This window comes from Nycticebus coucang, chromosome 17 (assembly GCF_027406575.1).
Source record: "Nycticebus coucang isolate mNycCou1 chromosome 17, mNycCou1.pri, whole genome shotgun sequence".
Lineage (NCBI taxonomy): Eukaryota > Metazoa > Chordata > Mammalia > Primates > Lorisidae > Nycticebus > Nycticebus coucang.
Genome location: NC_069796.1, coordinates 77,865,093 through 78,009,271, shown reverse-complemented (window position 1 = coordinate 78,009,271; position 144,179 = coordinate 77,865,093). Strand labels below are relative to the sequence as shown.

At 43.5% G+C, this 144,179-nt stretch overlaps 1 protein-coding gene and 2 pseudogenes across 2 annotated transcripts; 2 read left to right on the top strand and 1 right to left on the bottom strand.

Moving 5' to 3' along the window:
- Positions 1–65,042: 65,042 nt before the first annotated feature.
- NSG2 (neuronal vesicle trafficking associated 2) lies at positions 65,043–120,902 on the bottom strand. The gene is made up of 5 exons (XM_053566530.1): positions 120,688–120,902; positions 119,648–119,798; positions 103,606–103,689; positions 69,084–69,194; positions 65,043–66,814 (listed from the first exon to the last, which is right to left on the bottom strand). The coding sequence occupies exons 2-5, from the start codon at positions 119,774–119,776 to the stop codon at positions 66,623–66,625; spliced, it is 516 nt and encodes a 171-aa protein (XP_053422505.1). The 5' UTR covers positions 119,777–119,798; positions 120,688–120,902; the 3' UTR covers positions 65,043–66,622.
- A 16,831-nt stretch (positions 120,903–137,733) lies between these two features.
- On the top strand, positions 137,734–138,306 carry LOC128568923 (40S ribosomal protein S18-like; annotated as a pseudogene).
- Positions 138,307–141,223: 2,917 nt separating this feature from the next.
- Positions 141,224–142,694, top strand: LOC128568792 (heterogeneous nuclear ribonucleoprotein A3-like; annotated as a pseudogene). Its single transcript, XR_008375230.1, has one exon. The product of XR_008375230.1 is annotated as a heterogeneous nuclear ribonucleoprotein A3-like (transcript).
- The last annotated feature ends 1,485 nt before the right edge of the window (positions 142,695–144,179 follow it).

Below are 144,179 nucleotides of genomic sequence, written 5' to 3'. Positions count from 1 at the left end.
GCCATGACCCCAAGTCTTTAGACAAAACTTTATTTCTTTCAAAGAATCTCTGAACCCTCCTGCAACCTATAAGCCCCCCTTTGAGAGGTCTCACTTGCCTGGGCCAAACCATTGTATTGGGTTATGATTTTGCCTGCAATTCCTATTTGCCTCAAATATATAAAACCAAACTCTAAGCCCAACCACATCAGGACCATTTACTCAACATTTCTTCCATTTGTGGCCATGGTTACTCTTATTGGCTCAGAATAAACTTCTTTAAATTATTTTGCAGAGTTGGGGGTGGGGTTCCATTAACACCCCGAAAAGGAAAAAGAGAAATGAGGTCTCAGAGCATTGCAGAAACCCCTCAGTCCCAGGCAAGCTGAGACAGTCGGTCACTATAATGACATGATTGAAGTAGCAGCCATGGCATGACGAAAAGCTGGGCAGAGCCAAGAGGAGGTGCCTGAGAAACCAGGGAGCATCAGAGGGATCTCAGCAAGGACAGGAAAGCCCCAGGAAAACCATTTCACAGAGCTAAGTCAATCATTCAGAATAGGATCACGACACAGGGTGATTTGCTAGTAAGGGCAGCTGGTCAACCAGCTCCCTAACCCTACACAACCCCTAGCATCATGCCTTCTTGGCTGTGCTGCGAAGATATTTTCCAAGTCAGTGAGATAGCTGTGGTATGTTCACTGACAGAAGAAATGCTACAAGAGGTATTAGCCCTTCAGCCCAATCAGTGAGAGCCCAAGAGAAAAATCGAGTTCAGAAGAAGGCAAGGCATTAAGACTAGAGAACGGGGCAAGAAAACTGAGACGTGTGCTGTTAACGGGAAAACGGCGAGTGCTGTAAAATGATTTGAAGAGTCAAAATATGCACAGCTGTGGCCTAGGGAACATGGTCTCAAGGGACCATGAGAACATCAGCCTGAGGCGGCCAGGTTACCAGTTGGTTTCATACATGCCTGGAGATAGGAATTATAGGCGAAACGATAAACCACAGTGTTTGTTGGTTGGCCTGAAAAGGTGGGACATTTCAAAGCAGAGCCTTACAGACATCGGTGGGTTTTCGGGAGTTTTTTAGATGGCACTTGGTTAAAAGAGTGAAGCTTTTCTAAAGACCTAGAGTCAGCGGCCAGGGGTGGTGGTTCACACCTGTAATCCTAGTACTCTGGGAGGCCAAGGCAGGTGGATTGCCTGAGTTCAGGAGTTTGAGACCAGCCTGAGTAAGAGCAAGACCCCATCTCTAAAAAAATAGCCTGGCGTTGTACTAGGCGCCTGTAGTCCCAGCTACTTGGAAATCTGAGGCAAGAGGATCACTTGAGCCCAAGAGTTTGAGGTTGCTGTGAGCTGTGATGTGAAAGCACTCTAATGAGGGCAACAAAGTGAGACTCTATCTTGAAAATGAATAAATAAATAAACCCAGAGTTCGTATAAAGAAATGCTTGAATTAAGACAGGAGGTCTTGTATCTGTCATGTGATGCTATGCCAGATTCAGGTTGGAAAGTAAGCTACATTGCACCTACCCAAAGTGAGTTTTAAAACCCATTTAATGAGATGTTATTATTTGTAGGCATAATCCACCAGGCCTCTCGGAAAGGAATTTGAGCAAGAAAGAAAAAAAAAAGAAAAAGGTCAGAGGTCACTCCCCTGTTCTCCTTTTGGCCAAAGATCACTCCATGATGCAGTGATCTTTGTAGGCCAATGATGAGCAGGAGGATTTTTATTTTTATTTTTTATTAAATCATAATTCTGTGTTGCTAAGCAGGCTCATTCTTAGAGTTATCTTTCTGGCCAACTGGCATTGGTGATGATAGTTTCAGTATTAGTGACAATGATCTTAGGGGAAACACATAGTTTGAGCTGATTTAATAGCCCATTGCTTAAAGGGCCAGAGAGAGGTAGGCCTAGTGCTCAAGCTGAAAAGAAGGCCTGGATCCAATCTATTCTACGGTCATCATGATCAGGTCTTTGATTGTGTCTTCTTTCTTTTCGTGTATCTGGCACAGCATTCACGGGAGATATATGATAATAAAATAGCCAGGAGTGTCATACATATAGCAAAGAAAGTTATAGGTAGAATCAGAAGGCAGTAAACAATCTAATTAGTGGAAAAAATGCCCTACGTGTATCATGATGTTCTTTAATTAGAAATAAAATTATAACATGTTTACCCTCCTTACTAACAATCATTAGATTGTTAGTAAATCATATTTGAGGATTGTAGGACTGGCACCAGATCAGAATCTAATAAATTTAATTTTTCTCCTGGCCAATTGATCTCCACAGGAACAACATCTTGGGGAAGGTATAAATCGAATTCAAGAAATATATCATCTCCAATGTCTGACTTGTCATAGGACTTGCTAATAGTTGATAAATCTATTTTCCCTACTACTTTTGTGTTGCACCATTTATTTTGAAAAAAAAGGAGATTTTGTAATGGAAGAAATCATATGGTGTCATTCTGTCAACCCTCTCAGCAAACCAGTCCTTTCCATGTATGAAGTATTATAACCCATGAGGGTGGCTATTAGGGGGAAAACTTGGGAGAAATCAGGGTTCCAAGTGGTTTGAGGGTCATTTTCTATTTCCAGACTGACAGGGAAACAGGTGCCATGTGTTTTTATTAGCTAAAAGTAGCCCATCAGCTTTCCAGGGGAATATCCACATGTTATATACAGCGGTTCCAATGCCTGCTAGTTGAACTACAGAATACATTTATTTAAGCTTCATTCAACTTTGACTCTTGAGGTTTAAGAATACAGTTTCTGAGGCTCAGCGCCTGTAGCTCAGTGGCTAAGGCTCCGGCCATATACACCAGAGCTGGCAGGTTCAAACCTAGCCTGGGCCTGCCAAACAACAATAACAACTACCACCAAAAAATAGCCAGGCGTTGTGGCAGACACCTGTAGTCCCAGCTACTCAGGAGGCTGAGGCAAGAGAATCACTTGAGCCCAAGAGTTGGAGGTTGCTGTGAGCTGTGATGCCACAGCACTCTACCGAGGGTGACAAAGTGAAACTCTGTCTCAAACAAACAAAAAAAAAAAGAAGACAGTGTCTGAAGTCATATTTACCATCTAAAAATGTCCATGAATTTTGGGGACCATATATTTTCCATAGGTGTTTAGACTGAGCCTCAGTGACGGGTCACTGTTTCATAACTACCTAGGACTCCATCTGTAATAACACGGACAGGAACCCTTACTGCGTTAGAGCACCTGCCTGTTCGCACTTTCAGATTGGGGATTGTTTTTGTGGTGTATCTGGTCTCTTCTATCTATTTGATAAGTGCAGTTTCCCTTCCCTTTCCCTCTTCTTGGAATAGCATTCTTTCTATGTGGCCTATTTGGGGGAAGGAACTTTTCTCTAAGAAATGTCTCTTTTTATTACCTGAATCTGGCTTACCCCAATAGAACCAGCCAAGTTACACTTTCTTCAATAAAGTCACATTTTAGTCTTTTAGATGGTTGATTTTGGTGTGTTCACCAGGAAAGGTATTGCCATGGTATGCTAAGGATGAATGGAGTCAACCCAGAACGACTGGCAATCCAGATGATTGTGCAGTGAGTAGAGGTTACGTGTAAGTATGCCCTTATCTCCCAGAGGCACCCTGGCCTGAGGGTGGAATTTATGTTGTCAGGGACTTCTGTCCACCAAGTGACCCCCATGTATAGTTTTTTAAGGGCAGTACCAGTGTGGTTGGTGCCAAATAAGGGTATCCAACCACAAGCCCAGGGCAGTTTACATGGGGGCAGCTAGGTTTCCTCCATCATACCCAGGTAATTGTCTACGTTTGTCCTCGCAAACATCTATTGCTATGCAATATTTTATCTAAGTAGATCTCCTCAATAATTGTCCTGAGGTAGTGATAGGTAAATATTGCTGCAAGGCATCATATTTGGTAAGAGCCTTATAATAGAGAAGGGGGCACTTCAGGGAATGTTTGGAGGTAAACTGTTCCATTCAGCGGCTTTCATTTTGATCTGTTTTATGTCATACTAAACCACGTGGGCTCTGTCAGCAGAAAATCGGTGAGGTTTACAGGGGATCAGAAGTTTTCAGGTTTTAGGAGAGAAGGATGGAGTGTCAGGCGGGCAAATAAAGGAGATTATGGGAATAGGATGAGCATGTAAAACATTTTTCTGATGTTAACAAGGAAATTTACAACCGTGCTCATTGAGAGAATTATACCAAGGGAGATTCCACAGATCCAAAACAACCTCTTAGGGTCTCAGTTGAAGCATTCAGGGTTGTCAGCAAAATATTGTATAGAGAGGAGAATAAGAATGAGAGTCATTTCAGGGTTCCTGAGGACTGGCCTGGCCCGATGTCTCTGGAAGAATGTTGACTTTTGTTGCTGCTCTGTGGACTGGCTGGACCTCTGGTGTTTTCCAGAATTGTAGGCAAGAAACAGAGACTGATTCAGAGGTCCAGATATGGTCAGGAACATGGTCAGCTGCTCGTTTTATATGCAAGGAATGAATCCCAAAAGTGACTGCCTTTAATTCTGCAGCACAAGAGTAAAAGTAAGGTCCTTTCCAGTAGGATTCAAAGGAGTCTTTTCGTTGGTGCCTTTTTTTTTTAATTTTTTAAAATTTTTTATTAAATCATAAACACATAGATCATTAATGCATTTATGGGGTACAACTTTTAAACAATGTAGGAGCAAAAACCAAATGCCAAAAGCAAGGTTACAAAATTAGCTTGTCTACAAGCATTGTGCTATTGTTGTCTTGGTTTTAGCTGCAGACTTGTAGCACTTTGCCATATAAAACATAAGCATTTTGTAAAACTTGTTTAAGCCAGGAATTTATAGATTTTTCTGGTGCTGCAATATTTTTATAGTCTCTTTAGTAATCTTCCTAAGGTGGTCAATAAACTTCATATTATGTGAATCTCTATTTTCATAAATTTTGGAGCAACAATATCCAGAAGCTTTTGCCACTAGGTATCTTGGAAGTCCTCCTCTGAGTCTGTGGGAAGCAGGGCATTGTTTGTGATTGGGTGAGTGGAAAGGGGGCCACTTAATGGCCAAAGAGGCAAAGTTCCCCAATTTGCCAGCTGTTTAAGCGTCTGTGTCTATCCTCGATTTGGAGGATTTGAACAAACTTCATCCTTTGAAATTGGCCCTTACAATCTCACACCCCCACATCTTCGGCTATAGTCTCAGGGTACAGAGGGAAGATGTTTGCACAGTTTTAGCAGAAGGCTGTGAGCAATGGAGAACAGATGGGGTCCAGCAGAATTGAATAGTTTTTAAATTCTGAAGATATCAAGAGAATCCTTCTATTGACTTAATTTTTATCTGGATTCTGGAGAACAAAACATAAAGAATCAGTAATGTTTTAAACAAAAAATTATAAAAACATTTCAGTCTTCTGTTAGGTTAGCCCTATGCAATGAATTCTTGTTCTGTTTGAAGTTGCATTAGCAACCCTCATGAATGCACCAGCTTTTAAGTTAAACTCCTGCAAGTTTTTACCAAAGTGCAATGGTAACTAAGTTGTGAACTTAGCAGAAGCCTCTGAGACTACTCATCGCTATCATTTCCATGACTTTCCTAAAAGCAGCAGCAAATTTTGGACTGTAGCTAATTACAAACTGCTTTTTGAGAAGAATCGAAGTAAAGCAAAAATGGTCTGTGGATGACAAAAGTCTTAGAATAGCCATGCTTAAAGACACAAAAGAAATTCAGTTATTTCTATGATGTACAACAAGCTAATACAAAAATCATAATCACTACTAATAACACGTACCAAGACATACCAGAATTTTAGGAATCTCATACAATTTTGAAACATATTAATAATACACTTATGTAAATATACTAAAAGAAAGTTAAATATCATTTCGTACTTGATAATGTTTCTTATATAATTTCAACCCACCAAATAATTTATGAGTGCTCCCTCATTTACAAGCCAATTTAGTACTGTGTAGACATGATATATAACACATTACATGTACATGCACAAAATAATCTAAACATACACATAAAAATGCAAAAAAAAAATCAAAGGTTCTATAGCTTTTACCTCAGAATTCTAGCCATGAGATTGTAATACACACTTGCTGGTTTACAATAACAATTAGATGCAAATAATTTCTAACAAAATTAGAACTTATTCACATGGCTAAGCTTTAGTTGCCCCAACAAGAAGATGGTGGACCTCAGCTTGGTGCCCCTAGCTTAGTGGTTAGGGCACCAGCCACATGCACTGAGGCTGGTGGGTTCAAACCTGGCCAGGGCCTGCTAAACAACAGTGACAACAATAACAAAAAAAAAATCTGGGTGTTGGGGCAGGTGCCTGTAGTTCTGGCTCCTGGGAGGCTGAAGCAAGAGAATATCTTAAGCCCAAGAGTTTGAGGTTGCTGTGAGCTGCGACGCCAGAGCACTCTTCCAAGGGTGACATAGTGAGACTTTCTCAAAAAAAAAAGAAAGAAAGAAAAGAAAAGAAGAGTTTGGGTAAAGCAGTTTCTATGGCATTTTGATTTTTAAAACCCTCTTTAGCCCCACTCCCTTCCCCCTCCCCAGTTTCAAGTAGGTTTTCAGCCCCTCCCCATTTTTCCACTTTCAAGTGAGTTTTCAATGTTTACATTTGAGCTAGAACTGGCTGAACTACACAGAAAGCCAAGTTCTCCAAGTAGCCTTGGATTAGAAATACCACAGCAGTGAGTTTTATCTCAACACCAGTAGAATGTAATAGCAGATTCAGAGTGGGCAGAAGAGAAAACAAAGAGATAGGCAGAGAATTTAAGGGATTTTAATTTTCTAAGGGCAGGTTAACCAATTGAGCACTGAATTTTTCTTAATTTGCCCATCAGGTGTGTAATAATTGGCCATAATATGTAATCAACTGCTGGCTTAGAAAACCTAGCAGGCCTTTGAACCTTTTTATTTACACAAATACTTGCAAGTAAAGACACTCTAAACCAATTGGGATTTCTGAAGGCGGCTCTTCTTGTCTTTGTCTGTAGAGGGTTGTTTCACATTTTTCTTCAAAAGAAGGTGCCAACCTGTGGCCGAGTGCTTCTTGCAGTGGATCAGAGGGTGCTGATTGTGGGCAGGACCCCACACTGTGTCACCACTGAGTCATTCCCGTCACCTTACAAGTCTCAGTTTCTCTCTTCAAGGGGTCTATCACCACTGAGGGAGCTCAAAATGCCGAGTGATCAGCTCTTACATGCCTTTCTTGGATGAGCCTTTATTAATTTTATTGGGGTTTCCCTTTATAGGGGCACTGTGCATCTCAGGGAGTCACCCCAGACACTGCCACTTGGGTCCCTGGTCACCCAGGGTCCCACTCGTCTGGGAGGAGTAAAGTGCCCTTTCTCTTTGGAGCTGAGGAACTTAGTCTCTCATTTATCTGTGAAAAGTTTGGTTTCTTGTGCAAATGGACACACAAGCCCATTGATATTGATTCCGGGAGGGAAAGGCAAGGGAATGACACTTTATGATGCCCCTTTAGGTCAAAATTAGGATCTCTAACAACTTCCTAGGAAAGAACAGGCAGCTCAGAATAAACCAGGGAGTCACCCAAGAGCTAGAGGCCGGGGCTCAGGAAGACTTACCCCATCTGCCCACATGGAAACCTCAGAGCCCCAGACGCCCAGGAGCGGCCCACGCCAGCGCCAGGCTGAGGTGATCTTGAATCTCCCGTGAGCGCCTGCCTTACAGCACCAGAAGTATTAAAGTGAAAACCTACAGAATCTGTAAAATAACGTAAAGAGGTTTGTCGGGAGTTGGGGGTCCTGGTTCCCCAACTTCATTGACCTGGTTCAATTACTCGACTGAGCAAGAAAGTTCAACTGAGACACAGCGGTAAGCAAAAGCAAAAGTGAGTGGAAATTGAAAATAAAACTGGAGCGGCACAGGCAGTGTGGACAGACAGCCAAAGTAGCCTACCAAGTCTCAGGGTAACAAAAATTTTATTTAGAAGAACAAAGGAAGAGTTTAGATCACTTCCAAAGAGAGTTGCAAGTGGGTCTCTCTCAGGGAGAGACAGAGAAGCCAAGGTCTGCAGGGGTTTATCTAAATACTTCATTTGAAATTGGCTGCAGTCTTTCATTGGCCTCTCTGTAGTACCTATTGGTCATGGGTTGCCTCTTTCTATTGGTCACTGGTTACCTAGGTTACTTCACATCCACCTTCTTATGGGCCTTTCAGACTTCCTGTTTCAGTTGCTAAATTCTTCTCCTACCTTCCTTGAAACTCCTTTCTTTGAGTCCCTTCGCAAAGTTTATTTTGAACTGAAAATGTGTGAGCCCAGAGAATACAGTCTCAAGAGGCCTTGAGAAAACACACCCAGGGCGGCCTGGCTACTTTGGTCTTATAAATTTATGGAGACAGGAATTATAGGTAAAACCATGAATCAACACATGGAAGGAAGGTATACATTCTTTTGGCCTAAAAAGGCAGGAAACCTTGAAGCGGGGTCTTAACAAGTCAAAGGAGAGTTTTAGGGATTTTGTTGTTGTTGTTGACAGTTGGTTGAAAGAGTTTTGTCTGAAGACATGGAATCCATAGAACAGAACACTTGAGTTAAGGAAAGGAGGTCGCAGCTCTAGGTTGGGGCTGGTCACCAGAAAGACCAAGCCAGGATTAGAGGGTTGGGAACTTCAGCCCTGCTCCTCAACCTCTGGGGAAGGGAGGGAGGTTGAAAGCTAAATTGATCACCAGTGGCCAGTGGTTTAATCACCCATGTCTATGTGTTTTTGTCTTTTTTCTTGACAGAAACCCAAAGGACTGGGTTTGGGGAGCTTCCAGATAGCTCCACACGTGGAGGCTTACAGGAAGGTGAACAAAAACTCATCCAAGTGCAACTCCATGGGACAGAAGCTCCTGCGATGGGGAGACCTTGTCCTATGTACAGCTTATCTTTTTAACTGGCTTGTTTATTTGTACTCTTTACAATATTTGTTGTAATAAACCAGTAAAGGTTAAGTATTTCCTTAAGTTCTTAGAGCCACTCTAGCAAATTAATTGAACTCAAGAGGGGTGTAGAGACAGGAAGAAGTGTTTATGTTTTCACTCCCGTGGCCTTGGGTAGAGGACCGGACGAAGTTGTCTGGGCTTTCTTCCCATGGGAAAGTGCCTTGTGTTCCCAGCTAGCCACACGGTGGACAGTGACGTCATGCTCATGTAACTGCTGCACGTTGCCACTTTTGTCCCCCTGGGTATAAAGGTGCACAGGACCTTTCCCCTGTGCAGACTGTGGATCTCGGACGGCACCATGTGGTCCCGGCCACCAGGAGTTAAGGTGGACTTGCCGTGCTTGCTCTCCTGCGACCGTGTGAGCTGAATAGAGCGTGTTCCACCTGCGCTCCACGCCTGAGCTTCTCTCCAATCTGGCTGGGAACCCCAACTTGAAGCAGGTTGATCAGAAGTTCCAGTGGCCTCGACTAGCAACTGGGGTCTCTGGGAGGGGGGTGCAGATTTGGGGACTGAGCCCTCACCCTGTGGGATCTGATGCCGCCTCCAGGTAGATGGTGCCAAAACTGAATCAGAGGGTACCCAGCTGGTGTTGGCTGCAGCTGACTGCTTGCTAGGTAGTAGGAGAAACCCCCAGATTTGGTGACAGACTTTCCCATGTTCATGATTGCTGTGGTGTGAGAGAAAAGGAAAAAACTGTTTGAGTTTTTCCATTTTCTGAGACTATAATTTCATAAACCATGACGAGCAACAATAATCATGATGATAGCTAACATTTCCTAGCACTTTACTTCCATAAAATGCTGGTGAGTTTTATCTTTTTTTAAGGCTCATAACAATTCTTATTGTACAGGTACCATCTCGCCCATTATACAGATTAGGAGACTAAGGCTTAGAGAGGTCAGTTGACTTGCCCAGATTACCAGGAGCAACAGAAGAGCTCAAAGGTCTGATTGGCTGTGTTTCAGCTTCCCCTCACACGTCTAAGAGGGGTGTGTCGCAGGTGAAAATTTATCTATTGACTGAAGAAAGGGGAGTAGATGTTGGGGAAGTAAACACCCCAGTTCACAGGCCAGGGCACGTCAAGGCACACTGCCATCAAACATTCACCTTTAGCACCACCTGTATTCATGAAATTCAATCTAAAATCTAGCTTTTCCTAAGTTACTTCTGCATGTTGGCAATAGACCAGTGATTTTCAACTGGTGTGCCTTGCAAGAATCTTAGGTGTGCCGCAAAAATTTTAAAGATCATTAATTAAATTATTTTTGAAAGATGTTCAAAGCACAGTAAGTGTTCTTTTACTCTTTGGGGTGGGGGGAGGGATTAACATAATTTAAGTGTGCCACGGAAATTCAACGATAGGCTCAAGTATGCTACGAGATTAAAAAAAAAAAAAAAGGCTGGAAAACACTGTTATAGACTCATTAAAAGTAAAAACCCTAGATGCAAAGTCATTGGCCAAATGCTCTGTGCACTCCGGCTCCTGAAGGCATGTTTTCACATTTTGAATTTTCCCCAGTTCAGTTAAAATAGTTATTTCTGACAACTGGCGAAGAACTTTCCCTCAACCTCCAAAAATCTATTTTTTTCTTTCTATCTCAGAGAAAACAAGGTGCGTAATTCTAAGAACCCAATTATCAGCTTTTTCAGAAAAGTCAGGTTGCTTGGGCTGTGTTTGTGGTGTTGGGCTCAACAGCACTGAAAACAACTTGCACAACGTTATAATTAGCAGAATCAATCACGCTACCCTCACGGCACTAAATGATGAGCTTTCTTTCTGGGAAAAAAAAATGAAGTGAACCTTTTTTTCAATGAAAAATAAGTGGCAGGATAAGAGGCAGTCATTTTGGTGGTTTGAGTCACACAGATTAGAGTTCCAATCCCAGTCTTAGCCTCTCTAGCTGTATGACCTTGGACAAATCACTTACTGTTCCAGAGTCTCAGTTTCTTCCTCTGTAAAATGGACTTAAAATGATTTCCCTCGCATGGCTGTGTGATGTTAGCAGAGTAATGCACGCCAGAGCAAGCCCCAGAATGTCTGACCCAAAATGGTAACATTATTTTTACTTGAGATCTTTAGATTATTTCACGGAACTAGGATGATGGACTGAGAATGCTGTTAAGAGTGTAAATTCCTCTCCTTATGTGGTAACTCATTGCCCAGATAAGAAGTTCACTCTTGAGAGTGGGAAAAGTCCCCTGCCCTTCTCCCCTCTTTCCCAGGAGAGGCCTAGCTCCTAATGTTCAGACATGAAAAGATCATTAGCTTAACTTCCTGAGCCTCAGTTTCCCATCTGTAAAATGGGCTGATCTCTGGCTCCCTGCTTTGTTGTGAATATTGATTAAAGTATGTAAAACATCCCCCTCGGTGCCCAGCACATAGTTGCAGCCCCATAGTGACAGATTTCTTCCTTCGGTGCCCACTGCACCATTCGTCACTCTCCTCGGTGCTATGAGGAAGGCAGGGCATGGATCCTGTCCCCGTGGAGCAGAGGTCACTCTGGTGGATAACACTGAAACACGAACTCAGCCTCCTGCCACACTCCTGTGCACTCTCTAACGCTCCTCAGCTGTCTCGTTCACTCAACGAAGACCTGCCCTGTGCTTCCCGCGTGCCAGGCAGTGGGCTGTGCCACTGCAGCCATCCGGACCTGACTTCAGGAGGGCCTGACCAAGGGCGGAGGCAGCACAGCAGGGTAACACGGGGCAGCCGCTGTGCCTCCACTCTCCCGGCCTCCTTCTCTCTCTTCCCCGCTCATTATCCCTCTTGTTTTCTTTTCCTCAGGGCTTCACCACCCACCTACGCAGCCAGCCGCAGCCAGCCACATTCTGATGAAGTTAATACCCAGTGTGTCAGCTTTAAATACTAGTTAGCTCAAGGGAGAGAGCCTACCTCTCTCATTGCCCACCACCAAAGCAAAAAAATACTGACAAGAGGAATATTCCAGCTGGGCTAACCCTTTACCTCATCCCCGGCACAGCTATACAACAGTCGGGCCTCTGTTCATGCTCAGGACAGGTATTCCTGAACATCTAGTCAGTGTTTGATTGTTCTAGGCCAGAGGACGGCACATATTTTTCTGTAAATGGTGAGATAGTGACTATGGAAGGCTTGGCCAGCCATGCGATTTCTATCACAACCGCTCCATGCTGCTCTTGTGACATAAACAATTCATAATCAAATGGGGCAGCTCCGTTCCACTGAAACTTTATTTACAAAAACAGGATGTGGGCTGGAGCATGCTCACCCCTCCCTAGACACCAGGACACAACAGAGACTAGGACAGGATGCAGGCCCCTTCCTCATGGAGGCCAGCACCTGGGAATGGAGACAGACACCCAGAGTGGACGTGAAGAGGGAGGAGAAAGGGCTCAGTGACCGTGACAGTCAGTAGTTTGTTATGTAATGAGCACCGACTCTACGCCAGACACTGTATCTAAGTTATTTCCTTTTCCAACAACCCTGTGAAGGCAATATTCTTTATTATCATTTAAAGATGAGAAAAATGAAGCAGGGGAGGGTGGTGACATGACCTTTCTGCACAGCAGTGCAGTGACCAGTGATGGAACCAAGACATGAACAGGCATGTCTGACTCCAAAGCACCCGCTCCTAAATGCTGCCTCTCTGTGGAGGTCAAGAGAGAGGAACCTGCATGGTTTGAAGGAGCGAGCCTTAAGCTGCAGCTTCAAATACTTGTTGGACTTCCCCAGACAGGGAGGGGAGGGGAGAGAGCACTCAGAGGCTTCATGGGTGGACATGGTGTCCAGGGGAGCGCCTGCCCTCCACCCCCCAAGGCAAAACTAACAGTTTAAGGGGGAAGCATTGTTGGGTTGGAAGAGCCCTGAGAACATGGGCTGGGTTTATCCCTCTCCCCTGATGCCCTGTAGAAGGTTCTGGAAAGCTGCTGAATTGAGACCAGCCTCACCAAAGGACCCACAAGTACTTAACTACACAGGACAGAACTCCAGCTCTCATCCCTGCCGTGTATTTCCCACCCCCTAAGAGCTTCCCCGCCTGTCCACAATCATGATCACACGATTCTCAATTTCTGGTATTAGCTGGCTCATGCTCCATCCCCAGCTTCCCCTCAGCCTCTTACTCTCCAGGGTCCCCAGGACAGGAACCTTCAACAACCCAGAAAGCCTTAGTCTGTAAACTTTCTGGAACAGAGGACATGAGCATCCCTGGGGACGTGTGACTGAAGACAATCCCTCTGCAGTGGACGCCCTCCCGAGGGCCAGCAACCTCACAGCCTCAGAGGAAATGGCTGCCGTCTTTGCTGACCCAACCCCAGGACTGGCCCTGAGCAATGTTGCAGGGTGGTCCCAGTCCCTGACTTGAGGCTTCTCGAACCATCCACTGGCTGCTGCCCTGAGGTCCACCCTCCTGCTCTGCTCTGCTCTGCTCTGCTCTAGCCCCCAAGACAGAGCACCTGTAACAACCCGACAACACCTGACGTATTTTTACTTAGGTTAATAGGTTATTTACTGTTAACTGGATGTCTCTCCATAAATACGTCAGCTCCATGGGGGCAAGCACTTTATTTTGTTGCTCTTTAAACAGTGCCTGTATAAGGTAGATATGCAAAAAACATTTCTTGAATGCAGAATGGATGGCTGAATGAATGGTTGGATGGATAGAGGGCTGCTTTAAACTCTGACTCCACACCAGATTTACTGCATGACGGGGGGTGTTGCTCACTTCCGAGTTTCCTCAATTATCAAACTCAGAGGATAATGGTATTTAGCTCCCTCACAGCACAAGAGATAAACACTTCACAGCTGGTTTTCACTATGACCTTCAACTAATCAGGACAGTTGACAGGCCCATCAAAATCGGCCCTGCACAGGCCAGCCAGATGCCAGCCCTGCTCTCAGGTATGACAGTCCACACGAGATGCTAGCAGACATGTGCTATGGCACTTTTGGCCTATGGTAAGTGCAAAGCAAATGTCATCTGGAAGATGCATTCACCCAAAAAGTGGGTGCTGCTTTTACTATTATTATTTTTTTAATGGAACTTCCCCCATTCTATATAACAACATAACTGGCCGGGCACAGTGGCACATGCCTGTAAACCCAACACTTTGGGAGGCTGAGGATCACTTAAAGTCAGAAGTACAAGACCGGCCTGGGCAACATAGCAAGATCCCCATCTCTACACAAAAAATTTTTTTAAACAGCTGGGCATGATGGCGTGCACCTATACTCCTAGCTACTCAGGAGGCTGAGATGGGAGGATCCTGTGAGCCAAGGACTTTGAGGTTACAATGAACTATGATCAAGCCTCTGCACCCTAGCCTGGGAGACAAAGCACATACACAAATAAATAACCTGTGACTGATATCTTCATACCTTGTGAGGCAAGTATCACTATTCCCATTTTAAAGATGAGCAAACTAAGAATGAGAGTCATCAAGAATCTTGGCAGGTCACACTTGTCGCATTCATTCATTCTTTCAACAAGGGGCCAGGGATATAGCAGTGAACACAACAAAGCCCCTGCTCTCCTGGAGCTGACATTCTGGTGGGAGGGGCACCCCAGCAACAAACAAAAATATGACAAGTGTTCAGAAGGCAAAGAAAACTGGGAAGGAGGGAGACTGGGGTGGAGAAGCCCTCTCTGAGGAACTGACGCTGGACGGTGGAAATGAGGCATGAGACATGTGGTTCCGGTTCAGGGTCCTGAGTGGAGGAGAGCTGGGGTGCTCTCGGAGCAGCAGTAGTGACTGGAGGAGACCTATGGGTAGCTGGAAGCCAGATTGTGGGGGCCTGCTAGGCCATTTGCAGACTCTGGATGTTACTCTGAGTGAGAGAAGCCATGCTCAGAGGACTTCTGGAGAGATTGTGAACAGTCAGAAAGGTCAGAGATGAGTCTGACCTGAGTCTGACCTCCTCCTGCCCACAGGGTGAGCTGCGCAGAGAAAGGAGCAACCCGGAGCAGAGAGGTGGGTCTGTGTGCCCTGCCCCCAGGACTAGGGCTACATCCTCACTCCCTCTGAAGAAGGGGCAGGGACAGGACTTGTAACCTGCACTGGCCCCTGCAGCCTTGGCACCAGCTATCACAGAAAGACAGTAAAGAGAGAAAAGATTTTCCTAAAAAAAGAAAAAATAATAACAAGCCCACATAGGAACATTCATTTCCTAGTAAATCCTAACTGGTAAAAGCAATATCAGCCACCACTTCCATAAATAAAGCATCGCGCTCCGCTGTGTGAACCCATTCTGATTTTACTCTTCTCCACACTGCAGGCAGATGTGGGTAGAGCAGAATAACTGTCTAGGTTCACTTACTCTTTTATATTTTTTAAGTGAGCAAAAGCAGTAATCAAATTTCTTTGTCCATTAAAAATTGAGTTCTCAAACATAATTTTAACTAAGGTCAAGAAAAAAATGCATGGATCAGTTGGAGTAAATTTCTTTTTATTTCTGCTTTTAACCCTACAATGAAAATTTGTGAACTTCCTAGGAATGAAATGCCATAGCCTTTGCTCACATCGTGAAGAGTCCCAGCCCACAGCATTGGTTACTGTGCAGATTGCTTTTCTGAAGCATGTGCCATGCGGGATGGGGAAGAGATGAGAGAGAGGGGGGTCCAAAGAGGGACACATTTTAAATCATTAACATTGAGCTTGTTGCTGATCTGGTGTGTGATGTATATGTCACACAAATCTGCAAGGAATCGTAAAGAGACAGCAAATGATATATTCCTTTTGACAATATCTGGATGCCAGAAATAAGTTTCTGGACCTCATCTCAAGCAATGGGCTTAAAGTGTGTCATTACCCTGCAGGGCTGCGAGCGGAGGGGAAGAGCATGTGTGTGGCAGGATTTAGTCTACATTCAAAAAGATGAATTTAAAACACTCATTATCCCAATTCTTCTCTCAGAGGAAAAAAGCAGGCTGTAGAGATGCCAAAAGCTGTAGCTGTGTCTGTGTGTGAGCCTTTTCTCTGGGAAATTTATTTAAAGGGAAATGATCAGAAGGGAAATCTGAGCTGATCAGGTTTTCTGCCTTCCTAGCTGTGTGCATGCTGATGCTTTTGCCTTGGGTGCCCTTGCCCACTATTTCTGCATAAAGAACTTCTATCATCCCTTTAAAATCCAGCTTGAAATCCTGCTTGGGGTATGGTAAGTTAACTCCCAGCAGACATCAATCCTCCCAGAAATAACAATTATAAACTATGGACAGAATATAAAAAGCAACTATACTGAAGATTTCAGAGAGTGATTAAAAGCAGGCAAATTTTGGAAGGGAGTCAACGTTGAAAGAAATAGCACTGGGTGAGTTCCCCAGTTTTGCAGCTTTGGTCTGAGGGTGGACTGAGATCTTAGTGTGGTGGGAGGCAACTGAAGCTCTGATAGAAAACCCACTGTCTTTCTGAGAGACAAGAATACTGAGCCGAGGGTGGCCACGGCCACTAGAACGTGAGGGAAGCAGGATCCAGGAAAGGGGAGACCTAGAGAATGGGAGCCTCAGGTCAAAGTTGCGTCCAGTTTGTCCAAGTATCTGGGCAACCTCCTGAACCATGCATGCAAGGTCAAGACTCACGGTAGCCCAAATAAATATTAAACGCTGACCTGATCATTGCACCACCACTAATCACAAGCAAAGCAGAGATAACAGAATCTAATTAATTGTCTGCTAAAACAGAAAAGGCAACATTTTGGGAAAAAATATTACAGAAATCCAGAGTTTCCACAATATGATAATCAAAATGCTCAAAATAAAACCATATCATAAAACGTTACTCATTTTCAAGGAGAAATAAAAATCATAAACGTTACTCATTGTCAAGGAGAAACAAAAATCAACAGTGGTAAACCACAAGATGATCCTGGGATGAGAATTACTAGAAAAAAAATTTCATTGAACTCAGTGAGGTAAAAAGAAAACATGATTATAAATAAAAAGATAGGAAATACCAGAGAAATAGAATGTTTGTGTGCACTTATGTCCACCCATGCAGGTGCGCCAAATGGAAAATCCAGGCCTGAAAAATACAAACCTGAAATGTAAAATAAACTAGTTGAAAAATGGTGAACTTCCAGCTTTAGCTTAGGATACCTAAAGCTGAGAAAAAACATTATTCTCACCTTCACACACACACACACACACACACGCACACACACACACACACACACATAAAAAAAAAACACAGGCAATCTGAAAAAATACAAACTTTTCCTGAGTTTTTCACTTATAGACACTGGGCATATCATTTAAACTGCTAAAGGTTTAAGGATTTAAGGTAAAGACAATATCTTAAAGATGGGGGGAAATATTGTACACAAGTGAAAAAAAATAAGAATATTGCAGACCTCTTATCAAAAAGTATGCAATCCAAAAGAAATGGAGTGGCTTGTTTAAAAGCTGGAAAGACGCTTTCAACACAGAATTTCATACCCAGCAAAAATATTTTTCAAAAATGAGAGAAATAAAGGTTTTTAGACTAACGAAAATAGAGATAGCTCACTGCAAACAGATCTGCACTACAAAAAATTGTTAAAATAAGTTTATCAGACAGAAGAAATATGATCCCGGACAGAAATTTAAAGCTACATCAAAACAAAGCAAAATAAACACTGAAAGTGGAAAAAGATAAATATAAAAATGATTTGTTCTTATTTTAACTGAATCAAAGGATACCACAGCAACAAGAGTAATGACATATTGTGTTTATAGCCTGTATAAAAGTCAAATGTCTGGACACATCAGCGCAAAGGGTAAGGCAGAAGGATTGGCAGTACACCCTTGTGAATTCCTCTCCCTACGAGAGACATAATACCGGGCAATAGAATATTTAAAATTCTGCTCTTTGCAATAAACATTCTGGTACAAATATCTTTGTTATGTTGTGATTTTTGGTCTTCTGGGTATATGCCCAGCAGAGGAATTACAGGATTGAATGGCAGATCTATTTTTAGTTCTCTAAGTGTTCTCCATATCTCTTTCCAAAAGGAATGTATTAATTTGCATTCCCACCAGCAGTGCAGAAGTGTTCCCTTTTCTCCAAATCCACGCCAACATCTCTGGTCTTGAGATTTTGTGATACATGTTAGTCTCACTGGAGTTAGATGAGTTAGATGAGATATCTCAAAGTAGTTTTGATTTGCATTTCTTTGATGATTAAAGATGATGAGCATTTTTTCATATGTCTGAAGGCCGTGCGCCTGTCTTCTTCAGAGAAGTTTCTCTTCAAATCCCTTGCCCAGCCTGCGATGGGATCCCTTGTTTTTTTCTTGCTGATGCGTTTGAGTTCTCTGTGGATTCTGGTTATTAAACCTTTGTCAGAGATATACCCTGCAAATATCTTCTCCCATTTTGAGGGCTGTTTTCTTGCTTTACTTACTGTGTTCTTGGCTGTGCAGAAGCTTTTTAGTTTGATCAAGTCCCAGTAGTGTATTTTTGAAGCTGCTTCAATTGCCCGGGGGGTTCTCCTCATAAAATACTCACCCAGACCAATTTCTTGAAGGGTTTTCCCTGCACTCTCCTCTAGTATTTTTATAGTTTCATGTCTTAAGTTTAAATCTTTAATCCAATGAGAGTCTATCTTAGTTAATGGTGAAAGGTGTGGGTCCAATTTCAGTCTTCTGCAGGTTGCCAGCCAGTTCATGGAAAAAGCCCAAGTGCCCATAGATCCACGAATGGATTAATAAATTGTGGTATATGTACACCATGGAATATTATGCAGCCTTAAAGAAAGATGGAGACTTTACCTCTTTCATGTTTACATGGATGGAGCTGGAACATATTCTTCTTAGTAAAGTATCTCAAGAATGGAAGAAAAAGTACCCAATGTACTCCGCCCTACTGTGAAACTAATTTGGGGCTCTCACATGAAAGCTATAACCCAGTTACAACCTAACAATAGGGGGAAGTGGGAAAGGGAGGGGAGGGAGGGGGGTGGTGGGTAGAGGGAGGGGAATCGGTGGGATCATACCTGTGGTGCATCTTACAGGGGTATTTGCGAAACTTGGTAAATGTAGAATGTAAATGTTTTGGCACAGTAACTGAGATAATGCCAGAAAGGCTATGTTAACCATTGTGATGAAAATGTGTCAAATGGTCTATGAAGCAAGTGTATGATGCCCCATGATCATATCAATGTGTACAGTTATGATTTAATAAAAAAAAAATTCTGCTCTTTGAAAGATGCTGTTAAAATAATTAAAAAGACAAGCCACAGACTGGAAGAAATTATGTGTGAATTGCATATCTGACAAAGGACTTGTATCCAAATACATAAGGAACTTTAAAAACTCAGTAACAAGAAAATAAAAAATTTAAGAAAAAACCGGCGAAAGATTTGAACAGATGTTTTACCAAAGAAGATATACCACTGGCAAATAAGTGCACGAAAGCAAGTGAACTAGAGCCATAGCAAGATACCACTTCAAACCTATTACTATGGGTGACATAAAAACATTGAAAATTACAATACTTAGTGTCGGTGAGCCTGAAGAGCAACTGGAACTCTCGTACATCACTAGCAGGAACGTGAAACCATATGGTCACTGTGGGAAGAGGTTTGGCAGTTTTTTATACGGTTACATCTACACTCATCATGGGACTCGGCCAATCTGGATCTTCCTAGGTATTTTCCTAAGGGAAATGAAATATGTACGCAAATATTTAGAGTGGTTTTATTTGCCGTCAACAAAGTCTAAATACAACTCTGCATATTCTTGCACTGCTCAATGAACAAACTCTGGGGCACGTGTACAATGGAATACGACTCTGCAATAGAAAGGAACTGTCAAGTATAGGGCTGGGATTCCACAGCATAGATAAATCCAAAATCCATCACGATGCATGGAAGATGGCAGACTCATAATGCTCTGTATACTGCACAATCCCATGTGTATTTAATACAATGTCCTCGCAAACACAAAACTATGGGAACTGAAAACAGAGCAATTGTTTCCAGGAGCTGAGGGCAGGAGGATTAACTACAAGAGGCCTGGGGGGATGTGAGGGACAGTTAATGGAACTGTTCTATATCTCAATTGTGATGATAATTATGCAAATCTATACATTTGTCAAAACTTGAAGAAATGTATACTGAAAGAGATGAATCTTACTGCATGTATATCATAACTAATTAACAAAAATATCAGTATGCTGCCTGAAAGCCACTTGTATAAAAGTCAAGGAAAGGCAAATTAATGTAGAATAATGGAAATAAGATCAGCAGTAGCCTGGGACTGTTGGGTAGGTGCAGGAGACAGTATCAAAAGGTATGAGAAACCTTTTTGGAGATTTGAAAATAATTCTTGTTATCTCTTGGGACGTTGGTCTCATGGGCATATACTTCTGCCAAAATTCATTGGCTTTTATATTTTAAATGGATGCGATTTCTAAGACATAAATTATACTTCAATGAACTTCTTTTTTTAAAAACCAAGCTCAAATTTTGTACTCTGTTTGAAGCCTCCCAAGATCTCTCCAGGTGTCACGAATCCTTCCTCCTCTGAACTCCATCAATACACGTGTGCCTTTTTCAGTGTTCACCATGAGGTCCTAAAGTCATAGTCTCTCTTCCGAAGCATGTCACATCTCATTCTTTCTCAATACTGTGCACAGAGCCTTGAATTCTTTCTTTCAACAAAGATGCCATGTATATCTGTCACGGGCTAGTCAATGGCTGCGCCTTTATGAAGATCACAGTATAGCTAGAAAGATAATAATCTGGTAAAGAAATTAGCATGAACTCTCCGAGACTCAGTTTCCTTCTCTGTAAAATGGAGGTAATGACCACCCAGATGTTATGAGGATTACGTGGGTCACATAACCATGTCCAAAACACACTACAAACTCAGTATGTGTTGGCTCTTACGGTTATTACCAAACATTAAATTATTAAATTTAATTACTTCTGTGACAATGGCTGGGAAGGAAATTGACCTGATTTAGTGATAGAAATAAGGAGAAAGGACCCAATTCAGAAAAGGTATTCAGATGTGGCCCTTCGGAGAGCACATTGAAGGTGGGATCTGATATACAAGGAAGCACCAGCCAGGTGAAGGGCTTTTGTGAGGTCCCAGAGGAAGGAATTGAAGGGCCTCTTGGAGAAGTGAAAAGAAGCCAGCAGGTCTAGCCCACAGAGGGAAGGGAGCATGGAGGAGGGGAGAGGGAGGCAGGGTCCCTTCACCAGATATTCTAGGTGCTGACACCCCTTTAATCAATGTGGGATGGGAGTTGGATGCATGAACTGGATGGACCAACAACCACTCACCTCGGAAGCCACACAGATGTGGGCAGGAATTCTCTTTGCCTCTAAGCGGCTGTGCAAATTTAGGCAAATACATTCCCTCAGTGTAGTTTCAGCTTCTACATCTGTGAGAAAGTGTTAATTATAGCAGCAACCCCCCAGGATTCTTGTGAGAATAAAGTAAGAGCATGTGCAAAGCTACAATTTAGTAAATAAGCTCATTCTTCTCTCTCCTTCACTGGCTCCCACGTGGTGTGGGTGTGGGTGTGTGGCCTGTCCTGGGTGTGACCAGTGTGTTAGGAACAATGCCCCAGCTTGGCCAGACCAGAAATATGACTTGGTGAAAACCCTGAAGTTGACCGGGCTCAGAAGCCAGCAGACTCACCACAGATGGACGCGTAAACCAGAGGTCATGTTCTATCATTCTCTGGCACAAGAAGGGGCTGGGCCTTTCAGTGAGGACACCCTTGGAGGTTATCAGAAGCTGAATGAAGGTAGAACAGGGCAAAGGATGGGTTGACCTCAGGAAGAGAGCAGGGGGAAGGAATAGACAAGAAGGTGATTATGCGCTGAGTTCTTCTGATGGCAGAAGCACTTGGCGTAGATTTTCTCAAATTTTATCCTCACTACCATCCCAGCAGGATACTGCTATTTTTTTCATCAACTCCATTTCAAAGATAGGGAAAACAGAGCCCAGAAAGGTTATGTTATGCTTCCCCTCCAGATGTTTCTATTGAGTTAGGAGGGTGCTGAGATAGTACTGATACCCTTGACACTAGAGATGATCTGTGAGCAAACTCATCTGTTTTCTCCAGGGTTGTGCCCAGATAGGGAAGTGTGAGACACACTAGGGTAATTCATTCATGTTCCCCCAGTAGTCGGTGGTGGAGGTGGGATTCAAATGCTGGCGGTCGGGCTCCCAAGCCCACCTTCCATGGTGAGGAAAGCCCTGGAGTGCACATAGCAGGCCCTCAGTCCTCACCCCTCCCTGCGGTCCTCCCCTGTGGCAGGATGCAGTCAGCCATGGCCCTATCTCACCCTCCCCCAGACCTAACGGGCAATCTCTGACTCCATCCTCTATAATGATGCAGAAATGAGGGCAGCCCTCACCTTCTCCTGCCTCTTGTCAAGCCTTGCCCAGGCTGGGCCGTCTCTGCCTGCCCAGGCAGGGGCATTGAAGTTGGAACAGATGATTCTTGGAATGAGCTCTGGCAGCTGGAAGAACCGAACACTGAAAGATCTATCTGGAAACTGCCTTTCCACAGCCTGGGATGGGTTCCTTCCTGGACTCTTTGCAGCTCCTTCATGGCCTGGTGACACTTCCTCGGCTGGCCTTCTAGACTCAGTCTCTCAGCCCAGAATGAACTAGTGGTCCTCCCCTCATCATGCTCGCAGTTTCTACTCTACAGCACATGCTGGAAAGAATTGGGGGCATACAGACCCTGGAAACTGAGGATCGCGCACAGGGCTGGAGTTGACTGGAGACAGGATGACCAGGCCTTGGTGATTATGTGAGTGTGGGAAATACACAGGGTGAAGATGTCTCCTGTCCACTCGCCAAGAGCAGCTGCTGCAGCCCAGGGTGGCCACTGCTGCTTGTTGGTGTGAGGGTGCAGGGTCAGGGTAGCTAGGCAACTGGCGTGCAGAGGTGAAGGCAGTGGTGTCAGCCCCTTGATCTGTGAGGAGGAACACGTTTGGGTGGAGGCCTGGTTTGGAGTCAGTAGTGCTACTGAGCGTGGTGGGGAGAGGAGGATGCAGCTGGTATCGCAGGGAGGGGCCAGGCCGATGCTGGGCAGGGCTGCAGCCCATTCTGGTTCCATCAGCCTGCTGTTCCCACACACCCCGCTCCCACCCTCGCACTTGGCCTTTTCATTCTCTGGCAGGTGTTGTGTCCAAACTGAAGCTGTCTGCGAGTACTGTGGAAATATGAAAATGTCATGGGTCTCATTTCCCTGCAATTTCATTTTAAATGCCCTTCAAAGAGACCTGGAGCTTCACAGGAAAGTCATGGAACCAGATAGACTCTTGAGCCTGGATGCTGGCACCGTGAATCACAAGCTGTGCCACCCTGGCATGTCACTGAACCTCACTTGCAAAATTGGAGGTTTGTGGGACCCTAGTGCTTGCTGGGGGACATTCACTAGTCTGCAGCTCCATGTCTGGCTACAAAACAGAGGCAGATTAAATATTAATAGACTGCTTTCTCCCAAATGTGGGACCAAAGTCCCTAGGAGGCTCACCTCACAAATTCAAACATCCAGTTTTCAGATGCTTTCATTCGACAAGCATTTAAGGGGCTTCTCCCGTGCCCCAGGTCTCGGGCCAGGTGCTGCAGTAGATAAAATTGTGACCAGGACGTGGAATCTCCATGCCTGAGAAATCACGGCCATGAGAATAGGGTGGGGGGGGGACAGGGTGACCTGGGAGAAGAAGGTCCCGACACTCAACCTCAGGGAAGGCTGCCAGGAGTGGGGGTGTCTGAGCCCAAACATGACAGAGACGGAGGAACCATCAAGGTCAGAGTGATCAGGTGAGCTGCTCTGAGGCAAGCAAGAGCATGATCATCAGAACTAGAGAAAGAGAGAAGGAAGGGTGAGGAACAGGGAGACACGGGGCCCCCAGGAAGGAAGGGTGAGGAACAGGGAGACACGGGGCCCCCAGGAAGGAAGGGTGAGGAACAGGGAGACACGGGGCCCCCAGGAAGGAAGGGTGAGGAACAGGGAGACACGGGGCCCCCAGGAAGGAAGGGTGAGGAACAGGGAGACACGGGACCCCCAGGAAGGAAGGGTGAGGAACAGGGAGACACGGGGCCCCCAGGAAGGAAGGGTGAGGAACAGGGAGACACGGGGCTCCCAGGAAGGAAGGGTGAGGAACAGGGAGACACGGGGCCCCCAGGAAGGAAGGGTGAGGAACAGGGAGACACGGGGCCCCCAGGAAGGAAGGGTGAGGAACAGGGAGACAGTGGGACCCCTGGGATGGCTTCACTGCAGAAGGCTGCCCTGCACCCTGAGGGTGCTGGGCAGCCATGGTGGGCTGTGGTGGGAGCACAGCACCATCTCACTCATGTGTTTCAAACTCCCACAGTCACTTCACAGAGAATGAAGTTGACAGTGGATGAAGCCGGGAGGAAATCAAAGCTGAGCTTCTCTTCTTCTCTTGAGTCTTGGAATCAGACAGACCGTGGTGTCTCCTCAGCACCGCCACTTCAGATTTAGGTGAACCTGAATAAGCCCCTTGTTCCTCTCTTAGTCCTGAAATTCTCATCCGTTAAACAGTCCTGAAATTCTCATCCGTTAAATATACCCCTTGGGGCTGCTACAGAAAATGGAATGAGATAATCCATGTACAACAACTAGCACAGAACAAGCACTCAATAACGGGAGCTGTTAACTACTGTGCCTTTTTCTCCTTGTCGCACGCTTATGCTCCCCTTGCCCTATATATCTTGGCCTTGCATAAGGACCCTCCCCGTTTTTACAGCTAGTTCCAAGCCAACCACCGACAGCAGCTCCGGGGTGAGAGGCGAGTGGAGGGAAGGCCTCACAGGGTTTGCGCCGGAGCACGGTTGCCTAGCAACAGCTTCAGCATCGACATCATTGCAGGGCCAGGCTGCATCAGGCACCAGTCACAACAAAGGCAGCAGAAATGAGTCACAGCCAGCCTCCAGGAACCAGCAGGAGCAGGGCCTTGTATTTGGCAGGGATCAGATACGCCCGTAATCTAGATTATGGGGGACAGCCACCCAATTCTTGCTTCCTTGGCTTCTCCAGTAGAGCCCACATCCCTCACGATTACCCTGGCCTTTGGGTATAAGAAGGGGACTTAGAGTTGATATGGATGCCAACTGTATGCCCACAGAACGCGTATATTAGACATTCATAGTTTTCTGAATGTTTATCCTCAAATCACAGCTGAGGACAATGAGGCGTTGAGGGGAGTAACATTCAAAGTTTAAGTCCCTCTGCTCTCAAAAACCTGGCTCATTTCATTGTGACTTTCAGACTCTGCTCCCAGCCCTGGCACAAATAGCCAAGCCCCTCCAGCCTGACCCATGGGGGGAGCCCAGACACTCACACACGATGACCAAAGCTGGGCTCTTCATCCTCCCCAGCCTGCTCCTTTGGGCTCTCTTCCCAGCGAGGGCACCAGCACCTACCCATCGCCCACACCTAATGAAGTAGGGATCATCCTGGACACCTCTTTCCTTGTCTACCTCAAGGCCAACTGGTCACCAACACCCAGCTGTGGTCCTCTTCACCTGCTTCCTTCCCATCATCAGCAGCAAGCTTGGCCATCAGGGCCAAGCTGGTGCCAACCTGGCACACTCACTGCCTACGGCCCCTCACCCCTTCTCCTCCCCAGTTCTTGTAAGTGTCACCTCTGACCTCGGGCTTCTTTTGCTTAAATGCCTATCATGGCTCCACCCCATCCACCGTGGGAAGCCCTTGCTCTTTACCAGGGGCTCCCAGACAAAATCCCACACCCGCTATCCCTACACAACACACACTCTCACTTGGACCCACACCCTTCACTCCTGACACTCTGCGTGACTGCACTCCCCACACTTCCCTGAAGATAGCTGGTAACCTTAGCAACTGACCTGCCAGTTTTCCAATAAAAACATATCCCAAGTTCCAGTCAGGAACAGTCTGTGCCTGATTCTGGACACTCCAGTCACCTTCAAAAGACACCCCTCTACACTGGGAGACTGACCAGCAATGTCGTATCAATCGTCAGGGTATGGGGTGGCCAATAAAGGCAGCAGCAGGACCCCAGGCTTTCAGCGGACCTAGGTTTGGAGTCTAGTGGGGCAACTTCTGAGTCCACTATTTGTAGTGGTTTTAAAATATGGACACACACTCTTCGATACTCCCTTCAAACCTTGGGATTTAATTTTTCTCTCCTTGAGTACAGCCAGGCTTAGTAATTTGCTTCTAACCAACGGAAAAAAGAAGACAAGACAGCATGTTTCTGAGACCAGATCACAAGAGACGTTCCAGCTGCATCTTTGGTCTCTGCCTTGGGTCACTCGCTCTGCAGAAAGAGAGCTGCCGTGTGGGCAGGACCCCAGAAGTCCCCACAGCGAGGTCTGAGGCTTCGTGCCAACAGCCAGGGGAGTGAGCCATCCTCGAAGGCAGTCATACCAGCTCCACCAAACCCTCAGTGCCAGCAGCACCAGCCAGCACCTCCACCGTGGGCTCCTGAGAGCCCCTGGCCCACGACCACCCCATGAGTTCACTCTCAGATTCCTGACCCATGGAAACTGTGAGATGACGAATGTCTGTCGTGAGCTGCTGAGTCATGGGGTGATGTGCCACAGCAGTCGACAACTAAGCAGTATCCAGAGTCGGCCACTCAACCTCACGGCCTCCACTTCCTCATCCAGAAAGCAGGGTTCAGAACGTGTGTACAGTGGTGCTGAAAAGATTAAAGGAATTAATAATTAGGAAGTGCTTAGCATCATACCTGGCCTGTATTAAACATCCAGTAAATATTAAGTTGATTTTTTGCTATTATTTATGATAAACAGTTTCTTTCTCATTTCCATAGTCTCCAAGTAAGACCAACATCAAGGCTCCAGTCCCCTTTCCAAATAGGTGTTCCCAGCTTATTCCATTTGCCACCAGCAGCCTAGCTACTGCGACAGCTTTAGACAGTACCATTACTTCTTTGAGTGCCAAAGGAGTGATGCCTTCCTTAATAACAGGAACCACAATAATAAAATTAGATGAACACTATCATAGGCCAAGCTCTTACTCTAAGTGCTCCACACATGTGACTCCTCACGTGTGGGAGCGTTGAGTCCAGTGACAGATGACAGAATTGGAAAGCAAAGGGCAGAGGGCTATGTCCAAGGTCCTTCAGTGAGTGAGCAATGGAGCAGGACACTCTGTCTGACCCCCAGGCCTCTGCTAAGAGGAACTTTGAGAACAAACACCTGCCCTTACCTCCAGCCAGGGGAGTTTCCAGAAAGGCAAGTGTTGACTATGGTAGGAACTGAATGCCGCCCTGAAGTCAGAGCCACTGGCTTTTGGAGAGGCCACATGTTCTGAAAACCCACCTGCCTGCACTTCAGGGACGTGGAGCTTCTGGAAGTCTCGGGAAGCCCATGGCCCAGTTTTGTTGTGGGTGCTCGCGTGCAGAGGGCTGGCACTGTCCTTGACCTGCACTCCATCCACCACCCCCCTTCCCTGATGAGACCTGCAGAGCTGAGCAAGACCAAAGGCTCTGGGACAAAGCAGCTTAGAGTCATCTCCAGGTGTCACAAAGGCTCATGGCATAGAAGGAGGCAGCTGGTGGTGTGGCCCCGGATTTCCAATACAGAGCACTGCCCTGAACACCTTCCTTGAACACATCTGTTTGGCCAATTGCAGCTTTACCAGGAGGAGGCTATCTGTGCCTGGGAACCAAATAGTGACCCTCTCAAATAGTTAGCAAAAAAAAAAAAAAATCCATCTTTCCTAGCCCTTTGCCCTCTGCCCTAGGTCTTACTGGTGCGGGGATGACAGAATGTGAGGAAAGGCTCAGGCATCTGAGGCCAAGCACATCAGATCCGAGAGTTCACGTGCCACAGTGGGCCAGCTTACACAGACCTTCCTTCCAGCCCAGCAAGAAGGCCTTGAGCAGCCTCTCACGGAGAATAAGAAGGGGCGGGCTCATCTTCTCACTGGTGTCAGGGAAGGTAGGAGACAGCTGGCCTCCTCTGCCCCAAGGAGTGCCCTGGCCCCACAGTCTTAAAGAAGGAGCCCAGAACTTGAGAGGGATGACGGAGGCCACACGGCCTATCTCCCATCCCAGTTTCCCATCTCCCTGCGGAGGGGTTGCCCCTGAGAGAGAGTTTACCGCCCCCTGAGGTGGCCCTCTTTGGAACCCAGGTTTTGGAGTTAGAACCCTGGGTTGGGTATTTGGCTCAGCTGTGTGACCCTGCACAAGCCACTTCACTCCAGTGAGTACCAGCTGCCCTTTCCCCAGACAGCGCTCACAAGCTCTCAGGACTGCAGGGAGAGTCAAATTTGGTATTGGCTACGGGTACGCTTTGGAAATGGCAAGAGGTGAGATCACAAAAGGGAAGGGAGTGTTATTTTTGTCTTAATTACCATTATTATGAGCATGCCACCCAGCACCAAGCATTCTAGAGCCTTCCCTATGTTCAACCCATATTTGCTCCCCTGTAGCTCCCACTCACCAGGCCTTTCCACCGTAGGGGAATCTCGTGGCTGTGGAGAGAAAGATAAGTACCTACCAGCTTCGTTAAGACTTGAATCCAAACTGAGAATTGTCGTTCTGCAAAAAGATGAACCCAGGGGGCATCACACATGACCTTGCCACCAGTCACCAGAGAGGGACCTGTACCCATCATTCCTCCCCTCCTCTTTTCTGTCAGCAAGCATTCTAGCGCCTTCTGTGGTAGAAATAGACCTTCCCAGACCCACCCCCCACTCACCCGACCCCACCACTCAGCCCCCTGCTGATTTCTGCCTTCCTGCTGTGCTCATCGCCAACAGATAATTTCTCATTCTTGTTTGTCTACCTGTCTGAACTTTCCTGCTAGAATGTGAACACCTTCCCCATGGGGACCTTGTCTGCCTCATTCTCCACTAAGCTCACAGGGCCAGCCTGGCATGTGAGACACTGAATACATGTCTGTTGAATTAATTTATTAACAAATTCTATCAAGTTCATCTGCAGCCAGAGAACTTCTGTCGAGTGCGGAACAACATGCAGGCACACAGATGGTGTCAATTCAGTGAGCTGAGCACCATGAGAGCAGATGAATAAGGAATAATACAGGCAAACAAGAAAGAGAAGGAGCTCTTATTCACTGATGGCCAAGAAGGTTTCCCTTGGGAAAGACTTGAGTTGGGCTTTGAGGGATGAGCAGGAGTTATCCAGATGGATGAGGAAGCTGTGCATGCAAAGAACCAGGGCATCTAATGTGTTAGATGTGACATGTCCTTCATTATGGCTAGGTCCACCAGGAATCTGCTGAGAGAGGGCTGATCCTGAAAGGCAAGGTCAGGAAGAGTGAGCCTCATAGGGGGAAGCTCTAAGATCTTCTGGGACGGAGCATGATGGGGTCAAATCACTTCGGTGCAATGAGGAGGAAAGTGGGGAAAACAAAGGAGGCCGGAGACCAGGGAGGGTGGGGCCTGGAGAAGGCGGGGCCTTCTGAACGGGGAGGGGCCTCCTGAGTCTGCGGGGTCCGGCAGCTAGGGAGACCCAGAAATGGAGAGGTAGGAATGAAAGCGTCTGAAATCAAGGTGAGAATGAAGTCAGAAACAACGTGGACCAAAGAACCTGAAAGATTTTTAAATGAAAACCTTGACTTTAATGTATTGCTTTACAATATGAGCACAGATCCAGATTTGCAAGGAAGAAAGGAGAGGATGGAACAGCTGCATGTTAATACCTAACCTATGAAACCACCCTGAGATATCACCTCACCCCAGCGAGAATGGCCCCCATCACAGTCTCAAAGCTGCAGAAGCTGGCGTGGTTGTGGAAAGAAAGGAACACTTTTACACTGCTGGTGGGACTGCAAACCAATGCAACCTTTTTGGAAGGAAGTATGGAGAAACCTCAAAGTACTCAAATTAGACCTCCCATTTGATCCTGCAATCCCATTACTAGGCATCTACCCAGAAGAAAAAAAAAATCATTTTATCATAAGGACATTTGCACTAGACTGTTCATCACAGTTCAATTTACAATTGTCAAAATGTAGAAACAACCGAAAAGCCCACCAACCCAGGAATGAATTAACAAGCTGTGGAATACGTATACCATGGAATACTATTCAGCCATTACAAAGAGATGGAGACTTTACATCTTTCGTATTAATCAGGATAGAATTGGAAAAAGTAAAGTATCACAAGCACGGAGAAGCAAGAATCCAATGTACTCAATCCTACTATGAACCCATACATACCTTCGACAGAGAAAAACTGAAATCAATTCAAGGTGAGGGGCAGGGGAATGAGGAGCTGAGGGAAGGGGAGAAGGGAGGGGAGGCTTATGGTGTATGGCACACCTCTTGAGGATGAGACACAATTACAAGAGGGACTTTAGCTAACAAATGTAATCAGTGTAACCTAATTCTTCGTACCCTCGCTGAACACCAAACAATAAAAAAAAATACCTACTCTATATCAGCTGTCTTATATTCATTGCCTCACTCAGTCCATGGGGTGGACATTCTTATCTCCATTTTACAGATAAAGAAACTGAGGCTCAGAGAAGTTGAAAAATCTATCCAGGTTTTCCCATGTTGAGAGGGAGAAAGCGAGGAACCAAATCCCATTCTTTCTGATGTCAAAACCCAAGTTTCTTACATTCTATCACGCACTTCCCAGAAACCTCAAGAAAGGGCAAGTGTCAGAAGGAGGGAAAGAAAAGAGAGTCCGACCCATGCTGCCTTGGAGCTCAGCCTCCCTGGGGTTCTTTCTCATTGCCAAATTGAGTCTTGTCTAAATGTCATAGTAAAGAAAACAAGTTACCTGTTTTCTTCCATACTGATTATGTTAAAAAGGCTGCTAAGCTACTGAGCCCCCATTTCTGCACCTGCAAAAGGGGGCAACAAAATTGAATGATCGCCATAAGGATTAAACGGGATGAGGTCTGTAACGTCCTCTGCATAATGGTTGGTACATAGGTTGGTACAATTGCTAAATAACAGATGGATGAATGGATGGATGGATGGATAGGTAAATGACAAATTAATAGATATTTTTGATGAGACTTTGGGATTTAGCAAATGTGAGACAGCTGGTCACAGGAGAGGCTGAGCACCCCTTCCCCAAGCAGCCTGAGAGGTGGTGCTTCTCTCTAAAAGCACAGCTGTGAGCTGAGCCGGAGCTTTCCCTACATGCCCACCCTCTTGACAGAACGGCAGCAATGGTTTAGAGCAGGCGTCCTCAAACTTTTTAAACAGGAGGCCAATTCACTGTCCCTCAGACCATTGGAGGACCGGACTATAACTTAAAAAAAAAAAAAAACTATGAACAAATTCCTATGCACATTGCACATATCTTATTTTGAAGTAAAAAAACAAAACGGGAACAAATACAATCACACCGCCGCATGTGGCCCGCGGGCCGCAGTTTGAGGACCCCTGGTTTAGAGGGTACGGGTCAGGGATGCTGATTTAATAATCTCCAGCATCCTGTCCTGTCCTCACCCCCAAGCTGGGACAGGCAGCACAGCCAGAAGACTCCCCCAAACCCCGGCACCCAGAGAACAAGCCCAGTTAGGAGGGACTGGGATGGCCTGAGGCCGTCTTCAGAGCGCTCATAGAATTTTTCAGATATAGTTTGGTAGATGAGAGTGCGGGCTACACCGTTTTCTTACCATTTGCCTCTTCTTTTTATTCATTTATTTTTTTTAAAGACAGTGTCTTGCTCCATCATCCAGGCTGGAGTGCAGTGGTGTGATCATAGTTCACTGCAGCCTCGAACTCCTGGCCTCAATTAATCCTCCTGCCTCAGCTTCCGAGTAACTAGGACTACAATTGCTTGCTCGGCTAATTTTTAAAATTTTTTTGTACAGGCCAGGCACAGTGGCTCACGCCTGTAATCCCAGCACTCTGGGAGGCTGAGGCAGGTGGATTGCCTGAGCTCACAGATTTGAGACCAGCCTGAGCCAGAGCGAGACCCCATCACTAAAAATAGCCAGGCGTTGTGGCGGGCGCCTGTAGTCCTAGCTACCTGGGAGGCTGAGGCAAGAGAATCGCTTGAGCCTAAGAGTTTGAGGTCACTGTGAGCTATGATTCCACAGCACTCTACTGAGGGCAACAAAGTGAAACTCTGTCTTGAAAAAAATTTTCTTTTTTTTTGTACAGACAGGGTTTCACTATTTTGTCCAGGCTGGTCTCCTAACCTCAAGTAACAGTCCTGACTTATCCTCTCGGAGTGCTGGGATTACAGGCATGAGTCACCTTGCCTGGTCTTTTTCTTGAAATTGACCAGATGTGTTTGCTTAAGGGATTTGATTGAAAGAGGAAATAATGAAAGATCCCTAGAGACCAGGAGTGGGAATGTCTTTGTGAAGAATAGCACATAATCTCCCTGCCATTTTTAGAGCCAAGTTATAGCAAACACAGGGTTGGGATGGAGCAGAGTACTGAAGTCAAGTAGGGGAAGAGCTCAGAGACCTTGCCACTGAACTGGCTTGTCTTACAAATGAACAAACACCTGAGATTTAGGGGGAGTAGATGGAAGTGACTCATCCAGGTCCCCTAATAAGCTTGTGGCAGAACTTAAACCCAGGCCTTCTGGCAGTGAATTTGCTGTCCTTCCCCTGGCTCTCACTTAATTTTCACTTTCTTCTACTCCTAACATCTTGTGGCGTTCAGTACAACATTTAACGACAAGTCTTATTCATCTTCGAGTCTGGGTGCATGGGTAAATCGGTATGTCCCAGCCCTCAGTCCTTGAAGTTGCCAACTGCTACGTGCATTGAGAGTTTGGGAAACAACATTCTTGTCATTGTCATGAATATTTATTTTCTTTAATAAACTCTGGCATTGTATTATAAAATCCCTAAAGAACATCTGATATTCATCATGATTTGTAGAATAAAACGGAGAATAAAATGCTTTGTGCAAATTCCAGTTTATAACATAGAGATTTTAAAAATGGACTCCAGTACTTCTGTTCAAACTTCAAATGAAACCTTATATTCAATCTGGATCTGCCAAAATTCTAATCTTCACCAGATATAGGTATTATTTGCCTTCTTCCTGTGTCCAGAAATTTCATCCTAACCATTTTTGAAGGCTAATTTAACATGGCAGGGAATGTGCTCGAGTGTGTTTGCCAAATGTTTATTTGTAATGAAGCACTCACATATTTTTTCATAGACAACCAATAATTTTATCTAATGTTGATAACCAAACAGAAAGTCATTGTTTCCGCCCTGGATTTGGTGCTCCTCCTCATAATACCGGCACAGACCACTTAGGTGTCCAGAAACACAAGAAGTCTTCCAGAAGCTTCCTTCTCTGTCTTTCCCCACACTCAACCCAGCTCTCGCCCCATCATTTCTGCCTCTGTCTGCATGCCCCTTAAATCTGCTGGCATCACCCCATCTCCACTGCTCCTGACAGTTTGAGTCTTGCCTTCTTTCACCAGATAATTCTAATAGCCTCTAACCAGGCTCTCTGTCCCAGCCCTCTCCGTCCCTGATGTTTACACCACCTAGGCTAGCGACTAGAAATCCTCTGAGAGTCTGCCTAGATGCCTTTTGCTTTATTTTAAATTTCTCTCCTTCCTCCCTGATTCTTTATTAGCGTCACTGCCCTTGGTACCCAGTCTACTAAGTGTCTTATGAATGGCCTTAACTATGCATTGACTCTAATCACATCAGTAAAGTTGCTCTGTGTATAATGCATTTTAATTTAAATAAATTGTATCACACGATTAATTTCATTTGGTTTCCTACTTCTTTCCCTTGGAGTCTCTCCACGCAACTCTGTTCCCACCTAATTCATGGTCTCTGAGTCCTGCATGGTACCCCGCTCAGTGTGTAGCCACCCCCCCCACCCATTTTGCTTGTTCTTGCCCCTAAACATCCACACACACCCTCAAGGCTATCTTCAATATTCCCTTCCCTTCCACACAAAGTCCCTAGCACATGTTCCTTTGCAGACCCTGGAAAGAATTTATCGGGGCTGTGTACCTGGGGACGTGCTAACTGGGACATAGGGCACAGGCATGCTGAATTTTGCTAAGTGCTGGGAGGAGGACTTTCCGGGAGGAGGATTCTGCCAATTTATGTTCCCGCTTCAGAGCAGGAGAGCTTGGTCTCCCCACATTCCCACCAGCACTTGGAAGTATTCACTAGCTAATATTCATCAGTCTAATAGATGTAAACGGATCATCTCCGTGCTGTTGTCATTTTCATTTCTGTCATTACCAGTGAGCACGAGCCTCTCTGCATATATTGCTTAGTTATTTGGAGTCCCCCTTCTGTGAAAGAACCGTTCATCTTCTTTGCCCAATTTCCTATTGAGTTCTTTACTTTTTTAATTGAATTGTAGGAGTTTTGTATATATCACAGGCATAAATACTCTACTGATACAAACTTTTGCAAATATCTTTACTCTGCCTGTCATGTGTCTGTTAACTTTTCTGATGGGTCTGTTCATCGATAGAGAATCTTCCACATTAATGTCAAACTCACCCATTGTTTATGCTTCCAGGCTTGTCAAGATCACTTTTTTTCTCCCAACTTACTCCTGATGACTGCAGCACAAACAGCTATGTGCCCCCAATGTTGCACGTGATAAGTGCACAAATGCGCAATGATCCCATTTCTGGGGCAATGATCCCATTTCTAAGGAATGTGCAACTGGGACTGAGAACCAGTCAATCAATCTCTCTCCTAGTGGCTATAAAATTGGGGAGCTATTCATGGCCATTTTCTACTGTGATAAAGCTGGTCTGCAGGAAGGCATCAAAATATTACAGGGGTGCAAAGAGAAACAAACACCAAGAGTTCCATTTCCATTCTCTGTTCCAAAGACCCTGCTCCTTGGGCCAGCCCAGCATCTTCCTGACCAGTGTCTACCAACTCCCTCTTCAAAAGATAACATTTGGGCATTCATTCAAATACTACCTTTAACTTAGCCACATCCTTACCCCACATCTACTACCATTTACTTACTATTTTTCTTTATTTTTTTTATTAAATCATAACTGTATACATTGATATGATCATGGGGCATCATACACTCGCTTCATAGACCATTTGACACATTTTCATCACAATGGTTAACATAGCCTTCCTGGCATTATCTCAGTTACTGTGCCAAAACATTTACATTCTACATTTACCAAGTTTCGCAAATACCCCTGTAAGATGCACCACAGGTATAATCCCCCTCCCTCTACCTACCACCCCCCTCCCTCCTCTCCCTTTCCCACTTCCCCCTTATTGTTAGGTTGTAACTGGGTTATAGCTTTCATGTGAGAGCCCCAAATTAGTTTCATAGTAGGGCTGAGTACATTGGGTACTTTTCTTCCATTCTTGAGATACTTTACTAAGAAGAATATGTTCCAGCTCCATCCATGTAAACATGAAAGAGGTAAAGTCTCCATCTTTCTTTAAGGCTGCATAATATTCCATGGTGTACATGTACCACAATTTATTAATCCATTCATGGATCGATGGGCACTTGGGCTTTTTCCATGACTTAGCAATTATGAATTGGGCTGCAATAAACATTCTGGTACAAATATCTTTGTTATGTTGTGATTTTTGGTCTTCTGGGTATATGCCCAGCAGAGGGATTACAGGATTGAATGTCAGATCTATTTTTAGATCTCTGAGTGTTCTCCATATATCTTTCCAAAAGGAATGTATTAATTTCCATTCCCACAAGCAGTGTAGAAGTGTTCCCTTTTCTCTACATCCACGCCAACATCTCTGGTCTTGAGATTTTGTGATATAGGCTAGTCTCACTGGAGTTAGATGATGTCTCAAAGTAGTTTTGATTTGCATTTCTCTGATGATTAAAGATGATGAGCATTTTTTCATATGTCTGAAGGCCGTGCGCCTGTCTTCTTCAGAGAAGTTTCTCTTCAAATCCCTTGCCCAGCCTGTGATGGGATCCCTTGTTTTTTTCTTGCTAATGCGTTTGAGTTCTCTGTGGATTCTGGTTATTAAACTTTTGTCAGAGATATACCCTGCAAATATCTTCTCCCATTCTGAGGGCGGTTTGTTTGCTTTATTTACTGTGTTCTTGGCTGTGCAGAAGCTTTTAAGTTTGATCAAGTCCCAGTTGTGTATTTTTGAAACTGCTTCAATTGCCAGGGGGGTTCTCCTCATAAAATACTTGCCCAGACCAATTTCTTCAAGGGTTTTCCCTGCACTCTCCTCTAGTATTTTTATAGTTTCATGTCTTAAGTTTAAATCTTTAATCCAATGAGAGTCTATCTTAGTTAATGGTGAAAGGTGTGGGTCCAATTTCAGTCTTCTGCAGGTTGCCAGCCAGTTCACCCAGCACCATTTGTCAAATAGGGAATCTTTTCCCCACTGAATGTTTTTAATTGGCTTGTCAAAGATCAAATAGCAGTAAGTAGCTGGATTCATCTCTTGGTTCTCTATTCTGTTCCAGACATCTACTTCTCTGTTTTTGTGCCAGTACCATGCTGTTTTGATCACTATCAATTTGTAGTAAAGTCTGAGGTCTGGTAGTGTGATTCCTCCTGTATTGTTTTTATTTCTGAGTAATGTCTTGGCTATTCGAGGTTTTTTCTGATTCCATATAAAACGAAGTATTGTTTTTTCAAGATCTTTAAAATATGACTGTGGAGCTTTAATAGGGAGTGCGTTGAAGTTATATATTGCTTTGGGTAGTATGGACATTTTGATAATGTTGATTCTTCCCAGCCATGAGCATGGTATGTTTTTCCATTTGTTAACATTTTCAGCTATTTCTTTTCTTAGAGTTTCATAGTTCTCTATATAAAGATCTTTCATGTCTTTTGTTAGGTAAATTCCCAAATATTTCATCTTCTTTGGCACTACTGTGAATGGGATAGAGTCCTTAACTGCTTTTTCAACTTGACTGTTGTTGGTGTATGTAAAGGCTACCAATTTATGGATGTTGATTTTGTAACCTGAGACACTGCTGTATTCCTTGATCACTTCTAGGAGTTTTGCAGTAGAGTCCCTAGTGTTTTCCAGATACACAATCATATCATCTGCGAAGAGCGAAAGTTTGATCTCTTCTGACCCTATATGGATACCCTTGATCGCCATTTCCTCCCTAATTGCGGTGGCTAAAACTTCCATTACAATGTTGAAAAGCAATGGAGACAATGGGCAGCCTTGTCTGGTTCCTGATCTGAGTGGAAATGATTCCAATTTAACTCCATTCAATATGATATTGGCTGTGGGTTTGCTGTAGATAGCCTCTATCAGTTTAAGAAAAGTCCCTTCTAGACCAATTTTCTTGAGTGTTCTGATCATGAAGGGATGCTGGATATTATCAAAAGCTTTTTCTGCATCAATTGAGAGAATCATATGGTCTTTGTTTTTTAATTTGTTTATGTGCTGAATTACATTTATAGATTTACGTATATTGAACCAGCCTTGACACCCTGGGATAAAACCAACTTGGTCATGATGTATAATTTGTTTGATGTGTTGCTGGATTCTGTTTGTTAGAATCTTGTTGAGTATTTTTGCATCTATATTCATTAGTGATATTGGTCTATAATTTTCTTTTTTTGTTGGGTCTTTTCCTGGTTTGGGGATCAGGGTGATGTTTGCTTCATAGAACGTGTTGGGTAGTCTTCCTTCTTTTTCTACCTTTTGGAACAGGTTGAGTAATATAGGTATTAATTCCTCTTTAAAGGTTTGGTAGAATTCTGACGTGAAACCATCTGGTCCCGGGCTTTTCTTTTTAGGGAGGTTTTGTATAGTTGATGCTATTTCTGAACTTGATATGGGTCTGTTCAACATTTGCACTTGATTCTGGCTAAGTCTTGGAAGGTGACATGCTTCCAAGTATTGGCCAATTTCCTTCAGATTTTCATATTTCTGAGAATAAAGTTTCTTGTAATATTCATTAAGGATTTTTTGGATTTCTGACGAGTCTGTTGTTATTTCGTCTTTGTTGTTTCTGATTGATGATATTAGAGATTTTACTCTTTTTTTTTCTGATTAGGTTGGCCAGAGGTTTATCTATTTTGTTGACCTTTTCAAAAAACCAGCTTTTTGATTTATTGATCTGTTGTATTATTCTTTTGTTTTCAATTTCTTTTAATTCTGCTCTAATTTTGGTTATTTCTTTTCTTCTACTGGGTTTGGGGTTGGAATGTTCTTCCTTTTCCAGTTGCTTGAGATGTCCCATTAAGTTGTTAACTTCCTCTCTTTCCATTCTCTTGAGGAAGGCTTGCAGTGCTATAAATTTCCCTCTTAGAACTGCCTTTGCGGTGTCCCAGAGGTTCTGATAGTTCGTGTCTTCATTGTTGTTTTGTTCCAAAAAATTGGCGATTTCTTTCTTAATCTCATCTCTAACCCAGCTATCATTCAGCATAAGGTTATTTAACTTCCATGTTTTTGTATGAGTATGCAGATTCCTGTTGTTACTCAATTCAAGTTTTATTCCATGATGGTCCGAGAAGATGCAAGGAATAATTTCTATTCCTTTAAATTTATTGAGGTTAGACTTGTGACCTAAAATGTGGTCAATTTGGGGGTAAGTTCCATGGGCTGATGAGAAGTATGTGTATTCAGTTTTGTTGGGATGAAATGTTCTGTAGATGTCTGCTAAATCTAAATATTGGATGGTTAGGTTTAAATCTAAGATTTCTTTGCTCAGCTTCTTGCTGGAGGATCGATCCAACACTGCCAAAGGAGTGTTGAATCTCCAACAATTATGGAGCTGGAGGAAATCAAGTAACTCATGTCTGTTAGAGTTTCTCTTATAAATTGAGGTGCATTCTGGTTGGGTGCATAGATATTAATAATTGAGATCTCATCATATTGATTATTACCCTTAACAAATATGAAGTGACCATTCTTGTCCTTCCTTACTTTTGATGGTTTAAAGCCTACTGTATCTGCAAATAAAATTGCAACACCTGCTTTTTTCTGATTACCATTTGCCTGAAATATGGATGACCATCCTTTCACCCTGAGTCTGTATTTGTCTTTTAAGTTAAGATGTTACTCTTGTATGCAACAAATATCTGGCTTGAGTTTTTGTATCCAGTCAGCTAACCTATGCCTCTTTAGAGGACAGTTTAAGCCATTCACATTAATGGACAGTATTGATAAGTCTGGTGGAATTTTGGATATCGAGTTTTTCAAAGGTCCAGTGGACATTTTTAATCCTTTCACCAGTATGGAAGTTGGAGTTTGATTCGAAGTTTCTGAGTGAGTTTACTTTTGTGGTATAGGATTGGGTTGGTCATTATGGAGGATAGGTCTGAGAATATCCTGAAGAGCTGGTTTGGTTATGGCAAATTTTTTCAACATATGAATGTCATTAAAGTATTTAATTTCTCCATCATAAATGAAACTCAGTTTAGCTGGATACAAGATCCTGGGTTGAAAGTTATTTTGCTTTAGGAGATTAAAAGTTGATGACCACCCTCTTCTGGCTTGAAAAGTTTCAGCAGAGAGATCTGCAGTTATTCTAATATTCTTTCCTTTGTATGTAATAGTTTTCTTTCGCCGGGCTGCTTTGAGAATCTTCTCTTTCATGTTAACTTTAGTGAAGCTAATTATGATATGCCTGGGGGATGACTTATTGAGGTTGAATCGTGCTGGGGTTCTGAAGCTGTCTGCTATCTGAATTTCAGATTCTCTAGGCATGTCTGGAAAATTTTCTTTCATAATTTCATGCAGAAGGGCCTCTGTGCCCTTCGAGGCCACTTCATTATTCTCTGAAATCCCAATTATTGATATGTTCCTTTTCTTCGAATTATCTGAGAGTTCTCTGAGTGAGTGATCCGTTTTTGCTCTCCATTTCTCTTCCTCTTTGAGAGATTGGGAGCGTTCGAAGACTTTATCTTCAATGTCAGAAATCCTTTCTTCTGCTTGCTCCATTCTGTTGCTGAGGGATTCTATTGTATTTTTCATATCTTTGAGGACTGTAAATTCTTGCTTCAGTGTGTCTGAGTCTTTGGTGGTTTTGTCTTTAAATTCATTAAATTCTTGAGACAACTTTTGAATTTCTCCTCGAATTCCTAATTCCATTTTATTAATCCAAATTCTGAATTCGATTTCTGACATCTCAGCCAGTTGTTTATGAATAGGATCTTCAATCACATCTGCCATATCTTTTCTTGGGGGGGGGGGTTGATCTATTCTGGTTATTCATGTTACCAGAGTTTTTCCGCTGATTCCACCCCATGGTTATTTTACTCCCTTTGATTTTTCCCCTGGGGCTTTATCGAGGGCCCATACAGTGTTGTGGCCTGAGAAACTGGGGCCCTGTCTTGTATGGTGGGGCTAAGTGGTTCTGTCTTGTTTTCAGCTGGTTTCTGTTTGATCCTATTGTAACGTTTACTCTGGCTTGAAGTCTCAGCTGTGTGGAAAAACCAGCAATTAAGTTACCCTGCCCGCCCACCTCTGGCACCAGTTGGAAAAGGAAAATCAAACCTTCCTACAACCGCATACCCAGGGCATCACCTGAAAAGTCCTCAGTCTATTAGTTCAGTTCAAAAGGTCCAAATCGATTGTCTCAATCAGCACCTGTCTTGAGTGGGAGAGTTCAAGAGGTCTCTGGGAACTGGATCACAGGTGTCTGGTGACTCCTCTGATATGGCTTACTCCAGTGCTGTGTGGAGTCAGGAAGAGCCACCTAGCAAATAGATCAGTCTGGGAGGTTGATGTCTCCTTCCCCACTTTGCCCCTCCGTCGGACCCAGTCACTGGTATCTCTGCAGATGGCTAACCCAGTTGCCTGTAGTGAACACATACTCCAGGGGTTTGCACCTGCCTGAATTGCAAGGAAGTCTGCCAGGCCCCTGCAGTCTGCCGCTATCTAGCAGGAGGAGATGGGGCCTGACATCTTTGAGTGCTTGATGCAGGTGGTGGGAGGGAGGGGTTCACTCAGGCTTAGCCCCGTCCCTGATTGATGTTGCTTACAGAACAGAACAGAACAGACTACTTTGCGGGGTTCTGTCTCTGTTTCTGCTAAAATCGCCTACAGAAGACAGGCTGTTCTGAGTTCAAACGTCTTTGCTGCTGGAGGTTTGTGTCTGATTACCTCTCTGTGTCGGCCCTACCCTGGAAGCTTCCCGGGTTTGTGAGCAGTGTCAGGCAAATCCTTGGCTCACTGGTGGCCTCCTCTGGTTGCCCAGGGAGACAGGGGGGTGTGGCTTCAGAATATCCAGAAGTGAGCTGTTTTGCTTTTGTTTACGTCCTTGTGATCACAGCTTGCCTCAGCAGTGTTGATGTGCGTTCTTCAACCTTCTGTCTTGGTGTGGCTCAAATCCACCAGGATACTTACTAAATTCCTGTCCCTTAACTCTCCTTCTGGTCGGGAGCCTCTGTTGAAAGCTGACTTCAGTCCACCATCTTGTCTCTCCCCCACTATTTTTCTTTAAATTGATTGGATGTGTTTGCTTAAAGCTTTGTATTTAAAGAAGAAACTTCATATCGAGACTATAAATAGAAAATTAGTACCATCTGCTATACCTAGAAGTAGGGCTGAAAGTACATATAATTAAAACACTGTAAATACTAGCTAAGTACCATCACACGCTGAAGGTGGAAGCACATGGAAATACACTAAGACAAAATAGATCGACATTGATACTTTAATGCATTAAGATTTATAAAGATTTAGGAAGAGATAACCTTTTGGGTGCAATTCAATGTCACTTAATGCTTTTCCTCCAACCTCCTCAAAAACACCTCCCTATCTTTGGGTACCTTTACAAGCCAGTGTTCTAATACGTTCCTCCTTTTGAAATAGGGTAAGGGCAGGCCCTGCTCAATAAAGAGTCAGAACACCTAAACCAAGTCTCCAATAAAAGATGAGGTGGTAGAGAAGCTGGCCAAATCCAGCTAGAACAAAGAGGGCCATGAGAAATGATCTCAGATGATCCTTACTGCTCATTACTGCTAGTTATGATGCATTATAACTCCCACCAGCACCATGACAGTTTATAAATGGCATGACAACTCTCAGAAGTCATCTCGTATGGTCTGGAAAGGGAAGGGACCCCCCCGTTCTGGGAACTCCTCACTCCTTTCCCAGAAATCTTATGGCTAGTCCTCCCTCCACTTAACATAAAATTAAATAGAAGGTATAAAATAAGAGCTAGAAACTCACAACGTGCTACTCTGTGTTGTTCTAGAGTTCTTTCCCATGTGAAGCCAAAAAACCACGTGCCTTACAGGCTGGACAGGGGTTCTGGTGTCCACTTTCTCCCTGACCCTCTTTATCTTTTCCTTCTCATTAGCTTACTAGAAGGTTTCTTCTGGTCATTGCCACCACACAACAAATGGAGTTATCTTCAGTCAAGTGAACCAGGTTTTCTAAGTTTATAGATCCTGCAATCCCATTGCTGGGCATCTACCCAGAAGGAAAAAAATCCTTTTATCATAAGGACACTTGTACTAGACTGTTTATTGCAGCTCAATTTACAATCACCAAAATGTGGAAACAGCCTAAATGCCCACCAACCCAGGAATGGATTAACAAGCTATGGTATATGTATACCATGGAATACTATTCAGCCATTAGAAAAAAATGGAGACTTTACATCCTTCCTATTAACCTGGATGGAAGTGGAAGACATTATTCTTAGTAAAGCATCACAAGAATGGAGAAGCATGAATCCTATGTACTCAATCTTGATATGAGGACAATTAATGACAATTAAGGTTATGGGGGGGGAAGCAGAAAGAGGGACGGAGGGAGGGGGGTGGGGCCCTGGTGTGTGTCATACTTTATGGGGGCAAGACATGATTACAAGAGGGACTTTACCTAACAATTGCAATCAGTGTAACTGGCTTATTGTACCCTCAATGAATCCCCAACAATAAAAAAAAAAAAGAGAGAGAAAAAAAAAACAAAAAGAAACAGGCTGATGGGGAAATAGCCAACAATTCTTCCCAAACTCCATTGTCCAGAAGGCAGTCATAAGAGCCCTTCCTAGATGCAAAGGGGGCTGAAGAATGTGGTCCAAACGCAGTTGCTGCTTCCTGCAATCACTCTACTCCACAGAAGAGATGCACAAAGCCCCTCTGTACCATGTCTGCCACACACTGTCACCAGCAGCCAACACCAGGTTGGACGTGTTATACTATGTAGGAGCTCAGGTGAGAGAGAAGGAAGGAAGGAAGGAAGAGACAGAGGAAGAGATGTTACCTTATTCTTTTTCTTTATGTAAGAAAAAATTCTATTCACCTGCGTCTCTTATTCTTTTAAATGAACATGAGCTACTCTTTCATAAACATAGTGATAGTTAGTATGAATAACTCAGTGAAAATGTAATAGTTTTGTTAAGTAGTCTCATTTTTACTCCTGGAATCTCTACAGGAGTAAATTGCATGTAGATAATTCCTGAAAGGTCACCTAGAAAAATAGGCTTATATAAATTAAATCTTGCCTCCTCCTGGCCTTCATTATGCTATCAAAGGAAAGTTTGTCTGGGAACACATTTCTAAGTCGTATTGTATTTAAGAATCCAGCTAAATATATATTACAAACTAAAGTGTGTGTAGGGAAGATGGGTCTCATGTCACAAATATTTAATAAAATGCCCCAAGAATAAGGATACTTAGATGTTGTGTTAATCTCCTAAGGCTGCTGTAACAAAGTACCACAAACTGGATGGCTTAAACAACAGAAATGTATTAACTTACAGTTCTGGAGGCTAGAAGTTCATGATCAAGGTGTTAATGGGCCTGAGTCTCCTCAGTTGGCTATAAGAAAGAATCCATTCATAATTGCTAAGTCATGGAAAAAGCTCAAGTGCCTATCGATCCACTAATGGATTAATAAACTGTGGTATATGTACACCATGGAATATTATGCAGCCTTAAAGAAAGATGGAGACTTTACCTCTTTCATGTTTACATGGATGGAGCTGGAACATATTCTTCTTAGTAAAGTATACCAAGAATGGAAGAAAAAGTATCCAATGTATTCAGCCCTACTATGAAACTAATTTAGGGTTTTCACATGAAAGCTATAACCCAGTTACAACCTAAGAATAGGGGGAAGGAGGAAAGGGAGGGGAGGGGTGGGAGGTGGGCAGAGGGAGGGAGATTGGTGGGATTACATCTGCGGTGCATCTTACAAGGGTATATGTGAAACTTAGTAAATGTAGAATGTAAATGTCTTAGCACTATAACTAAGAAAATGCCAGGAAGGCTATGTTAACCAGTGTAATGAAAATCTGTCAAACGGTCTATGAAACTAGTGTATGGTGCCCCATGACCACATTAATGTACACAGCTATGATTTAATTAAAGAAAAAAAAAAAGAAAAAAGAATCCATTCCATGTCTCTGATCTGGTTGCTGTGGGCTGGCACACAAATTCTTTCAAATTCTTTGGCTTGTAGATGCATCACCCCATGTCTGCACTCATGTTTACGTGGCGCTCTCCCTATGTGTGTGTCTATCTCAGACTCCAAGTCTCTCCTTTTTATAAACACACCAATCATATTGGGGTAGGGCCTCCACCAATAACTTGATCTTAACTCGATCATCTGTAAAGACCCTATGTCCAAAGAAGATCCCATTCACAGTCCTGGGGGTTAGGATTTTAACCTCAGCGATTTGGGAGGACACAATTCAACCCATAACAGGCTTTGCCTCAAAATGAACACGTTCAAAGGAGAAGCAGTGGGGCCACGTAAGAGAACAAAATACACTATGCCAAAGCCAACCAGCCTCTGTCATCTATTCCTAGAGAGCAGGAAACACTTTTCGTTTTCTCCAATCCTACTTCCCAGCATTTCAAACAGCTCTGGAGATCCAACAGAGTGGGCTTTTGAGTATGATGAGATGATTAAAGTGTAGGTGTTAGTGATGGACTGCCTAGGTTCCAATTGAATTTAAATGTAAACAACTACAGCAGAACTTCCACAGGTGGCCACCTTCCTGCATTGACCACCTCCTCATGTTGACCTGATTTTCATAGACTGGACATGCACCACATGTACGTATCAGTAGGCCTAGTTCCTTATGTTGACCACCTCCATATATTGACTAGTTAATTACAGTCTCTTGGGTGGTCAACTTATAAAGGTTCTACCGCCTGTGAATTTGCACATGTTATTTTATCCTCTCTGGACCTCTGTTTTCTCATCTGTCACCTAAGATGATGCATAGCTCATACGATTGTTATGACAACTCAACAAGCAGAGTGCCTGATGAGTAGGTGTCAGGGGACATAGTACCAAACTCATAGTACCCTAGAGTGGTGTTTAAGACAAGCCTGCCTTAAAAAAGTTGTTTAGTGACCAGCCACACCCCCACTACCTACATGAAATTAACACTTGGCTGCATTTCTTTTATCACAAATCTATCAGTCCATCCACTGTACCCATTCATTACTCCATCCTAAGTTTTAGGCATTTCGAAGTAAGTTGCTAGCATTGGTATACTTGTCCTGAACATTTCAGCATTAATAACAACATAACAACATTAATCAGTGTTTGATACTTATTTATAGTTCTTTTGTATTTTGAGATCAAATTTAATATAGTGAAATGTATAAATTGGGGGGCCAATAAAGTATTTTTTTTTAGCTTTTTAAAATTATTGTTTCAGGTTAATTTAAGGGTACAAAGAATTAGGTTACAATGTTTGCATTTGTTAGGTAGAGTCCCTTTATTAATTGTGTCCCACCCCCAAGAGGAGTGCCATGTGCTCTAACATTGTGCCCATTAAGTGAGCTGTCTAGGTCCTATCATCCTCCCTCTTCCCTTCTTCCCCTTCCCTCATTGCCCCGCCGGACACCTTGAATTGATTTGAATTTTTCTCTTATGTGGGCATGTAGTAGCTCATCGACTGGCTTCATATTAGTATTGACTACTTTGGATACTTGCTTCTCCATTCATGTGATACTTCAGTAAGAAAAACATGTTTCAGCTCCATCCAGATTAATACAAAAGATGTAAAGTCTCCATATTTTTGATGGCTGAATAGTATTCCGTGGTATACATGAAATGTACAAATCTTAAACGTACTCGTTGATAGGTTTTAACAAATGACACCCCTATGAAGTGCTAACATCTCTCAAGGTACAGAACATTTCCCTTACCCTAAAACCTTCTCCGTGCTTCCTTCCCAGTTAATTTCCCACACCCACCCACCCTCAGAGGCAACTGTTGATCTGATTGCTGTCATTAGAGACTAGTTTAACTGATACGAAACCTTATACAGATGGAATCAAACAGCATGTACTCTTTGGGTAAGGCTTCTTTCACTCAGCCTAATGTTTTGGAGAATCATTCATGTTATGACCTGCATCAGTGGCCCGTTTTTTCTGTTGCTGAATAGTGTCCCATTAAATGAATATGTTACAGGTCCCTTACCCATTCTCCGACTCATCAGCTCCTGGGCTATTCTCAGTGTCTCAGCCAACATGAAATGAGGCTACGAGTATTCTCATACGAGTTTCTTGTGGGGACTTGTGCTTTCATATTTTGGGGGAGTGCAATTGCTTGATCGGAGAGTAGGTATATGTTTAGTCTTATTTTTAAAACGTTTTCAGATTTTTTTTCTAAAGTAGCAGTATCATTTTGCCCTTCTACCAATAGTTTCCTAAGATTTTATAAAAGGAAGATCATTCTGGAGGTCTCTGAGGAGGACAGGCTTAAGAAAGAAGAGCCCAACCAGGCAGGGAACTGGCTGGGAAGCTTCTGCATTATTCTGGGAAAGAATGACAGAAGCTTGACAGGTACCTCCCAAGTCACAAAGACCGCTCTCATCCTGAAAAAAAGTTTCTAACACAGCATGATTTTGTTCTTCTCTGTGCGCTCTGAATAATCCCAAACTACTACCGAGCCACCAGGAAGAGAAGACCATTCTTACTTTAGACAGTAATTTCTTGGGACAAAAAAGACCTATAAAGGTGGAATATTTTAATATCCACACTAGAGTATTATTTTATTAACTTTAAAAAGGCGCGACCTATTTAATACAAGAGGGGAATAATCTGGGCTGAGAGACATGAAGCTATTTTACCCATTTCTCCATTCTTTCACCCTGCAACTGCTGCAGGGAACATTGGGTCCCCCTGTAGCAGGTCTGAGTGTTGTCTCAGAAAGCCACTCCTGGCTCTCCAGGAGCCAGCTTCTCCAGCCCTCTCCAGGAACCTGTGAACATTCTAGCAAGCTTTTATTATTCCCTTTTTTCTGCTTATATTTCTGAGAGTCTTCAAATGGGCACAGCTAACCCCTGAATAGTGCACAAAGATTCGGGAACATTTTGGGGAATTAATCAAGCCCTCTGGCAACTTCCAGGATCTGCCTGCACTTCTTACCATGGGGTGGTTTTCCTATCATCTTTCTCCTACTGAATAAGAGTAAGAATTGCCTCTCATTAGCCCTATTGTGCTTTGCCACAAAGGGCAAATTTCTCCAGGACCAAATAAAGGGAAAGATTCAAGAATGAACAGCTCCAGGGTGGCGCCTGTGGCTCAAGGGGTACCCGGCCCCATGTACCAAGAGTAGCAGGATCAAGCCCAGTCCTGGCCGTAGAATGTAAAGGTTTTGGCACAGTAACTGAGATAACGCCGGAAAGGCTATGTTAACCACTGTGATAAAAATGTGTCGAATGGTCTATGAAGCGAGTGTATGATGCCCCATGATCATATCAATGTATACAGTTATGATTTAATAAAAAAATATATATATAAAAAATATATATATATATATAAAGAATGGACAGCTCCAGAGAGGGAATTGCTAGAACAAAGTAAAAATACTCAGTGAGGAATCAAATACGGAAGCAAACTTCTTGCAGGGGTCCTGACTGACTTTATTCACCTATCTATCCATCCGTTCATCCCATCCATCCATCCATCTATCTCTGTCTCTCTATCTAACTTAGAATTTGGAATTGGGATTCTTGACTTAACATCAAGTATTTGTATTTGAACTCAGCAGTGACGTCAGATATTTTCTGGCAGACAGTTTGACTTGGCTGATGGTATAAATAGATGGCTTTGCCATTTAGGCTACGTGGTAGACATTTTTCAAAATTAAAAAAGCCAAATGCACAGCTTCAAGGTTTCAAAGAAAATACGTATATTTAAAGCACTTGCTTAAATGCAATAAACAGTCACATCTTTTACGACTATTTAAACTTGTGATTTAAAAAATTTACTCATCATCCTGAAAGTGGTAAGGCAAAACAGTTTTTTAAATCATTGTTGTTGGCCCAACATGGTTGGTCACACCTGTGATCCTAGCACTCTAGGAGGCCAAGGCAGGTGGATGGCTTGAAACTCAGGAGTTCAAGACCAGCATGAGCAAGAGCGAGACCCCATCTCTATTAAAAATGGAAAAACCAGCTGGACATTGTGGTGGGCACTTGTAGTCCCAGCTACTCGGGAGGCTGAGGCAAGAAGATCCCTTGAGGCCAGGAGTCAGAGGTTGCTGTGAGCCATGATGGGATGCCACGGCACTCTAGCCAGGGTGACAGAGTAAGATTTGTCTCAGAAAAATGAAAAGAAATTGTGGTTGTTTGGGGGGACTTTGAGTAAAAATTTTTGAAGACCACTGTCTGAGATTGTCACCATTCATCTAACTGGTTTCTCCAGGCTTTTCTACCAAGTAGTTACAGTGTTCTTCTCAGGGGGAAATCTGGCACGTCGAAATCTCCCCATCTCACTGAAGGGGGAGGCAGGCAGTAAAACGATCCCTTCACTTTCAGGAAAGGAAATTCCTTTGTAAAGAATTTGATCAGCCACAGTAAAGCTGTCCAATGGGCCCAGGTGAAAGACAGATACGTCACAGTGTCACCTGGTACACTGTTCATCTGTCCGTATTTTCCAGGCCTCAGTTGAATGAACCTTTCTTACCACAGCAGCAAGTGGGGACTATAGGCCCAAGCCCAAGCAAAAGGTACAGCATGTTGCTTTTCACCAATGCAAAGTCTGAAGCCCCTTTGGCAGCTTCCCTGAAAGGGCAACTCTCTCTGCAAAGAGGCAACATCACACCAGCAACCGCCCCCTCCCTCCACTTGCTTAGGAAGCGTGACAGAGAGGATGGAAGTGGATTTCAGGTTGGCTTGAGCCCAGCTCAACCAGCTTTCATCTGGGCTGCTGAGAAAAGGGTCAAAGAACAACCAATTAAAAGCACCACTTTTCACGCTGGAGAAAATACAATAATAACTTCAAAAACTGTTCCTCGGTGTTCATTGCCAGATGCAATTAAATGTCAACTACCTTTGCTGATTTCAAGCCCAAATTGCTGATGCTATTTTATCTCTCATGATTATGAAAGAGGAGTTTGAGGGCTAACTCAATGTGTGAAAGAGAGTTCATGTCCCAGCACCCTTAGTCCAAAAGTTCTCCTATCTTTGTTTTTCTCTTGCATAGAACGAGACTGTGGTTGAGCTGTTGTGACTGTCGGCCTGATGATACTGTTGTCTGCAGATTGTCCTTCCACACCCACCAACACTGTAACACTCTGCACCAGGGGCTATGGGACACTTCCTTCATGTGATCCTCTCTGAGCTTTTCGTAACCCTATGGGCTGTCTCATAGGCCTTAGTCTGAGAGCTTCATAGGGGCAGGGGCAGGGGCAGGCCCTCCCTTCTTTAAGTCTCCATGAGCTGATCAGGCACCATTGTCACTGCCTGAATGACCGTGGGACACATATGAATAAAAGAGCCTCTCTGTGGAGTTGCAAGTGCTTGGCATGTGGCGCCATTGCTTTGAAGGTGGGGGCTGCATTTTAGTCATCAGTGGCTTTCCAGCTCCTAGTAGAACCCCTGCATGTGGCTGGAGGTCAGAGAACACTGAACTGGGTAGATTCCCTCAACTCTGTATTTATTTGTTATAATGACAACACAATAAACCATTCTCACATGCAGTTCAGAGAAAAGGCACAGTGTTTGGAGTCTGTATTCACTGGCTAGGGTGGCTATAACAAGTACCACGATGGTGGCCTAAAATGCATGTAAGCCAGAAATGAATTGTCCCAGGTCTGGAGGCTAGAACTGCAAACCAAGGTGTCAGCAGTGTTGGCTCTTTTTGAGGGTTGCAAAGGAGAATCTGTTCCATGCCTCTGCCCTGGCTGTGAGTGGTTCCCTGGCAATCAGTAGTGTGCCCAAGCTAGTAGCTGCATCGCCCTGATCCTCTGCCTTCACAGGGTATGCTCCTGTCTTTGTCCCTGTGTCCAATTTCCCCTTTCCATAAGGACACCAGTCAGACTGGATTAGAGGCCAGCCCAATGGCCTCATTTTAACTTGATTAACTATATAAAGACCCTATCTCCAAATAGTCACATTTGAAATACTGGGTGGGTCAGGACTTGAGTTTATCATGGGAGGGCACAATTCAACCCACAACTAGATTCAATGGGCCTGAGTCAAGTCATGACTCTGGCAGCTTCTGCCAGTCTGAATACATACTCTAGTGTCCTTGAGAGGGTATCTGAGCCACTAGTTTGTTTTCTGTAATTTAATATAAAGGAATATTACTCCCCTACTCCCAGAGCATCTTAGAGTTCCCAAAAGATGTGGACACTTTCTGAAATGATCTTCACAGCCACCCTGTGCACAGAGATGAATATCCACACTTTGTAGATGAGCAGAGCAAGGCTCAGGGAAGTGACATGTCCTGTCCCAGGTCCCCCAGCCAAAGAGAAAGGGGAACCAGATTAAGACCCAGGTCTGTCTGACCACAGGCCCAGGATTCTGTGGATGCTACAGATTCACTGATAGCATCTTCATTTTCTCTTTCAAGAGTTTACTGGTCATAATGTGTTGTTTTTTTCTTTTTTTAATTAGTTGGACAATTTGCATAGAAGAGAATAAATTACCAACATGGAAAGGCGCATCCTCCTCATCAAACGTTTTTATTTAAAGCTACGGGGGGAGAAGGCAGCCAGTGGAGATGGTGGTGGGTGCTGTCAGTCCTGCAGGAGCAGGGGGTAGAGGGGAGGGCCACAAGCAGCCTAGAGAAGCAAGAACAGCGCAGGGACCCCCCAGCAGGAGCACAGGCATATGCCAGGCACCAGCAGCAGAGAAGGGTGACCCCAGCAAGCAACCTCTCTGAGCCACCATTTCTTCATCTGTGCAATGAAGTGACAATGACACTGAAATTTCCAGCCTGGGTGAAGCAGTTGATGAAGTCATCTCCCAGTTTAAGAACCATAGAAAATAAAGCATACTCGGGAGAAATATGACAAAGGTTTCAAGGGACATGGTGAGTATAAAGTGCCTGAAAGGATATTCAATTAGAAATAACCATCAGGAAGAAGTCATGGCTATGACTCTCAGGAGAGAAATCTAGGCTAGAGAACCACATTTCAGAGTTATTAGCGTGGAGACTATATATATATATACACACATTTTTTTGGTCAGTTTTTTTGGCCAGGGCCAGGTTTGAACCCTCCACCTCCGGTATATGGGGCCAATGTCCTACTCCTTTGAGCCACAGGGAGACTATATTTTAATCCATTGATTCAAACATCCATCCAGGAGTTTGCAGACAAGTAACCTGATGATAAAGTTGACTGTGATAATTCTATGACAAAAGGACACACAGGAGTTGAGGAGACTGAAGTGGAGGACCCAGCCTAGTTTGGAGAGATCAGGGAAGACTTTGTGGGAAAATGTGACACCTGGACTGAGCTCTGAAGTATTAACTGGAATGTGCCTGATGGATGAGAAAGCCTGAAGGCTGAGCTTCCTGGAGAGGGCTCACCTGAGGGAGAAGAGAGTCACCATTGTTAACTCACCCTTGTTGTGGATACAACCAACCTTAACCAGGTATGATGTCCAGTTGGAAAATAGATTTCACATGTGTGCTGGTCAAAGTGATTCTTTCTACTATAACAAATGAAATAAAAATTCACTAATAACACCGTGAAAATTATTTTTTACCCAAGTAGCAGCCCAAAACATGCAGGTGGCTGTCCTCCACATGGAAATTCAGGGATCTGGGCTTCTTCCATCTTGTGGCTCCATCTTCTGTCCCTTAAGGCCTGAGAGTCCTCAGCTTTCAGACATGGCGAGGTAGGGTGGGTTGGTGAGGAAGAGAGAATAGAGAAGCACATACCACTTGCTGAAATCCCAGCCTAGAGATACACATATCACTTCCACTGCATTCGAATGGTGATTACTTGTATGTAAACAAACTTAAAGAAGAGAGACTGGAAAGGATAATCCACCACCAGTCAAGGCCCTCCTGGTGACAACTTTATGCTGTGACCAGGAGACATGAAACTTTCTAGGGAGCCACCAATCTCTGTCACTATCAGCATCGAATTGAGTAACAGAGGGAGCACAGAGAACTGTGTAGTGGAAATTATTTGGCTGCAACAGGACTCAGCAGGAAAGAGTGATATGTGATTTGCAGAGTCTGCTACGGATGCAGGTAGGAACAGTAAATACAAACCATTTACCTATAAATCAAGCATGACAACAATTAACTCAAATTTCTCTTTCAATACAGCCTCCATGGATTCATGCATGGATCCAAGGTAGAGCAGGGCAGAGGTGGGTAAAACAAAAAAAGCAAAGACAACTGTTTTGGTTAAAACTGTAGGACACTGGAGACTCAAGCAGTTGGCAGAAGGCCCCAGACAATAGAATGAAGATCAAAGGAAAAAGAATGCCTTCTCCACGGACCTCTACCACAGCCTGAGGCAATGGAAATGGCGAGTACTCCAGGGTATCTGTGGAGCTGCCCATCGGAGTCTGAGAACATCTGGGGCATCCATGGAGCTCAGCAGAGCAGCAGAGCCTAACAGGTGCACAACTGCTCTTGAGCACCTGTGAGACTTACCTGGGAGCTCTCAGAAATACCTGGGCAGGAAAGTCTTTACGAGGGGGCCAGAATCTGCATGAGCAAATGGGGGTAGGTATTCATGACATTCAAGGTACTACTATTGATAGACTCCATCTCTACTCTTAGTTAGGGTACTACTATCGATAGACCCCATCTCTACTCTTAGTGAGGGTACTACTATTGATATACCCCATCTCTACTCTTAGTGAGGCCTTGGGAAACTCAGTTTAACTATAGCATAATGTATTGACCATTCTAAAAATATTAACCATCAGAAAATAAGTGGGTAAGTGGATATATATTCACACACACATACACGTACAGGGTGGCTATAAAGTTCATGTGAAATTTAAAATAGTTGTCTCCATTTTGAACTCAGTCTACCCTTCCCTCCCCCACCTTGCCTGGCAATCCAAAAGCCTAACCCCTGAAGAGACTGGAATGTCTGCGGTTTATTGCTAGGACCTGATATTGCAAGGGCCATGGTAGTGAAGCTGCACTGCAACAGTGATTCCAATAGTAGTAGTGCAGACAGACAAAGGAGGGAGGCTGTCAGGCTTGGCTCTGCAAAAGTGTAAATCACCAGAGGGCCCGTGCCACCATCCTGGCCCACAGGAGCCACCCCAGCCTGCACCACTGCCCCCAGCCCACAGGAGCCAACTTGGAGCCATTCAGAGACACCACCCATGAAGCTTCAGCAATAGTAGAGCATCCCACCAGTGTCTAATTTTGGAGAGACACCTCCCCAACTCTGAGGACTACCAGAGGGAGCCAGACCTCGCCCTGCAGGGATACCAGAGCTGCAGAGTGGCTGGGGCAAAGGCATGGTGGCTGAGGGAGAAAAACATTCACTGCCTTGTTATCCTCAGGTTTGGATGGAGTTCAAGTAGAACAATCCCCAGTTACTATTGAGTACCTGAGGCAGGCAGGCTTCAGCTCCCCCTGCTGGCTGGTGGCAGAGGGTGGTGGCCAAGCCAAGGGGACCTTGAATTTCCTTTGACTCTGCCAGGTGCAAAGCCTTGGCACATTTGCTTATTGGAGGGAACTGGGCCACAGCCCCATGGGGTTACCAGTGACTAGGGGTGAAGGAGGTGCAAGGTGGAGAAAGAGATACCAGCCCCCTTCATTCATCTCTTCTACTGGCCAGGACTTTTTGACTCCATGGAGCACTGGACTGAGCCACACTTGAGCTGCCAGTAGACCCCCTGCTATCTAGTTGCTAGAGAACTTTAGAACTCTACCACTTGAGAGTTGGTGCTGACTGGTTTGGCAGCGGGCCCCAGATAATAGGAACAATTGTGGTTGGACAATTGGTTTGTAACTCTTGACCTGGGCCAATCACCTGAGGACGTTCCAAGGTGATACCCTGGTTGGGTTGTAGTGCGAAGGTTTGATTTTCCTCTTCCAGTTGTTGCCCATGGGGGCCAGGGTGTCTTAGTTACTCCACAGCTGAAACTTCAACCCAGAGTCACTGATTCACTAGGATTGGACAGAGACCAGCTGAATACAAGACAGAGCCCCCTAGGCCCACCACACCATGCAGGTCCCCAGAGTCTCTGGCTATAGTACTGTACAGGTCCTTTGCAAAGCTACAGGGGAAAAGCTACAGTCACCAGTCCCAGCTCTTTGGTAAAGGGCTGGTTAATCATAAATCCAGAAGCCCCCAGTCCAATTTCACCTTACCTGCTCATCTAGCCGAATGGTAAAAAACATCATGGGGTGGAATCAGGCAACATTAATAATCAAAGTAGATCAACTCCCCCAAGGAACGACAAAACAGACACACCAGAAGATCCCATTCACAAACAAATGGCTGAGATGTCAGAAATTGAGTTTAGAATTTGGATTGCAAATAAGATTAACAGAATGGAAGTAAAGTTAGAATTAGAAATTCTAGGAATAATTCAAAAGTTGTCTCAAGAATAAAATGAATTCAAAGACAAAATCACCAAAAATTTTGACATATTGACAAAAGAATTTGTAGCCCTCCAAGATATGAGAAATACAGTAGAATCCCTCAGTAACAGAATGGAACAGGCAGAAGAAAGGATTCCTGACACTGAAGACAAAGATTTTGAATGCTCCCAAAAGCTCAAAGAGGAAAAGAAGTATAGAGCAAAAAACAGATTATTCTCTCAGAGAGCTATGCACAACTCCAAAAAAGCAAACATTCACCTTATAGGAATCCCTGAAGGTGATGAGGTTGTTCCAAAAGGCACAAACGCTCTACTCCAAGAGATAATAGAGGAGAACTTCCCAAACATGGCAAATTCAGATAGCACTGAAATACACTGAAATTCAGATAGCAGACAGTTTCAGAACCCCAGTTATGACTCAATCCAAATAAAGCATCTCCTAGACACATTATAATTAACTATTAACTTCACCAAAGTTAATATGAAGGAGAAAATTCTGCAAGCAGCCAGAAGTAAGAAAACCATAGACAACAAGAGGAAGAATATTAGAATGACGGCAGTTCTCTCTGCTGAAACCTTTCAAGCCAGAAGAGGATGGCCATCGACCTTCAACCTCCTAAAACAAAACAACTTTCAGCCTAGGATCCTGTATCCAGCTAAAGTGAGTTTCATTTATGATGGAGAAATTAAATACTTTAATGACATTTGCATGTTGAAGAAATTTGCCATCACTAAACCAGCTCTCCAGAATATTCTCAGACCCATCCTCCACAATGACCAGCACAATGCTCTACCACCAAAGTAAACTCACTCAAAAACTTTTGATCAAATCCCAACCTCTACAGTGGTGAAAGGATTAAAAATGTCCACTGGACTTTTGAAAAACTTAACACTCAAAATGCTACCAGGCTTATCAATACTCTAAATTAATATGAATGGCTTAAATTTTCCTCTAAAGAGGCACAGATTAGCTGAATGGATACAAAAACTCAGGCCAGATATCTGCTGAATACAAGTATCTCACTTAAGAAATAAATATAGACTCAGGGTAAAGAGATGGACATCTATAATTCAGGCAAATGGAAACCAGAAAAAAAGCAGGTTTACAATTTTATTCACAAATAAGCTTTAAACTAACAAAAGGAAGGAAAGATAAAAATGCTCACTTCATATTTGTTAAGGGAAGCACTCAACATGATGAGATTTCAATTATTAACATTTATGCACCCAACCAGAATGCTCCTCAATTTATAAGAGAGACTTTAACAGACATGAGCAACTTGATATCCTCCAGCACAATAATAGTCAGGAATTTTTTTTTTTTGATAGTCAGGAATTTTAACACCCCTTTGGCAATGTTCTTATACTCCAATAAGAAACTAAGCAAATAAATTTTAGACTTAAACTTAACCATTCAACAATTGGATTTAACAGACATCTACAGAACATTCCATCCTAACAAAACTGAATGCACATTCTTCTCAGCAGCCCATGGAATATCCTCCAAAATTGATAACATCTTAGGTCACAAGTCTAACCTCAGCAAATTTAAAAGAATAGAAATTATTCCTTCTATCTTCTTGGACCGTCATAGAATAAAAGTTGAATTCAGCAACAACAGGAATCTGCATACTCATACAAAAACATGGAAACTAAATAACCTTATGCTGAATGATAGCTGGGTCATAGATAAAATTAAGAAGGAAATTACCAACTTTTTGTAACAAAATTATAATGAAAACATGAATTACTAGAACCTCTGGGATACCACAAAGGCAGTCCTAAGAGGGAAATTTATAGCATTGAAAGCCATTCTCCCAAAATAACGGAAATAGAGGAAGTTAACAACTTAGTGGGACATCTCAAACAACTGGAAAAGGAAGAACATCCAACCCCAAACCCAGTAGAAGAAAATAAATAACTAAAATTAGAGCAGAATTAAATGAAATTGAAAACAAAAGAATTATACAACAGATCAATGAATCAAAAAGTTGGTTTTCTGAAAAGGTCAATAAAATAGATAAACCAGAAACAAATAAATAAAATAGATAACCAGAAACAAAAGAGTGAAATCCCTAATGTCTTCAATCAGAAATGAGAGCAATGAAATAACAACAGACTCCTCAGAAATTCAAAAAATCCTTAATGAATATTACAAAAAACTCTATTCTCAGAAATATGAAAATCTGAATGAAATAGACCAATATTTAGAAGCATGCCACCTTCTTAGACTTAGTCAGAAAGAAGTGGAAATGTTGAAAAGGCCTATATCAAGTTCTGAAATAGCATCAACTATACAAAATCTCCCCAAAAAGCAAAGTTCAGGACCACATGGCTTCACATCAGAATTCTACCAAACCTTTAAAGAGGAACTAGTACTTATATTACTTAACCTTTTCCAAAACATAGAAAAAGAAGGAATACGTACCAACACATTCTATGAAGCAAATATCATCCTGATCCCCCAAACAGGAAAAGACCAAACAAGAAAAGAAAATTATAGACCAATATCTCTAATGAATATTGATGCAAAACTATTCAATAAGATCCTAGCAAACAGAAACCAGCAACACATCAAACAAATTATACACCATGACCAAGCGGGTTTTAATCCAGAGTCTCAGGGCTGGTTCAATGTACGTAAATCTATCAATATAATACATCACATAAACAAAATAAAAAACAAAGAGTATATGATTCTCTCAATTGATGCAGAAAAAGCTTTTGATAATATCCAGCATCTTTTCATGATCAGAACACTTAAGAAAATAGGTATAGAAGGGACATTTCTAGGTATAGCAGCCCATCTACAGCAAACTCATAGCCGATATTATATTGAAGGGAGTAAAATTGAAAACATTTCCACTCAGATCAGGAACCAGGCACGGTTGCCCACGGTCTCCACTGCTTTTTAACATTGCAATAGAAGTCTTAACCATTGCAATCATACAAGAGAAGGCGATCAAGGGTATCCATATAGAATCAGAGGAGATCAAACTTATACTCTTCGCAGATGATATGATTGTGTATCTGGAAAACCCCAGGGACTCAACTACAAAATTCTTAGAAGTGATCAAGGAATACAGCAGTGTCTCAGGATACAAAATCAATACTCACAAATCAGTAGCATTTATATATACCAACAATAGTCAAGCTGAAAAAAACAGTCAAGGACTCTATTCCATTCATATTAGTGCCAAAGAAGATGAAATATCTGGGAGTGTACCTAACAAATGACGTGAAAGACCTCTTTAAAGAGAACTATGAAACTTTGAGAAAAGAAATACCTGAATATGTTAACAAATGGAAAAACATACCATGCTCATGGCTGGGAAGAATCAACATTGTTAAAATGTCCATACTAGTCAAAGCCATATACAGATTTAATGCAATCCCTATTAAAGTACCACAATCATACTATAAAGATCTGGAAAAACTAGTACTTCATTTTATATGGAAACAGAAAAAAACTCAAATAGCCAAGACTTTACTCAGAAATAAAAACAAATCAGGAGGAATCACACTACCAGACTTCAGACTATACTATAAATCTATAGTGATCAAAACAGCATGCTACTGGCACAAAAATAGAGAAGTAGGTGTATGGTTGAGTAACAGAATTAAGAACCAAGAGTTGAACCCAGACACTTATCATCATCTGATCTTAGATAAGCCTATCAAAAATATAAATTGGCAGAAAGATTCCCCATTTAACAAATGGTGCTGGATGAACTGGCTGGCAATTTGTAGAAGACTGAAACTGGACCCACAACTCTCACCTCTAACAAAAATTGATTCTCACTGAATAAAAGACTTAAAATTAAGACGTGATACTATAAAGATTCTTGGGGAGATGCAGGGGAAACACTTGAAGAAATTGGCCTGGGAGAATACTTTATGAGGAGGACCCCCTGGGCAATTGAAGCAACACCAAAAATACATTAGTGGGCTCTGATCAAACTGAAAATCTTCCACACTGCCAAGAACACAGTAAGTAAAGCAAGTAGACAGCTCTCAGAATGGGAGAGGATATTTGCAGATTATGTTTCTGACAAAGGTCTGATAATCAGAATCCACAGAGAACTCAAACTTATCAATAGGAAAAGAACAAGTGATCCCATTTCATTGTGGGCAAGAGACTTGAACAGAAGATTCTCTGAAGAAGACAGGCACATGGTCTACAGACACATGAAAAAATGTTCATCATCTTTAATCATCAGAGAAATGCAAATAAAACCACTTTGAGATATCATCTAACTCCAGTAAGAGTAGCCCACATAACAAAGTCCCAAAAGTACAGATGTTGGCGTGGATGTGGAGAAACAGGAACACTTCTGCACTGCTGATGGGAATGCAAGCTAATATGTTCCTTTTGGAAAGACGTCTGGAGAACACTCAGGGATCTAAAAGTAGACCTACCGTTTGATCCTGCAATTACTCTACTAGATGTATATCCAAAAGACCAAAAATCACTTTGTATCCAAAAAACAAAAATCACTTTGTAACAAGGATATTTGCACCAGATTGTTCATTGCAGCTCAATTCATTATTGCCAAGTCATGGAAGAAGCCCAAGTGCCCATCGATCCACGAATGGATTGATAAATTGTGGTATATGTATACCATGGAATACTATGCAGCCTTAAAAACGGAGACTACCTCTTTTTTGTTTACATGGATGGAGCTGGAACATATTCTTCTTAGTAAAGTATCTCAAGAATGGAAGAAAAAGTATCCAATCAGTACTTTTATGAAACCAATTTATAATTACTCACACTTTCTTATGAAAGATAGATCACCACTATAGCACAGGATGAAGGATAAAAGTGGGGGGGGGAGGTTTGATAGAGCGAGGGTAAATGGTGGGACCACACTTATGAAGCATATTGTAAGGGTACAAGTCAAATTTATAAAGAATAGAACATAAATATCTTAACAAATTATTAAGTAAATGAGGTGAAAGCTATGTTGATTAGTTTGATGCAAGCACTCCAAATTGTATAAAAAAATCAACACATTGTACCCCACAAATGCACAAATGTATTCATGATCTATGTGTATATGACTTAATAAAAGGAAAAAAATAGTTGTCTCTCTGTAAATATATATATATATATTTCAGATACATTGGGGGAGCATTTAGAATGAATAATATATATATATATATTATATATCCTTACAATTAAACATGAAGGAAGATGGGTATGCTCTCCAACACAATGTTAATGGCTCAAAAAATGTCTCCAGTGATGTCATAAATTCTAAATGCCCCCCAAAAAATGTATCTTAAATGACTTTCTATGTATTCTAGGGATGAATGAATAAGCAAATACATTGCAGATAACAGAGTCATATTTCCCACTACCAGAGGAAAAAAGCTAAAAAGTTAAAAGCAAGCAAAGGGGAAATGCTGGATTAAGCCTTATGGTTTTACATTAGAGTAAGAGGGACCAAAATAAACTCATGTTTGAGATAGATGATAGGTAGATAGATAAAGTAAGTATACATCCGTAATTTCCTAGCTTTATATACCAAGAGAGAATGGAAGCTACTGCATGTAATTCTCCTATAGCAAGGTGCACATCTAATACCCAAATCTTGGTTTCTAAATATCATTCTCTCATAAAAGGCACCATAGCTCTTTGGAGACATAGTTGATTCCAGGACTGGGAAAGCAAAAATACAAGAGGAGCCTGGAGTATCTTGGGATGCCAGGAGATAAAGAAGTGTTTTTTTAAAATGAGATGGGTCCAAAAGACACAGGAGCCAACCCGAAAGAGCTCCCAATGACAAAAGCTCAATTGAGCTTTGAGCAAGAAAATATTGTATTGAGTTACAACCTAAAGAATAAATATTCATGAGACTATACAAATAAAAATAAATAATTGAATCAATAAATAAATGTAGACAGGGACCACTCTTCCATAAAAGACAATTGCAGTAAATCAATGTAGAGAAAATGAGGGAGGTAGAAAATTACTAAGAGATACCACAGCAGCCATTGCTCAGACAGCATCCACTGATGAAAGCTGAACTTCAGAAAGAAGAGATAAGAACTTTACATTGCCCTCTAAGTTTAATTACAAAGAGAAGAAATAGTAACATTTTGGTGGAGAAACCCGGCAAACGCCACCTGAATCAAGGGATCAGTGTTAACCTCACCAGTAGTGGGATTTATCTATGTCACGTAGCCCTTGACATGACACCCTACAAAGGGCATGTTCCCTCTGTGCTGTTCTTCGTCACACTCCACATCTTTAACAAGGGATGACCATCAGGTAAAATTGAGGGACAGTCACAAAATACCTGATCAGCATTTCAAAAGTGTCAAGGTCACAAAAGACAAGGTAAGACTAAGGAATTTTCATACATCCCAAGACACTAACAAGACAACTAAAAGTAATGTGGGAGCTTGGATCAGAGCGTGCAAAGGGTTTCTTTGGTTTTGTTTTTGTTTCTGTTTCTGTTTTTTGATACAGAGTCTCATTCTGTGGCCCTGGGTAGAGTTCTGTGCCATCATAACTCACAGCAACCTCAAACTCTTGGGCTTAAATGATACTCTGACCTCAGCCTCCCAAGCACCTTGGACTACAGGCACCTGCCTCTGTGCTCAGCTAATTTTTCTATTTTTAGTAGAGACGGGGTCTCGTTCTTGCTGAGGCTGGTTTCAAACTCCTGAGCTCAAGCAATCCACCCACCTCTGCCTCCCAGAAGGATGACAGGCTTGAGCCACTATGACCAGCCCAGAAAAAGGATTTTAGTTTTAAAACTGGTGAGATTTGAATGAAGCCTGTAGTTTTGTTTTGTTTTTTAAAATGCACATCAAGAATTTGATCACATTTGTTTTTAAAAATGTGAGAAATCCCAAAGCAATACTTTAAGTTAATTTCATTTTTAAAAAATGATATATTTCTGTAACTAAATTCAGTAATTAAAAACTGCTAGTCGTCACAGAGAACACAGGGCAGCTGGTGCTTTGTGTCAGAACACAAGTTGTCAGGGAGACCTGGGAGCAAGGGACAAACAGGGAGGAACCAATTTCTATTGATATAGTCGCTTCAAGACCATCACCTTACTGTAACTCTCAGCAACCCTATAAGGGGGCAAGGATGTATTTATATACAATTCCAATTTACAAATGAGGACGCTGAGACCGAAAGAGAGAGAGAAAGCCACAGTTGCTACAGGGTGCTGAGTGCCTGCTATAGGTAAACCTTCAAATACTATTTCATTGACTTCTTACAAAATGAGGTGGGAACAATTATTATCCCAATTTTAAATATGAGGAAGCTACAGTGAAAAGAGGGGAAGGGAATTAAGGCAACTAAGGCCAGACCCAGCGGCAGCAGAGCTGGGAGACCAGCTGACCCCAGGGCTGGCCGCCCTCCTCTCAGCATTTTCCACTTGCCACACCACATGCCCTGCCCAGACCCCACACAGCACTCAGAAAGGGCCTTGAATTGGAAAATAAACCATATCAACTCAGGACACTATTCCTTTAAAAGAGATAGTGAAGCAAAGAAAAAGATTAAGAGAGGAGGAGGATGTACAGGGGGCGCCGTCTTAAGGGCAACTCTGGCCAATTGAACTCTAGATCTGTGAGCCCAGAAACGGATCTTTTCTAACGAAAGGACAGTCAGATAAGCACCTGCTGTGCTAGATTGAGTCTGATCTATGGGAAATGGCATTGGCGTTGCCATGGAAACCAGTCCTTTTTCCCTCCACTGTTGAGGATTGCTGTTTTTAAAAGAGGTGGTATTTTGTGCTTCTTGGGGAAATATTGAGGATCTATTTCTTTTTCTTCTTCTTCCACATGACTCCCCAGTTGAATTAGAACTCACAGTGGGAGCAGAAGGGAGATAAATCAACCAACAGTAGCTCCAACAGGTGGTCTTTCAGTCTTCGGAAAAATGCACATCTCCTGAAATACGTTCAGACCCCACCTACCATTGGGATTACCCAGGCGCCATCTCTGCTTCTCCCCAATGCCCAGCTACGGCCTGCTCATTCATCTCACTGCCCTGCCCGCTCCCCCAGCCCGGTCTGTGAGCCCCAGGGGAGCAGAGCAGCTGCTTGTGCGTGTTTAGCCCTGACCTCCAGTACTGGCACAGGGGAGACACCCAGGAGCATTTGGAAGGAGAAGCCCTGGGCTCTGCCTCCTCACGACTTTTATGATGCCGCTTTTCTACCCGGGAGGAAGACTCTGCCATGTTTTTCCTCCACTCTCCTCAATTCTTCCTGTCATAAGGCAACCCATCCTTCAAGACCAAGTTGCAAGGCCAGCTCCTCCAAGAAGCCAGACTAACACCTTCATGGACACACCCTCCCCTCCGTGGAACCTCTGTCCTGCCCTTGACTTCTCAGCACAGCTCTGCTCATGTCTTATCTAGGAGGTGCTCAAGACAGGTTCCCAGCATTAATGAACAGATTTTAAAGTGAGCAAAAAAAAAAAAAAAAAAAGCCACAAACAGAGCTCATTCTAAAACCAAGATACTGTTTTTATGATCATTGCCTGGCTCCTCTGACTTACCGTAAATAGGGCTATGTAAAATCCATCCTCTGAGATTCAGAGGGGCTTTTCCCTAACCAGATCCCCTTGGTTGAACTCTTCTGATGTCCCACTCCTTGGACATATTCATAGAGGGAGTTAGGTATCCTCCTTTATTCTGATGACAAAATTCTGACTTGCCAAGAATAGCAAGTGACTCTAGGGTCAATCCTAAACCCAGCAATATCTGCCACGCATCTCCTATACCTGTGGTCTCCAACCCCTGGGCCTCACACAGGTTCTGGGCCTGTTAGGAGCCACACAGCAGAAGGTGAGTGGCAGGTGAGCAAGCAAAGCTTTACCTGTCACTGTCCCCCATCACCCCTAGATGTGATCACCTAGGGGCAAGAAAACAAGCTCAGGGCTCCCACTGATTCTGCATTATGGTGAGTTAAAAATTATTTCACTACAATGTAATAATAGTAGAAATAAAGTACATGATAAATGTAATGCACTCAGATCATCCCAAAACCATCTCCCAACCTAGGTCTGTGGAAAAACTGTTACATGAAACCGCTCCCCAGTGCCAGAAAGGTTGAGGACCACTGCCCTATTCTACCCATCATCCCTTGTTTCCAGCCATATACCCACAGCCTGTTCATTCCAGAGAAAAGATAGCTTTGGTTTATTTTTTGAGGCAATGGAGTGGCAAATCCATTTATGATAGAATTGTTTGAACATGTGTTCATTAAGTCTTCAGTTGACTTTGTGTAATTGAAAAAAATATTGGGTGTTTCCGTGACGGCCATACAGATCAGCCAGCCTTTGTGAGTGGGAGGCCAGCTGAGAACCCTGCCTGGTCCTCTCCAGCCCACCATCCCCTAAAGTCAGGCTGGACATGCAAGGCTGTGTGGGCGTGGGGAGGGTTGTCTGAGGCCCTCTTCTGTGGCCACGGAGGGCAGAAGCTGCGTTGTCTCCCTTCTCTCTCCCCACCCACCACACGTTTGGCCACAACCCTGGCCCAGCTACCTGCTTGGGGTCTCTGCTTCCAACTCCCCGTCGATCCTGGTCTCTTCCTTAAACAGCCTGCCCACAGGTTAGAGAAGACGTGTGAGAACACAAACTGTAAGCGCAGAGCAAGAGGCAGGCGGGTGTGGCTACTGCCGAACGCAGGTGGTGAAGACACTGCTACCAAAGGGGCGACTTGGAATCACAGCTCTGCCCCTTTCTGTGGGCAGGACCTTGAGCAACCTGCCCTCCTGTCTCCGCCTCCATTTCTTTATCCTTAAATGGGGATAGTGACAACAATGACGATGCAGTAGTGTCCAAGGTGGGGACACCCACCTTGCAGAACTGGCGCGAGGGCTATATGATGTAAGACACATGGAGCATGTAGAACTTGGCCTGGAGTGGGGGCATTGAAGTGTTTGCTGTTCTGACCATTAGCCATCAATACTCAATAAGCTAGTTCACATTTCATGTTTATGACAACTGCAATTTGACCTTCTGAGGCATGAACTATAACCTTCACAGTATTGTTCGGGGTCTTACGTGGCCTTGATCTCCCTTCCCTGCCAAGGTCACAATAATCCTAAAGGAGCCAGTTTAAGACCCCACTTGTGGCTTATCACTTTCCTTCTCTGCGGTTGGCTGACCCCGAGCTGCCTTATGTCAAGGGCATCACAAGACCCTTCTTTTGCAACTGCCTATGTCCACATCTGACTCCCTCTCCACACTTAAGGGCAGCAATCCAGAGTCATGTATGGCTGTAGGTCCCATGAGTGGCATTGCATGGGCCTCAAAAGGTGCCCAGCAGATGTTCACAGGATGAAGGGCATCGGGCTGCAACAAGCAGGCAGGAGGGTCTTTTGGGCCTGACTCAGGACCTCAGTGTCCTCACAAGCCCCTGCTTGGGATGGAGGTCCCTCACAGTCTGACCCTAGCTCCGGCCAGCAGACCTCCAGCCCCAGGGCTCACCCTGCCCCCGAGGGCCCCTCCCCCTAGGCTCACCAAGCAGATTTTTTAAAAGTTGTGAAGGAAAGTGAAGACTCTCAGACACATCTATCTTTATTTGTTTCCTGTCAGAAAATTGCAAGAATTACACCAAAAAATACTTCAGCCTCTGCTACCTACTGACAAAAATACACCACAAAATTATAAAGCGCTCAGCAGTTTTGCTAGGGACAATTTGTTATTCCGCTTTGGATGACAAATGAATTTACAGGTGACACAAGGTGCTAGGAGGGTGGAGAAGAAGGGAGGAAAAATCAGATGAGAGTATTTGGCAGGAGAGTTTGAGCTATACTAGTCTTATTACCCAGCTGTTGTGTATGATGATTTCAGCAACAAAGCAAGCCACAAAAATACCTTTCACATGGCCTGTCAGAGATCCCTGGGGAAACCGTACCACGTCTCAAATAGCAAGTCCTTCCACTCCCGTTCTGGCCCTCGGGCCTGGAGCCAACACCCTGCAAAAGTGGCCTCCCTGAACCATTTGTGGGAGAAGCAGGGGAGGGCCTGCTGCCATCCAGGGCAGTGGGAGACCTGGTCACGTCTGGATGTTGCTCCATGTCAGGAGTGTCTAGAACATCTAAAATCCAATTGGAGAGTTTGGACAAATGTCCCCTGTCAACACAAGGGAGTGGGCAAAAGACAGTCACACTTTTCAGCTTCCGTTAAAAATGATCTGGCATTGTTGCAGCCCCAATCTTAAAGTCCCTTCGTGGCTGTTCCTGGAGTTTCCTGATAATAATCCTAGGGTTGTTGCTATTGTAATTAGCATTTTGGGAAACAGGAAACAAAAATTTTCAAGTTGCGTGACTGTGCTTATCGTTGGCCCAGTGCTACCTGCCTGTCCTGTGCGTTCCTTCTTCTCACAGCCTCTCCTTCCTCCTTTCCCTCTCTACCCTGTCCATCTCATAAACATGGGCAGTGTCCAGGCGGATCTAGAAAAACAAGAAAAAGACAAAGAAAATCTGCCCACTCCTCAACGTTTGCTGATACAAAACCTATCACTGCAGGGTGAGTCGTCAGAGCCCCAGCCTGGGAAGGTAATCTCACAAAATGTACCAGAGGTTGGTACGGTTTACTGTGCACGCCGGGCTTAGTAGTGCCCAAATCAGCCTCTCTCTGACTTGGCCATTCCTAACTTCCCTAGCCCAGACAGAGGCTACCCAAATAGCCCCAGCCTGTCACTCACATGTACTGTACCCTCTGAAACCCACACTGTCTCATCCAAGAAGCCCACGGCCTCTGCTATTTCCCTTCAATATCTTCCCGATGGAGCCAGTTTAATGTTTTTTGTTTCTTTCCTTGTCTGTGTTTACATTTTCCTAACAAAGAATAAGCAGTGGCTTCGAAAATATCTTACATGGGAACAATCAACACGAAACATGCCTTTGTACATGAGCCTGACTCGGGGACGAATCAACAATACCAAGGGACAAAAAGAAATATCGATTCAGACAACTCCAGTGCACGATATTTTCGATGAGTTCCTCCCCTCCCCCACCCTGCCCCACCCCCACCCCCAAATCCCAGGAGTACAGTGTTGCCTTGTAACTGGAGCTTGGCTTAGCCAATAGGGGTCCCCCCTCCACCCCGCCCCCCACTCTGGCTGGGGGAGGCCTCTAATGGCCCTGGGTCTTAGGCGGCTTGGGCTCATGGATGACAGCGGCTGCCGACAGCCATGGCCCGATGGCCCGGGCAGTGCTCTGCTTGGCCACGCTGTAGTGGCTGATGACTGTGTAGAAGCGGCTTCTGGAGTTGGGGTCCTGGGATGAGTAGTAAGCATCCAGGGAGGCTGGGATACAGCGCTTGTGCTGCGGAAGGAGACAAGAGTCAGGAGTCGTCCAGAGAGCTGCTTCCAGCCCACCCAGTGACACAGCCACCCCGCCCATCTAGGAGCCACGCTGCCTCAGGCTCTCAGCCAGACAGCAGGTGACAGCTTCTGAGCTGGGCCTGGTACACAGCAGGCCCGTCCAGCACCACCACCATCACTATAGCCAAAGTTGCCTCTAAAAGAAGCCAGAAGAGCTAACCCTGACATTGGTATTGATTCAAGGCCAACCATCTCTGTTTACGAACTGTAGGACTGCACAGAACACTGCAGGTCCCTACCCAACCTCCCTATCTGGCTGACCGTACAGTCTCTGGTTGCCTCTCTGGGCCATTTTACTCACAGCCAATGACTATTTCTTTGATTTTATGTTTGTATCTTTTTTCTCTTATATCAAAACGCTTAGCTCCTAACATTAATATAATTATGTTATTATCCCATAACATGTATAGAACAGCCAAAAAATAACACCAATGCCATTACTAAGAGCTAGATCACTGAATGAACTTGGAGATTTCTCCACAGCTCTTCTCTCCACCCAGGGGATAAGGTCAATATCCTGTACTCGAGAGTGGTTGGGAATATTTATTCTCTTTGTACATTTATATCCTCAACATGATATAGAATCAGGTTCTTTGTTTACTTGTTTTTCCCTATTTATTAAATAGATCTCACATTTATGTATTTCAAGGATAAATATATAGTAAGATATATCCAAAGAAGCCTTGCTTCCATCCCTGTCCCTCTACTCTGCTCCCTCCCTTTCTCCCGAGTAACAATTTTTTTTTTTCTTTTTTTGAGATAGAGTCTCACTATGTTGCCCTGGGTAGAGTGCTATGGCATCACAGCTCACAGCAACCTCAAACTCCTGGGCTTAAGCGATTGTCTTGCCTCAGCCTCCCAAGTAGCTGTGACTACAGGCACCCGCCACAATGCCTGCTATGTTGTTGTTGTTGCTGTTGTTGTGGCAGTTGTCATTGTTGTTTCGCTGGCCTGGGCCGGGTTTGAACCTGCCACTCTCAGTACGCACGGCCAGTGCTGTAACCACTGTGCTATGGGCCCCACCCTGAGTAACAATTTTGATCAATTGTTTTCAATTTGTCCTTCCAGAATTTCTTTTGGAAAAAAAAAAGAAAATATCTTTACTTCCTCCTTTCTTACACAAAGGTAGACCCTTTTTTCCTTCTATGACTGTGTATGGAGGCCACTGTCACTTATTTTCACAGTTGTATAGAATTCCATGGTGTGGATATACCATAGTCTGTTCAACTGCCCCCTAGTGTTGGGTGTTTCCAATTTTTCAGAACCTCAGCGGCTAACCTCTAAGACTGTGTAGTGTTAGGTAGACATACAGCAGAACCAAAGGACTGTTAGAACATTTCCCACTGATCCCCCCACATTGAAACATAATAGCTGTGATGTCTTAGAAAACCCTTTAGACTAAACACTCTTAAGCTCAATTTCCTTACATGCAAAATGAGAGCCATAAAACCTATTTTTCAGAAAGGCTGTATCACCCAATTGGGAAAATGTTTATGAAAATGGCTAGCCAAGAGCCTTACATGTGACAAGCACCCAGTACATGATAATTGTAAATATTAATACTGTCACCTGTTTAGCTCTAAAACAGATTGGGCCTGTATTTCCACTTAACATTTGTTGAGACCTCATTATCTAGCAGGTCCTTTGTCAACTCATCTTATTTAAATTCCTTCCTTAAATATTCAGTGGGAAGGCATTATCAGTCCATGATTTCCAGCCAAAGTCAAGAGCTAGTGCCAGTTCTTTAAGGAAAGAGAGCAATCATAGTGAGTGTCAGGGGAAGGGGCCCAGGAGTAAGACTTGGGGACAGAACCTCAGAGGACCTCCAAAATACTGGCTCCTTGTCATCACACCTCTGCAGGGCCAGCCCTCAACCCAGGAAGACCCAAGCCACACAGAGGTTTCTGGAGATGGAACGGTCAATGTCAAGTGGTAGTGGGCTTTCCCCCATGCTGATGTGCAGTCCAAGGCTGGACCATCTCCTGACCCAACAGCGCACCATCTCAGGGGAGGAACTCTACTGTCTGTTGGAGACCAAAAACCTCTTGAAAACCTGAGAACTCCTTGCCAGATACAGATTACATTTTACACACTTAGTAGGGAGGATGCAATACTCAAATCTTGGACACCAATGAAGAGAAGACATCAATAAACCCTCTAACCAAACCTGACAGTAGCCCAGACCTACCCACCTTCCATGAGCCCCTTACCTTGTAGACAAATCCCTCTGGGCAGCTGTGGTCATAGGTGAAGGCTTTGTAAACCACCAGGAACACGATGCACGCGAGGAAAGCTAGGGCCAGGCTGACGAGGATGGTGACCTGGAAGAAGACAAAATCAAGCATCACCCAGCCTCTGCTTGCCCACCTTCAGCCCTGAGCGTGGCCTTCGAACTCTAGAACTGGCAGGCAGAGTGGTATGTTAAATGGAGTAGGATTCCCAGGGCCCAAGGAACTTGCTTCATTTGTCACTAACTTACACCCTTGGGCAAACCACCTACACTCTTTTGGCCTCAGTTTCCCCACTTTGTATGATATCTTTTTTTTGACCCAACATGTAACTTTCTCCTTATTTTACCGTATGGGGAGTGGAGGTTGGTCATTAAGCCATCACTTCTGGTGCCTCAGCACGACCCCCAGCACCACCACTGAATTCTAACCTCACTTGTCAGCTGCCCTTTCCCTGGCCTATGGACTTGTGACACACACCTGAAATGCATCCCCACCCCAAACTCCTGCTTTCCTCCTACCCCAAACTTTCTTCACCCTCATTCTTCCTCAGGAAACATCAGCTCCACCTTGGCAGTCCCTTGGGCCAAACATCCTGAGGTTACCCTAAACTCTCTCTTTTTCTCACACTCTATCCAACCTACCAGCAGAAGACATCATTCCTGCCTTAACATATGTCCACAATCAGACCTCTTCGTACCAGCTCCATCATGTCTAACCTGACCCAAACCATCATTGCCTCTTGCCTGCAGCACCTAACAGCCTTCCACCCAGAGATGTTCTTGCCCTCTGCTGTATGCTATGCACAGCAACCAGAGAGATCCTTGCAAAGCCTAAAACAAGGCAGGCCCTTTTTGCTCAAAAACCACACAAAGTTTCCAACTCATTCAGAGTATAAGCCTAGCGCTTACCCACCATCAGAAAGCCACCTTTAAAAAAAATGGCTCAACACCAAACAGAGAGCACCATCAGGGTCTATCAGAAAGGAGTAACTGGCTAATTCTGGAGGCACCTCCCAGCTGGCACTGGCCCTGTCTTGCTGCCTGTGCATAAAGGGTCAGAGTAACCCCTGCAATATGAGGGCATCTAGTGTTAACAGCAGAATTTGTGTGTGTATTGTTTTTAAAAGCTGTGGTTCTTTGGGTGGGTCAGCCTAGAAATATGGCAAAATTCCTCTCATGGAATTCCCAATAGCCAAAAGATGGGAACAGCTCAAACAAATTGTGCTTTGTCAACATAATGGAATATTATCCAGCCATACAAGGGGATGATGTACACCTGATAATCCCAGATGGACCGATAAAACATTATGCTAAGGGAAAGAAGCCAGACCCAGAAGGCACAGAGTTTGTGGTTCTATTTACACAAAATATCCACAACAGGTAAATTCATAGAGACAGATGAAGATGCCAGCGGACAGGGCCTAGAGGTGGGGGGATGCAAATTAACTGCTAATGGGGGTGGGGTTTTGTTTTGGAAGGATGAAAATGTTTTGGAACTTGGGCTCAGCACCAGTAGCCCAGTGGTTACGGCCTCAGCCACATACACTGAGGCTGTGGGTTTGAACCCGGCCTGGGCCAGCTAAACAACAATGACAACTGCAACAAAAAAATAGCCAGGCATTGTGGTGGATGCCTGTAGCCCCATCTACTCAAGAGGCTGAGGCAAGAGAATCACTTAAGCCCAAGAGTTTAGGTTGCTGTGAGCAGTGATGCCACGGCACTCTACCAAGGGCAACATAGTGAGACTCTGTCTCAAAAAAAAAAAAGAAAGAAAATATTTTAAAACTAGAAGAAATGAGGGTGATACAACATTGTCAATGTGCTAAATGCTACGGAACTGTTCACTTTAACGTGTTCATTTTATGTTATGTGAGTTTTACCACATTTTTTCTAAAATAAAAGCCAAAGCCCAGGAAATAGCCTGGCACCTACAGCTCTGCCAGAAGACAGGGAGCCATTTTCCTAAGTGGTGACTCCTTCTGTGAAAGGGATCTTAAAACCCTGCTAGCATTCCCTGGCCTCACAGAGATCATTGCCTGGGCCTGGCCAAGAAAGCTGACTAGGAGACCGGGAGACTAGGGGACACAGACATGGGCACGGCTGGTCCCTGGCAACAATGCAGCTGTGTGCAGCAGAGGGAGAAGAGGGCTGCAGGCCTGCTTACCACTGCCACCAGCCTAATGCAGGGTCATGTGTGACCCCAACCCCTGACTATGCAGAGCCCTAGGCCTCTTGGCAGACTTGGGAGAAGGACCAGACAGGGTTGGATGCTTCCCTGGTCAGCAACAGGTAAGTGAAACGGGGCTGGGGGCCAGGACAGGGCCCACCACGTCTAGCCACGGGACAGGTTCTCCTTACGGGGCAGGGCGGGGGTGGGGGGTACTTTTCAACTCCTAACAATCCCTGAGGTAACAACCCCCTCCTAGGAAAAGCAGGGTCCGAGTCACCAAAGTGTCGCCAGAGCTTAACAGCACACGACGCGGGGTAGGCCTTCAGCAAATGTCCCTGGAGAAAGAAAAGGGAGGGAGATAGGGAGGAAGGAGGTTAGTCCCCTCCCCTCTGTACAGTGGCTTCGACTCTCCGGCTGCAGGTTAGAAACAGCTGAGCAGCTTTTAAATGCTGATGCCTAGGTTACCACCACCCCCACAGATTCTAATTGAAGGAGTCAGGATGCGGCTCTCCGCATGATCACAGGGTGCGGCTGGTATGACTCTGGGAGCGTTTCTCATGCTGGCCACGCACAGTTACAGTCACCTGGGCCACATGTTAAATGATCCTGGTGCCCTGGCCCCAGCCCAGACCTGTTATGTCAGAATCTCTGCGGGTGGAGGGTAAGTCTCGGGAGTGTTTTGAAGCCCCAAGGTGGTCTCTGTGTGCAAACACTGGACAGGTTTCCCTCTGTGGCTGTCAGGATCAAGAGTCTAATGGTGGATGGGGGGGGGCGGTGCGCCTCACCCCTAGGAGTCTGCCCCATGCTGCATGTGCCATAACCCCAACATTAGGCTGGGTAGAGGCCATGTTAGCTAAAGAAGAGTTTGCCTCCCTGTCCTGACCTCTAGTAAGTTCTGCAACTGAAGGCAAATCATTCCATATGAGGTAGGGAGGTCGGACAGTATGTCTTAGAAAATCAGGCACAGGAGCCCCCGAGAGACCTCGCCATCTACAGGGCATGGAGACATGGGCCCCTAGGTGCAGGCGGTCACCACACAGCAGCAGCACCCTGATCGAGGCTCAGAGGGGCTGCTGGACGTGACCACCTTGGGGTGGGTGATCAGGGATGTGACACCAGAAACAACTTCACAGAAGAACACTAGGATAGGGGAAGAATAAGTTTCTAAGCAGAGGAAGTGGCATTTGCCGTGGAACAGAAACTGGAGAAAACACAGGCTATCTGGAATCATCATAGAGTTTGGCATAGCAGGCCCAGAGGGTACAGGTGAGGAAGGGGCCTGAGGGGCTGCAGAGGTGGGAAAAGAAAGAACTATACTCAGGCTGCACCTCAAGGCAGTAGGGACCCCCTGAAGGACTTTAGCAAGGACAGGACAGGATCAGAATTCTATTTTGGAAACATGTCTCTAGGGTGGCAGAGGTAGGTTTGCAGGGGTGAGACTGGAGGCAGGGAGGCTAGTGGAGAGGCTGATTGATACATTACACTCTCCACGTGCTGGAGCCAGACCTGGACTGTGGGGTGCAAAGAGTCCAAGGCCTGGGAAGGTGTAGAGGGGAGAAGGGGAAGCTCGGGGTGTCAGCATTAGTTATGGAATGGGGACAGGGGAGCTGGAGAGTTTTATTTTGTTCTGGGAGAGAGTTCCTGCAGGTGGATTTCAGTGCAGTAGTCCCAGGCGGACTGCTCCCTTTCTGGAAGATTCATGGAATTCACAGGCCCCACGTGCTCAATCCCTGCCAGGGAAGAAACTCCCAGTTCCCCACAAAGCACCTCAGAACTTGAAAGCCCAACACCACATCAATATTTATTGACTTGGTTTATATAACCTCATTCCTCAGAGACATTCTAAAGCCCTTGGTTTCACCCTTTGAATTTGACAAGCTGAGCCTAGCAAGAGATTCTTAATTCTGAGGGTTTCATCAGTGATACAATCTTCACCACATTGAAGCCCCATTGAAGCCCCCATTGTTCCCCACCGTCCTCCACTACGTGCTTGGCCACCATCTCTTCACTCAGCACCTATTAATTAAAGAGTCTACTGTGATCCAGACACTGTCAGGAGGAGCTGAAAGGAGGGAGAGGATCAGACATTAAATGAGCAAATAACCGATCAAATAATTACAAACAAAAGCTAAGCAGGCTCTGGAACAGAGCACAGGAGGTGAGCACGTTGATGGTGGTCATGGAGGGGAGAAAGGGGCCTGGCACCAGGTGGCCAGAGTACTGGGTCTCCTGCCCAGAGACCTTGCAAAGGGAAGGAGCAGTGTGGCTGTGACAGACGGGACAAGGAGGAGACAGCACTGAAGTGAGGGTGGGAGGGCCAGGGACCAGCCCTACAGGGCGATGGAGGCCGATATCACCCCTATCCTGACCGAGGGAGAAGCTTTCCCACAGCACGTGCCCTGGCACCGTCAGGATGACATCTCTACTCAGCCAGCTCTCCCTTGCTGTCCTCCAGTCTCCTCCCCTGGCTCACACTTTCCCCTTGGCCCTTCCCAGCCCACTAGAGAGTCCCTCCGGTTGGGCCCAGGCCTGGAACTGCTGTGTGCCTTCCTCACCTGGAGAACATCTCTCAGCCTTCACGTCTGCCCTGAACCCCGTATCCACCTCTGCTCTGTAGCTGGGGCCTCCCTCCGAGGAAGCACATTGCGACCCCAGCACCACCTCACCCCTCTGAACCCTCCTTCTGCCGGAAGGCCGCAGGCAGAGAAATCTCATTCTTTTCTCTATGCCCGCACAGTGACTCATACAAAAGTGGGGACCAGAACCATTTCCTGAACTGCAAGGTTAATTGAATTAAGACCACACACACACACACACACACACACACACACACAGAGCAATACAGACACATGTACACCCTCCCCCCAGACATACACAAGCAAACAGACACGCAGACCACAGTGCACAGCTGGGATGAAGCTCTGAAATATCTGCAGGTCACCTTCTGTTCTCCTCTAGCCCCTCTGCTCAACCCCAGCCACCAGCAGTCTCAAGCACACTTTCAAACAAAAGTACCTCAACCTTGAAAAAAAACAGCATTTGGGTTAGCTTCCACTAAGACAGCTCCAGGGTTTCTCTTTTTTGAGGTCAGAGAGAATAGAGGAAGAATTTAAAGTGTGGAGCTAGCAACTCCAGCAAAGGTGTGCTTAGACTGCAGTCACAGTGACCACACCCCAGGCTCCGTATTTTCATAGAATAAGAAGAAGATGAGTTATGGTGGGGGTGATAGCAGTAGCAACAGTAACAGGTCCTGAGGTACTGGGAACTTACTATATATGTCATAACAATGACATATGGTAAGAAGAATTATTATCCCCATTTTGCTGGTAGGGAAACTGAGGCTCCAAGAGATTAAGTAATTTACCTAAGGCAATCATTAGGTAATCACTGGGTAAACCCCCAGGTAAACTCCACAGGCTTGGTGATCCTCCCCCGTCCCCCCTTTCCCCCCATCAGTCACGATGGGAGGCAGTGCTGCCCACCACCTCTGGGGCCTGTCTCTGCAGCCACCTCTGCCTCCACTTCTCCCCCAGTGCTGGTCCCAGTCAGCCACCAACTCCGGCAGCTTCAGTTTCTGACACACCTTATTTAGCCCTCCCTGCTGTCTTTGTCATAAGTCCCCAGCCAGATCACCACAGCCTCACCCCTGGGTACAGCAGCCTCCTCACTGCCCCCCGCCCCCCAGCCTACAGCTCCCAGCTGCCTTCCAGCTACTTGGTCATGGAGCTTCCCTGGCTAACCAAGTAAGTAACTTCCCCTGCCTGCTTCCCTGGAGAGGTAAAACTCCCCAGGTCCATTTACTAAGCGCTATGTGCCAGGCACTGTTCTCAGTGTAGCACACAGATTTACTCTTGTGAATTTTGCGACAGCCCTGTGAGATAGATAATATTGTATCTCCATTTTTTAGATAAGAAGAGTAAGGCACAGAGAGGTTGCACAATTTTCTTAAGGTCACACAGATCATTAAGTAATACAATCAGGAATATTCCATGCAGCGTGGCCGGGGCTCTTAACCTATGCTATGTTCCTCATAAAGCAGGGACTGAGATATTTATTTATTCACCAGGTATTAACTGAGCACCCGCAGTGTGTCAGAGATGAGGGCACACACTGGGCATATGGAGCTGAAGAGGGCGGGAGGCCCTGCTCTCACAAAGTCTACCTTTAATCCCTTTGAATACGTTTCCTCTTCTGCCAAAGGGGAAGAATTTATCTGCCTCTCAGAGTTCTGAGGATTAAGTCAGATAATGCATGTGAAGGTGGTCCACAAAAATATAAGTCCATATCCTAATCGCTAGCACCCGTGAACATGCCTTTCTTTGGCAGAGAGGTCTTTGCAGGTGCAATTAAGTTGAGGCTCTTGAGATGACATCCTCCTGGATCAGGTGTCCTCAAACTTTTTAAACAGGGGGCCAATTCACTGTCCCTCAGACCATTGGAGGGCCAGACTATAGCTTAAAAAAAAAAAAAAAAACTATGAACAAATTCCTATGCACACTGCACATATCTTATTTCACAGCAAAAAACAAAATGGGAACAAATACAATTCACACCACTTCATGTGGCCCACGGGCCGCAGTTTCAGGACACCTGTCCTGGATCATGGGCTGTGCAGGCGGGCATAATAAAGCCCAGGAGAAGTACCTTCTGAGAGGCATATGAGGCAGACAGACCCACGGGTGTCGGGGTAGGGGGGAGAGGAGAGGCCCCTAAGGAAGGAGGCAGGGACTGGAGAGAGGCATCTACAAGCCAAAGGACACTGGAGCCACCAGAAGCCAACAGAGGCAAGGAAAGATCCTTCTGTGGGACTTCAGAGGCAGTGTGGCCTACCAACACCTTGATTTGGGGCTTTTGGCCTCCTGAACTACGAGAGAATAAACAGCTGTTGCATTAGGCGACCTGGCTTATGGTAATTTGCTCATGGCAGCTCCAGGTATACGTGCTACAAATGAGCCACTCCCCTCAGCACGTACTTCAAAAAGTTCCAACCACTCAGAAAGATTGCTGAATCTGCCCAAGTTTTGCTCTACTATACCTTTTCAGCGCTTGTCCCCGGGGTGAACTCCTAGTAATGCTTCAAAGCCCAGCTGTCTGCGAGCCACCACCTCTGGGAAGACTTCCCTTGCCTGCCTATTTGTGTCCCTGTGACACTTTGTACATCTGTCCACTACTCAGCACCCAGCCCCCACAGATGTGTGAAGAACGAATGAGGAAGGTTATAAATTGCCTAGTGTTGTCCTTTCCTATGAGATTAACTGAAGTTAGCAATCACTTATTGACTGGGACCGTGGCAAGTAATTTTTAGGTATTACCCCCTTCAAACCTCATGGTAGCCCTGTAAGTTCAATTATTACCTCCATTTTGCAGCTATGGAAATTGAGGCACACAGGGGTCTAGTAATTTCTCTGAGGTGACATGGTTATTAAAGGAGTAACGTCCGACTGGAATCCCAGAACATCTGATTCTGAAGCCCTCAACCCTCACCTCTAGGTTAACTGGCCTTTGGATGAATATTTTTCTGTCCCATAGCTGCATTTGATTGCAATCATGCTATGAAGAAAGGTGTTATGTTCAATACATACTTTAAACTTATTCTAGAAGGATACATCACCACAGATATGGAAACCCAGGACTTAGGAAGACACTGGAGGAAAAACAAAAACCCTCCCACCGTCAAGCCAGGATGTCGATGTCGGACCTTGATTATGCCAGGAAACATGATCTTCATTAACATTCAGGTACGGCAGCCGCTCAGCACCATCATAGACAATAAACTTCCCTTTTTTATGAAGAAGTCAACCCCTGGAAACCTCAAAGCAATAGAACCACTCACATCAGGGAAATTAAACTTTGTCGGGAGATAAAAAACAGAGCTGGCCGACAGACATTCATCTTCTGTACGCAGCAGCTGGAACCTCCAGAGACAGAATCAGACCTCCGGGCGCCTCGTTTCTGGCTGGGCCCCAAAGAGCCAGACACTAGGGCTTGCACGGAGGATGCAAAGGGATGGCGGCTCTGAAATTCCACCCAAATGACACCCTGGTTTCCCAGCCCTTCCCCTGGTGCTAACTGGTAAATGAAGCACATCTTTTGAATCCAGAAGGTCTAGATTGGAAGTCCGGCTCCAGCGCTTACTCACAGCAGGCAAGCTGCTTACCCTGGGGAGGCCTTGGCTTACATCTATCTAAAACGGAGGTAGTACCTACCGACTGCCACCTCACCGGGCTGTTGTAAGGAGAAATGTGGTAGCACATGGAAGCCTTCAGGATAGGCTTAGCTCCCCCTGACCCGGGAACGACCTTAGCTAGCACCCATGAAGTGTATGCATGCATTACAATAGTCCATGTCCGTGCAACTCACGGGGCTAGGTGCCTGTTGCACAGATGTTGCATCAGAGGCCGATGGAATCACTCTACATATGCTAGGGGAAGAGTGAGGATTTGAACTCAGATCTGCCTAACTCAGAAGCCCAGCTGGTTAGTTATGTGGCTGCCTAGGAATTTATAACCGCACAGCATTTGCTTTTATTAAAAATGTATTGCACAATTATTACAAGAACAATATCAAAAACCAAGAGGAAAACACCCATTACAACCCCACTGTCATACCCAGCCTGTTTTTACATGCTTACTTCGCATTCCTATCCACATGCTTTCCAGCCTATCCCCGATTTCTTCTGTTCCCTCCCATTTTACACACCTGTAACCCCTCCAACTTTCTACAATGACAAACCAAGTCTGGGCCACCCTTGAACCAAGATAAGCCTGAATTTCAGCATCTACAAAATGGCTCTAAATTATGACATTAATCTACACCAAACTGTCATGAGGTACATCAAGATGAATAACATAAAAAGAGAGAGTGCCACGGAAACACTGAGTAATGTTACGTGCTTGTTGTCACCATTGTTATTGTTAGAATTACGCGTCATTAGGGCTGAATTTGGTTCAGTTACTTCCTGTGAGGGTCATTGGGTGTTACACTGTGTTGCCATCTGTCCTCCACAGCTAGCTGTCACGCCCTGGAGGGCAGGACCCTATCTCTGTCTCTGGCCTTCCCCAAGGCCTGAGGGTCCTACCCTTTGAAAGGTTTGCTGGTGATGCAAAAAAGCACCTCTGATAAGGACCACGTCCTCTCTGTGCCCTCCTGCCTCTCTTGCCCAATCCGTCCTCCATCCCACCAAAGGGACTTCCTAAATTACTCTTTTGCACCCTGCATGGTGTTCGGGACAGCAACCCTCCCCAGACTTCCCATCTCCTGGCACAGTGGGTCTATGGTCGTACTGAGCATCAGAAGCATCTAAGGCAGCGGTTCTCAACCTGTGGGTCGTGACCCACAGGAACGGCGTTGAAGGGTCACAGCATTAGGAAGGTTGAGAACCACTGATCTAAGGATCCTGATAGGATGCAGAGTCTTAAGCCCTGTACCTGTAGAGTCTGACTCCCTTGTTCTTGCCATGACACTCAGAAATCAGCATTTTCCACACAAAGCAGAGAGGTTTGGGAGCAGGGAACCTGGAATCTGTCACTAGATCAAAAGCCCACATCCAGCTTTGAAAGAGGGTAGGGCCAGGAGCTCCATCCTTGAGTTGTCAGCTCCTCAGCACTTGACATCCATCATCTCACTCAGGCCTGCCCACGGTGATGACGACAGGGCACTGCTGCAAATGGTGAAAGTGAGGACTGGAGAGGTGGAGTGAACTGCCAGGATTATCCAGCTCATGGTAGTGGGGCAAGTACTGGAAGCCAGATCTTTCTAGATCCGAAATACAAGTTCTTTCCTCAGCACTGTGCTGTCTCCTTCATCTGCCCTCTGCTTCCCTGGCCCACATCGCCAACTGCTACTCTCCCAGGGACGCGAGCATGCGCGCGCGCATGTGCACCCCCCCCCCCCCACACACACACACACTCTACAGTCCTGCTTCCTAAAAGTTCTACACTCTGTGCTACTGGCCTGCCCTCCACAGTCTACCCCTTGGAGAGTGTCCCACACATCAGGAAGCCTTCTCAGGCCTCCCCAGGGCTCCCACAGCATCAGTCCTGGCTGGGGACACATAGAACTCTGTGTTATTATGGCCTCTTGACACATCACCTTGCCCCACCAGGCCAAGAGCTTCTGGGAGCAGGGACTGTGTCTCGGGGACCTGTTCTCTGCTCCTGGCTGGGCCTGCACAAAGAGCACACGAGTGAACTTTAAAGGACTCCCCCCCCATTGGCTTCAGCCAACCCAGAGAGGCAGACCCCAGGGAAGGGCTGGTCCTCTTCTCTGCCCCGAGGGCCATCAGGGCCAGCACACACTGCCCCACTGCCTCCCAGCCCACCCTCTCATCCAGGCACAGCCCGCATCACATCTCCATGGAGACAGGAGCCCTGCAGCCCAAACAGCTCATTTCATTAAGCTACTTTCATTCCTCAATTCACTTTCTTAGCAAAACTGATGAAAAAAAAAAAAAAAAGAAAAAAATCAGGTCAGCAAAGTTGGTTTGGAAAATTAGAAATCATCTCCAAATTCCAACATGTGGCGCTGCCTGGAATGGCAGTGAGGGTTCCCATGCCAGATAAACTATGGCACATCTTTTTATAATTCCTACAAGGGTAAGAAAAAAATAATATCTGCCAACACCATGGTCCAGCACACGCAGCAGCACCTGCCCTGGATGAAAGTCAGCCACGCTTGGGGTGCCATTTCTGCCCTTGTACTTAATTTGCTACCTTCGTAAGAAGAAAGGAATCTCTACTCAATATTCTACCTCGCATCCCTCCACTCCTACACGCAGACACATGCAGACACACGCAGACACACTCTACCTGGGAGGGATCTTGAGGGCAAATGCAGAAAAGACCTGGCATAGCAGGCCTGAGGTTGCTGCCCTCAGAAAGGCCTTGCTTGCACAGCTGGCCCTTGGCTGGTGTCTGGGCACTCGTATTTTCAGAAGGTTCCCACCATTCCCAGAACTGATGAGAGTGGCCCACTGTGCCTAAACTATACCAGCCATACGACTCATGCTGAAAACCCGCCTGCCTGCTGCAGTCTGGAACTCGGGTAGGTGCTAAGCAAAGGGGGCCTGTATAACCAGCCCCCAGTAAAAGCGCTGGGCTCTGAGTCTCCAGCAGGCTCCTTGGTGGACAACATTTTGCATGTGTTGTTAAGACTCATTGCTGGCACAAAAAAAGTGACTATAGTCTCTTTTTAAAATAACTAAAAGAATGGAATTGGAATGTTCCTAACACAAAAAAAGACAAATGCCTTGAAGTGATGGATATCCCAATTACCATGATTGGATTATTATACATTGTATGTCTATATCAAAACATCATATATACCCTATAAATATGTACAACTATTATATAAATTATATATTCATACAATTAATTATTTAAAGCCCTCATTGCTGGGGAGATTAGGCGCATCCCACACAACTCCGAGGGGAGGACTTGCAGAGGCTTGTGCCTGCTTTCCCCTGGACTGCGCCACGTGCGCCTTTCCTCTTGCTAAATTGGCTGCCTATCCTTGTATCCTAGTGCCGTGATAAATCACAGCCCTGCCTATGGCCCTGTACTGAGTCCCGTGAGTCCTCCTCACAAATCCAGAGACCCAGAGATGGTCTCAGCCGTTTTTGTCTCCCCTCCTGGCCCACTGTGGGGGGAAGCATTGTGCACCTTATTTTTCAGAGCCTGGCATGCGATGAGCTAAGCTCTACTAGGGACCCTGTGCCTTAAAGGCAAGCACCAGGTTCCAGCCCTTTGCCTTTTGCTTCCTGCCTCCCAGAACCCCAGGCCCCATCAACATCTCTTCCTTTCCTTCTTACCCCACTGGGCGGATTGAGAGAAGTGTCTTATTCCTTGTGATGCAGGAGCCGGGCCGTCTCTTCCAGAGTTTGTTCCTCTCTTCCCCTGTGGCATCCTGACCTTGGTTACCTTTCTGTGAGCCTGACACTTAGAAAGCAGGAGCAAACGCATGCTTCTATCCTCTACCACCAGTGTGTTCCCCTGTGGTGATGGGGAGTGTGCGGTTCACTGCCTTCTCACGTTGCAGGATGTAATCCCGCCCTGGGGGGAGGGTGGGCACAACAGGCACAGGAGGTGGGGGGCTAGAGACTCACAGAGGGCTCCCTCCCTGAGCCTCGTGCCCAGCTTTGCTCATGGGAGATCATCAGATACTTGCCAGGAGAACAAAGCAGTTCTTTGCCTGCCTGCCTTCTTATATACAGGCCTCCTTGGCAGGGGGCCTCCAAAGGACAAAGGAGGAGCATTCTGCCCCTTCCCAGTCACTATGAGTCCCCAGATGTGGGTGGCCCAGTCAATATGCTCACCAATTTCACCTTTAAATAATCCCTAGAAGTTGAATTTGTCCTCAAAGCCCAAATGCTCCTGGGTCGCTGTGTATTTTTTCACTGTGACTTCAGGTGAAACAATTCTCATCAGTCTGTTCTGTCCTGATAAAGAGAGAAAACCAGGGCAGTTACCAGAGCCTTGGCTTTGAACCAGAAACATCCATGCTTGGACTCTCGCTCCATCCCTTCGTGGTTCTCTTATTACATTTCCTGGGCCTCAGCTGTCTCATCTGGAAATTGGAATCACAGTAACTCCCTTAAGCACCAGTACAAGGGGGAAATGAAATCGCGGTGTGGAAATGCTGAGCACAGGATCTGGCACAGAGGCCAAGGATCTGGGAAGAACAAACACACCTTAGGATCTAAAATCTTTTTTTTTTTTAATTTCAGATTAATATGAGGGTACAAATGGTTAGGTTACATTGTTTGCGTTTGTTAGGTAAAGTTCAAGTTGTAGCTGAGCCCTTTCCCCGGTTGTGTACACATTACATGTGCACAGTAGGTAAGAGTTTACCAATCCTCCTCCCTCCCCCCTTTCACCTTCCCCACCCCGACTTGAATTTAATTTTGTTTTTCTCTCATGTGGTCATGTAGTTATTCATCTATTGGCATCATATTAGTATTGCATATATTGGATATTTGCTTTTCCATTCTGTGACGCTTTACTAAGAAGAATGTTCTTCAACTCTGCCTGTCCCATGGTTCCTATGATTTGAATGATTTTTTTTTTCAAGCCAAAGAGACTGATTCGATACTACTGAATTAATTTTCCTATTCTGGATTCACAAGACTCATACACACATCTGTGAAGAGGAGAGACCAGAGTGACTGTGATGCTTCTACTGATCTGTTTGACCTACTCAAAAGAAAAGAAATAGTGTCCTTTGGGTTTTATGAAATACCGGGATGAGGCTGAAGGTGACCTTGGCCTCTGGCCAGAGCTGGTCTAGAGCCCATGCAGACTCTGGAAACAGACACACTCTCCACTTGCACCTTCTCTCCCACCATCTGCAACTTTGGACGTGCCTTGTGATATCTCTAAGCCTCAGTTTCTCCATCCATAAAATGGGGACATTAATGTTCTCACATCCAAAAGCTAGGAAATGTGGAATGAGATTATGGAGATCACCTGTCTGGCTTTGGTAGGAAACAATGCGTGTTTGATAAGTGGCATCTAAGTGAACACACCAGACGTATTTCTGTAAAGCTACCCTCTTTGGTGGAAATGCTGACCCTAAAATGGCAAGACAAGTCTGGGAGGAAGCAACTTTCCACGATCTTATCTTCTGCCATTATCTGTCTAATCCCTTAGTTGGGGTCAATCTCTAAATAGGGAGTTGGCTTTGTCTACGAGCAGTGTTGCTGTATCCAAGATGATTTCACCAGAAAAGCTTAAAAGGAACATTAGGATTTATTAGATATGATGTAGCTACTTTAACCTTATTTCTTATTAATAATTTTTTAAACCAACCCCATAAGGTAGCTCCCATCATTTCTCCTATTTTATAAATAAAAAAAAATGAAAACCAGAGATGTTTAAGTCACTTGCCAAGGGAAACTCAAATAATGAATGGAGTAGCCAAGATTTGAGTTCAGATGCTACCCCAAAGGCTCTGCATACCTTCTACTCATTTCACTGCCTCTGGAGTGGCTGCCTGGTTCTCTCCATTCCCAAACCTAAAAGATTGCATTATCATAATGTTTGGTCAGCTTCCCATGGAAGCCCCCCAGACACATTAGAGAATCCCCATTCTCCAGGGTTCAAATGAACACTGCTAAGTAAATTCCCTTTTGAAAGTAAAAGGAAAATGAAACATCTGTGGCTTCAAACTTTACAGAAGCAATAATTCAAGAGTCTCTTTCAAACCCAGAGAGGATAACTCCCCATGGGAAGGAGGAATAGTATAGAAGTGTGATCCCTGGGTGTAGAGCCAGGACCTCACGAATGCTGGTGGAACTCTTGAAACAGAAAAAGTACAATTTGAATTGGAACATTCCACAGCAATAATTCATTTCCCAAGTTAATGTGCTACTGGCATAATCATTAGAAGAGCAAGGGTCCAGGGGCCTTGCTTATGTCAAAGATAAAGCTCTTGGGCTCCTGAAGTATTCTTCATTTTTAAAGTTCAAACCATCATTCAACTTGGGCCAAAGGATAGACCTTTGACAGTGAATCTTCTACAGGTTGGAGAAGCTGAGGTCTTAATTCATATGGTTGTACTTTTTAAGGTGATGAAACAAAACCAAATGCAAAATAGTCCTAAACCTGTCTACCTAGATCCAACCACCCTGTGGAGAGGGAAGGAGCCAGCCTGCCCCAGGCATCTCCTCTGTGTGAGCACAGGGCAGGTAAGCCACACAAATGAACAAAGAGGGCTGGGGTGAGGCAGTGGGTGTGTGGGGACAGTGAGGACCTGGAGCGAACCTGCTCCGGCTACAGGGAACAGCAGCTGCACAGCTCCAGACAAGCATTGCCAAGGACGAGAATGAGGTTTTAAAATGGCCAATCTTTTCATTTTTCAAGAAAAGACAAAGATCATGAACTGGATATGGAATTTCTCAATATTTACATTGGGCAGCAGTGGGTCCAAAAAGATGCTTTCATGATCTGCTTTAATTACTCATTTTAAGCCTTTCAACAACCCTGTTAAGTTAGGTTTTTTTTATCCCTACTTTATAGGAAATAAGACTCCAAAAAGTGGTTTGTCCAGAGTCCAATAGCTCAATCTGTTCTACAGGGTCCAGGTTGAGGGAGGACAGGCCGCTCCCTGGTGGCCCCGTGAGCACCTGCGGCCACTTACTGTACAGGGCAGAGTGGAGGTAAACGGGGTCTGGAGCATGTATCCACAAACCTGTCCAAATAGAGGCAGGTCCACTACCTCCTGCCACATTGGAGGGATTTGGGGGTGAGGGGAAGAAGGATCTAACATTTGCTAATTGTCTACTTCAAGCCAGGCTCTATGTTTCCACTAATTGCTCTAGTTTGAGTCCCCACCAACAATACTTGAGTGAAGGTGTCATTTGTTCCCATATTTCTGTGACAAGGGGAGAGAACTTCCCAGGACCACACAGCCAGGCCAAACAAAACTCTGCTTTCTGACCTGTGCTCAGTATACCTGGGCCTTCCTTTTTGCCTGGACTGCTAAGCTTTCACTACAGCTTTGTCCATCGCCAGCATGTGGGGACAATGGTCCAGACAACAAAGCCCTCAGAAGTCCGACCAGGGCCACTATGCACAAAGTGAAATTCAGCAAATTAAGCTATCATACAGCCTTGCTGTTCCCCAGGTAATGATGGTAGCTCAAAATCTGTCCAACATGCAGGCAAATGGGCTTGGAGCAATGAGGTCATGAAGTTTATCTATACGGTTATTTATATGGCTGCCATGATGATGATCTTGACTCATTATTGAGAAAATGAAGACAACCCACAGTTCAGGGAATAGTTAGGTTTTAGCTTTCCAGAGGCTAGGATGCAGCAATTTAACAGGGAAGCAGTGGGGGTGGGGGAAGGAGCCAGGCTCTGGCGTCAGACTGACCTGGGGTCCAGTCTCTGCTGCACCATTTACTGGCTGTGCAACCTTAAGGAAATGATGCCACTTCTCTGAGTCCCAGTCTGCAAAAGAGGTATCAATCATAAAACCCACCTACCAGCTACATTTAGAGGACTTCCAGAGATGCTGAATGTAAAGCTCCCGTAAATTGCATAAAGCTGCAATAATGTTTAAAAATTATTATTTAAATACATACTTTGAACAGTCACCAATAGAGCCAACTGCTTAACTTCCTGCCACTAAAATAGCCAGAGGCTCAGCTGGATTGCTTAATTTCATCAAGATGGTCTGGTGAGTCACAGCCTTAATTACCTTTCTCCTGCTTTTATTAGGGCTGAAATCAGACCCTTACTTTCTCCCACTATTTCTGACTCCAAATAATGGAAGTGCCTGTCCTTCTAATCCATTCTGACTCTTCAAAGACCAGAAAATCACACAGGAGACACAGACCTGCACACACAACCGGCCTGTGGGGCCATGGAGAAGCCTCTCCACAGCATTAAAGCAAAGGCCTGGAAACTGATGAGATGCCTTTCCTCAGCCGAGTTCCCTACGTCAGCTGCAGTTTGCATGCTTATTCAACTGCGACCCCCGCAGCCCATGCAGGAGAGTGGGCACCCCAGCCCAGGGGGAGGCTTCAGCGCCCTCCTTTCTGCAGAGCCTCTCTCTGCAGGCCGACAGACAAGCCACCAGGCCAGGGGTGCAGCCTAGATCTGGGCCATTTCCTAGACATAGAAAATGGGGCAGGACAGGAGAGGTGTGGAAGGCTCTTCACTGCAGACTCTGTGGAGAGAAACTACAGAAACCACAGGCTGCGAAAACCAGCTGGACATTCCCCTGTGCCAGACCTGGGTCTTGCTGCGCTGTTTGCTCCTTGAGGGCCAAGGCCTTGAGGTTTCATCTCGGCAGCCCCCACTCCTGGCCAGGGGTTGGCCTTGGCAGGTGCTTGATAAATCTACGCTCAACAGATAAATGGCACCTATTCGTTGTTTTCACCTTATTTTTATTACATCCCATTTTTTCTTTTTTTTTTGGAGATGATATAAGGCAATTTATAGGCCCTATGACTTAGTCACCAACTCTAGTCATGAACACTCATGATGTGCCAGGCTCTGCCCCAAGCACCTCGTTTCTCCACTGTGTTTTCACAGCAGACCTGTGTGGTAGATGGCATCACTATTGTCATCCCCATGTTACAGAAGAGGAAAAGAGCAAGGAAATAAATGGACGTGGCAAGGATGGGCACACCTTAGAGCCAGCTATGGTAACAGTGCTTGGGGAAGGTGGGCAATGAATGGACCCAAAGTTTCTAGAACGCTGACCAACGATAGAAACTGAACCAGTTATAATGTTCACAGGGTCCAAAGGATAAAGACGAAGTAATTGCTCAGAAGACAAACAAACAGCTCCTCCCTATCTTGTGTGGCCTCGGGCAAGTCGCTCTCTCTCCCTGTCATACCCTTTGAGCAGAGGGAGTCATTACAATAATGTCCCATCAGAGGACAGTTATGCAGGTCAAAAAAGCTGGCAGTATGGCAGGAACTGGGCCTGGGAGCCAACGACACTCCATCCATATTCACCCTCCTGTCCTCTTTCTGGCCTTCTGTTTCCCTTCCACTTAGTGGAAGTGGCATCTTGGTGTGTTCCTGTTTAACTGTAACATTGTTGGTGAGGTTGCTGGACCAGCTCATTATTACCTAAAAAGAAGAAAGGAGCTGCATAGGGAGGCCAGTGCTCTGCAAGTGGGCCTGTCCCTGAATTCCATGAGCAAAGGGCAGCTGAATGGTGAGTTCCAGCCTGGGCGCCCCCCTTGAAGTATATGTTGGAATGAAGGATGCCTCCAGCCCCTTGGTCTAGTGAGGTGCTCCGGGATGCTCAGGACAGTCATGCTGTTCCATCATCTCCTGAAGCCAAGAAATGCAATTGATTTTTCTGTCCTCATTTCTGTGCTTTAAAGAACAATTTCCTCAGGGCTCCCCAGAGAGCTAAATGGAGAAAACCTCATTCATATTTGACCATGTAACCCAAAGCCTAATCATTCACTCAACAGCAGGGACAGACTGAACACCTAGTCCATTGCTGGCCCAGGGCCAGGCACGTGGGATGTAGGGATGACATACACTCATCTCTGCTCTCAGGAGAGACCTTCAGAAGGCAGGGTGAGAGGTAATGGGATGAGGTTGGCACAGGAGTGTGGGTCCTGAGCGGCCTGGAAGGAGGGGAGGATAAAAGTGGTCCAGGCAGAGAGAACAACCTGCACATGATGGGGTGGCACATGATAGCAAAGGATGGGGCTTGATGGGATGTAGAGGAAGCCTAGGAAGCAGGCTAAGTGCCTGCCTAAGGAGCTTGTTTGGAGTACTAGAGGGAGAGCAGCTATTTAACATCCGGTGTATTTCTTGGCTTCAGGAGATGATGGAACAGCATGACTGTCCTGAGCATCCCGGGGCACCACACTAGACCAAGGGGCTGGAGGTGTCTTTCATTCCGACGTATACTTCAAGGGGGACATCCAGGCTAGAACTCAACATTCAGCCACCCTTTGCTCATGGAATCCAGGGGAAGGCCTACTTGCAGAGCCCTGGCCTCCCTATGCAGCTCCGTTCTTCTTTTTAGGTAATAATGAGCATGGTTCCATTTAAGTTTTTAAAATTACTTTGGCAGTTTTGATGGAGATCGAATGAAAAGGAGTGCGCTGGAGGCAGCAAGAATAGTTGAGGGCTCTAAAGAATAATCCAGACCGGAACAAGTATACCATTGCCTACAGTACTAATAGCCCCATGCTGAGCTAGGTGTTTGGGGAGATATCAAGACAAGGTGGTAAAATTTTATTTTCTGGGTGCCAACTGTGTTTTGACACTTTATGCATGTTATCTAAGTCTCACAAAATAAGATCAGTACCCCTGTCTTGCAGGTAAAAGACATAAAGCTCAGAGAGATAAAGAGAAGTGATTCACACGGGAAGCCAGTGGCAGAGCTGGTGTATAAGGCCAGTCTGGTGGGTTCCACACCCCACATGCCTGTGTGGCATACCTCTGCATGCCTGCACCAGAAACAGAAGCCAGACTCAAACATAAAAAGGAAAGGCCATCTGTTGTATCAGTGAGTAGGGGCTGGAGTGAGATATTATACCCTAGATCCAAGGATGAATAATGCAAGCCTGAAGAATAATCTGTAAATACTGAGCTCTATTAATATTCAATGATAAATGATATTGCTTTAGAATGAAATTCATATAAATGGAAGTTTCAGCTGTATGTCAGCATCCTGGAACATTAAATTGTGGGTGGTGTCTTGTACCTCCATGAATCACCAACATTACATACCCCAAGGCTTGGGATGGCAGCTCCTCTGTAAACACTTATTGACTGAATGGGGTCACACCGAGGAAAATTGCTGAAGAGAGTTACAATTAAGAGAAGGACAATGGGTACATTTCTAAATGTAATCTTTCAAAGCTTGGAAGAGTGGCTGGCTACAAACGGAATTTATTTTTATATTAATTCTTCACGTATTTGCCGAAAATACTCACACCCTCCCAATAATAAGTCAGGTGATTTTATAGGTTAATTCTGTTTTTAAAAAAAACTTACAAAAGAAAATGATTATTTCTCTACTCTTTTCAATTTTCTAGGGCATGGAGAAAAAGGCATAGTATATTCTTTTTAGAGAGGCAGTGTCATGCTATACCAGACCCAACAAAGATTGCACACACAAAAAAAGAAAACTCAACACAATTTCACAATACTGTTATAACAAAAATTTTAAATACAGCAATATATTAGCAAACAGAACTCTGTGGTACACCATGTCCAAATGAGGACATGAAGAATAGCTTGATACTTGAAAATCTATTAGTATAATTTACCACAATGCTGAATCAAAGAAAACAAGCCATATCTTCATCTCCATAAATGCAGAAGGGACATATGGGGGGGGGGTGTGGAGGCGGAACCCATCAAAATTTAAAACATGAAACACTAGAAACAGCAGATCTAAGATACTGACCAAAGCAATTAGACAGGAAAATGACATTAAGAGTCTACAATGGGAAGAAGAAATAACATAAGAAAACAAATGTCAGGAAAGGAGAAGCAGTGTTAGCATTACGGCCTGATGAAACAATTACATATCTAGAAAATCCAAAAAATCAAATTTATACACAAATTATTAGAAATAATAAGAGAAGTTGATAACTACCTACTGGTAAATAAATATACAAAATTCAAAAGTATAAATAATAAGCAGTTAGAAAATATAATGGAAGAGAAAGTCCCTTTTATAATGTCAACAAAAAATGATAAAATACTTCAGAATAAATTCAACAAGAACTGTAAAGATGATTTTAAAGCGTCGCTGAGAGCCATAAAAATCTTCAACAAATGCAAAGTTAAATCTTGTATCTAGATAGAAAAATCTCAGTATTTTATAGATATAATTTCTGCTCAAATTAATCCATAAATTTGTGTCCTCTAAATTAAAAACTAACAGTAGCCATTTGGAACCTAAAAATATATGTTAATATTTATCTGGAAAAGCAAATGTATAAGAATGAGGGTGAAGAGTTTCTAAAAAGTAAAGGGAAGAAAGGAAGAAATATTAAGATGTAAAATAAAACTGTGTAATGGAAATAATTTGGTATAAATTCTAAATAATTATCAGATCAATGGGAGACTAGAGAGAACAGGTTAAGATTCAAATACAAATAGTAATGCAGCATCTAAAAAAGGTTGGGTGTCAAGTCAGAGGAGGAAAGGATTAACTAATGCTCTTAGAACAAACGACAAATTGCCATTCAGAAAGAAAGCTGGGTTCCCACCTTGCTCTTTACACAAAGACAAACTTCAGATGATCCAAATTTTAACCTACAAACTAAAATCATAAAAGCACCAGAAGAAGATATGCATTTAAGACAGGAGAAGTCCTTAATTTTCATAGAGTCAAATGTACCAATATTTTTCTTCATGTCTTCTGGAGTTGGTGATTAATCTGAGTTAAAGCAGAAGTAAGAAGTCTTGTAGATTAAAAAATGAAATTGCACCACACACAAAACCAAAAGGCAAAGACAACTAAGAAAATACCAAACAAGCAAGAACTGTGTTCGTAGCTTTGGGGAGTGGCCACTCAAATCAGTAGTCGGTAAAGAATGACAGGAGGTAGACTCAAATAGGAATCTTTCCAGAAAGGAACCGAAGACCAAATAGGCAACAGAACACGGAAGGAAGCTTGCTCTCCCCAATAACAGAAAACATGAAAAGAACACAGACAGAGGTGCCATTTCTATTGAAATTTTTTAGAGTTGGTTGAAGCCTGGTGCTGACAAGTGAAGGAATACGATATGAGGGTGTGGAGGGAGAAGTACAGACTGGTGGCAAATTTGGGGAGATAATTTGGCAAATGCTATTAAAATGGAGGATTTACATATTATCATCTGTCAAGGTTTGCGAGATTGTGGATTTTCACACCCTGCATATATACTTGTAAAATATATACATGAAAAATGTGTATGTATGTTTCAGTTCGTTTGGGCCGCTGTAACAAAATACCATAAACGGTGCTTATAAATCACAGAAATTTACTTCTTACAGTTCTGGAAGCTGGGCTGTCTAACAGCAGGGCGACACCAGATGCAGTGTCTGCTGAGAGCCCACTTCTGGTTCATAGATGGCACCTTCGAGCTGGGTCCCCACATGGTAGAAAGATGGAACAAGCTCCCTTGGGCCTCTGTTATAAGAGTGCTAGTCTCATTCATGAGAGCTCCATCCTCATGCCCTAAGCATGTTCCAAAAGGGCCTACCTCTGAATGCCATCGCCATAGCGGTTTGCAAAGTTAGCCAAACCAAAGGGGTTATTCAAACCACAGCAGCATGTGTGTCTGTGTGTGCACAGAGATATGCAAGGAAGTTCACTGCAGCATGATTTTAGAAACAGAAAGCTGAAAGCTAGAATAACAATAGCTCATGGAGAAAGATTATGAAACATCCTGTCTACAGCCTGTAACAACATGTAACAAGAACAAAAAGGATCCTAATGTGCTGATGTGGAAAAATCTCTGAAATACGTTATTAAGAGAAAAACAGCAAGGTGCAGAAGAGTGTGTATAAAGTGGGCCCATTTGAGAAGATAAAAGAGGATAACAAATGTATATACATATATAATACACACATGTACATATATAATACACACGCGTGCACTTGTATGTTCGAAGACACTTAGAAAATGTCCCTGGTTGGGAGCACAGGAAACTATTCCTGGGCTGTCTAAAAGAACTTTCTGCAATGACAGAAATATTCCGTAAATCTGAGCTGTCCAATGGGGTAGTCACTAGGCTCATGTGGTAACTTGAAATGTGTCTAATATGACTGAGTAATTAAATTTTAAATCTTATTTCATTTTGATTACCTTAAATATATGTAGCCACATGTAGCTAGGGGCATCCAATTTGGACAGCACAGACAGACAAGGGACATTTTGTGGGAGAAGAATTATGAAGGGAGAGAAAGGGAGACTTTCATTTTGTAGCATACGCCTTTCTGTACTGATGGAACTTTGTGCGTGTGTATGTATCACTCTTGTTTAAAAGCAAAAGTAAAAACCACCGATTGGACTCAAGGCCGCAGCAGACATGGGCTATACCAATGAATCAGGGTCAGTGTCTGTCCTTAGAGCCCAGACTTTCACAGGACCTTGGGAGAAAACCAAACGCACGTAACGAAATAACTGCAGGAAGGCGGTGAAGGGAACCAACTCTGCCCTGTAGGGTTGGTCCCAGTGAGGAAATGGTCAGGCCTCTCCCACGGGAGAGAGAAAATCATCTGGGGGGGAGAGAACAGTTGAGCAGAGGCGAGGCAGTGGGGTGGGGCAGTGTGTGGAGGTAATTCAGCTTGATGGGAGGAGGTGGAAGAGATGAGGGAGAGACAGACTCCGAAGGCCAAATGCAGCAGGCTCGGGAGTTCCAATTTTACCCCAAAGACCAGGAAGCCTTAGAATAGTTTGGAGCAAGGAAGGAAGTCATCACGGGTGAGTTATAGGAAAGCTACTCTAGCTCTGGCTTGGAATGTCAAAACCAGACAGGAGCTGGAAAGGAGGAGGGCAGGTGAAATAAATGCGAGTCTTATTTTTAACCTCCTCTGTAGAATAAATCACAGAGCTATTTAGGGACCTAACATCGCCTTCAGTACATTTTGCTTTGTACATGAAACAATCACATTTGATCTGTTTAGAGTTCTGCAGCACTGCGCTGCCTGAGGCCAACCCATTTTTTACTAAGCTCCCTACAACTTAGAGAAGTCTTTTTGTCTTTCCCTTTCTTTGCCTTTGTTAATTTTTCATAGGCTTCACATCTCTGGGAGATTTCTAGGATAAGAAACTAACACGCTAAACAAAACTGACTTATCTTGGTGGCGTAAGCGTGGTTGGATTTCTGACTTTGGACCCCACACATACTCTGGTGTTTTTCAGTCTCAGCACCATTGGCCTTCGGGCTGGATAATGCTTTGTTGTAAGGAGACATCTCGTACATCACAGGATGCTTAACTGCATCCTGGCCCCTACCTATGGAATGCCAAGTAGCACCTGCACCCCCATCTGTCACAACCAAAAATGAGGCCAGGCGTGGTGGCTCACTCCTGTAATCCTAGAACTATGAGAAGCCAACGTGGGAGGATCAGTTGGGGACAGGGGCTTGAGACCCCCTGGGTCAGCATATCATGATCCCATCTCTACTAAAAATTAAAAAAAAAAAAACCTGAAAATTAGCTGGGCATGGTAGTGCATGCGTATAGTCCCAGCTAGTTGGGAGGCTGAGGCAGGAAGATTACTCAAGCCCAGGAATTTGAGCTATGACTGCACCAATGCACTCCAGCTTGCACAGCACACCAAGACCTTGTCTAAAAACAAAAAAACTGGAGGAATTTTAATTCAAGCCAGTTTTCATCTACATGAATATTTATTTATATTTTCTCTTTTTCTCCGCTTTCTTTTTTTCTGTCTCTTATACATGATTCAGGCTAAAATTGGTTTAGTAAACTGTTGTTCTAGCCACAAACATTTAGAAAGACGATATATGACAATAATGTTTTTTAAAGATTATGAGAATATCTACCCTCTTTATTGGTAGCATTTTCATTTTTAATTCACTTATAGTGAACAAGGTTAAGGGAAACATGTCCAATATACACCAGGGGCTACTGCGTGCCAGGCAGTGGGCCAGGCAATCGCACACGTAACCTTCACAACGGTCTTCTGAAGTGAGCCTTGGTATCCCCATTTCACAAACAAGGAAACTGAGGCCCCTGGAGGTGAGGTGAGCTGCCCAAGGTCACACAGCCCGTGAAGTTATAGAACCAACATTCAAACCTAGGTCTGTCAGATTGCAGAATAAAACTGGGCTCGGATTGTGGAGAAGGAGAGTGAGTGAACCATAATCACTCAAGTGGGAGTTAAATCCCCTTAAAGAACCAAATTCCCTCCCAGTTGCTCAGATCACAGAGCTGAGTAGCTTGTTAGCATCTCCAGGAGGAAGCTAGGCCTGTACAGCCGTTGCTATGACAACTGGTTTTTATAATTATAGAACATAGAGGTGACATGACAAGCTGCACATACAGTTACTTTGTTGGGGCCTTTCTTCCTCTGACAGTTCCAGGAGCTTAAACATCATAATTGTTTTTTAAATCACATTTAAAATAATCAGGCATGGCAGCAGTGGAGGCCACAGGACCAAGGAAGTCAAAAGATGAGCCTGCCCACCTGGTGACAGGGGTTGGGAAGCCAGTCACACGACAGACCTTCAGGGGAAACGGCATGTGTCCCGTGGGCAATTGTAGCCTCTGTCTTTGCCTTCTGGGGCAGTGCATTTCCTGACTGGGCAAACAGTGTGCTCAAAGAAGAGAAAGAAGAAAGGAGCACCAGAACAAAACTAACCTAGTGCTCGGCAGGTCACGGGGACCCGCAGCAATATTTTAGTATTCTGGTGACCGCTTTTCCATTCCAGTTTAATTTAAGCAATTCCCCAAATGTGCAGGGATTCCCAATTTGGAAGACAATCTAGATAAAAGTGTACGCGTGTTATGCACGCACACACACCCATACGCACACACACACACAAAGTCACGCACATCCCTCTGGGTCAGCAAAGCCTGACTCTGACCCTTACTGGCCGGGTGACCCTAACTACCTTAATTAACTATTCTGATCCTTGGTTTTCTCATCTACATATAAAAAATAACACCCACATCCTGAGTTAAAATAAAGATTGAGTGGAAAAATGACTTGCCAACCACCACAGAATAGGAACCTAATCAAATGAAAGCTGTTATTATTTACTAATCAGAAATAATAGTTTTTAAGATGTTGTGGTACTTTCAACAAACAACTCCAGGATTTGAGAAACCTTTATGAATCCCTTCCTTCAATGCCAGAGTTAGCAATCCAGCCAGGCGCCAGAAGAATTCCAGGGAAGCCAAGGCACCATCTTAGCGGTGAGAGGCACAGGGCCAGAAGAAGTGCTGGGACCGTTGGACTTCACAGTGAGAAAATGATGTGGGGAACTAAGGGCAGGTTCCAGAAGGAGCCGGGTCTCAAGGCAGAAAATGTGGATGGCAAGACCTGGAGGTGGGAAAAGGCACAGCAGTTTTGCAGAGCCCTGAGAGCCCTGGAAGCAGGTGGTAGAGGACTGCAACTGGCAGAAAGGACCACCTTTTGGAAGAGCCTGGGAAGACACATTTGACTTCACACTGCTACCCAGAGGAGATAGGGAGCAATCTGATTTCCTATCTGTGACAGGGGTGGGATGGAGCTGGAGAGTCAGAAGCTGGCACAGTGGAAAGGGGGATCATCTGAGCTAGGGCAGGGTCACTGAGGGTGGAATTCCCCCAGGTACCAGGCATGGCTTCCCACTAGAGACCCGAACAGGGTGGCAGCGTCCCATCCAGTAAGATGACCTACCCCCCCAAAATGAATCTATCCTGCAGTGACAAGAGGAAGCTTAAATTTAATGAGCCACTATGGACAGCAGTGTTAACTTATAATATCTCACATAGGCCTTGAATCAGGCCTCTGATGTAGAAATCATTAGCCCATTTTACAGATCGGGAACACAGGTTCAGAGAATGAAAATGACTTGTTTTAGTCATGCAGACCCATGGAATCAGTGCCCCAACTTTCATATGCCCCCATCTTATATGGTACCTTTCAAACAAAGGTTTGCCAATAAACCCCTCTTAGCAGAGAGAGGAAGAGGTTGTTAGTACTTGCTGGTCCCACCATGATTGGTTTCGAGTTTCCAACAGTTTAACAACTGCCTTGCAAACTTTGAACAATCAGCTCTCAGGAGCAGATGTGATGTGCCTGGTGGCCTCCTGCAGGAGTCCCCTGTGAAACAAGAATACGCACTAGATTCTAGAAGTCTTCTACACTAAGACTCTTTCCTTTTTCTTTTCTTTCTTTCTCTACTCCACCATGGTAGAGTGCTCTGGCATCATCATACAGCAACCTCAAGGTCTTGGGCTCAAGTGATCCTCTTACCTCAGCCTCCCCAGTAGCTGGGACTACAGGCACCCACCATAATGCCCAGCTAGTTTTACTATTTTTTTTTTGTTGTTGTTGTTGTAAGTAAAGATGGCATCTCACTCTTGCTCAGGCTAATCTCAAACTCTTAAGCTCAAGCAATCGACCCATCTCAGCCTTCCCGTGTGCCTGGGATTACAGACATGAGCCACCACACCTGGCCTTACACTAAGTTTCTTAATAAGTGACTTATATTATTGCAGCATTTATTTATCAATATGTGTTCACATCGATGAGAAGGAGAAGTGTTTAATTAAAGCAGCTCAGACATTTGGCGGCGGGGTAGTCACCAAATCTCCCCACCCGTCATCCTGAGCACCTTCCTCCTTAGATAGTACCGTGTGTGTTTTCCCTCCCAAGGGAAGGTTTTATTAAAAATAATAGTAATAATAATAAGTCACAATTGCTTCTCAACCATCAATTAATAACAACATATATTTTTGAAGGTCACTCTCATAATACACCCATCGGGCCAGAAGAAAGCACCCAGCCAAAAACCTAGGCCAACATCTTTATTCTGATTTTCAATAAAACCCTAGCCAGTAGAGGAATAAAAAACATGAACTATTCTGGCAGCCTCTCTCCACCATGTCCTCATGTGCAAATTTTCTCTGTGCCAGATAATGACTCTACTCCTAACCCAGCAGGCAATGTTTTTAATAAATTGCCTAAAAATGTTCCTCAAAATTGAAAAAAACAGGAGAGCAATAAAAACCGAGACAACAGATAATTAAGTAGAATCTCTTTCTCCATTTGCTGCTGTCAGCACATATTAGAATCCCACCAACCGAAGGCAGTGCATGGAGTTTCAATGAAAAATTGGTGAAAGCAAATGGCTTCTAGAAATGGGGTCTCACTTCCGTGAGAGAAAGTAGCACCAGGAAGAAGGCAGTTATGAGAAAGTGTCATCAGCAAGCAGCTTAGGAGGAAAGATAGAGCCCCAATTTTAAAAAAGATATTGGCAATGAGACAGCCAGAGGGGCGGTTGTTATCAATGTGGAATTTCTCAGGTAGCCACTGGATTTTGTGTGTGTTCATGGGCCTCCCTAATTATTTATTACGAAACCTGTTGGGGCCCAGCTGGAGAGGTGCTGGCTAGGCTCTTGAAGTGCAAAGATGAAGCCATCAGTATTCCTGCCACATTGACCTCCCTGGGTCAATGGAAGACTAAGCAGGTAACTCACTGATGCCGACTCTGTGGGACTGGCTCTGTGTGATGGGTGCTGGAATGGAGGGACCTACAGGAGAAGCAAGAATCCAGAGGAGGAGGAAAGACGGCTCTCCCGAGAGTACAGGAGAGACAGCACGGGCGGAGCCGGGGGAGCAGGGCGCTGGTGAGTGGCCTTGGGGGTGGAGGGAAGGCAGTGAATGCATCCCGGCCAGAAGGGACAGAGGCAGGGAGGCATAAAACGTCCAGTATCATGAGGGAAGGGCCCATGCTTTGGGTAGATGGGGACACCTTTGGGAGGTGGCAAGTCAGCAGTGGAGGCCCCAGAATACCTCTGTGGGACACGTGCCTTAGTAGGAGCCCTAGGCCCAGGGTGGGGCTGTGAGGAGAAGTGACAGGAGAGGGCTGAGAGGAGAGGCCACGTGAGGAGAGAGCGGGAAGCACAGCCAGAGAGGCTCCAGAGGGGAGGGGCCTGGACTCCCAGCTCCTGGACCTGGCAGCTGGCTCAGAGGAGGCTGGTTCTGGTGTTTCTCTATGCCTCTTTCGTTTTGGTGTTGGAGGGAAGGTGAGCAGGGTTGAGGCCTGAGACAGGGTGCCGAGGCCCCCATTTCTTGGCCTGATACAGAAGAAAAAGCAAAGGAACAACTGGTGGAGAAGTTAGCAGCAACTGAAGCCCCTCCCCTCGGTGCACGCCCACCTGCAGCTTTGCCCCTCACCTGCCTTTGCACTGTGGCAGGGACCCTCAGCTTAGGGCCGGGGAATACCTCCCAGCTCCACAGACTCCTGGTGTGGACCTCAGGGAAGTCAGCCTGCTCTTCTGAGCCTGCAGGTGGGTTAGCAATCCTGCAGCCTGGCTGGCTGGGATCACTCAGCAGAACAGTAGACAAGAAGGGCCAGTCACGTGTCAGGAACAGGGCAGGAGCCCAAAGAGTCAAGTGGATCAATGAATGGATGAAGCAGCCAAAAAATCAACACCGGATGGTGTTAGGCCTGAAACTTCAACAGGGGTTTTGTTTCATTTTTATTTGTTCTTCGTTTTTAAAAACAGTCCACTGACATGGGTTCTTTCAAAAGGGCCGGACCTCTCACTTCAGGTCACACTCCACTCTCGTGTATTTCAGCGTGTCCATTTGCCCAGGAGAGCGGTGAGTTCTGGTGCCTTTGGACTAACGCGTCCCTCTCACTGTGGCTTCTTCCTGAGCTGTGCTCTGGAACTGGACTGCAGGTGACCCCAAGGTGTTCCCTCAGGTGCCTGAGCACCCTCCAGTCTGAGCTTGCCCAGGGCAGACCCTAAGGGACCGGATTTTCTGAATGCTGAATCAGGACATGTGGTCAGGGATGCATACTGAGACCAGCCATCCCAAAAGACTGAGGCCCACATTGCAACACACCCCACACTCACTCCACGCCAGGCCCTGTGCTGGGAGCTGGGAATGCAGAGGTGCACCCAACACCTCCCTGCCCTGTGGGAGCAGGGGATAGTGGGGCTGCTGCCATGGGATTAGCCAGTACAGTGGGGATGGCGGCCCCACAAGACCCCAGAGGAAGACCCAAACCAGGCTAAGAGGACCAAGAGAGCAGTCCCAGAGGAAATGACCCCAGGAAAGCACAGCTGAGAAGCCAGCCAGAGTGTTTCGTATCTAATCCACGCACATGTAAGGTCCCGGAGAGCAGGGATTTCATCTTGTCCACCTTTGTGTCATCCAGCACAAAGCATTGAGCCCAGCCCAGAGCAAATACTAATAACCAAAAAGAAGGAAAGGGAGGGAAGGAGGCAGGAAGGCCGCGGCTGGACAATGACAGGATGACAGCAGCTATGGCAGGGAGAGTGGGGAGGGAGATGTAAAGCTGCGCGTTTATTTTGTTCTGACAATTCCTGGCTGAGCCACCTTTGAGACAGATACCTCACTTCTCTGAGCATCAGTTTTCTCATCTGTAAAATGGAGATAATTCACTCCATTTTACATCCAGTTTTCTCATCTGTAAAATGGAGATAATACACTCCATCATAATGGATACTACATCACAAGAATGTTGTTAGGCTGAAAAGTGGTTGCAAAAGCATATTTTAGATATTATGATTATTTATCTTATAAGTAACATTTACAACCACATACAAAAAAAAAAAAAAAGGAACACGGCCTACATCTACCAGTAGGCAAGGACTTGGCTCCAGGGGGCACTGCTGGGAGCCAGATACCACATACAAACCCTGACATTAGACTGGCTCCTTCAGTAACAGTTTCTCTAGGTTTTCTTAGTAATATTCTCATAGGGAAAACACAGGAAAGAGAGGCCCAGAGCCCAATAAACAGATAAAATCCAGCTAATTAGTCGGAAGCTAAGAACACAAGAGGAAGGAAAAAAATCCGAATAGAAAGGAAATAAAATGATCATTTATTAAGACCCTAGAATGCACTAATGATTTACCCAATTTGTTAAGATTATATCCAGTTTTACTAATTAAGAATCAGGAGATTAGGGTTGAAGAGACTTTCCTAGGGTCATAAAGGGTAAGGCCAAGCTCTGAGGTGCCTAGGTGAGACTAACTCAAGCCCAGGTGTTGCCCCAGCATGCCTTTCCACAGCTGAGCATAAACGACCTCCAAATACAAACTCAGTGCCACACACTGACTAGCCTGGGATTGACCAGGCCTGGCAGCATGGCTAGAGGCACCAGCACACTCCATACAAGAAGCAGCCTCCATGGCCAAGTGTACTCCACAGCCCAGCACCCTCCATGGCATCAGTACCTCCATGGCAACAGGACCCTCCACATGTCCAGCACCCTCCATAGAACCAGCACTCTCCATGGCATCAGCACCTTCCAAGGCATCACCACCTCCATGGCATCAGGACCCTCCACGTGCCCAGCACCCTCCACATAACCAAAACTCTACATGGCTTCAGCACCCTCCATATCTCCAGCTCCCTCCATAAACCAGCACCCTTCATGTCTCCAGCACCCTCCATGGCACCAGGACCCTCCTTAGCTCCAGCACCTTCCATAGCGAAATTAGTTTTAGAAGAACCCTAAGCTCTCAGGATTAAGAAAGTAAGAGGGGTTTATTCTCTGCATGCTCCCACCTTCTCACATGATCCTGATGAAAATCTTTTAAGTCTATGGGCCTTTATTATAACTACAAGAGCTTTCTCAGTCTCAGAAATGACCAAAATTCCAGGCAATTCTTGCAGGCAATCTTTTTCCATTCATCTCTCCCCACTCTGATCTCTTCTTCCTTTCTTTCTCACAGTATAATTGCTATAAACTGCTCTCTCCAGGTTATTTTGGAATTTAAAGTCACAGTCTGTTCTACCTTCGTGAAGAGTCTGGAACAAGAAGGGATGCACTTCTGCACGTCCTAAGGTCACCTCAGCCCTGGCTAGTGTATGTGAAGGGCTGGCCCAGCCACTGTTTGCCAGCACCAGGCTCTCTAAGACTAGCTGCAAATTCCCTGACTTCCAGCCCTGGTTTTCCAGTGGAAATCTCCATCCTGAGCTCCAGACCTGCTCGTCTAAGGGTGCCCAGACCACCTCCTCCCTACTCATGGCCTCCAGGACCATGCTCAGCACATCTCCCCCAACCCTACCTCAGTGGCAGACAGGCAAGCCAAACTCCAGGAGCGCCCCCACCCTGCTTTCTCCAACCAAGCACAAGTCTGCAAATCTCACCTTCCTGACAGCCCCACCTGGATCCCGAGCCCCACTGAGCTGACTCAGCTCAGACCCTCAGACTCAGATCCTTCTTAATTACCACCAGCGCCTCCTTCCCAGTCTCCACGAGCCACCCTCGCCCCCACACTTGTACCCTTCACAGGGCCCAGAAGGATCTCTCTTTGAGAAAGCGGAAAAACCAGGCTAATTAACGTTCCAAGCTTTATATAAGCATGAAAGAATTTGCTTCATTCCTTCCATTTTGTTCCAAGAGGCAGGGCTCCACTCCACCCACACCTGACAAGGCTTACAAAGGGCTGCTCCTGAACCACAAAGCCTTTCTTTCTACACCTCCGGCACTAATTAGGCGAAACTATGTGGGGGCTTCCACAGGCCCGAGCCCTGACCTAGCAGCTCCTTTTCTGTTAGCTGACTTGTTATTCTTTCCTGTCCTTTCGGAAGTAGGCAGGTATTCATGGCTGAACAGAAAGGCTGGGCAGGCCCCAGCTCAGCGCACCGGCTCTGTCTCTTGGTGTCTGGGTGAGCAAGTGATGTCACTTCCCTGAGCCGTATTTCCCCTTTGAGAAGTAAGGGATTATTATATCTGTCTCACATATTTAAATATGATGAAACAGCCACATCACAAAAGTTATCAAAGAAGAGAAAAAAAATGGCCCAGCCCCACCCCTGATAACATAGCCACAGATAGCATTTAAATATGTTTCTTTCCGTGTCACTTTTCCTCTGTATTTGTGGGATTTTAATAGTTCTAATCCCCGAAAGCACACAATTTTAATTTCTGCTTTTTTTCACTTAACATTCTCTCTTCAGTATTTGCCCAAATTATCACATGCCTTCATAGCCATCATTTTAAATGAGTTCTGGATAAAGAATAATTTCATTAAAACTCTTAAATCTCTGTTGGAAGAAAAGAGCGAATTCTTAAAAATAATTCTCATTTCTGTCTAATTATTGAAACAATGCACGTTCATTATATAAAATTTTCAAAGCCTGGAAAAGAAAGAGGAAGGAAATATCTCCTGAGCTCATAATTTAAAAGAAATTACTCTCTGAAATATAAGTGATCTTAAGAAATTGTAAAATAGTAGCCGGGCATTGTGGCGGGCACCTGTAGTCCCAGCTACTTGGGAGGCTGAGGCAAGAGAATCGCTTAAGCCCAGGAGTTGGAGGTTGCTGTGAGCTGTGTGAGGCCACGGCACTCTACCGTGGGCCATAAAGTGAGACTCTGTCTCTATAAAAAAAAAAAAAAAAAGAAAGAAATTGTAAAATAGTTCATTATACGGGTGTGGTCTCATTTATGGAATCAGGGAAAGCTGCAAAAGTCTAGCATCATTTCCAGTACTGTGACTTTATAAATAGCACTGCAGTAAATTCTTGTGTGTGGATCTGCTCGTATTTCTCATCATCCACGAGGCCAGGTCAACTTGACCCCCTGGCCTGGCGCTCCAAGGCAGCCCAGGCCTCCCCCCATTCCTGCAGAAATGTGCTCGTTCTGGCAGGTACTTGGGTGTAGCTGCAGCCAGGCCTACGTACACAGACCCACACCATGGGCCAGACACACCAGAAAATAGAAGAGCAGCTCCTGCCCTGAAAGAGGGGGGTTGACATCCAGGAGGCCCCACATTCCAGGGCATGCAAAGAGGTGCACCTCAGGGTCCATACCAGCTACTCCCGTGTAGAGTTAGCAGGAAGAAAGGGACAGAAACAGACCAATCAATATGTTTATCCATGTGCACACTTCAATTCCCAGATAACCAAGGGTTGTGTTCACTTCCAAAGGCCCCAGGCACAATTGACAGGAAATAGCTACTTATCCCGTACAGACCCAAGTGCTTTGCACGCATCCCACACTTCATCTTCACAGTGAACTACTATTATCTCTATTTGATAAGTGAGGTTTAGCAACTTGCTTATGACCACACAGCTGGTGGAAAGAAGGCTCAAGTCCAGAACGGACTACCACAATATCCCTCCCCAGAGCCACCTGCTCTGCTGCCTGCATGGCCAATTGTGCCTCCAAGATCTCGTTCGGGTCAGCCCACATCTCTCTGTCTGCTAACCATCCTTGTCTGAGCCACCGTTGTTGTTTTACCTAGGTGACTACAGTAGCCTAATAGTTGCCCCCCACTCCCTCTTGCCCACTACTCTCCATTAGCCACAGAAAGCCAGCATGCTTTTCCTAAGACCCAGTTCCACTCATGTCCCTCCCCTTCCTGAAATCCTGCAAAGGCTTCCTATTGCTTTTGGTATTTAAACCTAAAACCCTCCATATAGGCCTTCCTCCAAAGCCTAGAACTGTCTGCCTTCTGCCCCACCTGGGTCCTCCCTCCCCACCCCTGTCATGCTCCCCTGAGCCCAGCCTTGCTGCTCTGACTCCTTTTCAGTCTGGGCTAGCCTCCCTCCCACCTCAGGGCCTTTGCACAAACTGCTCTCCTCAGCCACCCTTCTGCCTGCTTATGCCCACTCCCCACTTCCATCTCAGCTCCTAAGTGACTTCCCCGGAGCCGGTCCTCTTGCCCTCACAGGGCATGCTTCTGGCTCCCTCATGTGACCCATCACAACTAGGCGTACACATCGGTCCATGCTCCTAGCTGCCCCTCCACCAAGAAATAGAAAATCAACCACTAGGCTTTACCACCAAGACACGGCTTTTCACTTCTTTGCCTTTTTTGTATTTGTTGCCATCATATCCAAGGACAAAAACTTGAGTCTCTTCCCGCATTTCCAATCACATTTCCTGGAGATTGTGATGGAAAAGCAGGAAGAAAGGGACAGGAGAAAGGGGAAGAAATAAAAGAGGTGTTTATCAGTTATGGAGTTTCTCAGAGCATTCTGGGGCCGGAGACAGCCTGACAAACCTCAGAGGCAGAGCTCTTGTTACTTGATTAAACTTGGTCACCCCGACCACGTGGCTTTAACAAATCCTTCCAGAAACAGCCTGCCTCCTCTTCCCAACCCCAACAAACAGCACCAGCTCCACAGGCACGAGCTGAGCTGAGCTTGCTGTATGCTTTCCGTTACACCATCAGGACACTGACCGTAAATTCCGCGATTTTCGGCACTCGAAACTTCCCTTTGTTCTTCTGTTCTGGCTGATATTCCGTTCTTGTCTTCACAATCACCTGAAAGGTTCGATCAGTGTTAGTGCACAAGGAGACTCGAAACATCACTCTTTCCCTTTCCTTTTTTTTTTTTTTTTTGCAGTTTTTGGCCGGGGCTGGGTTTGAACCCACCACCTCCAGCGTATGGGGCCGGTGCCCTACTCCTCTGAGCCACAGGCGCCACCCTCCCTTTCCTTTTTTTTAAGTAACCAGAATTTATTATGCATAAACATCCGAAAATAAAGAATCCTTCCCAAACACGCACAAGAAAAGAAAAAAATTCAAATTATCCTTAGTACTTCCTCATTCCAACAGGGACAATCACTGGTGACAATCTTGGTTACAACTTTTCAGATGTTTTTACAGACTTATGTATGTGCATATGACATATATTTACTATTTATGAAACATATATTTCCTTTTCATGAAATGAACTGATATTTTATGTCCTAGTTTATAACCTGCCTTAATTACACAACACTATACCTTCTTCCCAATTTTCCAATGCAGATAAATACATGATTTTATTCTCCCTTTTAATGTAGGGTAACATTCCCCTTTGTGTGTATACTACAATTAATCTAATCAATCTTTAATTGTTGAATGTTTAGGTTGTTTCCACAGGTTTTGTTACATGAACGAGTTATGGTGAAGATGCTGTGTCTACATCTGTTTGCACATAGTTCATTCCCACTTGATTTGGGGACTTATGCAAAGGAAAAATATAAGGGCCTGTTGGATCTCTTGTATCATCCTGTTTTTCTAAAGTCTGAATTTTTTACAGAGGTGGTTAACATCTTACCAGGATCTGCTGTCAACCTGACAAGACATTTATGGAACTCCAGCCCACTGCACAGGCAAAGTGAAAGGAAAAGAAACCAGTAACCACTGCCAGGTTATCATTCACAGGGCACTACTGAGCGCCAGGAGGGGCACGGAGGCTGCCTGGGCCTCACACTCTCACCTGTAAAATACAGACCATGATCGTAATCATATTCCTATGAGAGTTAAATAAGATAATAATGAGCAATATTTTTGACCCATTTATTATATTCCAGAACCAGATCATACATTGCACATGCCTTACCTGTGTACTACCACTATTTCCATTTTTCCTGATAAGGAAACTAAAGCTCAGGGATGCTGAGCCACTTGTCCAAGATCACACAGCAACAAGGAAGCAGTCTTCTAATTAGGATCACTCTTTTTTTTTTTTTTCTTGCAGTTTTTGGCCGGGGCCGAGTTTGAACCTGCCACCTCCAGTATATGGGGCCGGCGCCTTACTCCTTTGAGCCACAGGCACTGCCCCTGTGATCACTCTTACTTCCCACTATAGCTTAAACTAACAGAATTTTCACAGAAAACCCCAGCCAATTTCTGGAGACAAAAGTAAATATATTGACTAGAGCAAGAATTCTTCTCTGAAGAATGTTCTTTAAAGTCTGTCAGAATATCATGGACTCAATGCAGCTCAGAAAGGAAGGGCTGGGGAAAGTAGTACCATGGCCTAGCATCTACCACTTGGCACTTAAACATGTTGGTTAAAGAGGCCCTGGACTCTAACCCATCAACACCCCTCTCTCCCTCACCTGGAGGATTTCCATTTCGAGATGGAAATTCTGTTGTTTTGTCTCTGCTCTTTGTAGAGTGTTCCTCCAAACAACAAAAAGGGAGCCACTGGCTTCCATAAACAGGGAGTGGTGTAGCGGAACACGGAGGAGGGCTCACTGGGAGAGTGCAGAGAGGGGGTAGGCAGAAGAGTGTTCTCATAGTTTTATTTTCTTCCCACCTCCTATCCCAAACAATAGGAAAACAGAGGCCTCTGTACCATAGGCAAGAAAAATAATTCTCATACTTTGTGCATTTGCTATATAGCTGGCACTGAGCAAGTGACATGCATTATCTCACTTAATTCTACACTATAAGGCAGATGCCAACATGGCCAGTATTGTAGGGAGTGTGCACAGGTGTGTGCTGGGTTCAAATCCTGGTTCTATAACTTTCCAGCTGGTAACCTTGGCTGAGTCATTTAAACCTTTCATGTTTTGAGTTTCTCATCTATAAAATGGAAAATAAGCATAACCATCTCACTGGGTTGTTGTGAGGCATAAGTAATTTACTGCACATTAGACACTCAGACCCTTCCTTCAATAACAAGTGTTAGTTTGGACACTGCCTCTGGGTACTGTCATTTGCTTCTGTAGATACCCGAGGCAGACATGGACTTGGACCTGGCTTGTACCTGTCAGCCTACATGTGTACCCTACCACTGAAGCAATGCAAGGACTTCTAAGGAACAATGCTGTTCAAGCATGTCCCTGACTGCCTTGCCTGAAACAAAAAGGGCTTTGAAGGATGAATAGAAGTTTTCTGGGTGGACAATGCAAGGGAAGACATTTTCTGCAAAGGGAACCACATGACCAAAGAAACAAAAACGTGAAATGGCATGTGATCTACAAGTCCCTGTTTTGCTGGCCTATGAACTGCCATGGGAACATGAGACACAAGTCAAGAGCTAATATAAACAAAAGAGCAAACTCCAAAGCACAGATCATGGGATAACCCACAACATTCTGGGATTGGACACAATGAAATAGCATTTCATGTCAGGTGCTCTGTAAACTGAAAGAATATTCTACAAATTCTAATTATTAGAAATATTTTGGATAGCACTATATCAGCTGTCAGATTATGAAGCAGTATAGAAAATTTAGATGTCTAATCATTTCTCTGAATCCATATTTTTAGAAATATTAACAAACTCGGATTTATAATTTCTCTCCCCATACATGTATACGTACATGTTGTATGTATACACACACACAGCACATCTATTATTATATGCATAACAATACATCTAATTCCTGGTCAGTGTGAGCCTTAGGGTAATAATTCCATTTCCTGCCCCCTGCTGTACATATGCTATATAATTTCCTACCTGAAGAGCGTGGGCAGGACCTGTGACTATAGGATAGTCACTCCTGTGAATAGGATAGTCTCTCCTGTGAATGACATTACACTATTGAAAATTTTGTAGTAGGAGACTCTTCACTGACCTTGAAGAATTAAGCTGACATGTTGAGAGAAGGCCATATAGCTAGTATCTGAGGGCAACCTTCTGCCAACAGCCAATAAGAAAAGGGGGACCTCTGTCCTACAACTGCAGGGACTGAATTCTTCCAACAACCTGAATGAGCTCAGAAGAGGACCCCAGTGCCAGATGAGAATGTAGCCTGGCAAATACCTTGATTTCAGCCAGTGAGACCCCTGGAAGAGAACTCAGCTCACAATGCTTGGACTTCCAACCTAAAAAAACCATCAGATAATAAATAAATTTGTGCTTTTTTAAAAGCCATTAAATGTTTGGTAATTTGTTACATAGCAATAGGAAACTAGCTCACCTCCCTACATTGCCAAGTCTATCTCAATAATTTCAGACTGGTCTGGAATATCTTCACATCTCAAATCAAATGTTAAGAAGTATTGACTTCTTACTCTTTTTCTCTGCCTCCCTATTTTCATAAACACCCTTCCCAGAGCTTCTGAAGAACTCAAAACCATTTCCATTCTGTGTAAACTTAAAAGACCCTATGTTCTAGCCAACATGTTAAGGCAAGAGACAGAACTAAAAAATATTACTGCCAGAAGAAGACCATGAATAATCATTACAGGCAATATTATTCTTATTTTCATAATAATTTTCATTTGGAGGTTGCTTCTCTAGCATCCAGTTTCTTCTCCACTCAAAAGCTCCCTGATATTCCTTTCAGGAACACATCAGGCCCCAATGCGTGGCAGACATACGGTTTGTGGGGGCATCAACTCCTTCCTTAATGACAGGGATGGTCCCTTGTGAGGTTGAGTTAATTAGGGAATACTATCCTATTGATCCCACCATTTTATTGGCTCATATGTGAGTATGTCATTCAATTTGGACCAATGAGATATGACACGGTATTGACTATAGTCTTTAGGAAAGAAGTTTCCTTGGTCTTCATGGGTATTCTGAGAGCACTATTCCTCTGGATGGTGTAGTGAGGACTTGAATTCTAGAATTGCTGTGGAAATTGTTACCACTCTGAGCAGGGAGCCAGGAGAAGGACAAAGGCATCCCACATGGAGAGTAGAGCCAAGAGTAACCGAGAGAAATGGAGGTGGGTCCTGATGACATCCTATTGCCTGGATCCCATCTTTCCTGAAGCTAGATCCATGCTGGGCTCTGCGGTCAGTTTGAGGGAGGCAAATACATACTTGTTGGGCCTTAATCCAATTTGGGCTGTGTTTTCTGTTACTTGAAGCTTTTAGCTTTCTATCTGATACAAATGTGTTCTAAGAAAATGAGCTGAAAAGCTATAAGAATTTAGTAAAATATCCAAATACTAAATAATCATACCAAAAAATTGACAGATTTCCTAGGTGTCAGCAAAAAGTCAACTCAAAAATATAATGGTACACTGAAATATACATATAAGAACATTTATAGAGCTTTATATATAATAGCCTCATAATAGCAAAAAGTCAACTCAAAAATATAATGGTACACTGAAATATACATATAAGAACATTTATAGAGGCTTTATATATAATAACCTCATAATAGCTGAAAACTGGGAACATCTCAAATGTCTACCAAGAAGAGAATGGATAAATTGTAGTTTATTCATAAAAGGGGATTCCCCACAGCAAATACTACATATACACCAATGCATGTCAGACATAACATTGAACAAAAGAAATCAGACACCAGAAAGTCTTTTCTATGTACTGTGTGGTTCCATTCCAGCTTGAAATACATGTATGATGATTTATACATACACTTACATACCATTTGCCACTTGCAGTAATGAGGTTGGGGGCTCTGAATTTAGACACAGGTAAGAATAGAGGCTCACTTCATCTATGGCCTGCTTTACTCCGCACTCCTATGAAATGCTGCTTAGGCTGAGTGACTTTCTAATGGAACAATCTTTGATCCCTTACTCCTCAAACCACAAAGCTCAACACAGGCCACAGGACAGGTGGGTGCCTGACACCACGTGAGTCCTCAGTCATTTGCTCCTCTCTACAGCAGACCGAACTGCGTCATCTCCAAAAGCAGCACCGGCTACTACTTGCTGTTTTTCCTTCACCTCTGAGGACATTTTAGCACTTTAGAGTCCCATCTCCACCTCAAAATGCCTTGACCCATTTGCTGGAGCAAATGAACAGTGCTCTGGCCTCATCTTCTTTGACCTCTCAGTTGGCCATTCTCTCCCTCCTCTTCTCTTGGGTCCAGGGTGGTCTCTCTCGGCTCTCTTCCCACCATACTGGCCAGCCCTCCTGGCCTTCCTCTTCAGACTCCTCCTCTTCCGCCTGACCTGTCACTGTTGGCATTTCTTGAGGCTAGGTCATGACCTCCCTTATTTCTTTCTATTCTGTAAGTCTCTTCTGGATATTCTCACTTGCTCCATGACTTCCGGTTCATCTTTTATTCTCCAAACTCTCAAATTTACACTCCATTCAGACCCCAACACTCCGATTACCCTACTGGACATTGCCCCTGGGTCCACACGACCAAACTTACCATGTCTACAACAAAGGTCCTGGGTCCTCAGCCTCCTGCCCTGACCACTGGGGTCCTCACCCTGCTTCCCTGACCACCTGCCTTAGCATTTCCATCCCATGCAATCCTCAGCTCGGAAAATAGAAGCATTATCCACACTAAAATTGTTTATCTCAAATCAAATAAAGGAATCTCCTGTGATCCCTCCCCTTGGTTCTCAAAACCCATTCTGTTGTTCCACTTACTCCAGCTCCAGCTTCCTCAAACATTTCTGCTACATCAACCCGTTTGTCCAGCTACACGGCCTCCACCCTAGCCCAGGGCATCGTCACCTCCTCATGGACTTCGCCAGCTTCCTTGCTTCCATTCTTGCTTCCCCAAACCCAGAGAAAAGATCTTTCTAGACAGAGGGAGAGGCATATGTCAGCAAACATTCTGAAAGTACTGGGAGGCTGACACCAGGAGCAACTACAAAGGGGAGGTTTTTGAGTAGCTGGAGAATGGGCCCTGTCAGGGTGAGGTGAGGATGGACAGGGAGGAAGATAGAGAGGCACACAGAGGCCCTGAATGCCTTGCTGAGCACCTTGAAGGCCAAGGTGAGAGCACTGGGGAGCCGAGGAAGGAAGACAAGCATGAGAATGGCTTTGCCGATGTGCATCACAGGCAGAGGAAAAGCCTCTGGCCACAGTGGAGATACCAGGTGTGGAAAGGGGCAGGAAAGCACAGCTATAAAGTGAAACCATGAACTCTGAGGAGTTTCCTGAGCTTGATGTTTTGTTCCTATCAAGAGCAGCCAGGAATATTTCCCTTCTATAAAAGATATGGTAACAGTTACTTTTTTTTTTTTTAGGGACGGGGTCTTGCTCTTGCTCGAGCTGATCTCAAACTCCTGAGCGCAAGCAATCCACCTGCCTTGGTCTCCCGGAGTGCTGGGATTACAAGCATGAGCCACCACATACTTATTCTTCATTTTTTTTTTTTTGTAGTATGTTAGCCAATCATTACTAATTTTACCTTGGAGGAAATAGCTTGCATAAGCAAAGAGAAAGAGAGAGAGAAAAGAAAAAATTAATTTGTAAAGGAAGGCTCTATTCTAGACATTCTTCTTTTTTTCCCCATAGTTAAAAAGAAATGGAGCAAAACAGAGCCCTGAGTGCCTTGATTAATAGTAGAAATGGGAGAAGAAAAGTGGAGAGGGGAGAGGAAAAATTCTTTCTATTCTTTTCCTTATGAAAGGTGGGCTTTTATAGATATTTGAACAAATGAAACTCCAGGTTTTTACATATGGTTGTGGATGTGGGCAAAGTAATAACTTCGTTTTCTTTTCATATTTACACATTGGTCCCCCATTGTCCTGTCAGCTGCTAATATAAAGAACATAATTTAACATAATTGGCGTTGTGAAAATGGGATAAATTATTCATCCCTAAAGGACCCCTCATCTGGATATAATTCCCATTTTGCTGGCAAGGCCAGATAATACATGGTGTTTCAGATGGTGCAAAGTACAGATCATAAAAATTTAAAATACTACTTCCCAGGATTATCAATAATGAAGAGGTTCCCACATGAAGAGGCCCCAGGATTGGCAGGAACAATAAATAAAAGCGTAGAAGTGCTGACAAGGAGCAAGATTGTATTTTTATGAGCTGGACTTGAACAGGCCAAAAATAGATCTAAGCTGTTCCGTTCATTTCATCCCTGGTGCAAAGAGGAAGGTTCAGAGCCAGGACGATGGAGCCTCTGAGCACCTACTAAGAGCCAGACACTGGGCCGCTGCCCTTCACGGCTCACCATTCTCCCCACTACATTCTCTCCAATCTCCAGCACTCTATTATAATTGTTATTATTATGTCCATTTTTCAGATGAGAAAATTTAGCCTCAGAGAATTCAATCCCTTGCCCACAATCAAATGACTGGTGAGAGCTTAGCTAGTGAGTTAGGCTGACAGGACTGCACTCTAATCTGGGTGACTGAGCGAGACTCTGACTCAAAAAAAAAAAAAGAAAAAATTATCTTGCTGGTTCCTATCCATCACGGTTTGTTTTTTTGTTTTTTAAGGTAACCACTCTGTGCCTAGCATTACGCCAAAAACTTCACATCTTGTGTCTCGGCAAATCCCCTCAGTCATTCTGTAAGGTAGGGGATTATACCCATTTCACAGATGAGAAACCTCAGCAGAAATAACTTCACAACCTCACATAGCCACTAGGAAGCAGAGCCAAGACTTAAACCTAACATTCAGTCTCTGATCCTACGGAACCCAAGACATAATGGGGGGTCCATAAATACTGTTAAACAAGTGAACAAATAAATTCTATTTTTCTTTTTCTTTCTTTTTTTTCTCCCTCTCACACGGGCCAGAGTACAGTGCTGTCACCCTAACTCACACCAACCTCAGACTCCTATATCAAGTGATCTTCATGCCTCAGCCTCCTAAGTAACTGGGACTATAGGCACTCAACATGATGCCCAGCTAATTTTTCTATTTTTGGTAGAGACAGGGTCTTGTTCTTGCTTAGGTTAGTCTCAAATGCCTGACCTCAAGCGATCTTCCTGCCTCAGCCTCCCAGAGTGCAAGGATTATAGGCATGAGTCACTTTGCTCAGCCAACAAATTCTGTTTCTAAAGAGAGAGGGTGGAGTTTCCCAGAAGGCACCTGAAGCCTTCGTTGGGAACTATCCATTCATGCCCCTCACGCCTCACTCCACCCTCCCTCTTTGGGTTTGGGTCTTTCCCTGGGTCTTTAAAGCTCAGTATTGGACTCAGAACATAAGGTAAAATGTCAGTGCTCAAAGGACTTTAGTGACAGTGTGGTCTAATCCTGTCGACTCACAGATGGAGAGGTTGGGACCCATCGAGGGGAAGGGGTTTGCTATAGGTCACATGGTAATGAAGAGTCAGAAGCAGGTGTCTAGTATGAACCTGACAAGTACTAGTCCAGAGCTCTTTACATGGAAGGAAGCTTCTTTTCCTTGTTGGGCCTTTGTTTTCTCAGAGGCAGAATGAAAGCTTGGCTAGTATGGCCTCAAATGAACCATCCAGCCCAGTAAGTCTATGACTCTTCAATTCTATGATGAGGCATTCTGAGGCAAGATGAGGTAGTCTCTACAGGAGCCTTCCAGATATTTCTGCCCTGAGCAGAGGAATCATTACAGTGGAGGCCCGTAGCTCTGTACCACCAACCCTCATGGTCCAGAGTCTTAGGCCATACTATTGCACTACCTAACTCTCCCTGCAGACTGAGGACAGCCCGTGTGTGTTCTGAACAGAGGAACTTACTATGGGACTAAATTAATAATGATAATAATGTTGGCTTGGGCTTGGCACCCGTGGCTCAGTGAGTAGGGCACCGGCCATGTACACCAACTGATGGGTTCGAGCCTGGCCCAGGACTGCTAAACAAAAGAAAAAAAAGAACAATGACAACTGCAACCAAAAAATTTTTGGGCATTGTAGTAGATACCTGTAGTCCCAGCTACTTGGGAGGCTGAGGCAAGAGAATTGCTTAAACCCAAGAGTTGGAGGTTGCTGTGAGCCATGAAACCATAGCACTCTACCCAGCGCAACATAGACTCTGTCTCAAAAAACAAAATTAATAATAATAATGATAATAATGTTAATAATAGCAACAATAACAATAAGAGCTTCCCAATAAGCATTTACTATATGCTGAGCACTGTGATAAACATTTGACATGTATTTTTCTCTTTTCATCCTGACAATTCTTAGAGGAAGATATTACTGACATAAGGAAACAGAGGATCAGAGTAGTTAATAAACTTGCACAGGGTCACACAGCAAGTAGGTAGTGGAGTTAGGATTTGAATTCAAGCTGTGCCACCATATCACCACACTGTACATGCAGGGACACCAGCTCGCCCCACGGTGATCTCTCCATGTGTGAAAAAGAGAAAGTTACATCAGGCACCTTGAGACTATTTCACCATCTGTGAAATGGGAGTGATTTTTTTAAATAGAAAATTTGATACATGCTCATGTATTAAAAAAGATGAAAATTATAGAATAAAATGCTTCAAACAGGCTCTACCCACCTCTATCCCTACTTCCCAACCATTTAACAGGTTCTGTGTGTCCTTCCAAAACTGTTTTATGAATTAGAAGAATAAAACTTACACACACTCTGTTCCACAAATGGGATTGTTCCATAGCACTGTCTTTAGAGTTGTTTTCACTGCGCAGGACTCTGCTGTTTCTTTTTACATTAGCACATGTTAGATCAGCCTCATTCTCATAATAATTGCTTAGTCCCTTGTCCACCCACCAGAGCTGGTCTAATCCAGCCCTTCTCTTGGAACAGCCCAAGCTGTTCTCAGCTCTTTCAAATACAGACAGGCCTTTGCATGCTTCAAAATACATACGCACAGGGTAACCTCCCACCAGCAGGAAGCATACCAGTCAAATGGTATCTACAGTTTACATTTTCTAGACAATATCAAAATAGCCTCTGAAAAACATGGCACACTACATTGTGTTATGTAACCAGCAAGAGTGAACAGAGGACAGGTTTGTCCCCAGTATTATCAACACAAGGCATTATCAAATTTATTGTTTTGCCCATTTGACAGGTAAAAAAGTTTATTTTGTTTAAAATTGTGTTTTTAATTTTAAGAGAATATTTTTAAATGGTTATAGCTCATTTTCTATTTTCTGGAACTACCTAGCCAGAGGGTTTGCCCCAATTTGAGATGATTTATAATCTGCCTCTTGGACGTCTCTGACTCCCCGGGGGCTGGAGGGCCTGGAAGCTGCAGGGATGTACATTTCTACTGCTCCCTGGGGGCAAGGCTGATCCTATGTGATGGGGAGAAAAAGAAACCCTGGAGGAAGCCCAGGGAGAGGCCAAGAAGGCACAGCCTCAGTCATAGGAGGGGGACGCCTTTGCCCAATCTCCTCCCAGATCTCCCCCTCAAACTCCAAACCTCCAAATCTCTTAGCTGAGATTTGAACCCATGTCTGCTGAACAACAAGATGCACATGGTCAACCACACGAACGTCGAGGCACACCAAACATCCATCCTGGGTCTTCAAGTGCTTGCTGTCCTTTCTTCCCACAACAGGCGCGCTGCCCTCCCCCAGGGTGCACAAAGACGTCATAATCAACAGAAAGGAAAGGAATGTTTGCCTGGAGCTCAGCAGCAGAGGACACTGCACCTGGGGCTTTGCTGGGGCAGGTGTGTCTGCCTGAGGTTTGCTTTCTGCAGACCTGCCACGCAGTTGCTGACATGTCTCAGAACACCTGACCTGCCGCCCAGTAATTGGCATGTTCCAGCGCACCTGCAAGCTGACCTTGCTGCGCTTTTCCCCTCTGGCGTGTCCTAGGACAGCATTCCCCTCTCTGAGACAGAAGGACAGGAGCAACCTCGCAAAGAGATTGAGGGGATATCTGGGTTACTGTGGCTACTTCAATAAACCAAAGGCAGAAAGGACCCAAAGGCATTTGATGTCTCCAGATTAATGTCCCAGCTTCTCAAGAGCTCACTCCCATTGCCACCCAACTGCACAGATCCGAGTTGATTTCCCCACCTGTCAAGTGGAGAAACTGAGCCTCGTTTCAAGTTAAGCCCGAGAGAGGAGGCCTCGTTCAGCCAGGATTCCTCACTGCCCACAGTGTGCCAGGCCTAATGATACCAGGGTAGAGCAGAGCTGGGGTCTGGGGCCGAGGGAAGAAACAGTGCAGAGAGCAAACTCTCCTCCCAGGCCGCCTGGCTCCACGTCCACTACCATCCACTTCCCCATTCCTGCTGCCACTGCCCCGTCCCACCCCCGCCTCCTTCCTGCACAGGGTGGTGGCCTTCATGCTGGTCTTGTACTTTTACATTTTTCTTCCACCATTCGTGGTGGGGATGCTGCCGGACACCTAGGTGCCCCTACTTGGGGGGAAAGTACTCTGGTGCTGCGTGGAGGACTGATATGGGAAAGAGGAGTCCAGAAGACCCAGCATGAGGCTGAGCCTGTCCCTTGTCCCTAGCATGCCCACAGCAGCCAGAGCCATCTTCCAAGATCCAACTGCGACCCTGGTTCTCTCCTACTTAAATCCCCTTCCAAAAAAACCCACCAGCTCCACATGAACTGGTGCCCGCCCTGCCTCATCTCCTAAGTCTCCCCGCCCCCAGCTGGTAGCAGCTGACCTAGGACCTGCTGGTTCCTCTGTCCTCCTCTGGGCCTGCCCTCTGCTCCCTGCTTTCCTCACCACCCACCTCCAGCGTGGGCAAGGCTGCTTCCTGGTCATCATCCCATCATAATTAGGTCCCCTTAAATTTTATCTTTCTTTACGTTACAGCACCTCATTCTCCCCTTGACAGCTCTTCTCTCAAAGTGTGTCTGCACACTTTCACTTGTTTGATAGCCTGTTTGAAGTCCCTCTTCCCCATTGGACTGGAAGCGCCACAAAGGCAGTGGCCGTGCTGCCGGGCTGTGCACCCATACCAGCACAGTGCCTGGGGCATACGTGGAACCCAACAAGATGGGATGAGTGAGGGGATGGGAGGAGGAGGGAGGGAGGAGGGCATGAGGATGAACAGCCATCAGTGTGGTGAGCACAACCTCTGCCATATTCATGGGTGGTCAGGGAAGGTGTCCAGGGCGGCTGTTGGCAGAACGAGGTCTAGGAAGAGGAGTATTGGCTTATCAGACCAGCAGAGGGATGAGGAGGGCCTGCTGGGCAGAAGGAATGGCCTGTTCAGGAGGAGGAGGGACCCCTCTGCAAGTCCAGGAGCCTACCTGGGGGAGAAAGGGGAGCAGCTACATCCGTCTAGGAAGGACTATAGAATTTTAGGGAGCACTCTCCCAGGGCAGTGCAAAGAGAAAATAAGGGTCCTGGGTATACTGGGGTTCCTTTCCCAGCCCTTTCACTCTTCATCTGGGAGGCTTGGGCAGGACACTCCACTCTATGCCTCAGTCTCCTCATCAGTGGAATGGGTGCTCTAAAATCTGCCTGGCAGGGCTGTTGAAATGACTGACTGTAATAACACACACGAATGCCCAGCACAGCCCCCTCCCGAGCCCAGAGCAAGCACTTCAGACACGCCCACCCCTTCCACTTAGCCCCCCAAACGCCTCCTGATTTTCAGATCCCATACTACTGAAGAGTATCTAGTATGAATGACCCTAAAGGGGATTTGCAGCATTACGCAGCAAGAATGCTCTGCATGTCACATTTTCAAAAGGGAAACCATGATTTAACCCTGGGGTCAAATACGCTTCTTTCTGGTGATACTCCCAGTGTCTGATACTCTCTGTCTGATTGGAACCCAATCAAAGGGCTGGCGACTGTGTCAGGCTCCCTTCACCTCCTCTCGGGAGGTGAGTCCCAAAATGACCATCCCCATTTCACACAGGAGAAGGCAGAGGCTGAGGCAGCTTAAGAAACTTGCACAAAGTCCTCAACCAAAGTAGACTGGTAAAAGTTGAAGCAGGGATTTGAGCCCAGCTGAAGTTGAGCCCCCCTGAAGATGCAGCTTCAGAGTCAGCACTGGTAACTGTCACATACTTAAGGCACTTGGAGGACCTGTGGTTTCTTGAGTGGAATTTACTTTTAACACTTCTGTTCTAACATCCGGGGAGAAAAGATGTTTGCTCGTGTAATAATCATATAATTAACTATTATCACAGAAAACCGCTAACACCAATTCCCCGCTCAGAGAAGGCAGAGACCCAAGGAAAGAAAATCAAGTCACACGGGGGGTCAGAGCCTAAGCCTGAGCGAGAGACCATGTCTGGGGACTCCCAGGCAAGCTCGCTCCTTGTTTCTGAGGAGGTAGAAGAGTCTAGAACAACACTGCCTGGGTTCTACACCCAGGATGCTTTACCAGCTAATTTCTTTGGGAAGTTACTTTACTTGCTCGGTGTCTGAGTTTCTTTAAAATTTGGATCCAAGTAACAGTTCCCTTATTGGGACCTATTAACTAGTGAGAGAATGAAAGAAAAGTGTGTGCGTGTTCACGTGTATCTTTAGGAACCACTACAAAATGCAACTATTATTCTCCTATAGTTATTTCTGTGCACCCACTTTATGTATGAGACCACATCTAATTTGGTTCTGGCCATTGTGAGGTAGGCGTGATTCTCCTCACTTCACAGAGGAGGAAACTGAGATCCATCTATGAAAGGCTTTGTCATGAGCATCAGAGAGAGTCTTGGATGTGCCCCTGAAGGGATTTGTGTTCACACTGGGACCCCCTGCATCTTTCGGGACACAATGGTTCCCCCTCATGAGTGCAGGTCCACCCCATGCATTTATCCCTCAGGTTGTGAGACAACGTTCTGGGAAATCTGAACTGGGTACTCGGCTATCAGATTGGTCTCCTCTCTCAAAAAAAGACTAAATTCCTTGGCATGGGTGGGAAGAGGAAGGGAAGACAGAGGCCACAGTAATTTCTGGATGACCTGCAGGCGTATGGAAGTTTGGGGGAGAGGTGACCTCCCCACAGTGCCTTTTCTTTGCACACCTCTCAGGGATAGATGTGCAGATCTGCAAGGCTATGGCTGTTGGACTCACAACACCTCTGGAAAATATTCTCCATTCCCCTCTTTAGCTTCCACTCATACCTGGGTTCAAATTCCAGCATTTCCACTTACTCTTCCTATGAGTTTGAATAACTCAGCAAATTTCCATCTATCAATGTGAATGCATAATCCCCAATTTCCAGGGGTAATACACATCTAAAACAGTGGTTCTCAACTTCAGCTGCACACAAGAGTCACCTGGGGAGATCTTGTTAATACTGATGCCTAGGTCTCACCCCTACGCTCACGGATAGAATTATCCTGGAATATAGTCCAGAACAGACATCCTCAAACTACGGCCCGGGGGCCACATGAAGCAGTGTGAATTGTATTTGTTCCCGTTTTGCTTTTTACTTCAAAATAAGATAGGTGCAGTGTGCATAGGAATTTGTTCATAGTTTTCTTTTTTTTAAACTATAGTCCACCTCTCCAACGGTCTGAGGGACAGTGAATTGGTCCCCTGTTTAAAAAGTTTGAGGACGCCTGGTCTAGAAAGCAGGAGTTTTTAAAGCTTCCTATAGGATTCTAACTAACATGCAGCCCAAAACCAAGAACCTCTGATATACATGTAGCAGGCCCTCAATTAATACTATCCCCTATCATTTCTTTAGTGTTATTGCCCGTTCAGAATATATTTTTAAAGACTTCATCGGTTTCTCAGGATGACACAAGAATTCTCCATTTCTTCCACCCCATCCCTACACATCCTCATATTGACAACCTCTGCACTTTCAAAACAAATTACTCAGCCCCCAGCCAAGCCCTTTATCTAGCTTTGGCTTCTCTTCTGTTGATTGGATGGAGCCAATTGGTTAAAACACACAATGCCCTCCTGCAGGTGCCAATGAGAAAATCAAACAGATGGAATGCTCCATTGTTCATTCTCCTGCCAGGAAACTCCATCACTGGCCTCCAAATCTCTCCCTTATAACATGCAAAAGCTCACATACTAATGCCCCAGGTGGATCTGAAATGATACCGTTTTCCCCTTCTGTGTCCTTATGGCCGTAGTCCCCAAACACCCTGCCTTTGTGAGACTGCCCACCTCCATTCTTCATGGACTACTCCCATGTCAGGAGATGTGCCATCAGCCAGTCACTCATTTCCAGCCACGCCTCCCCCAAAGACACTCTCCTGCAGTCATGCTGTTCCCCCAAGCACTCCATGCTTTGCACACGTGTACCCTTTGCATTAAAAATGCCTTTTCCTTCCATGATCTCCCTGGAAGGTTTTACTCACCTTTAGAAGCCCAATTCAAATGTTCTCCTCTGCAGTTTACCTAACCTGTCCTCCAGTCCCAACCCCAAGCCCTCCCTTGGGCCCTCCATCACCCCCTCCCCACCCCGACAGAACTGCATTGCTTCCACCCGGGCACGCTCACCATCGTTGTCATGCTCAGGGATAGCAGGTACCGGGATGCATTATGTTCATATGGGATACTGGAAATAGATTTGGTAATTTTTCTTTTTGTAGCCAACTCCTAGTATAGAGATAGAGTCTGAGCAGGTGCAAATTGAATGCTTGTTGGAGTGAATCCAATTCTCTGTCCTCACATCTATACCAGTCAATTATTGAAACACCTCCCCAAAATAATCAAGACGGATTTTCTCTTTCACCATCTAGAAGCTTATTAGCATCCGTCTGCTGTGATAAAACTTTAACAAGGGAAGATTAATTTTCTTGCCTCTGTATGTAGATATGAACCAAAAAAATAAATGAATAAACACTTACCATAAATCTGAAATAGCACAAGAGACATCTTATCACTGGAAAGAATAACTACGTTTTACAAGAAAGGGAGCCTATCTGGCGGATGAAGGAGTGAAAGGGCTGGGAGGGTGGAATTTTTTTGCAGCTTTATTTCCTGAGATGGGGGTAACTGAGGAGAGAAAGAGCACCCGCTTTACCTTTTCTGGGGCAGGCAGCTGTAAGTGATTAACCTCCAAGGGCGTGATGAGAGGGACGGTCTGGAAGCCATCCTCGACTGAAGGCGGCTTGGTTCCCTTCTCGCTGGGGTTACTGTTCAGCTTCACCATCCTTATGCCTTTCTTCCCAGACCTAAGGTGAGCAGTTGGATTCTGGTTACAACAAGAGGTGAGGCAGGGAAAGAAGAAAGCTGACGACAGGGAAAACAGAACTGTCCTCAACAGCTCCACTTGGCTGGCTCTCAACCTAGTGGTCAGTCATTTGTCCTCTGCTGTATTTCCTGACATGATTCCCATTGTTCATTAAAACTTCTTTCATCACCAAAATATGCCACCTGCCCTCAGGCTCCAACAGCCCTCAAATTTAGGGGTCTCAAGGAAAATCCCAGACCTACACACACAAAAAAATACTAGGCTGAAAACAAATACCCAGGACACCAGAGCTAAAGCATTCATAGAATCTCAGTGAGAAGATTGTTCTTAGTGCAAAACGAAATCCTATCATTTCGGGTCCCCCTGCAGTATGAGAAATTTCACCTCATCCTTCTGGTTATTTTATGACATTGGTTTTTCTTCAGGAGTACCCTAAAACAGTAAATACATTCGATGTCTCTATGTGTTCCCTTTTACATCATATGTAGATTGTACAGGAGATGCAATTTCCTAAAACAAAAAGGCTGGCTTGAATCTGATTCTGTGCTTCAGCCATGGAATGCCTCCATTTCCTCAATAGCGAAGGGCCATTTTTTTTTTTTTTGGTTCCATGGAAAGTTAGCAGCCCCCCTATTGCAAGATTGCCAACTAAATAAACAAATCACATTTATTTATTTGTCTCCAGATCCCTTGGGAGTCATATGGTGCTCCCTTCCCACCCCTAAAAGCTTAGCACAACTGAATTTCTCTTATCAATCCTGCTGATGGAACGTTATTAGACAAAACAGGGTTGCTATGAGGGCGAAAGGACTGGTAAAAGGTTGGAGGATATTGGGGAGTGGTTATAGCAAAAGCAAATGCCTACTTACTGTGCTGCGCTCTTGGGGGTCAGAGCAGATCTAAGCCAATTTGAAGAGGAGGAGGACGGCCGGGAGTCCTCCCTCCTCAGCCTGAGCTTGCAGTGCTGAAAGGACAGCGCCTCGCGTGTGTCTGGATCCGAGCTTCTGAGAGCGAGGCGGGAGCGAGCAGGGAAGAGCTCCTGGCAGCTCCCTGCCTTCCTGCTCGCTCGCGCCCCCTCCCACTGGGGAACGGGCTCCCACACCATCTGTCATCTGGCACCACCTGCTGTTTCTTATGCATGGCCACAACCACTGCATGGGACAAAACGGTTTCACGAAAGTGGAAGGGATTGTGGCCACACACACACACACACACACCCCAACTCCCATATAACAAGCAATCCTTGTGCCTTTAGGATTGGAACTGGGAAAGAAGGCACATTTATTAGGAGAAAGAATCACTTCCTAAGATGTTCCAGAACAGTAGTATGAAACAGAATTGTTCAAGACATAAAATGTGCTTATGATCTGTGGTCAGGAAAGAAGAGAAACTAATATTTACTATGTATCTCCCATGCAATGGGCACTTTTCCAGCCTCTTTCACACGGTGGTTCCTAACAACATTTACATGACAGGGTTAGTGTGAGGCATGAATGAGGCATATGTAAGCAGTGCAAAGCAGGGACACGGAACTGCTGCACGAGCCTCGGCCACCACTCTCACCACTGCGCTGAGATTAGACAGGTCAACCACGGTAACAGTGCTGGCATAGCACCAAAGCCGGGATTAGAACTGCGATCCTTGCAGCCAAAGTATGCATCTAGCCTAGGACATGACACGGCTTCCAGGTTGGTGTTTGGAATCAGACAGGGCCAAGTCCTAGCTTCACCAGATTTATGGATCTTGAATATTTTGTATTCATTTTCTAAGTTCCTATTTCCTTATTTTTGATGTGAGAATAATAACACATCTGTTGAAAAGCGATTGCAGATATGAGAAGAGATTGTGCTCAAAGAAACCCTTTTTAGCTTGAGGACAAGGTTCCAAATGGCTGAATTATTTCATCCTTGGAGGTTGCTCTTATACTTTCCTAAAATCCACTGAGTTGTGGGCGGTTGTTGTAAGTTTCTCCCAGCTATAGTTCAAATCACTGTTGGCTGTTCATCCCCAACTGCAGTGCTGGTTATGATACACTTGATGAGGTCTAGTGGTCTTGACTGTTGTAATAGCATTCGCTTTTACTTTCAAAAGTATTCTGGTTTGCATGATGAATTGTTTTGTCCCCACTTTGTGCTTATGTGCTGAGCATGCATTCTGCTGGTTATCATAAAAGGCCAGGAGAAAACATACATTGTACCTATATTGTTCAGCAATGAAATTGGCATGTGTGCATGTGTGTGCGCACGCGCGCGCGCGTGTGTGTGTGTGTGTGTGTGTGTGTGTGTGTTGGGAGAGGAAAAAAGAGAGAGGGAGGGAGAGCAAAAGAGAGAGAGACTTATGAGACAATAAAAGTTACTAACACATTGAAGCCGCACAGGGTGATACTGATAGAAGTATGGGACAGAGGTGTTCCAATAAATGCTAGTCCCCCACTCCCTCCTTTCCAAAGACCTCAAGGATTTTCAGATGTAAACACTGTCTAAGGACAACGCAATGCAGACCCCCACACTGTGGGTAAACGATGAACACTTGTGTTCCATACTGTTACTGCTGCCTCCAAAAGAAAATTTCCTTTGACATGTCTAGTGATTAATTCACACCCAGAAATTGCACTTTTAATAGTCCCAAACTTTTGCACAAGAAAGGAAGCAATCAACAGGATGAAGAGTAACCCTATAGAAAGGGAGAAAATATTTGCAAACTATGCATTTGACAAGAGGTTTATTAATCTCCAGAATATCTAAGGAATGCAAACAACTCAACAGCACAAATAACCCAAATAATCCGATTTAAAAATGGACAAAATATCTGAACAGACATTTCTCTAAAGAAGACATATAAATAGCTAACATGCATATGAAAAAGTGTTCAACATCATTAATCATCAGGGAAATTCAAATCAAAATCACAATGAGATATCGCCTCATCCTAATTAGAATGGCTATTATTAAAAAGAGACCAAAATATAACAAATGCTGGAGTGGATGTGAAGAAAAGGGAACCTTATATACTACTGGCGGGGATGTAAATTAGTATACCCACTGTTAAAAACAGTATGAAGGTTCCTCAAAAAAATCTAAAATGGAACCATCCTATGAAACAGCAATCACACTACTGGATTTATATCCAAACGAAGTAATATCAGTATGTTGAAGAGATATTTGTACGCTCATGTTTATGGCAGCACTATTTGCAATACCCAAGATACGGAGTCAACCTAAGTGTTCACCAACAAATAAGTGGGTAAATAAAATGTGGCATATATACACAATGGAATGCTATTCAGCCATTAAAAATGAAATATTGCATTTGCAGCAACATGGATGAACTTAAAGAACATTATGTTAAGTGAAGTAAGCCAGGCATGACAAGATAACTATTGCATTACCTCACTTAGATGTGGAATCTAAAAACATTGATCTCATAGAAATAGAATAGTGATTACCAAAGGCTGGGAGGATAGAGGGCAGGGATGGAGGGGTAGAGATTGGTCAAGAGGTACAAAGTTATATTTAGATAGAAGGAATGAGCTCCTGTGTTCTATTATACAGTAGGGTAACTATGTTTGACAATATTGTATACTTCAAAATATCTAAAAGAGAATTTTGAAGGTTCTCATTCAAAGCAGGAGTAAGGAGATGGATATTCTAGATACTCTGATCTGATCATTACATAATGTATATCTGTGTCAAATCATCACACTGTACCGCCTCAGTATGTACAATGATCATGTGTAAATTTAAAACAGAATAAAGAAATTTCTAAGAAAAAAGTCCTGTCTAATGGCAATAGGAAATCCAGATTTCCTGATGTGTAAAGCCAGGAAAGAAGCTGCAGGAAAAAGTAGGGCTGGAGTGATGTAGATTTCCTCCTTGTTAAAGAGGCTCTTTTTATTTTTTTCTTTCCTAGTTATTTTAAAATATATAATAGATTAGTATAAACTATAGTTTTTATAGTTCAAAACAAAAAAATATAACATCTTCTGATCGAATTTTCAACGCAAGTAGATGTAATATGTAAAACAGCTACAACACAGAGTGGAGGCTAAAGGGATAGCACTGTGGTCATGTTTCCATATTCCACATGAAATGGTGAAAGTATTGATTCCAACTAAACCACGAAGCTAAGTATGGTTATTGTAATCTCTAGAGCAACCAAGAATATCCAAAGAGATTTAGTCAAAATGCAATGGATAAATTAAAATGGGGCACAAAAAAGTTCAAATCACCAAAAGAAGACCAAAAAAAAAGGAACAAAACAATTGAAGGAACAGAAGAAAACAAACAATGAAATAGTAAACTCAAATATAAACATATCAATACTCACATTAAATACAAACAAACCAATTAAAAACAGAGTTTGTTGAGATGGAAGAAAAATATGAACCAAAGATATGCTGCCAACAAGAAATTAACTTCAAATATAAAAATATATTCATATTCAAAATAATTGAAAGCTGAGAGCCAGCCAAGGTGCAATTACCTTCTGGCATACTACATCTGGTTTCATCCAACACCAGCCACCTCTCCCATGCTGTCCAAGTTGAACTACAAGATCAAAGTTGTGTACCTGAGGTGTACTGGTAGAAAAGTCAGTGCTATGTCGTCTCTGGTCCCTAAGATCAGCCCCCAGGATCTATCTCCAAAAACTGTTGGTAATGATATTGCCAAGAAAACTGTTGACTGGAAGGGCCTAAGGATTACAATGATATGGACCATTTATTTCAATAAAGGATCATCTGACTGCAAAAAAAAACAAAGAGAGAGAAAGAAAAACAGTGAAGTGATGAAAAAAGATACACCAGAATAACACTGACCAAAAGAAAGCTGGAGTAGCTATATTTATATCACACAAAGTAGGCTCCAGGCCAAAGAAAATTACCAAAAGTAAAGAGGAACATTACACATGATAAAACAGTCAATTCACTGAGATACTTAAAAATCTTAATTGTGTACAAACCTAATAACAAAGCTTTAAATTAAATGAAACAAAAAGAGAACCTAACTAACCTAACTAAAAGGAGAACCAAAATCCCACAATTATAGTTAGAGACTTCAATACATCTTTCTCATTAATTGACTGATGGAACAAACAGAAAATTAGCAAAGACATAGAACAGAGCTTTTCAGTTTCAGAGCTATTAACATTTTAGACTGGATAAGTAGCAGGGAAGCTGTCCTGTGCATTGCAAGATGTTTAGCAGATTTCCTGTCTTCTACCTTCCAGATACCAGCAGCATCCTCCCCCCAGCCTGTGACAATCAAAAATATTTCCAGACATTGACAAATGTCTCTTTAGGGAGGGGAATGAAACCACCCCCCGTTAAGAACCTCTGCTGTAGAAGAACAGAACAACATCATCAACTAATTGGATCTAATTGACATTTATAGACTACTTCATCCGACAAGAGTACAAACATTCATTAACTGCACAGGGAACACTTATCAAGGTAGACAATATCCTGTGCTATAACCAAACCTGAACAAGTTTTCAAAAATGGAAATAAGACAAAGAATGTCCTTTGACTATAATGGGATTAGACCAAAAATCAATGACAGAATAATAACAAGAAAATCTCCAAACAGTTGGAAATAAAACAACACACTTCTAAATAAACCATATGTCAAAGAGAAGCTCTCAAGGGAAATTAGAAAATATTTTGAACTCAACAAAATAAAAATATAAACTATCAAAATTTGGAGAACAAAGCTAAAGTACTTCTTTAGAGGAACATTTACAGCATTAGATGTGCATATTATAAAAGAAGAAAGATTTTAAATAAATAATCTAGCTTTTCACCTAGATAAAAGAATAAAATAAATCCAAAGCAAGCAAAAGGAAAGATAATAGAAGAACAGAAATCAATAAAATTGAAAATTGAAAAATAGTAGAGGAAATCTATGAAGCCAAACACTGGTTCTTGGGGAAAAAAATGAGTAAATTTGATAAACCTCTAGAAAGACTGACAAAGAGAATATACAAATTACCAATATCATGAAAAACAGAGAAGGTAACACTGTAGAGTATGCAAACATTAAAGGAATAATAAAGAACGATTGCAAACAACGCTATGTACATAAATGGACCAATTCTGCAAAAACCATAAACTATCAAAACTCATCAAAGATGAAATTATAATCTTAATAGTTCCAGCTATTAAGAAAATTAAATTTATAGTTAAAATCTTCACCAGAAAAGTAATCTTCAAGTCCAGATAGTTTCACTAGTAAATTCAATCAAATATATTTTTTAATAATAGCACCAATTCTATATAATCTCTTCCAGGAAGTGGAAGAGGGGACAATTCCCAACTCATTCTATGAAGCCAGAATTACTCTGATGCCAAAACCAGACAAAGACAGTACAAGTCCAAAAATAAATAAATAAATAAAACCCTGCAGGTCAACGTATCTCATAAACATAGATGCAAAAATCAACAGAATATTGAAAATACATCCAGCAGTAAACAAAAAGAGTAATATACCATAAACAAGTGAGCTTTATTCTAGTATTGATGGGCAAAAAAGCATTTAAATTCCATTTACAATAAAAACTGTCAGGAAACTTGATATAGAAATAAATTTCCTCAGACTGATAAAGGGCACCTTTATCTAAAAAAAAAAAAAAAAAAAAGCATGTCTATTGTCATTAGTCCTATTCAACATCAAGTATACCAACCAGTGCAATAAGACAAGAAAATTAAATAAGAAGCATACTTGGGAAAGAAGAACTAAAGCTGATTGTTTACATAGTAAATCCTAAGAAATCTATTTTTCTGAATTCCTAGACCCAATATACTATAATAGGTGTGTTTAGCAGTTATAGATACATGGACAGATACAAATTAATTTTATTTCTATATGCCAGCAATGAATAATAAGAAACAAATATGTTCTTAAAATATGATTTACATTTCAATATAGGTTTGAGGGGAAAAAATAACAAAAGAAACCTAAAAAAGAAAAAAAGAAAAAAATCATACAAAATACCATCACAATAGCTTCCCAAAATAAAAACATTTGGTATAAATCTAGCCAAATGCATATAGGATCTGTATGGTGAAAATTACGAAATACTTCCTCTTGAAAGATCTCATAGACCTAAGTAAATAAAGACATAATACCAAGTTCATGAATTGAATATTCAACATAGTAATGGCATAAATTTTACAAAACTTGATCTATGGATTAATTTTCATTCTACTCTCTAGCAGGGATTTTTATAGAGAAACAAGATCATTCTAAAATGTATACAAAAAGGCAAAAGGACTAGAACAACCAAACAATTCTTTTTAAAAAAGAATAATATTAGAAGAATCACACTATCTGATTTTAAGACTTACTATAAATCTACAGTATTTTATAATGGCAATGGAATAGATCTGTAGATTAACAGAAGAAACTAGAGAAAACAGAAATAGACTCACTGAATACGGCCGATTAGTTTTTGACAAAAGTTAAAATGCAATTCAAAGGACAAAAATAAATAGTTTTCATTGTAGGGCGGCGCCTGTGGCTCAGTCGGTAAGGCGCCGGCCCCATATGCCGAGGGTGGCGGGTTCAAACCCAGCCCCGGCCAAACTGCAACCAAAAAATAGCCGGGCGTTGTGGCGGGCGCCTGTAGTCCCAGCTACTTGGGAGGCTAAGGCAAGAGAATTGCTTAAGCCCAGGAGTTGGAGGTTGCTGTGAGCTGTGTGAGGCCATGGCACTCTACTGAGGGCGATAAAGTGAAACTCTGTCTCTACAAAAAAAAAAAAAAAAAAAAATAGTTTTCATTGTATATCATATCTAATTTCACATTGTACCTCATAAATGTATACAGTTATGATTTTAAGTATAAATTAATTAAAAATACTCTTTTCAAAAAAAGGTGTTTGAACATAAAACTTGACCTAAAACTCATAACTTATACAAATATAGACTATAATTCTAAATTTAAAGTACAAAACCATAAAACAGAGGTTCTCAACCTGTGGGTCACAACCCCATAGTAACAATGAAAATACATCCTGCCTATCAGATATTTACATTATGATTCATAACAGTAACAAAATTACAGTTATGAAGTAGCAATGAAAATAATTTTATGGTTGGGGGTCACCACAACATGAAGAACTGTATTAAAGGGTTGCGGCCTTAGAAAGGTTGAGAACCACTGCCATAAAATGTTTAGATTAAAACATTGGAGATACATCTGCATATGATGGGTGCTAAAAATAATAAATAAAAATGAAACACAGGAGAAAATCTTTGTGTCCTAGGGTTCGGACAACAGTTCATACACTTGACACCAAAATCACAATCTATAAAAGATAAGATTTATAAACTAAAGTTCATTAAATTTTAAACTTTTACTTTGCCAAAGAGCCAAAGAAACTGTTTAAATAAAATTAAAAGACAAGCTACAGACTGGGAGAAAATATTTTCAAGTCATGTACCTGACGACAGACTCATATTCAGAATACGTAAAGACTCTCAAGACTCAATGATAAGAAAACAGTTTAAAAGTAGACAAAAAAATTGGACGGACACTTCATCAAATAGGATGAATAGATAGCAAATAAGTACATTAAAGTGTGTTAAAATTGTTAGCCTTGAGGGTCCTGGAAGAGGACAGAATTAATAAGCTTTCCTGTGAATAAGTCTATCAGATCCCTTCCTGAAAGCTCATTTTTATAGAGAATAAAATGGAGTATGGTTAAATGGAAGAAAGCAGCTTAAAGGAAAGGAAGAAATGCTTTGAAGGTAAACTTTACCTGCTTCCCAACTTCGTCCAAGGAGGCAATAATGTAGAGTGGGAAAAAGATAGATGACCCAGTTGACACCAGGTTTTTAATTCACCTACCACATGGTTCCAGGCCTTGAAGAACTCAGAGTCCACTAAAAGCAACAGACTCACTAACAGGTAATTTCATAGGCCTTCCTGTGTGCCAAGCACTATGATAAAGACTTTGACAGCACTGTGCTTTAATCTCAACAGCTAAGCTCTGAAGTGATGACAATAATACCTGACATTTATCAAGCACCTACTACACATACGTGCCAAGCACTAGACTAAGCACATACCCATATAATACCATTTAATTCTCTTGATTACCTGGTGAAATCGGTACTGTTAGTATCCTTGTCTTACAGATGAGAAAGTCACCCTCAAAGAAGTGACGTCCCAGTGTTAAATGGCTACGTAGGCTGTACAAAATTGCAACTCACATGTCTCTGAATCAGGACACTAACATGGTCACTACGACAAAGAAAGCACAGGCTGCAGCAGCCACGCAAAGAAAGAGTCCATTACCCACGCCTAGCTCAGCGACAGGAAAGATTTCTAAGAGGGACTCTTAGCTGACACCTGAGAACAAATTGGAACCAGGAGGGCAAAGAAGGTGAAGCTTGGGCAAAGGCCTGGACAATTCCCGGGAATGCTGAGTAGTCTGGAGGAGCACTCAAGGCAGGAGAGGGGAGGTCAGGTCGGGAAAAGCTTTCCTGCATGTACTCACCAAGACTCTGTCATAGTGAGAAACGAGTATGTGGAGCCACGCTAAACAGAATCAGAAATGTGTTGATTCAAGCAGCCCGGCTGTGGGGACGACAGAGTTCGATGATCTCTCTCTCTCTCTCTCTCTCTCTCTCTCTCTCTACCTACCTACCTCCCTACCATCTCTAGCGCTCTCCTTTCTCAGACCATCTTCCTCCATAAGACACAAGTTGAGGCTAATAAGAGCCTTCAGGACCACTTCTAGTAATGGCCACTGAGACTCCTTTCTAAATAATGTTTAATTTCTAAACATTTGGAGATTCTTCCAGCTATCCTTCTGTTGTTCAGAGAGTGTATATAAACACACGATATAATTCCTCTGAAGTTTCTTAAGGCTTACTTTATGGCTCAGCATATGACCAATTTTGGTAAATGTTTTATGTGCACTTGAATGTACATTTTTGATTGTTGGGTTCAGTTTTAGAAAGGTTAACATGGTCAGATTTTGTTATTGTTCAAATATTTTTCTCACTTTTTTTTCTCTTCCTATTCCATCAGTAACTGCAGTAAACATGCTAAAATCTCTCACCATAACCATGAACTTACCTATGTCTCCTTTCATTTACGTTAGCTTTTATTCTGTATATTTGAGTTTATGTAATTAGGTAGATAAAGATAGAGAATTGTTTCTGGTGGGTTAACTTTCTTTTATCATGGTGAAATTTCCCTCTATCTCTCTAACAGCTTTTTGTCTTAAAGTTGACTTTATCTAGCTATGCCAGTTTTCTTTTGATTAATGTTTGCATGGTAAATAGTTTCACATCCTTTATCATCAAATCACCCTGAATTCTTATGTTTAATATCTTCTCTTTTGAAGCAGCTCATAATTGAGCTTTGAATTTTGCCCAGTCTAAAAACCTTTTTGGTTGAATTATTCCATCCATTTACATTAAATATAATTATTGATATATTTGGGGTCTAATCTACCCTCTTACTATTTGTTTTTTACATGTTTCATCTGTTCTTTATTACCTTCTTTTTCCTTTCTTGCCTTCTTTTCCGTTATTTACATATATTTGTTACATTTCACCCTTTGCTTTCTTTTTCCTTATTCTCTTTTTATTATTTCAGTCACTGCTCTAGAGATTACAATGTCCATCTGTGACTCATTACAGTATTAAATAAATTAATATTTTTACTTCTCAGAAAAGGCAAAGACTTCACATAAATTTATCTTTATTTTGTACTCCTGCTATCATAAACTTTAATTATATATATATGTTTAAACCCCATCACATACCATTATTATAACAAAGCCTTACTAAATCAATAACCATTTAGATTTACCCAAATGTTTATCCTTTATATAACTCTTTATTATTATCTGTATAACTTGGCTTCTATATAGGATTATTTTATTCTGCCTAAAGAATACCTTTTAGTATTTATTTTTTTTGTTTGTTTGTTTGTTTGTCCGGTATTGTCTTCCATTTTTAAAGAATTTTTTGGTGGGGGTGGGTATACAATTCTAGGTTGACAGATTTTATTTTTTAGCACTTTAAAGATGTCATCTCACTGTTTATATTTCTCTTGAAAAATCAACCATTCAATTGTTAATCCTTTGAAGATAATGTTTGGGGGGTTGTTTGTTTTTTCTCTTAGTTTTCTTATTCAGCAGTATTGTTATGTACTAAAGTGTGATTTTATTTGAATTTATATTAATTAGGGTTCATAGTACTTCTTAAAGCGGTGGTTTGATGTCTTTTGCCAGATTTGACAAATTCTCTTATTTCTTCAGGTATTTGTTGGCCCCATTTTCTTTCTTCTCTTTTTCTAGGACGCTAATTACATGTCTTATGGCCTTTTCTGTATGGTCCATCTTTTCTTCCCCCTCTCCGTAATTTGCACTAGATAATTTCTACTCAATCCATTTTCCACTTCACCAATCTGCTTATTCGTTCAATCTTTATAATAAATTATCTTCTATTTGACTTGCCAATTTGCTGTTAAATTATCTACTCAGTTTTTAATTCTATTTTATACTACCTAGATGTTCTTTGTGGTTCTTTTTATACATTCCAGAAATTTGATGAAATTTTGAATGTTGTCATCTATTTGATGATACTATTCGCAAATATTTCAAAGTCCATGTTTGCTATTTCTTGCATCTGGAACATCTGAGGATCTGAATCTATTGTCTTTTTTTTTTTCTCTCTCTCTCTCCCTTAGCTTTTAGTAATTTGACTCTGGCATGCCTGTTAATTTTTAAAAATATTTTACATTATGTATGAAAAAGCTTGTAGAGACTTTAGATACTGTTATCTTCCCACAAAGAAATTTTACATTTGTTTTGGCAAGCAGCTAAATATCCATTGACCTTGATCCAATCAGGAATTGAGATCATTAGAGGTCAGGTTTCTGTAAGGCCTGGCCTCGTTTTAGTTTGAACAGTCCCTCCAGAGTCTCAAATGAAAGCCTAGGGTATTTACCATGGCAGACCCTGAACTCCAGTTGTCTCTCTGTGGCACGGTGAGACTCCAAAGATACAAAGATTCTTTTTAAGTCTCTTAGCCTGTTCACATACAGTTTCTTTTCTTCTTTTCTTTCTTTCTTTTTTCTTTTTTTCATTCAAAATTTCACTCTGTTGACCAAATTAGAATGCCAGTGCTGTTGGCCTAGCTCACAGCAACCTGAAACTCCTAGGTTCAAGCCTGCTGAGTAGTTGGGACTACAGGTACCCACCACAATGTCCAGCTAACACATCCACTTTCTATACACTTTCTATTTGGGTCATAAGTCTCGAGTACAGATTAGGAATCAGAAAATATCTTCATGGGGGAAATGTTAGAGAAGGTTGGGCTCAGTGGTTCTGTTCTCTTTGGGATCTTGTCCTTACCAGTCTTCAATATCTTGGTAGCGCTGGACTCCAGTGTTTATCTACCCAGTCCCAGAAAACTGCTAAAAGCTCTGGGCCACCACTTTCTGCTCAGCTTCTAGGCTCACCATTACAAATCAGCAGTGTGAAGTGGAAAAGCAGTGGAGAATTTGGGATTTACCCCAATCCATTACTAACTTCTCTCCAGAATCTCAGTTCCTCACATCTATGCTCCATTGGTCCACCTCCTTCAAATAGTTTCTTTGGTTTTTGTTTTGTTTTTAATTAACACAATTTATTTTTTACAAAATTGAGTGGAAAGCACAGGGTCCCCACATACTTTTTCTCCTTCCACCCTGCCTCCCCTCACACACATACTGTTTCCCCTATCATTATTAACATCTGGCAGTGTATTTGTTACGACTGATGACCCAATATTTATATGTTATCATTAACCAAAATCCATAGTTTACCTTAAGGTTCACTTTGTATTGTACATTCTGAGTCTCGGCAAATACATAATGACACATATCTACCATTACAGTGTCATATAGAATAGTTCCACTGCCCTAAAAATCCTCTGTGGTCCACTCATTCCTCCTTCCCTCCTTCCAAACCCTTGGCAACTACTGATTATAACTTTGCCTTTTCAGAATGTTATGTAATTGGAATCATATAGCATGTTGCCATACTATATGGCTTCTTTCACTTAGTAGTATGCCTGTGAGATTCCTCCATATCTTTTCATAACTTGATAGCTCATTTTTTTAAATTTCATATAAATATGATGATACAAATGTCTAGATTACATTGTTTTCAATTATAAGGTAAAGTTCAAGTTGTAGTTGAGCCTCTACCCAGGAGGCATGCTGCATACCCTCACCTTGTGCATACTAGGTGAGATCCCAACAACCACCCTCTCTCCTCCCCTTCTCTTCTCTCCTCCCCCTTGCTAGACTATACCTGTGTTTTTTCTTTCGTGTGGGCATGTAAATTTTTACATATTGGTTCCATATTAGTCCTGAGTACATTGGATTTTTTTTTTCCATTCTTGAGATACTTTACTGAAAAAGCATGTGTTTCAACTCCATCCAGGTAAACACAAAAGATATAAAGTCTCCATCTTTTTGTGGCTGAATAGTACTCCGTGGTATACATACACAACAGTTTGTTAATCCATTCATGGGTTGATGGGCATTTGGCTTGCTTCCATGACTTGGCAATTGTGTATAGAGCTGCAATAAGCATTTTGGTGCAAATGTCCTTGTGGTAAAATGATTTTTGTTCTTCTGGGTAGATACTTAGTACTAGGATTGTGATGCAAATGTCCTGGGGTAAAATGATTTTTGTTCTTCTGGGTAGATACTTAGTACTAGGATTGTGGTGCAAATGTCCTGTGGTAAAATTATTTTTGTTCTTCTGGGTAGATACTTAGTACTAGGATTGTGGGATCAAATGGAAGGTTGATTTTTAGTTCTTTAAGAATTCTTTATTCTTCTTTCCACAAAAGTTGTATTAGTTTGCAATCCCACTAAGCTCATTTGTTTTTATCCCTGAATGATATTTCACTGTCTAGATGTACCACATTTTGTTTATACACTGACATATTGAAAGATATCTTGCCCCGAAGTTTTGTCAATTATGAATAAAGGTGCTTTGTACATTTGCATGCAAGTTTTTAAGTGAACATGATTTTTCAACTCATTTGGTTATCAAGAAAGGCGATTGCTGGATGATATGGTAAGAGTATATTTAGTTTTGTAAGAAACTTCCAAACTGTTTGTGCCATTTTGTATCCCCACCAGAAGAAGGGAGAGTTCCTGTTGCTCCACAGGCGCCAGGGTGTTAGGTTTTAGCCATCCTAACAGGAATGCAGTGGTAGCTTACTGTTTCAGGTAGCTCTTTTTTTGGATTTAATCAAAATTGTAATTGCTTCTGGCAGAAGTATTGCAATCCAGTGCCCACTTCTGACAATGAGAAATGAGATTTGTAAGAACCCAACAACTTCAATTCAAACCACACTGTCCAATGGGGCAAATGCATTTCCTGCAAGAAATGAAAAGAGCACGTCCCCAAAGTGAGAAGTGTTGCACCTTCCAGACCACAGGTATCTACCACAATGCCATGCAGAAGAGCACACATTAGTCAATCTAACCTTAGCCTAATAATACAAGCTGGTGGTGGTGTATTGGCATTGACCTGCGTGAAGCACAGAAGTACAGGGTGCCCTAAAAGTTCCCCTAAAGTTACCATACATGGAGAAAATGGGAAACTGTAAGCTAAATGCACATTTATTTATAAAATATTCATTATAAATTTTTACAAAATATTCTCTACTTGTTGGCCACCTCTCCGTACAGGTACGTTTAGCTATCATTCCACATTTTCCCTATGTACAATAACTGTACGGAGGACTTTTGGACTTTTGGGACACCATTAATCTTTTAAACACTATCTGGTATTTCCGGACTGCTTTCACAATACATAATTTATGAAGAACATTTTTAAATCATCCATGTTTGAGCCTAATATCATATATGCATTTTTTCATTTACAGTTTTTAAATTGACATTGTTTCTATGAATTTGTAATTATTTTCCTTAATAATCATGAGTATAACATGGGAATTAAGGGTATTGTCTCTGAAGCTTGACTATCTGGGATAAAATTACAGCTCCACTACTTACTAGATTTATGATCTTGGATAAAGTATTTAATTTCCTCAAACTAAACTAAGGATACTACTGTTAATACTTACCACATTGAGTTTTTTATAAGAATTAAATGAGTTAATATATGTAAAGTGTTTAGAACAACACCTAAGTGCAAAACAAATGTTTACTCTTATTATTCTACTATTAGATAAACATTTTTAAGAACCAGCTCTTACATTAACCAGAAGTATTATTTTTAGTTTTCTAATATGTTAATTTATACTTTAAAAATTTTTTCTTCTTTCTGATCTCCTTAAGTTCGTTTTTGTCTCTTGAACTTCCTGGGACTAATATCTAGTTCACTGAATTGCCTTTTTTCTGTTTGATAATGGAAGGAAATAATGCCATTACTTTATTTACCTCTGATTACTATTATTTTTACATTATAATTTTTCAAATATTCTATAACAGAAGATTTGCTTCTGTCTTTGACTTAGGAGTTGTTGAGTAAGATGATTTTAGTTGTTATAATTTCTAAATACTTGGTTTTCATTGTTATTATAATGTATATCTTTTGAGAAGGGTTTCTAGCTTTATTGTATATAAACTAAGGGTGTGGTCTTTTCTGCTTTGGGAAATGTATTGAATTTTCTTACACCTCACATATAAGCTATTTCTGTTCAAATTCTCTGGACATAGGAAAGAAGTCATACTCTCTATAAACACAAATATTTACACTTAACCATTAAGTCACGTCTATTTGTTATGCTATTTAAATCTTATATGCCCATATTTATTTTTCATTTGCTTGATCTGTTGAGAAATAAAGAAGCGTATTTTTATTTTCCATTATTGTTATGAGATAATACAATTTCTCCTTGCATTAGAACTATGATATTTGGCACATATCTCCATGATATCCCATCATCTTGTGAATTTTGCTTTTATGGATGTAAAATGACCTATTAATCCTAATTAGTATTTTGTGGCTTGAATTCCTCTTCATCTAAAATACAATTGTAAGCCCTTCTTCATGATTTGAATTTGCTCTGCCCAGCATTTTACACTTAGACTTTGTTCCTTCAGTAGGTCATTGTAGGTAATCTTTTCAATATGGGAATGTAACCCCTTATGATAACATATAGTATCTCTTAGTTGTCATAAATCTGTCTGATCCTTTTATTTTTTCCTTCATAAACTTTTTTCCTTTGGTAATCTAGAAGGTGCACATAATTTTTTAATTATGTCTTCAGTTATTTTTTAATATGTCAAAATGTATGGAAACAACATTCATTGCCTAGCGTCAAGAATAGAAAAAAATTTTTGACCTTTCCACATGTAAACTGAGAGAATCAGCACCCATTTATGCCTCCGTCTCCTTTTCCTGTCTATCTTTTCTCCCATATTTGTACCCTAAGATGTTAAGCCCGTGTCTTTGTTTTCACTGATGCATATTTTCCCATTTTGTTTCCATTTACTTAGACAATTTTGTCAGAATTAGAAGCAAGAGAAAAGTGCATATAAGGCAAGTCTATTTCCAGAAGGGTTCAAAGGATACTTTCCCTACAAATAATCCTTATACATATATAAGCTTCAAAGGACCTGTGATGCTGTATGATTGGTTTTCACCACACCTTAGCATTTAAGGTTTTGTTTCCATGTTTATCACCAATGAAAGAAATGTTAAAAAAAAAAAAAACACTTTAATGTCTCATTATAAATCCTGTTGTCAGTTTAAGAATATTATTCAAAATTTAATGGTCTGGTAGAAATATAAGGTTTTTAGAAATCTGTTCTAAGAGTCTGGCAGACGCAAGCACAGAAGAAAGCTATCCTCACACTATTGCTAGGAGCTCTATATTTAAATTTCAAATAACAGCAGCCAGGAAGCTATGAAAAGCATGTCATTCTCTTTCTTAAAAAGGGAAGGGGACATTGCCTACTTTTGATTTAAGGGGAAAAAGGACAATAGAGAGGCAGAAAGGCCAGTCAAAATTTCTGTCCTGGCTGGCGGGAAATAAACGAAGAAAGAGATTCTCTGCATAAAGGAGGCAAGGCCCAGGGGTGAAACTTGACATTACCTGAAACTAGCAGGATGACTTTCAAAGAATTCTTCCAATTAAAGTCTAGGAATCTATTTAGAAAGAAATAACCTGATAAGAATAAAGGTTTTTTGAGAAAGTTTTTAAATTTTGCCTAGAAACTGATGTCTTTCGAGGGCGTTCCGACTATTTCCCTGTTAAATGATCCTTTGTCTCTACTAACAAAAGACTTCCTAGTTTGTTGTAAAAGAAAACACAAATGAGCAGAGAGATTTTAGTTGCAAGATGAGTTCCCCCAAAAGCCAACTGTGAGGAGCTTTATGAGGGCGTGTTGTCAGGGTGGAGGCAGGAGGAGAAAAATTCAGGATGGACCAGAGGGAGAACTTAGGCTCTGATTCATCTTAGCCGATCCCATCATGACAATGGAGTGGCCATGGTCCTTCTCAGTTCCCAGTTTAGATGCAGGTGGTCCCCTTCCCCTAGAGAGAGAGCATCACCCTGATAAGGCAGCTCTCTTCAGCTCAGGCCAGTTACCAGAGGGCTAACACCTAGGACTGTCAGCCAGTGGCTCAGAGAAAAAGGCTCTCGTTCCTGGAGGGGGATCTGTCCACCACAGGCTCTGTGCTGGGCCATCCGCATGCCATACTCTGTCTCAGCAATCTCACCCACAACTCCCAAATGTATACCAGGGAGATTTTTTCTGGATTCCAGACACACATCTTCACTTCATGGTTCACAGACATCTAACTTTCAGCATGCTCAAAACTGAACTCATAGCCTCTGTTATGAACTAAACGTTCATGTCTCTCCGAAATTCGTAGGTTGAAATCTAATCCCCACTTCTTACAGGATACCAGTTGTGCCACCGCCATGTCTCTAGTGATCCCTGAGAAGTTCAGCACATTTTGCGAGTACACAACATCAGCATCGATGGGCGGTGGAAAATAGCCTTTGCTATCACCGCTATTAAGGGTGTGGGTGGAAGATCCGCTCATGTAGTGTTGAGAAAAGCAGACATCGACCTCACCAAGAGGGCGGGAGCACTCAGAGGATGACGTGGAACGCGTGATCACCATTATGCAGAATCCACGCCAGTACAAGATCCTAGACTGGTTTTCAAACAGACAGAAGGACATAAAGGATAGAAAATATAGCCAGGCCCTGGGCAGCGCCTATGGCTCAAGGAGTAGGGCGCCGGCCCCACATACCAGGGGTGGCAGGTTCAAGCCTGGCCCTGGCCAAAACTGCAACAACAACAACAAAAAAAAAAAAAAAAGCAAGAAAAAAAATATAGCCAGGTCCTGGCCAATGGTCTGCACAACAAGCTGGGGGAAGACTTGGAGCAGGCCCATAGAGGGCTGCTCCACTTCTGGGGCCTTGGTGACCAAGGTAATGACAACTGGCCACCGTGACCATACCGTGGGTGTGTCCAAGAAGAAATAAGTCTGTAGATCTTGTCTGTTAATAAATCATTTATATACCTATGGCAAAAAAAAAAAAAAAAGAAATCTAATCCCCAATGTGATGACATTAGGAAGCGGGGCCCTTGGTGGATAGTTTATGTGGGTGCAGCCCTCATAAATGGGGCTAGTGTCCTTATAAAAGAGACCTCCCAGGACTTTTTTCCACTAAGTGACAGCCACCTGCAGCCCAGAAGAGGGGGCACACCATGATCTCAGACTCCTACCCTCCAAGGCTGAGAGAAATACATTTCTGTGGTTTACCTACCACCCGGTCTACGGTACTTTGAGAAAATCTCCAAATCGAACCAAACCGCCTCTCTCTTGGTCCCAGCTCCTCCTTCCCCTTACCTCCTTCAGGGAACTGCCCCATCTCCCAACCACTGTTCCAGCCCCTAGCCTGAGAGGAACTCTTGACTTCTTCCTTCCCTACATCCAATTCTCCCTCCCAGATACCCCTCAGATGAGCCCACCCATCCCTGTGGCCACGACTTGGTCTTACTCCACCCTGTCTCCTGACCTCTGGAGCCTCCATAAACCTAGGCAGTCTTTGTAACATCAGGAATATGATGACCCCTGTCTGTTCCACTCTTCCTCTACAACTGCATCCCAGCTTCCCTGACCTCCCAAATGCTCGCTCCTTCCCACCCAGTCTCCTCATGATGTTTCTTCTCATCTTCCTCTTCAGGGACTGCCCCTCCCACTCTAGTGAGTTCCTCTGCAGGGCCATTTACATGTTCCTTCCTCTGAGAAGTCTCCCTGAGGTCCTGGGCTACAGCCAACTGTCCTGGTGGATGGTCCCTTAGCACTGTGTTCTTCTATGTTGACATACCTATGGTACTTAAAAATTACGTGATTAGCTGAGTAGTTGTGGTTAAATGATTAAATGAGAACAGAATAAAGTTTTTATTTTTTAGTTTTTGCAATATAAATATCAACCATCAGGGGAGTGGATGGGTAAATTTTGGTTCATTCCATATCATGAAATATACAGTCACTAAAAATGGTGCCATAGAATATTGAATAACATGGGAAATGCTTATAATATAATGTTCAGTAAAAAGAGGAATCAAAATTATATAGACATTATGAACTCAATTATGAGAAAATGTAAAGACTAAAAAATACAAAAACTATTTGTAGTACTTTTTCCCCAGATGGCGTTATGGGTGGTTTTCATTTTTTTAATACATTTTTGATTTTCATCTCCCCTAAAACATGCTGTTTACTTTTAAATAAGTGGAGGAAAACATGAATAATTTTCTGCCAGAGGGAAAAAACTACTAAGTTCTAGAAAAACTAAATTCTTAAAGCACACACATATGGTACATTTATCAAAGACTAGTAACCCAAACTGATGAGATCAAATATTTGAGTAGAAGTTCACTGGGTGTTCTGAAAAAACTTTTGTTAAATTCCTTACATGGGTCTGAAACTCTCTAATATACCAGAGAGGATCAGCAGACTATAAACATCTATTGCTCTTAAATCAAATCAAACCGGCAGACATCTCCACCAAGGAAAGAAAATGTGTAGTATTTGCAAATTCCTCATTAAAAGTCCCTCTTCATAGAGAAGGTACATTTGCTTGCCTTTTATGTTTATTTTAAAGACTAGGGAGGGAAAAACAATTCCCCTCACTGACTCATTCCTATAAGAAATTCCTTGCCTCCTTTCAGTCCATTCTCGAAACTGTTGCCAAAGTAATTTTGTTAGAGTTAGTTCATGTCAACCTTCTGCTTAAAACCTCCAAGTTTTCCATCTAGGTCTGAAGAGAAGTCCTCTAAGGTGCCCAACATAATCTGTTACTCCCTTTCCTTCTCCCTCTCACCCCATTGGACCTCTTCCTCTTTTCTTTTGTCCTGCCTAATTCTCTGGCCTCAGGACTCCATCCTTGACCTAGAATGCTCTTATGCTCTTTCCCATCTACATATGTGTCTGGCTTCCACACTTCTGGTTTTTATTTAAATTACCACTTTCTATGTGAGGTCTTTCCTTCATCTCCCTACTAACATTGCATCCACTGACACCCACATCTCTTTCCCTCATTTATGGTTTTAGTGTTCTCCACAGCACTGTATACTTTACTGAAGACAGACATGTTTGTATGTTTGTATGTTTGGTGCACTTTTGCTCCCCCTGTGCCTAAAACAGAACATGCACATGATATGAACTCAATACATAGTACATGAATGAATGAACTGGATGGATGGATAGATGGATGAATGGATGGGTGAACTGCTCACTTGTACCTGACCCACATGAGACAGGAGACACCCATGGATGTCACCAACCTCCACGCTCTGCCCTAGACCAAAATATAATTGAAGACTCCCACCTTCAGGCAGGAGTGGGTAGTACATGTTTGCTAACTACTTGGAGTTGAGTTTTGTTGAGATAATTTTAGTTTTCAGTGTTTCTCTGACTATTGATGGACAGAAATTCCATTTTATGGTAATTTTTAAGAAAGAAAAAAGTGTTGTTCAGAGTGGAAATATCCCTAATGTGGTGTATATTAAATATTGAGACTAACAGAGCCATTAGTAGGCAAAATAAGCCATTCCCAGTTGTTTGAAAGCATTTCTCTAAACTTCCCCATATTCTTAGAATGATACGGTCCAAGGAGGATTAACATATTAGAGCTACAGAAAGGATAACATGACAATTGACATTCTGCAAGTCTTACTGTAATAAATCAAGGAAAATAACTGAAAAGCATATACAGATTAGAAGGAAAAAATTAAACTCTTCATTTAAAGACAAAACGATCGTCCGTAAAAAATTTCTATATACAAAACATTAACAATGGAAAATTCAAATTAAAAGTGCCACAAAATATGTGCGAGATCTGTAGACTGAAACCACAACACATTCGAAACATAACAACATCAGGTCCCATATTGAACTCGAGTTGGAAGAGGCGAGTCCGGTCTCAAAATGGAGGGCCATGATCCAAAGGAACCAGAGCAGTTGAGAAAACTGTTTATTGGTGGTCTGAGCTTTGAAACTACAGATGATAGTTTAAGAGAACATTTTGAGAAATGGGGCACACTCACAGATTGTGTGGTAATGAGAGATCCCCAAACAAAACGTTCCAGGGGCTTTGGTTTTGTGACTTACTCTTGTGTGGAAGAGGTGGATGCAGCAATGTGTGCTCGACCACACAAGGTTGATGGGCGTGTTGTGGAACCAAAGAGAGCTGTTTCTAGAGAGGATTCTGTAAAGCCTGGTGCCCATCTCACAGTGAAGAAAATTTTTGTTGGTGGTATTATAGAAGATACAGAAGAATATAATTTGAGAGACTACTTTGAAAAGTATGGCAAGATTGAAACCATAGAAGTTATGGAAGACAGGCAGAGTGGAAAAAAGAGAGGATTTGCTTTTGTAACTTTTGATGATCATGATACTGTTGATAAAATTGTTGTTCAGAAATACCACACTATTAATGGGCATAATTGTGAAGTGAAAAAGGCCCTTTCTAAACAAGAGATGCAGTCTGCTGGATCGCAAAGAGGTCGTGGAGGTGGATCTGGCAACTTTATGGGTCGGGGTTGGAGGTGGTGGCTGTGGTGGAAACTTTGGTGGAAGAGGAGGATGTGGTGGTGGAGGTGGTGGCAGCAGAGGTAGTTATGGAGGAGGTGATGGTGGATACAATGGATTTGGAGGTGACGGTGGGAACTATGGCGGTGGTCCTGGTTACTGTAGTAGAGGGGGCTATGGTGGTGGTGGACCAGGATATGGAAACCAAGGTGGCGGATATGGTGGTGGAGGAGGATATGATGGTTACAATGAAGGAGGAAATTTTGGAGGTGGTAACTATGGTGGTGGTGGGAACTATAATGATTTTGGAAATTATAGTGGACAACAGCAATCAAATTATGGACCCATGAAAGGGGGCAGTTTTGGTGGAAGAAGCTCGGGTAGTCCATATGGTGGTGGTTATGGATCTGGTGGTGGAAGTGGTGGATATGGTAGCAGAAGGTTCTAAAAACAACATAAAAGGGCTACAGTTCTTAGCAGGAGAGAGAGCGAGGAATTGTCAGGAAAGCTGCAGGTTACTTTGAGACAGTCGTCCCAAATGCATTAGAGGAACTGTAAAAATCTGCCACAGAAGGAACGATGATCCATAGTCAGAAAAGTTACTGCAGCTTAAACAGGAAACCCTTCTTGTTCAGGACTGTCATAGCCACAGTCTGCAAAAAGTGCAGCTATTGATTAATGCAATGTAGTGTCAATTAGATGTACATTCCTGAGGTCTTTTATCTGTTGTAGCTTTGTCTTTCTTTTTCTTTTCATTACATCAGGTATATTGCCCTGTAAATTGTGGTAGTGGTACCAGGAATAAAAAATTAAGGAATTTTTAACTTTTCAAAAAAAAAAAAAAAAAGAAACATAACAACATCAAAGAAGACCTAGATAAATGAATGCCCAGCTCATATTCATGAAGATTCCATGTTGTTTCGGGGACAATTTTCCCCAAACTGATCTGTACCTTCAAAGCAATTCAATAAAAATTCCAAGAGATTGTCTTATAGAAATCAATAAGCTAATTTTCAAGTTTATGTAGAAAGGGAAAAAAACTAGAAGAGACAAAACCATTTCAGGGAAAAAGATTTTAAGTTACAAGGGACGATACCTAACTTCTAAAGTTACTTGTTATAGTTCATTATAGGATAAACTACCCCCAAATTACTGTAGCCTCAAGACTTTATGGGATTAGAGATAGAATAGACACCTAGATCAATGGAACAGAATACAGCAGCCAGAAATAAACCCACAGACACAATCAATTGACATTTTTTAAAGAAACTTTAATTTACGATGTATTATTATAACATGTAATAATTTAGCTTAGGAATAATTTAGCTTAGGGATCAGAATACAGTTTTCTCAAATGTTTTATTTTTAGGTAATTGTAGATTCACAAGCAATTATATGAAATAACAGAAAGATCCCCTGTACTCTTCACTCAGTTTCTGCCAGTGGTGACATCTTACAAAACTATTGTGCAAAATCATATTCAAGATATTGTCATTGATACACTCTCAAAACAGAAATTCCCATCACCACAAATATCTCTCATGTGGTTCATAACACTCCATCCCAACCCTCTCCTTAACCCCTGGCAACTATTAATCTGTTCTCCAGTTTTATAGTTTTGCCATTTCAAGAATCCTATATAAATGGAATAATATAATATATAATCTTCTGAGACTGTTTTTTTTTTTTTTTTTTTGCTCAGCATAATTTTCTGGAGGGTCATCCAGATTATTGTATGAATCAACAGTTTGTTTATTATTATTTTTGAGTAGTATTCAATAGTATAGAGATATCACAGTTTGTTTAATCATTCATCCAGTGAAAGACATGGGTGGTTTTCAGTTTTTGTCTATTAAAAATAAAGCTGCTATCGATATTCATGTATACGTTTTTGGGTGAACATGAATTAATTTCTCTTGGATAAATGCCCAGTTGCTGGGTTGTATAATAGTTGAGTGTTTAGTTCTTTTTAAGAAATTGCCAAGAAAATTTTTTAAGTGGCAGCATCATTTTACATTCACACAGCAATGTATGACAACGCCAGCTGTTCCGTACCCTTCCAGCTTTTGCTGTATTCACTTTTCTTTTAATATATCCATTCTAAAATGAGTGTAGTGTTTTTCACTTTGGTTTTAATTTGCCTAAATACCAATGATGATGAACATTTTTTCATAGGCCCTATATATATCTTGTTTGGTAAAGTGTATGTTGGTTTCTTACTGTTGTGTTTAAAGTTCTTTATATATACTAGGTACTAGTCTTCTGTCACGTATGTGATTTTAAAATATTTCTTCCTGTTCTATAGCTTTCAATTCT

Coding starts and splice junctions, on each gene's coding strand:
- NSG2 (XM_053566530.1), bottom strand. CDS start 119,776: ATGGTGAAGCTGAACAGTAACCCCAGCGAGAAGGGAACCAAGCCGCCT. Junction 103,690..119,647: donor AGCTGCCTGCCCCAGAAAAG/GTAAAGCGGGTG, acceptor CGAACCTTTCAG/GTGATTGTGAAGACAAGAAC. Junction 66,815..69,083: donor CAGAGGGATTTGTCTACAAG/GTAAGGGGCTCA, acceptor CTCCTTCCGCAG/CACAAGCGCTGTATCCCAGC.